Source organism: Oncorhynchus tshawytscha, linkage group LG12, assembly GCF_018296145.1.
Source record: "Oncorhynchus tshawytscha isolate Ot180627B linkage group LG12, Otsh_v2.0, whole genome shotgun sequence".
Taxonomy (NCBI): Eukaryota; Metazoa; Chordata; class Actinopteri; order Salmoniformes; family Salmonidae; genus Oncorhynchus; species Oncorhynchus tshawytscha.
In genome coordinates, this window is record NC_056440.1 from 57833253 (window position 1) to 57977431 (window position 144179).

The window sequence follows — 144179 nt, forward strand, 5'->3', positions numbered from 1 at the left end:
GGCTGTGCAGGCGAACCGGGGACACCATGCGTAAAGCTGGTGCCATGTTCACCGCCCCAAGGAGACGCACTGGAGACCAGATGTGTAGAGCCGGCTTCATAGCACCTGGCTCGATGCCCACTCTAGCCCGGCCGATACAAGGAGCTGGTATGTACCGCACCGGGCTATGCACCCGCACTGGGGACACCGTGCGCTCCACAGCATAACACGGTGCCTGCCCGGTCTCTCTCGCCCTCCGGTAAGCACAGGAAGTTGGTGCAGGTCTTCGCCACACTTCCTGTGTGCCACCCCCAAGAAATTCTTTGGGCTGACTCTCGGGCTTCCATCCGCGCCGCCGTGCTGCCTCCTCATACCAGTGCCTCTCCACCTTCGCTGCCTCCAGCTCTTCCTTGGGGCGGCGATATTCTCCTGGCTGTGCCCAGGGTCCTTTCCCGTCTAAGGTCTCCTCCCAAGTCCATTTTTCCAAATACTTCTGCCTCTCTTGCTGTTGCTGCTGCTGCAGCTGCTGCCTCTATTGCTGTTGCTGCTTTTCACCACGCCGCTTGGTCCTGTTGTGGTGGGTGGTTCTGTAACGGCTTTCTTCCTGGGAAGGAGAGGAGGACCAAAATGCAGTGTGGTTTAAGTTCATGGTTCTTTAATAAGAGAAACTACACATGAACAGAATACAAAACAATAAACGTGGCAAAACCGAAACAGTCCTAACTGGTGCAGAAAACACAAAGACAGGAAACACACAAGAACTATGGTTAGAACGTGACATCCTTCATGAGTGGTATGATGGCTGCATGGTCCCATTGTGTTTATACTTGCGTACTATTGATTGTACAGATGAACGTGTTACCTTCAGGCATTTGAAAATTGCTCCCAAGGATGAACCAGACTTGTGGAGGTCTACAATGTTTTTTCTGAGGTCTTGGTTGATTTCTTTTGATTTTCCCATGATGTCAAGCAAAGATGCATTGAGTTTGAAGGTAGGCCTTGAAATACATCCACAGGTAAACCTCCAATTGACTCAAATTATGTCAATTAGCCTATCAGAAGCTTCTAAAGCCGTGACATAAATTTTCTGGAATTTTCCAAGTTGTTTAAAAGGCACAGTCAACTTAGTGTATGGGAACTTCTGACCAACTGGAATTTTGATACATTGAATTATAAGTGAAATAATCTGTCTGTAAACAATTGTTGGAAAAATTACTTCTGTCATGCACAAAGTAGATGTCCTAAAAATTGCTGAAACTATAGTTTGTTAACAAGACATTTGTGGAATGGTTGAAAAACGAGTTTTAATGACTCCAAACTAAGTGTATGTAAACTTCTGACTTCAACTGTACATAGGTCCAACAGTTGACAGTGTATGTCATAGCAAAAACCAAGCCAGGAGGTCGAAGGAATTGTCCGTAGAGCTTCAAGACAGGAATGTGAGGCACAGATCTGGAAAGTGTACCAAAAAATGTCTGCAGCATTGAAAGTCCCCAAGAACACTACATCATACTTAAATGGAAGAAGTTTGGAACCACAAAGACTCTGCCAAACTGAGCAATTGGGGGAGAAGGGCCTTGGTCAGGGAGGTGACCAAGAATCCAATGGTCACTCTGACAGAGCTCTAGAGTTCCTCTGTGGAGATGGGAGAACCTTCCAGAAGGACAACCATCTCTGCAGCACTTTACCAATCAGGCCTTTATGGTAGAGTGGCTAGATGGAAGCCACTCCTCAGTAAAAGGCACATGACCATTTGGAGTTAGCCAAAAGGCACCTAAAGACTCTCAGACCATGAGAAACAAGATACTCTGGTCTGATGAAACCAGGATTGAACTCTTTGTCTTGAATGCCAAGCATCACTTCTGGAGGGAACCTGGCACCATCCTTATTGTGAAGCATGGTGGTGGCAGCTGTGGTGATGTTGTTCAGTAGCAGGAACTGAGAGACTTGTCAGGACCGAGGCAAAGATGAACGGAACAAAGTACAGAGAGCTCCTTGTTGAAAATCTGCTTCAGAGCGCTCAGGTCCTCAGACTGGAGTGAAGGTTCACCTTCCAACAGGACACCGACCCTAAGAACACAGCCAAGACAATGCGGGAGTGGCTTTCAGGACAAGTCTCTGAATGTCCTTGAGTGGCCCAGCCAGAGCCCGGACTTGAACCCTATCGAACATCTCTGGAGAGACCTGGAAATAGCTGTGCAGCAACGCTCCCCATCCAACCTGACAGAGCTTGAGAGGATCTGCAGGGAAGAATGGGGAAACTCACCGAATATAGGTGTGACAAGCTTGAAGTGTCATACCCAAGAAGACTCGAGGCTGTAGTCGCTGCCAAAGGTGCCTCAACAAAGTACTGAGTAAAGCATCTGAATGCTTATGTAAATGTGATTTTCAGTTTTTCTAACATTTCTAAAATCCTGTTTTTGCTTTGTCATCATGGGTATTGTATTTTAGAATAAGGCTGTAACCTAACAAATTGTGGGAAAGGTCAAGGGGTCTGAATTCATTCTGAAGGCACTGTATGTCTTAAGCTGCCACCATTAAAAGCATAGCTCAGTGGCATGCCTTTTCCACTAATGCATCCCACTGCAGTGGAAGTTAAGAGCATTATGCAGGTGTTACAAATATCACAATGGAGAACTGAGAAGTAGCAATGGGATAGAATATATGAGATTTCCTTCTCTGTTTGAATGATGCACATAAAACAAAATCATTACGCACACAAACCCTAAATATAGAACATCAGTCCTTTCAAACTTAGTCAGTGACTAAAGGGGTTGGTTGGGGAGACAGATGGATATGACTAACACTTCCTGGAGACTGTTTCTCAAGTCTAATCCATGAAATGGCTATCCCTCAAAATGTGGTTACAAATAAAAGCAAAATAAAGTTGGTCATCTGCCAAATAGTGTTCCTCAAATTATTTCAGTACGACCCAGTGAAACAAACTTCCTGTATCTGGCTCATAGCTCCCAGGCAATGATATTCATCGATGAATTATTAAATGATTTTCCTGTTTATGTGCACTGAAATACTGTGAGTTTGGCAATTGTCCACATTTTCGAAATCTGTTGCAGTTCTTTTGAATTATTTTGTAGTTTTATTCCCTTGTAGCTAATAGGAAGGGTTAAACAGTTTGTATATGTATTTTTTTTAATCTATTCCAGCATTCTTGATAAGTGAGGGAAATATTTAATGCATAACAATAAATTGCATATTTATTTACAAGCAAATGTTATCTGGAATTAATTCCTTTTTTTGTTGTTGTTTCTGGTCCACGAAATCCTACGACATCTATATTAACATATGCAGTGCAGAGTGGAGTGTGGTCCCTGTTCATGAGCTATTTAATCTCTTTGGGCTTGACATTTGAAAGCTTCCATCCCCACCTCGTCCCTGTCACATCAAAGAGAAGTGTGCAAATCCAGCATTGTTGTTGCACGGGATCATGTCTCGTGTCTCAAATCACCCTTAAACCATTATCTACTCTTAATGTCATTTCACATTACAGCACAACCACCTCTTATAAATTCCTTATGCAAAAAAAAATTGTGTAGAGGTAAAGTGGGAAGAATTCTCTGAATAGCCTTGCTTAATTTGACATGAACAGAGTTCAGATTATTCTGCAAAACTGATACAGAGTCATTAGATGAGTGTAAATTCATTTTTTATTCATCTAGGTAAGTCAGTTATGAACAAATTCTTATTTACAATGACGGCGTAACCCTTGACGACACTGGGCCAATTGTGCGCGGCCTATGGGACTCCCAATCACGGCTGGATTTGATTCAGCCTGGATTCAAACCAGCGACTGTAGCATCACCGCTTGCACTGAGATGCAGTGCCTTAGACCGCTGCACCACTCGGGAGTCGCGTTCGTTCCAGGGGGCCTGGAACACAGGTGTGTAAAAAGCATTTGCTGGGTAAAAAAACAAACAAGTCTGATGATTAACTCTTTAGCTGGAATTAATACAATGTCGCACGATGCTTTGTCATGGAGGCCATGTATTGTTGCTGGTGAGACGCTCTGACCCCTTGTTGGCAGCAAAGACAGGCTTCAGAGTAAGCCAGCTGTCCACTAAGTTGGGTCCACTAAGTTGGGATTTCAGGGTACTCAACCAACAGACAAGGATCTGTTATGGATAACTAAGAATAACTAAAGGCAGTAAAAGAAAGAAAAAGGAAACTATGGTCATACCCAAGAAAACCCCTTCAAATCCCTGAACAAGAGCCCATTTCAATGCTGTAGAGAATCCATTGTGAAAAGTCTTGAGAAATCGCAGTGTAAATATTTATAGAGACCTTAATGATGCATGGGGCTTGGACACTGTCTCCAGTGAGGTTTGTATTAAACAGAGCTGCAGAGGTCATGATGGGTGTGTCAGATTACTTGGCCACATTGGATATGAAAGAGAAAGAAAAAGGCTGTTGTCGGCCTGGAGTAGGATTTCTTCTTGTAACAATGTGGAGGAGGTATCATGTTGCAATATGTGTGGCACATTATTGTGAGTGTGATGGATGGGGTAGGGTGAGGGGCAATGCCAGGGCCTAATGTGGTCCAGTCCAGGGTCCCCAACTGGGAAGGATATCGTCTCTGCCTCTGTCTAAACACAGGGCCAGTTATTGACAGGTATGGCTCAGGTGATGTTTGGGCTGATTAAGATTGCTTCTAGCAGAGTGAGAAAATGATTCTCCAAGGTTGTAATATATTGAAAAAACAGGGAATGATCGTTTCTTTGTTTTACTTAGCATATCAATGACTGAAAGCTACTTTAGTCACTTCTTACATAATTACTGAAGTAGCACATTTTAAACAGATAGGATTTATATAGCACTTTGCCAAGGGGGAACAGACTTCATCCACTATATAATGTAACAGACTCCTGGGTGATGTAATTGTGACTGTGTCCATTTTGTGGCAGGAAGCCCACCACCACATATCAGGCATCTGTGGAGATATGAATAAATATCGAATTAATGAATGTGACCTTGGGAAATAGTGATAAAACTCTTGGTGGGAGAGGGGTGGAACAGCTTTCCCTATGGTTTTGTTGTGTTTAAGCTGCACGTCTAGGTCTGGATTTCATCAATCTAAATAAGATCTGTCACTGACTAAAACAAATCATGTGTGTAGCTTTGTTTGTTCCTTGTGTGGAGATGCTTCAAAACTTTGTTTACTGAAGTGGGGGATTTGTTTGTCTCTTATCATGGGGTTCAGAGAGAGGTGAGAATGCAAGTGATTCTGGTTTTATAATTGTCTGCATGTGTTAATACACAAGAGTGCAGAATAGATAGACAGCTTACTGACATATCCAACTTTTTTACAGTGTGCATATCATATGAGCCAAGTCATAATAATTAATAAATATCAAATACAGTACTGCATGTATTTCAGTGACCATCCATCCTTTGTCAATAGATGGAGGTTATGTTTGGGCTATCACACCACAGGAGATCAGATTAGCAGACCACACATGTCAAAAGGAGGAGGAGATAGTAGATACAGTATATGGGAGATGGAGTGCAATAGGTTTCCCTCTAAAAGGTCCATCTAAGGGTCCTGACCCCTGCTCCTGATCCAGCAGGCAGATCCCTGCAAGGCTCTATCCTGTGTACTGGATATCACCAACGCAGCAGCCCCCGCTGCCCGACTGGCCCACACCCTCTGTTTGGTCTGTGAGATTCTCATTTCTGCCCAGCAGCTTGTTTCCTTTCCATTAGCTGGCGCGGCACAGGCCCACGTTGATTCAATTACATCCGCTGTACGTGCCAATGGCTCCCCTGCTCCCCAGCATTGCATCGCCAGCCAGACCATCCATCCCCACTGCCTTATCACGCCAACTGTCCACCACTGAGTATCCCCATTCAAATTTAGGATCTGTCACCTATAAGAATAAAGAGAAGCGAGAACAAGAGACAAAGGCATTCTCACAACCAATACTGTCTTTTTATTCAAGTTTAACATTGCTGCTGCCCTAGTCATTCCGATCAAACATGATTCTTCTTTCAACGAGTGTCAATAGTTACACTAAATCAAACTTCAGATTAAATCAAACCTTTTTTGTGTATGTGGATTTCTTTGATTACAAAATGAGTCTACTTTTTACATTAAGGATGCTAGCATTAACTTGAATTAAGGTATTCCTTGGCAGGGTAGCCTAGTGGTTAGCGCGTTGGACTAGTAACCAAAAGGTTGCAAGATCAAATCCCTGAGCTGACAAGGAAAAAATATGTTGTTCTACCCCTGAACAAGGCAGTTAACCCACTGTTCCTAGGCTGTCATTGAAAATAAGAATTTGTTCTTAACTGACTTGCCTAGTTAAATAAAGGTGAAAATGAAACATTAATGTATTCAGAAATGTGGTGTCTTTCTTCCAATGACAATATCTAAGAAGAGCCTGTACTGATACATCTGTCAAACACGGCATATATTTAACAACTCAGACACTAATTAGCCTGAGTTTGATCAAAAAAGGCTGACATCATCAGAAAAAGAACATCATAGACACCGGCATGATAAGCCCTGCTAATAATGTTTGCATTTAATTATTCATATACCCTGTATTTTGTACACTCCTTCAGAGAAATTGTTTCAGAGCCTAACATTTATTGGTGTTCCCGTGGAGAGGCATTGCTCTGTGAATAATTGTTTAATAACTTCAAAATGTACAATGCGGTTATAACCAAGAACAACAGTTTTTTCTCTGGCCATGTGACCTAACCAGGAAAAACTCAAATGGCCTTAGTTACAAAATAATGTGAGAAGAAAGTCATATTGGTTGGCTTTTTAATAAACCTCATTCTGCTCATCTTCTTTGCCTACTCTACTCTCATTTTTCTTTAGCAATTACGTCCTGGTGTGATTAGGTAAATGATGCAGTACAGTTTGTGTTTTTACTTTCTCTAAGCACAGCGGGGTACCCTGACTTGTCTCTCTCTCTCTCTCTCTCTCTCTCTCTCTCTCTCTCTCTCTCTCTCTCTCTCTCTCTCTCTCTCTCTCTCTCTCTCTCTCTCTCTCTCTCTCTCTCTCTCTCAGGAAAAACAGTCCGTGCTCCAATGCCCATCGACTGATATCAGATATCTTGCTCTCCATGATGGGAGCTGCTCTGTTTTAGTTTTAATCTGTTCTCCCACAGCATCAAAGCATTTAAATCATCATCTTTAACATGCTCCGTGCGCTGCCTGTATATGCCTCAGATTTTGCAGCAGAAATCAATCTTTTAGGGTGGAGACTTTTAAATAGGACCAGACAGAACTAAACACCATATTTACATTGTATATTCTTCAGAAGCTATATTCATTGCTGTAATACATAGCTATATTCTTCAGAATTCGGATTGTAGGACATTTTGATTCCTGATCTCTGGGAGTCACAAAGATGGTTAGCCTACATAAGCCAATCACTACTCTTCAAGTGTTTTGTCATGCAGCATATGTGTTAGTGCAAAGTTATTTGCCCCATACCTTATTTGTTGAAATTATAATTGGTTCTATATATAGAGCAATGTCTGATGTGTATTATTTTACTTAGATCACTGGCCCAGTTCCCACCAGACTCAAAAGAGAAACAAAATGGTGGTTCACATCACAGCCAATAAAAGGAGAGTAGGAAGGTGTTGTTCTCACCCAATGACTAATTTGTGCTTTTAGAGAACTGATTCAAACCTGCCACACTTGCTGATTGCTATGCCATCCACCAGTGTCACCTCAGACATGGTATCTGTTTTTCCTTCCCTCTCCCTGCTTTAGCCTGCTAAATGCGGCTGTATGAACAGTGAATCCATTACCCCAGCGACAGCCAAATTCAATTATTAGACGGACTAATAATCTGACGGAATTGATCGTTCACTATATTCCCAGCCAAATGGCCAATGCAGGAAGGATCACGTTTGATATGCCTTGCTGTAGGATAGGAATAGAACTCTGTGGCTGAAAATGAGCTTTCACTGCCCAGAGTGGAGGGCCACTGTTTCATTTGTAATCTGATAATCAAACACATTGTTTGATTGGGCTATGTTTATTACATTGTATGTCCAATGTAGAAAGTAAAACAAATCTGAGTCTTTGCTTTACATGATTGGTCCTCCCTCATGCAGAAAATATATTTGATCCTATGGAAGGTCATTCAATTTGGGCCCAGAGTTTTCCCTGATCTGGTAGGCTAAACTAACCAGGTAAAACTCCTGATCCTAGTTGTAGGGTATGACAAAGTAATAAATCAGCTGTAAAACCGTGTTATGTGGGCTATGATGGGACCAGATTCTTTCTAATCAGGTCATACGTTTTTTTTCTTTCTAAACGGGGTGGCTACAGTTCCAGATTATCTGGAAACCTGATTTTCCGTGGCAAAAAAATACAGAGGTTTCTTGATCAGCGATGAACGCCTTTGTCTGCTGTAGCCTACAATCTTCATGTTGTACACAAAGGACTTTTGATTGACATGTTCTAACTACTGCATTCCATGCCTCGACAGGTCATTAAGCATACGCTTGATTTCATGTTCTTTTTATTCAGGAGGCGAGTTAGGCTACAGGCATCTTTTTACATGTTGTATCCAAAGGACATGATCAACATGTTCGTACAAACTCGCAGATACTGTCGTTTTTTGTCCCAATGCAAAAGTGGGGACTTACACTAAAGTGTACAAAACGTTAGGAATACCTGTACTTCCATGATATTGACTGATTAGGTGAATCCAGGTGAAATGTATGATATTGACTTCACTTGCTAAATCCACTTCATTCATCCATGCTTCACGGTGGGAACCACACATGCAGAGATCATCTGTTCACCTACTCTGCGTCTCACAAAGACACAGCGGTTGGAACCGATAATCTCAAATTTGGACTCATCGGACCAAGGACAGATTTCCTCCAGTCTAATGTCCCTTGCTCGTGTCTCTTGGCCCAAGCAAGTCTCTTCTTATTTTTGGTGTCCTTTAGTAGTGGTTTCTTTGCAGCAATTCGACCACGAAAGCTTGATTCACACAGTCTCCTCTGAACAGTTGATGCTTAGATGTGTCTGTTACTTGAACTCTGTGAAGACTTTATTTGGGCTGCAATTTCTGAGGCTGGTAACTCTAATGAACTTATCCTCTGCAGCAGAGTTTGGGTCTTCTTTTCCTGTGGCGGTCCCCATGAGAGCCAGGTACATCATAGCGCTTGATGGTTTTTGCGACTGCTCTTGACTGACCTTCATGTCTTAAAGTAAAGTAATGAAAGCCTTGGTTTCATGCATGTTAACATTAGAAGCCTCCTCCCTCATTTTGTTTTATTCACTGCTTTAGCACACTCTGCCAACCAGGATGTCTTAGCCGTGTCTGAATCCTGGCCTTGGAAGACCACCTAAATCCCTGAAATTTCCATCCCTAACTGTAACATTTTCCTCCAAGATAGAACTGCCAAAGGGGGAAGAGTTGCAATCTACTGCATAGATAGCCAGCAGATTCTGTCTTACTATCCAGGTCTGTACCCAAACAATTCAAGCTTCTACTTCTAAAAATCCACCTTTCCAGAAACAAGTCTCTCACCATTGCCGCTTGCTATAGACCACCCTCTGCCCCCAGCTGTGCCCCGGACACCATATGTGAACAGATTGCCCCCCATCTATCTTCACAGCTAGTGCTGCTAGGTGACAAAAACTGGGACATGCTTAACACCCCGGCCATCCTACAATCTAAGCTTGATGCCCTCAATCTCACACAAATTATCAATGAATCTACCAGGAACAACCCCAAATCAGTAAACACGGGCAGCCTCATAGATATCATCCTAACCAACTTGCCCTCCAAATACACCTCTGCTGTTTTCAACCAAGATTTCAGCGATCACTGCCTCATTGCCTGTATCCGTAATGGGTTTGCGGTCAAACATCCTTCCCTCATCACTGTCAAACGCTCCCTAAAACACTTCAGTGAGCACTTCTAATCGACCTGGCTGGGGTATCCTGGAATGATATTGACCTCATCCCGTCAGTAGAGGATGCCTGGTTATTCTTTAAAAGTGCCTTCCTCACCATGTTAAATAAGCATGCTCCGTTCAAAAATGTATGAACCAGGAACAGATACACTCCAGACCTGACTGCCCTTGACCAGCACAAAAACATCCTGTGGCGTACTTTATTAGCATCAAATAGCCCTGTGATATGCAACTTTTCAGGGAAGTTAGGCAGTTTTGAAAACTACATAGGCAGTTTGGAAAGCTAAGGCTAGCTTTTTCAAACAGAAATTTGCATCCTGTAGCACAAACTCAAAAAGGTTCTGGGACACTTTAAAGTCTTGGAGAATAAGAGCACCTCCTCCAAGCTGCCCACTGCACTGAGGCTAGGAAACACTGTCACCACCGATAAATCCATAATAATTGAGAATTTCAATAAACATTTTTCTACGGCTGGCCATGCTTTCCTGCAATCCCTATAACTAGCCTCTTCAACCTCTCTTTTGTATCGTCTGAGATTCCCAAAGATTGGAAAGCTGCCATGATCATTCCCCTCTTCAAAGGGGAAGACACTCTTGACCCACACTGGGACAGACCTACATCTATCCTACCCTGCCTTTCTAAGGTCTTCGAAAGCCAAGTTAACAAACAGATTACCGACCATTTCGAATTCCACCGTACCTTCAATGCAATGCAATCTGGTTTCCGAGCTGGTCATGGGTGCACCTCAGCCACGATCAAGGTCCTTAACGATATCATAACCACCACCGATAAGAGACATTACTGTGCAGCCGAATTCATCGACCTGGCCAAGGCTTTCGACTCTGTCAATCACCACATTCTTATTGGCAGACTAAACAGCCTTGGTTTCTCAAATAACTGCCACGCCTGGTTCGCAAACTACTTCTCTGATAGAGTTCAATGTGTCAAATCGGACGGCCTGTTGTCTGGACTTCTGGCAGTCTCTATGGGGGTGCCACAGGGCTCAATTCTCGGGCCGACTCTCTTCTCTGTATACATCAATGATGTTGTTCTTGCTCTTGGTGATTCTCTGATCCACCTCTACGCAGACGACAACATTCTGTATACTTCTGGCCCTTCTTTGAACACTGTGTTAACTAACCTCCAGATGAGCTTCAATGCCATACAACTCTCCTTCCGTTGCCTTCAACTGCTCTTAAATGCAAGTAAAACTAAATGCATGCTCTTCAACCTGCCCGCCCGTCCAGCATCACTACTCTGGACGAATCTGACTTACAAATACCTAGGTGTCTGGTTAGACTGTAAACTCTCCTTCCAGACTCACATTAAGCATCTCCAATCCAAAATTAAATCTAGAATTGTCTTCCTATTTCACAACAAAGCATCCTTCACTCATGCTGCCAAATATACCCTCGTAAAACTGACCATCCTACCGATCTTCGACTTCGACGATGTCATTTACAAAATAGCCTTCAACACTCTTCAACACTGAAGCTGGAGATTCATATCTCCCTCACTAGCTTTAAGCACCAGCAGTCAGAGCAGCTCGCAGATCACTGCACCTGTATGTAGCCCATCTGTAAATAGCCCATCCAACTACCTCATCCCCATACTGTATTTATTTATTTATTGTGCTCCTTTGCACCAAAGTATCTCTACTTGCACATTCATCTTCTGCACATCATTCACTCCAGTGTTTAATTGGTATATTGTAATTACTTCACCACCATGGCCTATTTATTGCCTTACCTCCCTTAGCTTACCTCATTTAAACACACTGTATATAGACTTTTTTCTACTGTATTATTGACTGTATGTTTGTTTATTCCATGTGTAACTCTGTGTTGATGTATGTTTCGAACTGCTTTGCTTTATTCTTGGCCAGGTCGCAGTTGTAAATGAGAACTTGTTCTCAACTAGCCTACCTGGTGAAATAAAGGCGAAATATATATATTTTTTAAATGTAATTTCTCTTTGCTTATTTGGGCTGTTACCATAATATGGACTTGGTCTTTTACCAAATAGGGCTATCTTCTGTATACCACCCTTACCTTGTCACTACACAACTGATTGGCTCAAACGCATTAAGAAGGAAAGATATTTCTGATTTGCATTCCAGCTGACAACTGTAACCTTTATTTAACTAGGCAAGTCAGCTAAGAGCAAATTCTTATTTACCCCGGACAAAACCGGACGACACTGGGCCAATTGTGCACCACCCTATGGGACTCCCAATCACGGCCGGATGTGATACAGCCTGGATGAAGCTGGTTGAGAGAATGCCAAGAATGTGCAAAGCTGTCATCAAGGCAAAGGGTGGCTAATTTCAAGAATCTTAAACATAAAATACATTTGGATTTGTTTAACACTTTTTTGGTTGCTACATGATTGCATATGTGTTATTTCATAGTTTTGATGTCTTCACTATTATTCTACTATGTAGAAAATAGTTTTAAGAAATGAAGAAAAACCTTTGAATGAGTAGGTGTGTCCAATCTTTTGACTGGTACTGTATGCCAAATTAGATCACATTCACATTGTCGCTTAACACAAATAAATAGGCCTATTTTAGGATATGAATAGATAGCTTAACCTATAAATGCATGACGTTACCGCCTCGTTTCCTCTGGCCAGAGGGGATCAGAGTGCATAGGCTTCTTTAGGCTACCTGCAGCTGTGGTTGTAATCAGTAGGCTACACGAGTTGACAAGTCATGACAAAAGTCAGTCTAAAGAACTATACTTTGAGCCTCTTCTCAACGCTATTGTGTCAATATTTTTATTACACCGGATCAAAGGTGTTGAGACAAATGCAAGCTCCCCACACGTTTGCCGAAGGCCCTGCTGTGCTAATCTCAACGTGGATAGATGGAAATCACAACATAATGCTACAAATGAAGAAACATATCATATATGTACGGTGCATTCAGAAAGTATGCAGACCCCTTGACTTTTCCCACATTTTGTTACGTTACATCCTTATTCTAAAATGTATTCAATTGTTTTGTTTCCTCATCAATCTACACACAATACATAATGACAAAGTAAAAACTGTTTTTTAGAAATATCACATTTACATAAGTATTCAGACCCTTTACTCAGTACTTTATTGAAGCACCTTTTATGTAGCGATTACAGTCTTGAGTCTTCTTGGGTATGACGCTACAAGCTTGGCACACCTGTACTTGAGGAGTTTATCCTATTCTTCTCTGCAGATCCTCTCAAGCTCTGTCAGGTTGGATGGGGAGCGTTGCTGCACTGTGGGGACCAACTCCATATTAATGCCCATGATTTTGGAATGAGATGTCCGTCAAGCAAGTGTCCACATACTAATATATATATTAGTACTAATAGTACATACTATATATATATATATATATATATATATATATATATATATATATATATATATATATATATATATATACATATATATACATATATATATTAGTATGTGGACACTTGCTCTGTGCAAGCCAGTCAAGTTCTTTCACAACGATCTCGACAAACCATTATCAAGCTGAAACAGAATAGGGCCTTCCCCAAACTATTGCCTCAAAGTTGGAAGAACAGAATCATCCTAGAATGTCATTGTATGCTATAGCATTAAGATTTCCCTTCAGTTGAACTAAGTGGCCAAACTCTGAAAAACTGCCCCAGACCATTATTCATCATCTAACAAACTTTACAGTTGGCACTATGCATTCTGGCAGGTAACGTTCCTCTGTCAGACTGATTCCTCTGTCAGACTGCCAGATGGTGAAGCGTGATTCATCACTCCAGAGAACGAGTTTCCACTGCCCCAGAGTCCAATGACGGCGAGCTTTACACCATTCCAGCCGACACTTGGCAATGCAACGGATTTGTAAATGTGATCTTAGGCTTGTGTGTGGCTGCTCAGCCATGGAAACCCAAATACGTTGAGTGTTGCAACTGAGGACAGATGATCTTCAGCACTCGGCGGTCCCATTCTGTGAGCTTGTGTGGCAAATCACTTCGTGGCGAGCCATTGTTGCTCCTAGACGTTTCCACTTCACAATAACAGTACTTACAGTTGACCAGGGCAGCTCGAACAGGGCATAGATTTGACGAACTGACTTGTTGGAAAGGTGGCATCCTATGATGGTGCCACGTTGAAAGTCCCTTAGTATTAATATCTTTATTTTTTATTTTTCAGGGGTGCTGCACAACCCTCAGCACCTCTACTTCCCACAGCTATGCCAGTAGATATTTGAAACAGCAACACTATGACAGTCATTCTAACCACTTTCAGTCCTAGGCCTATTGTGGTTGGAGATATGCACAGCTTCATTCAACTTGTTTCGGTGGTAGCCTAGACCTTAGCCAACTTTCAGATTATTCATTATTATACATTTTGCAGTAATTAAAAGTATTGTATTACTCACTTTACCAACGTATCTACCAGTTGTTACAATGTTTCCAGCAGGGGTTTAATATCTCCCTGTTTGTTATTCTGAGAATATAAATGTATGAGCTCTTCATTATTTCTGCATTGAGGTATGCACAATTTGTTCTATGCTGATTCAGCTAGGAATGTCATGCCATGGTTATGAGTGTAATAGGTCTACTGTGATGTCTTTCGTGTCACTATTTCAAAATTGTATTTTTAATTTTTTTTATATTACCTTTACAGTGGGGCAAAAAAAGTATTTAGTCAGCCACCAATTGTGCAAGTTCTCCCACTTAAAAATATGAGAGAGGCCAGTAATTGTCATCATAGGTACACTTCAACTATGACAGACAAAATGAAAAAAAAAAAAAAGAAAATCACATTGTAGGATTTTTTATGAATTTATTTGCAAATTATGGTGGAATTATGGTGGAAAATAAGTACTTGCTTACAGTTTTATTAACTAATAGCAACGTAATGTTACTTGCTACCATAAGCTACAGCTGTAGGTTTTCCTTTCATTTGGTTGTATTTCCCTACAGCCTGATTAAACAGCCTGATTAAACAATGGCTCAACCATTGCAGCATAGGCCGTAGTACAGTGGGCTGTTAAGGTTAGTAGGGGTAATAATGAAGGGAAGCTAACCTGTAATTGGAAGCAAAACTGTTTCGCATTGTAACTATTTCACTTTATTCACCCTGAAAGTTTTTATTTTCGTTTGATGTACATTTATTTTGAAGATGAGTTTTGTCTACATCTCCCTTGAGTGTCCTCGGTTCCCAGGGAGGGCTTTACTTCCATCCGCCTCTTTTGATTGGACGAAGATTTCTAAACCTTGTGTAACCATTCGTGCTGTTCTTTTGCACTGTTTGGGTCTGGAAACGTGCGACAGATGCGAAACTGCTTCCATCTGGTATCGCAAGGAAGTGGAAAAGGGGGGTGATTCTACTTAGGCGCCCTCGGCAAGACATCCTGCTTGCATTGCTACTAAGATCTGCGAGCTTCATTTCGTTTCACTAGAAAGCTGGAGAGGACGTGCGTTCCTAAACGGTTGCACCGGATTGTTCGTTGGGGATGCTACGGGTTTATTCCTTTTCTCTTGATACCATACTCGCCCTAGGCGTCTAGTTCCACTGTCTTCACAAACGGTCCACGGTATTTCTCTTATCCAGTGGAACTCACTGGAGGAGAGGCGCTTGGACCAGGAGTGATAACGCAAGGACGGGTCGAGTTGGATGTTCATAGCCATAAAGAAGTGGTCATAGTCTGGAGCTGCTAATGGGACAAGCAGTGGACTGGCAACATTGAGTCTGGTTTCACTCCAAGCAAGGTAAGGGATTTAGCCCATAGTTTTCGTCCTATCCATGTATTTTAGTACAGTTGTGTTGTGCAATTTCTGGAGTGAATTCAACTGGAAATTGTGATAGTCCTGCGATTGGACCGGAATTGCTTTTCCAAATTATAAAACCTACCCCTCAGATGCGACATTTTTATACATTTAATACGTAATCTGAGTGGACTGTGTCCATTGTATGTCCAGCACTTTAAATGCAGTAAATTAGGGTTATAGGCGAATAATTTTGATTCTCACCCGGACTGTAAACAAAGCCTATATCGAATTATCTCATGTCGTTCACTTTTTCATACATCCTCCGTTTCTAATCGGTAACCTGTCGGTCCAATGACACATGGACTATTCACGGCTAGTTTGACACGGGTAGGCTGTACTTCATATTTGCGCCCCACCAATCCATTTTCAAGTTTTTGTGACGAATAGTGTACACGGTAACTTTCTCTGGAAGTGTAGGGTATACGGGCATATATTTCCTATCAAGAGTTTGTAGTTAAATAGCTAATTGACCTGAATTGGATGGATGGCCAAATATAATTTATGTTCTATTTATTTTAATGCGGGACGATATTACACTTTCTCTCCTGCCTCCATTCATAATACGGTTTTTGTTTTTCGTAATTTATTATATTATATTTTAGAGTCAGTTTAATTTCTTAAATTGTGTATTTATTGCCCTTTGATAGCAGTCGTTTGAATCTTTAGTTTAGCCTACTTCTGAGTAACAGTTTTAGTGATAACAGGTTGGTGTATCATTTACAGCTGAATACAAACTGAATGGTGCAAAAACAATTTTCCCCTTGTTGCGTTTCTAACCAAGGCGATATAGCCTAGTGCACATTTTCTGCTAAACTACTCAGCAATTCATGTGAAATGTGAATTTCAGAATTCACAGGCATTGTAAAATGTTTTCAATATGTTTTATTCATAGGGAGAAGGTAGCCTAAAGAAATCAGCGTTTGTAGTTGGTCCATTGCATCGACTATGTATTCACAGAACCCTCAGTATTCATGTCCACAGCTCAAGATTGCTGCTTTCAAGATGAAAATAATCTCCCCTCCACCCGCTACCCCTCTATATCCCCACCGCACTGTTGCTCAGCGAGATGTATGCTCCGCTTCCCTTCATGTGCTCCTGTAGGAACCATACTAATTTAACGTTCTCTTTATTGAACATGCTTTTACTGATATTATTGATCTGTGCTATGCCCTAACAAGGCATTGAAAAGAAAGAGTGCACATCATAGAGTTTATAATTGAATTAATTGTACTTAATGGTGGTTTTAACCCTCGAATAAATTCCCAATGCTTAATTTGTTGAAACAATAATGAATTAATTTAAAAAGAAAGTGTAATAATGCTTGATGGTGAAATCTTTTGAGCAGCACAACCAGAAGTGAATGAGTCACATCAGAGGAGGCTTAGCTCCAATCTCAACTCTGAGGCATTGGTGTGTGACTTGACTGCTGAAAATAGTTGACATATACATAGATCAAAGAATCGCATGGATTGCTTCATCGCTTATTCTATAGCCTATTTCAAATTCACTAAAACATTTTAAAATCAGTTTTGAAAAAAAAAACAACAACATCTGAATCATAGTTAGCCTACCTGTTAACTGTCCAATTCTCTGAATGATCGGTTTAGTTCCTGACTGACCAGACTTAAATAGTTGAATGACAAAACCGAATGGACCTCGATAACTACAGGTACAGGCAACAGTCTTGAAACCTCCAGAGGAAGAAAATAAATGTTTTCAAGGAATCAATAGAGGGTGCTGTTGTTCTGTGGACAGCTGGCCCGGTTTGCTTACAGTACCTCGGCACTAGTCTCTGAGGGCCACTCAAAAAGATGGAGCGCCACCACCGGTGTTGCCCATGGTCCCAGGGGATGGTGAATTCAATCTAACAGAGGCTCTGGCTAATGCTGTGGCACTTTGTCAGGATTAACATCTTTCAGTGGCTTCTGTTACCTTCGGTGTCACGTTACCACCTTGGAGTTCTGGGGAGGGGAGAAAAATGGGGCACCGGTTTCCTGCTCTGCTCCACGCTGTGCTATTCCTATTCCACATTACTGTGGGTCGATAGAGGAAGAAACTCCATCATTTTCAACAAATAAAGGCATTTGTTATTTTGACTGCCAACTGGAGCTTTTCAATGAGTTCTTTTTCTACTTCGGAAAAAAAAGGAAAGACGCAAACGTTTGCCCTTTTTAAAATGTAGACTCCATGCACAGCCAGCCATCAGCTAAATGGAAATAAACAGCTCTCAGTTTGCCGACCTTGAGCTGAAAGAAATATTTGAATATTGTCATACATTTTGGCAGTGAAGCACAAAGTCTTGTTTGGCCTTGTGTCTTTTAGTATGGATTCTAATCATAAGTTAGTCTACAAATTACTTGACTTGACAATATGACCATTTTTAAACACACAGTACCTGGATAATTATTAGTGGATGTCACCTAGACCTTGGACCTACTGGGGGTGCATGGCAGCCTAATTAAGACGTCAAGTTATCTGAATATCTGACCCCTTTTCTTACCCTTCCCTGTTACTGTCCAATAGTATGCAGATATGGGACGTCTGTGTCCCTCCATCAGAAGCTAGTAGGGGGACAGATTGGATTGCATCACATTCCTCATGCCGTGGGACCTAGATTAGGGTACCCCGCCATTTCACAATCCAAGACAGAAGATATTCGGTGTCTACTGCTTGGGCTTCTTTTCATTCCCTGTGCGTTTATGTCGTTTACATGTCGTTCAGGTCATGTGACAGACATTAAGGTCAGGCGACGTGGCTTTTAGGCAGTCATGATATGCTCACGCCATCTATCGCACAGGCAATGGGACATGAAAGCAAGGTATTACAGCATTGCTGGTTGAACATTATCCTTGGCCTTTTTTTAGATGGACATTTACGGTGACTTTGAGGATGAATTAAGATAGTAATAGTCAAGTAATAGAATAACCACCAGGTCTCATTTAACGAAGCATTCTGGACAAAGAATAATCTTGAATAGTGTTTATATCTATGTCCATAAACTAATTACAGCATCGATAGTGGGTGGACATATTAGAGATTTAATAAACAGTTACAGAATTATGCAGTACTAATATTGCTTGACACTGATGAAAGTAGGACCGTGGCTAAGTTTATTCAAAGCTGTCCTTGTTGTTGCACTCCGCATATTGCTGGGTAAATCGCTATGTGGGCGCACAGAACACTGTCACTTACCCTCAGGAGCATCATTGATAATGATTTCATGTTCAAGCGATATTAACATGACTTATTTCTACTTATGTACATACTTGTTGTGTTGCTGAATAAGACAATCATAACACATGTAGGAATGTCCAAGTAAATGACATAAATTACACCTTTGTACAAGAAAAACAGGAGCACTTGGGCTGGTAGACTTGACCCTGAGTGTGTAAAGATACTTACTGCAAGACCAGAACACCATGTTCCTTCCATGCCACCTTTAGTCTACAACATTGTAACCTGAAAGGACTCTTCGTAAGGCCATATCAAGTATTTAGTTTCTATCTTCACCCTTAAGTGCAAGGCTATGTGTGAGTCAATGTCTATTTCAAGGGTGTCAACATGGAGGCCACCTTCTCCTTGGGGTGCCTTTTCATGACAGTAACTTGTGTAGAAATATGTTTTGCTTTCTAACATTGTATTGTAATGCAATGCTTCTGATTAACATACCGGAGGAGTCCTAATTAAGCAATAGGGCCCGAGGAGGTGTGGTATATGGCAATATATCACGGCTAAGCGCTGTTCTTACCCACGACACAAAGTGGAGTGCCTGGACACAGCCCTTAGCCGTGGTATATTGGCCATATATCACAAGCCCCGAGGAGCCTTATTTCTATTATAAACTGGTTAGCAAATCAAATCACATTTTATTGGTCACATACACATGGTTTGCAAATGTTAATGCGAGTGTTGCGAAATGCTTGTGCTTCTAGTTCCGACTACGCAGTAAAATCTAACAAGTAATCGAACAAATTCACAACAACTACCTTATATACACAAGTACACACACGTAAAGGGATGAATAATAATATGTACATATAAATATATGGATGAGCGATGGCGTGCGGCATAGGCAAGATGCAGTAGATGGTATAGAATACAGTATATACATATGAGATGAGTAATGTAGGATATGTACACATTATCACATAAACAAGTGATACCTCTATGTAAACATTATTAAAGTGACGTCATTTAAAGTGACTACTGATACCTTTATTAAGTCCGTAATTAGATCATTTACTGCTCTAACGTAATTAGAGCAGTACAACTAAACCTTTTGTCATGCCAGCCAATCAGAATTCAGGGCTCAAACCACCCAGTTTATAATACTCTCTGGAGCTTGTGTATAGAAGGGTAGCTTTGAAAGTGCACGGGAATATGTCACGCCTTATTGCTGGTGATCAACTCTGAAGCTGTGCACAAGCTGTGTGTATGATATGAGCATCAGCATCTATGTGAGTGTGGATATGTGGACACATGCTCAAACTGTGTCCATATGCGTGTCAAAAGCACAAGCTTTAACATTACTGAAGGCCAACATGCCAAATGCTGCATGTAAGCTTAACTGATTATGGGGTTGATTTAGGTAGGGCCTCATTTACAGTACCAGTGTTGCAGTCTGAATTATCCACTCATTAAAACAGGCCTCTCAGGAACATTCTAATGCCTTTATCAACCTTGCTGTTTCCGGGAGGGGACATGTTGGCTGAACTGGATTGGATGTCTGGCAGGAGCATGCACAGTCTTTCTCTGATGTACCATTCACACTTGGATCAAATGGCGTATTATCATATTGCTTTTCTTTAAGCTTGATGCTTGTCATATGATGTTCTAACAAATTTCCCCTCATAACTTCTGTGTCTATACATTTTTGGATCACATGCACTTGGGAAAAGGGGGTAAAAGTCACACAAAATGATACAATTCCATAATCGTTTGAGAATTTTCGTTTGAGAGTTTTGTACTGTACATTTGCTCTGAGTATCTTTTGTCAACTGGAAGGCTTTTTGTCACGGGAGGGTTTGGCTGAATTTCACCCTGACCTTCGAAAACCTAATGACAGACTTTCCTATTACATTTACATTCTAGTCATTTAGAAGACTCTTTTATCCAGAGCGACTTACGGTTAGTGCATTCTTCTTAATAGACAATGGTGGAGACAGTATCTATCTTTAACATCCTTGGCAGGCTAATGCTACTAATGTATAACTCTGCAATCAGCTTGTGCTGCACAATATATCTGCATTCTTTCAACATTCTTTGACGCTTCATCTATCTTCCCTCTTTCATGTAAGGACACAATTCATGTGGATTCAAGGCAGGCTCTTTGTTGTGTAAGAATGCGCCTGCTCATGGAGAAACTGTCATGGGATATACAGTGCATTCGGAAAGTATTCAGACCCCTTGACTTTTTCCAAGATTTGTTACGTTACAGCCTTATTCTAAAATGGATTCAATTGTTGTTTCCCTCATGAATCTACACACAATACCCCCATAAGGACGAAGCAAAAACAGGTTTTAAGAAATGTTTGAATTATAATAAAAAAATAAAAAAATGAAATATCACATTTACATAAGTATTCAGACCCTTAACTCAGCACTTTGTTGAAACACCTTTGGCAGTGATTACAGCCTCGAGTCTTAGGTATGACGCTACAAGGTTGGCACACCTGTGTTTGGGGACTTTCTCCCATTCTTCTATGCAGATCCTTTCAAGCTCTGTCAGGTTTGATGGGTAGCGTCGCTGCACAGCAGGCAACATCCACACTGAGGTAAAGGGTAGAGCTGCCGCTTTCAAGGAGCGGGACTCTAACCCGGAAGCTTATAAGAAATCCCACTATGCCCTCCGACGAACCATCAAACAGGCAAAGCATCAATACAGGACTAAGATCGAATCGTACTACACCGGCTCGGTTGCACGTCGGATGTGGCAGGGCTTTCAAACTATTACAGACTACAAAGGGTAGTACAGCCGAGAGCTGCCCAGTGACAAGAGCCTACCAGATGAGCAAAATTACTTCTATGCTCACTTCGAGGCAAGTAACACTGAAACATGCATGACAGCATCAGCTGTTCCGGACGCTCTCCGCAGCCGATGTGAGTAAGACCTATACACAGGTCAACATTCACAAGGCTGCAGGGCCAGATGGATTACCAGGACGTGTACTGTTAGTGTGCGCTGACCAACTGGCAAGTGTCTTCACTGACATTTTCAACTTCTCTCTGTCTCAGTCTGTAATACCAACATGTTTCAAGCATACCACCATAGTCCCTGTGCCCAAGAACACTAAGGTAACCTGCCTAAATGACTACCGACCCGTAGCTCTCACGTCTGTAGCCATGAAGTGCTTTGAAAAGCTGGTCATGGCTCACATTATCCCAGAAAACCTAGACCCACTCCAATTTTCATACCGTCCCAACAGATCCACAGATGATGCAATCTCTATTGCACTCCACTCCTGGACAAAAGGAACACCTACGTATGTGAGAATACTATTCATTGACTACAGCTCAGCGTACCACACCATAGTGCCCTCAAAGCTCATCACTAAGCTAAGGACCCTGGGACTAAACACCTCCCTCTGCAACTGGATGTTGAACTTCCTGACGGGCCACCCCCAGGTGGTAAGAGTAGGTAACAACACATCCGCCATGCTGATCCTCAACATGGGGTCCCTTAAGGGGTGTGTGCTCAGTCCCCTCCTGTCCTCCCTGTTCACTCATGACTGCACGGCCAGGCACGACTCCAACACCATCATTAAGTTTGCAGATGACACAACAGTGGTAGGCCTGATCACCGACCACGATGAGACAGCCTATAGGGAGGAGGTCAGAGACCTGACCATGTGGTGCAAGTACCACAACCTCTCCCTCAATGTGATCAAGATAAAGGAGATGATTTTGGACTCCAGAAAAATAAGGAACGAGCACACCTCCATTCTCATCGACGGGGCTATAGTAGAGCAGGTTGAGAGCTTCAAGTTCCTTGGTGTTCACATCACCATCAAACTAACATGGTCCAAGCACACCAAGACAGTCGTGAAGAGGGCATGAGACTTAAAATATTTGGCATGGGTCCTCAGATCCTCAAAAGGTTCTACAGCTGCACCATCGAGAGCATCCTGACATGTTTGATAATTGCCTGATATGGAAACTGCTTGGCCTCCGACCGCAAGGCGCTACAGAGGATAGTGAGTATGGCCTAGTACATCACCGGGGCCAAGCTTCCATGACCTCTATACCAGGCGTTGTCAGAGGAAGGCCCTAAAAATTGTCAAAAGCCACCCTAGTCATAGACTGTTCTCTCTGCTACCACATGGCAAGTGGTACTGGAGCACCAAGTCTAGGTCCAAGAGGTTTCTAAACAGCTTCTACCCCCAAGCCATAAGACTCCTGAACATCTAATCAAATGGCTACTCCAGACTATTTGCATTGCCCCCCCACTTTACTAATAACTCTGTTATTATCTATGCATAGTCACCTTAATAACTCAACCTACATGTACATATTACCTCAATTACCTCATCTAACCGGTTCCCCTGTACCGGTACCCCCTGTAAATATACCCTCACTATTGTTATTTTACTGCTGCTCTTTAATTATTTGTTACTTTTATTTCTTCATTTTTTCTGGTATTTCTCTTAAAATTGCATTGTTGGTTAAGTGCTTGTAAGTAAGCATTTCACTGTACGTTCCACACATGTTGTATTCGGCGCATGTGACAAACACATTTTGATTTGATTGATGTTCAGGTCTATCCAGAGATGTTCGATTGGGTTCAAGTCTGTGCTCTGGCTGGGCTGCTCAAGGACTTTCAGAGACTTGTCACGAAGCCACTTTTGCATTGTCTTGGCTGTGTGTTTGGCATTCAGGCCAATGAGTTCAATCTTGGTTTCATCAGACCAGAAATCCTTGTTTCTCTAAAAGTCCTTTAAGTGCCATGCAGCAAACTCCAAACGGGCTGTCATGTAGGTTTGCACAATTTGGGGAATATTCAGAGGTGGAAACTTTCTGTGGGAATTAACAGGAATATATGGGAATTAACGGAAATATATGCAAATTAATATTAATACCATTGTAGAAGTTTTTTGCATGGGATATATTTACCATATCATATGGAGACAGAAACCTAAACCTTTTACCTTATCAAAAGTAGACATAAGTGCAAATTATGAAATACTTCCAATAGAAAAATATATATGTATTTTTAGTTGAACTGTAATGAAATTAGTTGACTCTTCACATGGGATGATTTCACTGAACAACAAAAGAAAGGGAATATTGAATGATCCCCAATGATCCTTCTCATTTCCCAAAAATGTTTTCAATATACATCTGTAAAATGATAGTGTAGAAACTAAAGCTTCCTCTCAGGCTTCCATGTTTTCTCCCTGGACCTCCTCAATGTCCACCTCTTGAACATCAGACTCTGAGGCCTCATCACTGTCACTTTCCAACTTTGTTGAGGATGGCTCACTGTCAGGCTCAATTAGCCTAAAATTTGCCATGGATGGCCACCAATTTTTCAACCCTTGTATTGGTCAGCCTGTTGCGTGCTTTTGTGTGCTGTGTGTTCCCAAACAAGGACCAGTTGCACTCTGAGGCGGCTGATGTTGGTGGGATTTGGAGGATGATAGAGGCAACAGGGGAAAGAGCCTCAGATACACAAAGTCCCTTCCACCAGGTGGCTGATGAGATATGTTGGCATGACTGCCATATCCCATCTCCATCTCAAAGCCCTTGCTTGGAAGTATACTTCGCCAGACTGCCAAGAACCTTGCGCTTATCCAGGCCAAGGTGGCGAGACATGGTAGTGATGACAACATAGGCCTTGTTGATCTCTGCACCAGACAGGATGCTCTTGCCAGCATACTTGGGGTCCAACATGCACACTGCGGTGTGTATGGGCTTCAGGCAGAAGTCTTCACACTTTTTGATGTATTTCAGAACTGCTGTTTCCTCTGCTTGGTGCAACAGTGAAGTGGGCAAGGCAGTACAGATCTCTTCTCTTACATCTGCAAGCAGAGTCTGAACATCAGACAGGATGGCATCGTCTCCCTCAATCCGTGCAATGGCTACTGCTATAGGTTTCAGTAGTTTCAGGCTGCTTACCACTCTCTCCCAAAATAAATCATCCAGGAGGATCCTCTTGATGGGGCTGTCCATATTGGCAGACTGTGATATGGCCATTTCTCGGAGAGACTACTTCCCCTCCAGAAGACATGATATGTCAAACATGATGACAACACCACCCCAACGGGTGTGGTGCTCTTATTCTTCTCACTTTGATTGGTGAGGTAGATTGCTGCTATAACTTGATGACCCTTCACATATGTAACCATTTCCTTGGCTCTCTTGTAGAGTGTATCCATTGTTTTCAGTGCCATGATGTCCTTGAGGAGCAGATTCAATGCACGAGCAGCACAGCCAATGGGTGTGATGTGAGGGTAGGACTCCTCCACTTTAGACCAAGCAGCCTTCATATTCAGAGCATTGTCTGTCACCAGTGCAAATACCTTCAGTGGTCCAAGGTCATTGATGACTGCCTTCAGATCATCTGCAATGGAAAGACCGGTGTGTCTGTTGCCCATTGTGTCTGTGCTCTTGTAGAATATTGGTTGAGTGGTGGAGATGTAGTTAAGTGTTCCTTGCCCACAAACATTTGACCACCCATCAGAGATGATTGCAATACAGTCTGCTTTCTCTATGATTTGCTTGACCTTTACTTGAACTCTATTGAACTATGCATCCAGCAAATGAGTAGATAAAGCATGTCTGGTTGGAGGGGTGTATGTTGGGTGAAGAACATTCAGAAATCTCTTCCAATACACATTGCCTGTGCGCATCAGAGGTAAACCAGTTGCATGCACTGCTCAAGCAAGACATTCATCAGCATTTCTCTGACTACATTCCTCCATTGAGTCAAAAAAAACCTTGATTCCAGGAGGAACATGAGCTGTTGCTATCGATTAGGTGTCTGATTCATGATTTTCACCTCTAATAGAAGTAGAGGGACTTTTATCAGATGTTGCTTCTTGTGAGCACTGAGGAACTTTATGCACTTGGCCAGATGATTCTGCATCTTTTTTGCATTCTTCACATATGATTTGGCACAGTATTTGCAAATGTACACAGCTTTTCCTTCTACATTAGGTGTAGTGAAATGTCTCCACAGATCATATAGTGCCTGTAGCATTTTCCAGTAAAGATTAGAAAAAAATTAGTAAAAAAATAAATAAATCCATGTACAGATAAATAGTTAAGCAGTTAGATTAAACAACTCATTTGTAAGATAAATGTTTTAAAATGAAACATTTAACAGGTGAATTAACACTCCTCAGTTAGCAGGCTCAAGCAAGCTAAAACCCACATGGAAGCAAAAACTAAAATGCAGAAATTGTTATCAAGTTAGAAATGATTTAAATGCACTTTGCTGTAGGACTACTATTTACTAGTTAACAAAAAATCATGTATGTCCTATAAAATATATTCACCCCACCCAGTATTGTAATCGAAACTTACCAGAAAGCATGTAGTCCTTGGCTCAGACAGTGTAGTAGTGTGGGCTCAATAGCATCTCATTAGTGTGCAAGATCTTGAGAATCAGCTGGAAGAGTGCACTGCACATGTGATGGAAGAATGCGCTGTGTATGCAGAGGGTTGCAATTCCATTGAATTGGGGATAGTTGAACCAAAAAATGCCGCAAGACCAGAATTGCCTTATGTGTATCCCACAAGAAAAGGTTCACTGTTATAAGCTAACTTTTTTGATGATTGTAAGTAAAATTCCCCAAATTCCCGGGCTTAACTTTGAAAGTCCACTGTCATGTGTGTTTACTGAGGAGTGGCTTCCATCTGACCACTCTACCTTATAGGCCTGATTGGTGTAGTGCTGCAGAGATGGTTGTATTTCTGGAAGGTTCTCCCATCTCTGGAAGATTCTCCCATCTCTGAAACTCTGGAGCTCTATCAGAGTGTCCATCCCCCAATTACTCAGTTTGGGAGGGTGGCCAGCTTGGTGGTTCCAAACTTCTTACATTTAAGAATGATGGAGGCCACTGTGTTCTCTGGGACCTTCAATACTGCAGAAATGTTTTGGTACCCTTCCCCAGATCTGTGCCTCGACACAATCTTAGTCTCGGAGCTCGATGGACAATTCCTTCGACCGCATGACTTGGTTTTTGCTCTTACATGCACTGTCAACTGTGGGACCCTATATAGACAGGTGTGTGCCGTTCCAAATCATGTCCAATCAATTGAATTTACAGTAGGTGGACTCCAATCAAGTTGTAGAAACATCTCAAGGATTATCAATGGAAACAGGATGCACCTGAGCTCAATTTGGAGTCTCATAGCAAAGGGGTTGAATACTTCTGTATATAAGGAATTTCTGTTTTTGTTTTTTTCATGTGCAATAAAATCTAAAAGCCTTTTTCATTATGGGGTATTGTGTGCAGATTGATGAGGATTTTTTTTTATTTAATCAATTTTAGAATAGGCTGTAACGTAAACAAAATGTGGAAAAGGGGAAGGAGTCTGAATACTTTCCGAATGCACTGTATGTACATATCTGTACCACAGCTGAAGTCACTACCACTATTTTTTGTCTTCCAAGAAAAAGACAATAGGCATTGACAATATTCTCTGATATATTATGCTTGCATCCCACCACTAGTCCATGAATAAAAAATGTAAGGTACGAATGTACGCAAGACGTCCTGTATTTTCAGTTCAAACTTGATTCCTAAATCGATTTTCTCATGGCATAATCGAAAGACACTGCTTTAAGAAGAGCCATGGACAAGCTGACCTTTATAAAAAACAGTCCATAAGGGATTTAGCTTCAATATACTGTATGGTAATATGGCTGAGTTCTCTCCCAGGCCTTAGGATACCTTCTTAGCCCTACTTTCCCGAGAGCAGAGGTGACTAGCATTCCATTTCAAAGATTATAAAAGTGTATATGCTGTTTGTTGGGTATAGTCGGTTTGTTTTTCACTGACAACTGACAGTCACTGCATGGTGCTTTTCTGCACTGTTGCTCCAATTAATTAGCAGACGTGTCGTGCATAATTGTGCTAGGACTTTGCACTTGACATCTAATGCCATTGTACTGTAGGTTAAATAAGCAAGGGCGCTGAGGGGGAGCGAGGGAAGGGCCAAATAAAGGAGCTAGCTGAACAATGGTGCTTTTGACATTTTTAATAATATACTATTGCACAGAGGATTCCATTCATTCAGCACAGCTATGCAGTATGTCATTACGGTGTTGGTTTACTATGGAAAGGCTGACAGCTAAACATATACAGAAAACACTGTTGCATTGACCTAAGACCGAAGTATAAATGCCGACCCCTGGTTGAAAATAATCATCTTAAGGATCTCGGAGGTGCACCTTGTAATCAACCTCAACACTTACTTTCCATTTTAGCCTTGTAAGGGGGGTGGAGGAGGAATTGATTAGCAATGGCAGGCTCCATTACACCCACTCTACATCTGCAATAACCCTAATTGTTGGTTGCCCCTACACCAGCCCAGTCAACTACAGAAAGCACCTAAACAGAAAGAGCTCAAAGGGGAAAGTGTTCCTGTTTAAAAGGAACCACTAAGATGGAACACACAGTCACTAACTGTGCAGCCCATCCTCCCCCCGTGCTCTAATGCTAAGATAACATCTTTTTGATTTATAAATCACCCGTAGTCTGCAATCAGAGTGCTAAGAGCACCGGGTTCATTCAGTATTTGCTGGCATATGGTGACACATTTGCATAATCAGCTAATGCTTACTCTAGCTCTCTTCCTTTTATCATTTGCTGTGCCTATTGGCAGTGTGAGATTCAGGGCAATTAAACTTTGCAGAGATGTGCACTCATCGTTATATGGTCTAATTATAAGTCTTGGAGGATTATGAAAGAATGAATGAAACCGAACTGAGAATCACAACCTGCTTGTTGTTCAAATTTTTGTTGATGTGTAGCTATTCGAAAGTTGTGTCTGTAGATATGAAAAGAGACCATGTTAATCATGGATGCATATTCCATCTTTGAATGTGTATCAGTTGCTTCAGCAGCCTGTGAAATTAGCTGAATTTAGCAAAGTAACAGAGAATGGCAGGTGGAAATAACAGTGTTTCACAGTGTCTGGTTCTTTTGCATTCATTTGTATGTAATTTTGAATGAGATGCTGGCTTATATTTGGAAAAGTCCTCCCATACTGTCTGAAAACACTTTGAAAAGGGTCTTATTTTCACCAACTTTCTGGGCGACTCCGTGGGAGGTACTGTAGCTAGGATTAATAATGTGTTTCTCTGGGGAAAGCAGGGTTTTGAGAGTAACATTGGAAATGCAATACAACGTATGAAATTGGATTGGAAGCTTGATAGATTGAGACTGTAAGAGGCAACACATATTTCAATAGGCCTTTTCATTTTCACTGTCCTTATTTTCTTCATTGTGTCTGTTTATTAGGTACACCCATTGTACAGGGTCGGACCCCCCTTTGCCTCCAGAACTGGCATTCCACAAGGTGTCTCAAACGTTCCGCAGGGATGTTGGTCCATGTTGACGTGATGGCATCACGCAGTTGCTGCAGATTTAATGGCGGTACATTCATGCTGCAAACAGCCCGTTCCATCTCGTCCCGAAGATGCTCTATGGGGTTGAGGTCTGTGTCCTGCGCAGGCCACTCAAGTAAACTGAACTCACTGTCATGTTCCAGGCAATGTTTTTCCACTCCTCAATTGCCCAGTGTTGGTGATCGCATGCCCACTGGAGCCTCTTCTTCTTGTTTTAAAGCTGATAGGAGTGGAACGTGGTGTGGTCGTCAGCTGCAGTAGTTCATCTGTGACAAGGACCGACGAGTTGTGCATTTCGAGATGCCCTTCTGCACACCACTGTGCTGTTATTTGTTTGTTTGTAGCCCGCTTGCACGATTCTTGCCATTCTACTACGACCTCTCTCATCAACGAGCTGTTTTCGCCCACTGGACTGCCACTGACTGGACGTTTTTAGATTGCCGCACCATTCTCTGTAAATCCTAGACACTGTCTTGCATGAAAAACCCAGGAGGGCGGTTGTTTCTGAGATACTGGATCCTTGCACGCCTGGCACCGACGATCATACCACTCTCAAAGACATTTAGGTCATTCGTTTTGCCCATTCTAATTTTCAATCGAAGAGTAACTGAATGCCTCTATGCCTGTCTGCCTGCTCTATACTGTATAGCAAGCCACAGCCACGTGACTCACTGTCTGTAGGGGAGATCCATTTTTGTGAATGGGTTGGTGTACCTAATAAACTCTCCGGTGAGTGTATATTGTGGAGGTGCTGCTTGTAATAAAGTGAAGGCCAAAAGCTGTGTCCGGCGTGTTCTCCCCTCAGAGTAGGGACTGTAAATGTCACACTATCTGTAATAAAGGATTGTGAAACTTCTCCCTATTTATCTCAGGCTGCCTGGCCTTTCTTAGTATTGTCCACCTACTACCTCACTACCTCTACCTCTCTGCAAGCTTCAGTCAGAATTCTAGAGATTTCTTTACAACTGTTAGTTTAAAACTTTTCTTCTGAGAATAATACAGTCTTGAGATTATATTGTAGGTAATTGAAAGCAGTTTGGCAATCTTTCAATGGTCTTTGTTTCTTGGGATGAGTTTTACAGCAGGGCAGACATTATTACTTACATGGGTTAAGTCGTTGACATTGTGGGTGGCCCAGGAGTAGGTGTCTTTTAAAGGGATACTTTGGGATTTTGGCTGTCTACTTCCCCAGAGTCAAATAAACTCCAGGATACCATTTTTATTTCTCTGCATCCAGTATGAAGGAAGTTAGAGAGACTGTAGTTTTGCGAGCCAATACTAACTAGGATTAGCACAATGACTGGAAGTCTATGGTATCTACTAGCATGCTTGCAGTTACCATAGACTTCCAGTCATTGCACTAGTTAGCAACTTCCTTCAAACTGCACGCAGAAACATAAAAATGGTTCATCTTACTCTGGGGAAGTACAGAACCAGTCAAAAGTTTGGACACACCTACCCATTCAAGTGTTTTTCTTAATTTGTTACTCTTTTCTACATTGTAGAATAATAGTGAAGAAACCAAAACTAGGAAATAACACATATGGAATCATGTCGTAACCAAAAAGTGTTAAAATATATTTTATATTCTTCAAAGTAGCCACCATTTATCCTGATGACAGCTTTGGACACTATTGGCATTCTCTCATCCAGCTTCACCTGGAATGCTTTTCCAACAGTCTTGAAGGAGTTCCCACACATGCTGAGCACTTGTTGGCTGCTTTTCCTTCACTCTTCATCTCAGGCCTCCCCCTCCTCTCAGAGCTCAGCAGCAGCTCTATCAGCCTCTTCTGTCTGAGCTGAGGCTCCTTCACTTGGTATTATCCCTCATCGGTCTGTTAGCACACCACCAGTCAGCCAGGCTCTCCTCTCAGCACCTTTTACAAATCTTTTTAAAAAAATACTGAATTTAATGTGTCTGTGTGATGTAGGCCTGTCTTCCTTGGGTAATCCAAGATCACTTTGACCAGGCGTCATCTTATCAGTCACAGCTGAAGGACAGTAAGACACAACAGAGCCCTAAGACCTCCATGCTATAACTGGGATATATGTGGTCTTAAAAGCTTTGGAAATGTATACTAATACTTTCAATCCTGCCTTCAGACAATTCCTTGGAGCGTGAATAATCAGGGTCTGCTCCCAGTTGTCTCAGTCCTTTGGTCACCCTCTGCCTCAGAAGGGGTCACAATGTCAGCAGAAGGTTACACAAAGGGATCAGCTCTACAAGTTGAAATAAAAGGCTCTATCCAGAGGCCAATTAGGAATTGTCTGGAGAATGTAATGTAGTGTTACTGATGTAAAAAAAACAACTATGAAGTAAACCTTGGACTGGCTGCATATGTTCCAAGAGTGAGCATGTATTTCAGAGGAAAGGGAATTGGTGAGACAAAGGTTTTTGAATTCATCGGAAAGTTACCACACATGTAAAGGGAAGTGCAGTCAGCACATACTGCAGCAGCTGTTAGGGCATTATACGCCTTAACATACTGGGGTGAACCAAGGAGACCAGATGAACTCATTGTCTGTTGACTCATTGAAAACCTTTTCTTGTGGTCTTTGGCATTCACAGCTTTGTTCCAGCGATCTTCTGAGCTTCAGAATTATCCATGGAACGAAATCTGTCTCATATGAATTATGAAACTAAAATACCCCCCCCCCGCAGATGATCATCAGTAGTTTGTTTACTTCTTGTGGAAGAAGGATGCAGGCTATGTACTGTGGTATAATGTGGTATTCGCTTCCATCCTGTACGCATTAAAATTGTATAGGTATACAAATTATTTTCTCCCGTTTCTCATTTTTTATTTTATTTGTCATTATAATAGGAAATGGAGTATCATTGATTTCATTCGTTTATTTAATTTTGCACATCTAACGTTCTAATTTCCTCCAGGGGAAATTGTATGGGAATGAATAGGGAAGGGGGAGGAGGCTGTATGCATGTGAATCCCATTGCGATGGAACATCTGGTGGCCCACTCAAATGGTTTCTCTGCTTTTGACGTGCAGATTCTAACCACACAAACCAGTCAAACACAGTGACACACAAAGGCTAGAGGAAAAAACCTTGCCACCACATGTTTTCATACTGATGCTGTGGCACTTTTTGATCAACATATTTTTCTGCACTCATGTGGTCTTGAAGACGGTTTTATTTCTTTTTTTAACCATTGAGACCAGCGAATCTGTGAATAATTGATTTAGTTCTGCTTCTAGTAGCTTTCCTAATGGGGAATTATTTGGTCACAAAGGCATACATTTGTAAATGAGGCTGATAAACCTTTGGTGCGAAAAAGGAGTGTTTTGTCTGACACAGGAATTCTCTTGTCCACTGTTTTGGTTGTCAAGTGTTAAAGCGAAGGCAGGATGTGTACCAGGGCCACAATGGCCCTTTCATACAGGCATCTCAGATGCTGGGATATTCAGTCCTGCCTCTTTTCACAGTGCCCTAATCTCTTTATCAGCTCGCAACAATGAAGGTTTGAGGCCCTCCTTCTCTTCTCCTGAGCCAGACCCCTTGATTCAGGACACTGGAAAGGGGACTGGTCAATACTGACTACAATCTTCCCCTGGACAGCAGCACACTCGGCACTGTCTGAAAGAGTTTGAAGTATGTTGTCACTTTCCATTTGACTCTATGGGTAGTATGGCAGACAATGCTAAAATTGAAAGAGGGAAAAAAGAGAGAAAAGAATGAAATAAAAAGTTTTCCTCTTGCATCTATTATGTATTGTTCGCTTGGGTTGTTTCAAACTGTCAGGGTAGCTTTGCATCAGTGAACCCATTCACCACTCTGGAATTGGCACCTATTAGACCCCACCAGCTCCTCTACTGTGTCTGCAGGGAAGCCATTTTGATTTCTGTCCCAGGGCTGTTTGTCAGTCTCCAATGAAATGGCTTTTCCGTGACTGGAGGCCCCTCTGGGTCATTTCTCATTCTGTGTGTTTGAAAGTGCATTAAAGTATTTTAGGCCCCACTGATTGGTGTGAGGCCAAGTTTCAGCTAATTTCCTACCTCTGCCTCATATCTACGGATATCTTTGAAAAAAATATTCTGAGAATAATTGAAAGTCTTGAGATTATATTGTAGGTAATTGAAAGCAGTTTGGCAATCTTTCCATGGCCTTTGATTATTGGGATAAGTTTTACAGCAGGGAAGAATTTATTACTACATGGGTAAGTGGCTGACATTGTGGGTGGCCCAGGGGTAGGTGTCCATTAAAGGGATACTTTGGGATTTTGGCCGTCTGCTTCCCCAGAGTCAGACAAACTCATGGACACCATTTTTATGTCTCTGCATCCAGTATGAAGGAAGTTATAGGTAGTTTTGCATGCCAATGCTAACTAGCATTAGCACAATGCCTGGAAGTCTATGGTATCTACTAGCATGCTTGGAGTTACCATAGACTGCCAGTCATTGCACTAGTTAGTAACTTCCTTCAAATTGCACGCAGAAACATAACACATGGTGTCCATGAGTTCGTCTTACTTATTCAAGGGTTTTTCTTTATTTGTACTATTTTCTACAATGTAGAATAGTAGTGAAGACATCAAAACTATGAAATAACACACATGGAATCATGTAGTAAGCAAAAAAGTGTTAAACAATCAAAATATATATTCGATTTTAGATTCTTCAAAGTAGCCACCCTTTGTCTTGATGACAGCTTTGCATATGCTTTTCCAACAGTCTTGAAGGAGTTCCCACATGCTGAGCACTTGTTAGCTGATTTTCCTTCACTCTGCGGTCCAACTCATCCTAAACCATCTCAATTTGGCTGAGGTCGGTGATTGTTGAGGTCAGGTCATCTGATGCAACACTCCATCACTCTCCTTGCAAGGGTCAAATAGCCCTTGCACAGCCTGGAGGTGTGTTGGGTCATTTTCCTGTTGAAAATAAATTACAGTCCCACCAAGCACAAACATGGGATGGTGTATCGCTGCAGAATTCTGTGGTAGCCATGCTGCTTAATTGTGCCTTGAAATTTTAAATAAATCACAGATAGTGTCACCAGCAAAACACCCCACACCATCACACCTCCTCCTCCATGCTTCACAGTGGGAACCACACATGCGGAGATCATCCGTTCACCTACTCTGCGTTTCACAAAGACACAGCGGTTGGAATCAAAAATCTCAAATTTGGACTCATCAGACCAAAGGACAGATTTCAACCGGTCTAATGTCTATTGCTCATTTTTCTTGGCCCAAGCATGTCTCTTCTTCTTATTGGTGTCCTTTAGTAGTGGTTTCTTTGCAGCAATTAAACCATGAAGGCCTGATTCATGCAGTCTCTTTTGAACAGTTGCTGTTGATATGTGTCTGTTACTTGAACTCTGTAAAGCATTTATTTGGCCTGCAATTTCAGAGGCTGTTAACTCTAATGAACTTATCCTCTGCAGCAGAGGTAACTCTGGTTCTGAGAGCCAGATTTATTATAGCGCTTGATGGTTTTTCGACTGCACTTTCAAAGGTCTTGAAATGTTCCGTGACTGACCTTCATGTCTTAAAGTAATGATGGACTGTCATTTCCCTTTGCTTATTTGAGCTGTTCTTGCCATAATATAGACTTGGTCTTTTACCAAATATGGCCATCTTCTGTATACCACCACTACCTTGTCACAACACAACTGATTGGCTCAAACACATTAAGAAGGAAATAAATTCCACAAATTAAGTTAGTGTGCCAAGCTGTCATCAAGGCAAAAGGTGGCTACTGTGAAGAATCTCAAATATAATATATATATTGATTTGTTTAACACTTTTTTGGTTACTACATGATTCCATATGTGTTATCTCATATTTGATGTCTTCACTGTTATTCTACAATGTAGAAAATAGAAGAAATAAAGAATAACCCTGGAATGAGTAGGTGTGTCCAAACTTTTGACTGGTACTGTAGATAAAGGGCTTCAATGCCAAAATCCTGAAGTATCCCTTTGAGGAAATATATTATTTTCCCATTCTAATTGAGGCAGTTGAGTATGAGCAGCACAACCAGTGGAGGACCAGGTGTGTCATGACCTGCTCAATGGGAACGACTGTGGGCTGAAAGATGTTTGTCACTCCCGCAAGGACATGGGGGCTGTAATCTCCAGCAAGGCTGTCATTAACATGACACTCAGATGGGTGTAGTAAATGAGGGCCTGATCGTAATGGAGGACAGGAGTGGGAGATGGGAAGGCATGTCTCTTACTGTGCCTTCTACCATCATTATCATTATGATGCCATGGCTCTAGACACTATACATTTAGACAGAAACGCAGTATAACCAGGCGTCACCCAAAAACATGACACAATCAATGAGTCTTTTATATATTTCCCTATTTTTCTTCACCTTTTCATTGTGCAGCTCCGTTGCCCTGCGCGCTTGTTTGTTGAGCTGTAGATCCACTCGGGTGTCCCCAAAAGTTTTCAAAAGCACCATTGCTTGTAAGTGCCCAGCCGTACTTTGGTGTCTCGTTGCTGCCTTGGTTAGACAACTCAAGTTTGCAAAGCCAGTGTGGCTCCAAACACCAAATCCAAATCATTCCCAGCAGTACAATTTGCAGTGCTTCTCGGAGCCTGTGAGCCATTGGTAGCGCTCGTAGTTGGAACTTTGAAAGTGGCGAACCAACCCCTTTCCCGCCTGTAGCAGGCTTTGTAGCGTCGGCGTCGGGCGACCTCTCCTTACAATGTCTAACTTTTCTTGAAAAGTTCGTCTTGAGAATGGCGTTAAATTATATCCTCGACCAAATCGATATCTTCTCCTCCTTCCGCCATTGTGGGTTGACAAAACAGCTTAGTAGTACGCAAATTAATTTGTTTATCAAATTCGGTTTCCTAGTTCTGAGGTTCTGCATAGACCTGCCCATAGGACCTGCCTCTCAATATTGGTAATCCAATCAAAAGACGTGCACGCACTACGCCTGCTAGCTGGCTCCTGTTTAACACTGGAGCCAGCCAGCAGGCGTACAATAGCCAACTCTAAAGCTGATTGGTTGACACTAAATTTTCCTTTCCTTTCCATTCACTTCAAGCTACAAGCACCCGCACTGTTGATTCTGAAGGCCTGAGGGCAGATTTTAGACCCCTGGCAACTCATGATGGCTCAATATGATTGGATAAAAGATCTAACATAAAGACCAGCCCTCCAAATCTCAACCTGGGGCTGGAAGCAGTGCAACCAAGGGGAAAGCTATGAAATGAAGAGTATAACTCTTACTCTGGGGAATAATTGAATACATATTTGTGGGAAAATAGATATATTTTTAAATTATATTCTGATGATGTTTAGGCCAGCAGAGAAGGCCTTGCTGGCCCTGATGGCCCACCACTGCCCCCGACACACCCACCAATACACACAAGGGAGCAAACAGGCCCCAGTTTCTATTTTCTATAATGTAAAACGGTAGTATTTTCATGTGCTGCCCAAAATGCTCATTCCTGTTAGTTCTTAGCCCTCCTTTCCCAACAATCAAACCATTCACCTTTTATTTACTTTACACTGGGAGGAAACCTACTTTCCTTTTGAAGACCAGACAGCTGCTTCCATTTGAACTACTCTCCTTAGTTACAGCAGAGCTCTGGTTTATTCAATGGCTTCCTAAGTGATGACTATGCAGTGCACTGTAAACGTAAGACTTCATCTTCGGTAATGTGTAACCTTTATTTAACCAGGCAAGTCAGTTCAGGACAAATTCTTATTTACAATGAGAGAGAGAGCCTACCCCGGCCAAACCCGGACTACGCTGGGCCAATTGTGCGTCGCCCTATGGGACTCCCAATCACGGCCAGATGTGATACAGCCTGAACAGCCTGAATTCGAACTAGGGACTGTAGTGACGCCTCGTGCACTGAAATGCAGTGCCTTAGACCACTGCGCCACTCAGGAGCCCGAAGAGTGGCTCCTTTGAAGAATCTAAAATCTAATATACATTTTGATTTGTTTAATACTTTTTTGATTACTACATGATTCCATATGTGTTATTTTGTAGTTTTGATGTCTTCACTATTATTCTACAACGTAGAAAATAGTAAAGATAAGGAAAAACCCTTGAATGAGTAGGTGTGTCCAAACATTTGACTGGTACTTAGGTTACAGCGCTTAGATTTCATGGATGAATATTGTATGTTGAAGTGGAACCTAATGATCTGTTTCTGTCTTCTGTCCTTTTTAAATAGGATAGATTGGCTGTATGGGCCATGATATAGGTCGAATGTGATACTCTGCCTATAATCAGCCTGAGTAGGCCTATAACTCCATTCCTATTCTTTTCAGAGTTTAGAGACTTTTTTATCAAATTGGAAATGAGTTGCGGCTGTGGCGTACTCCATGCTTTTTGCTAAAACAGTACGTGCTAAAAAGTATGTGACAATGAGTACATAGAATACAATTTAAGTATGTAGCACACTAGTATGGATATTCAGACACAGCCAGTGTCTTCTGTTGTTTCGAGAGAGGTGCAGCAGCCTTGGTCTCAGTACATCCACCTGAATAAAGCATTTCAAAAACAATTTGCCAATGCAGCTTTGAAAGAGGGGGCGCTTGCATGCCTCACAGTTAGATTTGTGTTTGGCGGAAACGCTGACGTTTCTTGTACCCTCGTCCTTGGTGCCTTTATCTGCTCCCATCTCCTGCTCAGGGCTTGGCAGGTTGCCATAGAAATAGCTAAAGGGCACAATTCAATAAAAAGTGTAAAGGCTCACCTGTTAGGCCCATAAATATGCCAGGTGTATAGTAGCTCATACTGATGGCTATATATTTTTAAATCCATGAAAAATGTGGGTGTAAATGATCAGGGGTTATGCTGAGGTGAGCACACAGATTGACTTCCTTTTCCCATTCACAAGCCACTAAACAGTACAGCACTTGGACTACCACTGGCACTTAATATGAGCAATTACATGCCTGACTAGAATTTGAGATCTCAGTTTTGGGGATTTAGTTGAGTCTCTTGGGTGTTTGTATGGGTTGATAAGTGGCCCTGTGATACTGTGTGTGGCTACATTAGGGACTGAAGCTGGAGCCGCACTTGGCAGTAAGAACAGGCAGATGTGGCCATTTATCACCCGCCGTCGCTCTGCAAGCAAAGCAGCACCTGGGGGCCTGTGCAGGAGGGTGAAAGACTGAGGTAAAGGAAGAAAGAGAGACGGGAGGATGAGGGAGAGACAGAGAGATCGAGGGTCAGACAGGAATGTGCATGTCTGCCAAAGCCATTAGAAAGTGAAGCTGCTCGGCCTCCACTGAGATTTCTGAATGGATTTGCACAGATATGACATTGATACTAAACTGACCTAATATTTTTCTCCTGCACCTCCCAATCCTGTCTGGCAGGCTATTCACAGGTGTTTTTCAAAAGAGCCATTGTAAAAATGCATATACTCCATCTTACTCTAACTTAGCTGATACATAAGCATACATGCATCCAGTGAGACTTGCTGGGTTCTGTTGGTATCTGGGTTTTGCGAGCCCCTGCTTTGGTAATGTGTCAAATAAAGTTGACCAGTGCCACACAACACCCATTTTCCCCAATGTTAGTGTTCTGAATGTAGCAACCTTAGCTGGTTAGTCCCCCTGACCCACCTTATTCTGAAATGGCTTTTCAATGACAAAGTGGAGCTGCAAGAGAAAGGAACTTGACAAAACCTATGTCATAAACCATTTATAGTGCAGCTCCATCATAGCGCCCAATGTCAAATCAGCCTGAATAGTTCATTAAGAATAAATGTTTTCAATAATAATCGCACATGGTTTAATGGAAACAATAACAGATAATGACTGGCCAGTGGCAGCTCTCGAAGTCTAGGGATTGACTTGAAAAAAGTAAGATTGAGGAGAAAAAAAATAATGGACGGAAAGTTTAGTCACTGTGGGAGTATAGTTGAGACTGGGACTTTCCAGTATTGCGATGCAGACAGGGCACCACATTGTGTGTGTGTGTGTGTGTGTGTGTGTGTGTGTGTGTGTCTGTCTGTCTGTCTGTCTGTCTGTCTGTCTGTCTGTCTGTCTGTCTGTCTGTCTGTCTGTCTGTCTGTCTGTCTGTCTGTCTGTCTGTCTGTCTGTCTGTGAGCGGCTCTGTGCTGTCTGGGTGCAAACATTTGTGCAAACATCTCTTATAAACATTTGGAATCTGTGTCTGTGCCCATAGAGGTCCTATAATTCCATTCACATTTGTGACTCATCACCAGTATATATACACCTGTTCTGAAAGGCCCCAGAGTCTGCAACACCACTAAGCAAGGAGCACCACGAAGCAAGCTGCACCATGAAGACCAAGGAGCTCTCCAAACAGGTCAGGGACAAAGTTGTGGAGAAGTACAGATCAGGGTTGGGTTATAAAAAGGAAAACGCTATGTCTGGCGCAAAACCAACACCTCTCATCACCCGAGAACACCATCCCCATAGTGAAGCATGGTGGTGGCAGCATCTTGCTGTGGGGATGTTTTTCATCAGCGGGGACTGGGAAACTGGTCAGAATTGAAGGAATGGTCGATGGCGCTAAATACAGGGAAATTCTTGAGGGAATCCTGTTTCAGTCTTCCAGAGATTTGAGACTGGGACGGAGGTTCACCTTCCAGCAGTACAATGACTCTAATGATACTGCTAAAGCAACACTCAATTGGTTTAAGGGGAAACATTTAAATGTCTTGGAATGGCCTAGTCAAAGCCCAGACCTCAGTCCAATTGAGAATCTGTGGTATGACTTAAAGATTGCTGTAGACCAGCGGAAGCCATCCAACTTGAAGGAGCTGGAGCAGTTTTGCCTTGAAGAATGGGCAGAAATCCCAGTGGCTAGATGTGCCAAGCTTATAGAGACATACCCCAAGAGACTTGCAGCTGTAATTGCTGCAAAAGGTGGCTCTACAAAGTATTGACTTTTGGGGGGTGTGGGGGGCGATTATTTTTTTGTTGTTGTCTTATTTCTTGTGTGTTTCACCCCCCAAAAATATGTTGCATCTTCGAGGTAGTGGGCATGTTGTGTAAATCAAATGATGGCCTCTACCCCAACACGGGTAGAATCCGCCACTCCACCAGATACTTGCCGTAAGCTCTGGACCTGTGCATCGGATCATCACTGCTATCGCGTGGCTATTGTGGCTAACGCCCCTGCCCCGAAGCTAGCACCAGTTAGCTGAGAGCCAGGCGCATCTTCCGACTAACAAACGAAATTACTACAACTACAATTACCTCTTTCGCCTTCTGGTCTGGACCCTTTGTCAACACGGCGCCCCGCCGTACCACCACGACTGGTCTGCAGACTTAACCCCATCCTCTGTGCCCTCAACCGGCCTTTGCCGGACATCGGAGCAGACGCTTCTACTTACCCCGGCCTGCTAACTTTAAATGCCGTGTCTCCCGCGTGCTAGCTTAGTAACGACTACCCCACGGCTTCCCTGTTCCATCTATTGCTGTTCACTGGACCTATGATCACTTGGCTACATAGCTGATGCCTACTGTTCATTAATCACGGTACTCCATTTTGTTTATTTTTTGTTTATCTGTCGGCCCCAACTCAGGCCGTGTGTAGTTAACCGACCTTCTCTACCCATTCATCGCCATTTTACCTGTTGTTGTTGTCTTAGCTGATTAACTGTTGTTGTCTTACCCATTGTTGCCTTAGCTAGCTCTCCCAATCAACACCTGTGATTGCTTCATGTCACTCTCATGTCACTCTCACATGTCAATAATGTCAATATGCCTTGCACACTGTTGTTTAGGATAAATATTATTGTCTTAGTTTACTGCAGAGCCCCTAGTCCCATTCAACATACCTCAGATACCTCCTTTGTCCCACCTCCCACACATGTGATGACCTTACCTAGCATAACTAGCCCGTGCAGAGATGCAACCTCTGTTGTCATCACTCAGTGCCTGGGTTTACCTCCACTGTATCCACACCCCACCATATCCCTGTCTGTACATTGTGCCCTGAATCTATTCTACCACGCCCAGAAATCTGCTCCTTTTATTCTCTGTCCCCAAAGCACTAGACGGACAGTTTTGATAGCCTTTAGCCGTACCCTCATGGTGATGTGGAGGTTAACCCAGGCCCTGCATGTCCCCAGGCACTCTCATTTGTTGACTTCAGTAACAGAAAAGGCCTTGGTATCATGCATGTTAACATCAGAAGCCTCCTCCCTAAGTTTGTTTTACTTACTGCTTTAGCACACTCCGCCAACCCTGATGTCCTTGCTGTGTCAGAATCCTGGCTAAGGAAGGCCACAAAATTCTGAGATTACCATTCCCAACTACAACATTTTCCGTCAAGATAGAACTTTCAAAGGGAGAGGAGTTGCAATCTACTGCAGAGATAGCCTGCAAAGTTCTGTAATACTTTACAGGTCTATCTATGCCCAAAGTTCGAGCTTCTAATTTTAAAAATGACTCTCTCCAGAAATAAGTCTCTCACTGTTACCGCCTGTTATAGACCCCACTCAGCTCCCAGCTTTGCCCTGGACACCATATGTGAAATGATTGCACCCCATCTATCTTCAGAGTTTGTTCTGCTAGGTGACCTAAACTGGGATATGCTTAACACCCCAGCAGTCCTACAATCTAAGATATATGCCCTCAATCTCACACAAATTATCAAGGAACCCACCAGGTACAACCCTAAATCTGTAAACATGGGCACCGTCATAAATATTATCCTGACCAACTTCCCCTTCAAATACACCTCTGCTGTTTTCAACCAGGATCTCAGCGATCACTGCCTCATTACCTCCATCCGCTATGGGTCCGTGGTGAAACGACCACCCCTCATCACTGTCAAACGCTCTCTAAAACACTTCTGCGAGCAGGCCTTTCTAATCGACCTGGCCCGGGTATCCTGGAAGGATATTGACCTCATCCCGTCAGTCGAGGATACCTGGTCGTCCTTTAAAAGTAATTTCTTCACCTATCTTAAATAAGCATGCACCTTTCAAAAAATGTAGAACTAAGAACAGATATAGACCTTGGTTCATTCCAGACCTGACTGCCCATGGCCAGCACAAAACATCCTGTGGCGGACTGCACTAGCATCGAATAGTCCCCGCGATATGCAACTTTTCAGGGAAATCAGGAACCAATACACGCAGTCAGTCAGTAAAGTAATGGCTAGCTTTTTCAAACAGAAATTTGTATCCTGTAGCTCTAACTCCAAAACGTTTTGTGACACTGTAAAGTCCATGGAGAATAAGAGCACCTCCCCCCAGCTTCCCACTGCACTGAGGATAGGTAACACTGTCACCACCGATAAATCCACGATAATCGAGAATTTCAAAAAGCATTTCTCTATGGCTGGCCATGCTTTCCTCCTGGCTACCCCAACCCCGGCCAACAGCTCTGCACCCCCCGCAGTTACTTGCCCAAGCCTCCTTAGCTTCTCATTCACCCAAATCCAGATAGCAGATGTTCTGAAAGAGCTGCAAAACCTGGAACCGTACAAATCAGCTGGGCTAGACAATCTGGACCCTCTCTTTCTAAAATTATCCACCGCCATTGTTGCAACCCCTATTACCAGTCTGTTCAACCTCTCTTTCGTATCGCCCTCTTCAAAGGGGTTGACACTCTAGACCCAAACTGTTATAGACCTATTTCCATCCTACCCTGCCTTTCTAAAGTCTTTGAAAGCCAAGTTAAAAAAGCTGAGCTTCAATGCCATACACCACTCCTTCCGTGGCCTCCAACTGCTCTTAAACGCTAGTAAAACCAAATGCATGCTTTTCAACCTTTCGCTGCCGCACCCAACTAGCATCACTACTCTGGACGGTTCTGACTTAGAATATGTGGACATCTACAAATACCTAGGTGTCTGGCTAGACTGTAACCACTCCTTCCAGACTCAGATTAAACATCTCCAATCCGAAGTTAAATCTATATTCGGCTTCCTATTTCGCAACAAAGCCTCCTTCACTCACACTGCCAAACATACCCTCGTAAAACTGACTACCCTACCGATCCTCGACTTCGGCGATGTCATTTACAAAATAGCTTCCAATACTTTACTCAGCAAACTGGATGCAGTCTATCACAGTGCCGTCCGTTTTTTCACCAAAGCCCCTTATACCACCCACCACTGTGACCTGTATGCTCTAGTCGGCTGGCCCTCGCTACATATTCGTCGCCAGAACCACTGGCTCCAGGTAATCTATAAGTCTATGCTAGGTAAAGCTCCACCTTATCTAAGCTCACTGGTCACGATAACAACACCGCCGCACTCCAGCAGGTATATTTTACTGGTTATCCCCTAAGCTAACTCCTATTTTGGCCACCTTTCCTTCCAGTTCTCTGCTGCCAATGACTGGAACGAATTGCAAAAATCACTGAAGCTGGAGACTTATATTTCCCTCACTAGCTGGAAACATCAGCTATCTGAGCAGCTAACTGATCACTGCAGCTGTACATAGCCCATCCAATCTACCTACCTCATCCCCATATTGTTTTTATTTACTTTTCTGCTCTTTTGCACAGCTTGCACATCATCATCTGCTAATCTATCACTCCAGTGTTAATTTGACAAACTTTAATTCCTTCGCTACTATGGCCTATTCATTGCCTTACCTTCTCACGCCATTTGCACACACTGTATATAGACTTTCTTTTTTTCTATTGTTTCTATTTTTCTATTATTCCATGTGTATCTCTGTGTTGTTCTTTGTGTCGCACTGCTTTGCTTTATCTTGGCCAGGTCGCAGTTGTAAATGAGAACTTGTTCTCAACTTGCTGATCTGGTTAAATAAAGGTGGAATAAATAAAAAATACAAACCTCCAAAAAAATCCACTTTAATTCCAGGTTGTAATGCAACAAAATAGGAAAAATGCCAAAGGGGTGAATACTTTCACAAGCCACTGTACAACACGGTTGGACGCGTCTCCTCTCTGATGCCATACATGGTTGCCCTTAGTTTGATGTAATCCAGACTGGTGTTTCCTCCATCTTCTTAACTCGGTCCTTCAGAAAGTGGAGAGTATACACATAACGTTAGCTAGCGAGCCAGCCAGCTAGCTAAAGTTAGCTAGCTAACAGTATACTTTAACTTGACATTTGGTTTATGCCGTTTTACTACGCTTTTTTTTTTAAAGCCGCGTTTACACAATTACCTAGACATAATGATCAGCTCCAATAGACAGACGAATGCTATGTGGAAGACCAATCCAAACTCATCTCGGCATGTCCAGCCCACTCATTATCTCAGCCAATCATGGCTACGATTATTTAGCTAATCCAACTAGGCTTGTGTTTTAACCATTTAACCATGTAATTTAACCATGTAATTTATTCATATTTACAGATGGCATACAAGTTTGATATTAAGGCAAATGAAAGTTCACATTTTCGAGAAGGCATTTCTGCCAAAAAACGCATTTTGATAAAGTAATGTGCCTAGTTTCCTGAATCGGGTCACATTTCTGTTCACACATGCTTTAGCATATAGGGCATTCATTCAGACTTGGGAAATTACGCCTTTCTTACGCAAACCTATCCTCCGCACTTCTCAGTAGTTGGTATTCAGACTTAACTTATGAAGGTGCGTAACGGGCTTTGCAGGCATGGTTCCCTTGCACGCACTGAATAAATGTAAATCAACTGCTTAAAACTCTTCCTCTTGCAGATTTTCTCATGGAGTTTTCAATCAATAGGTTTTTCAGTACATTTATTTCAAGCCATCCCTTTAAATATTGTGTACACTTAAGTTAGAATTTTGTCGACAGACTCACAAGAATATATCGAGAGAACGGTTTAAGAATATTAGGGATCAATGTAAGAAAGCCATCTAAATATTTGTCTCTGTTTCAGCACCTGTTGGTATATTTGAAAATACTCCGATTTTATAGATTATTTAGGGTTAGGAAAGTATTTATGAATCAATAAAAGCAGGTTTGGAGTGCCTTTATGCACGAAAGAAAGAAAAAGGTGGTTTGATTAATTCTGAACATTGCCACATTTAGTTATTTAACCCATTGTGATGTTGGAAGATTAGTGTTCATAGAATTATAATAGGGAGAATAGTGTACAATAGTAGGATATACCATTGTCTATTGCCCGCACTAACTATGGAACTGTGTGATGACACAGCCAAGTATTGCGCCACATGTCGGATTCAAACTGTTACGGCTTGGTCTGCGATCCGATTTAATTAGCATAGTTTTCTTTTTTTACATGATCAAATGCTACTAATGATCCTCCGTAACAACCACATGGCTGTGACATCGTTTACAGAGGAAGCAGATGAAAGTAAACGAAACAACGTAATTAAATGGAATGATAATGTAGGCCATACCAACTGAAGGGAGCTAATAGTCAATTGGCAGTTGAATCTGTTGTTAGGCCTATTCCAGCAAGTTAAAAAACTATGAAATTTAAATTCTGCAGAATGGAATTTCATTAAGTTTATTATGGGAAGTTGATATATTGATATGCTTCAGTTTATCTGTACATATGACTGGTTTCACATTTGTCTGTAGCGTATATTAAAACAAACATACCTGTACAATATATATTTACAAATCCCTCAATTGCTCTTTTTTCCCCCACTTGGAACCAGTAGGTTCGCTCGGCCTTATTCATGGTTTCCTTACACGTAAAGGTGGTGGAATTACTAGGAACTTAAGTCAAAGTCAGAATACAGCGTATCTGTAAACACACCTCTGCCACACCGTAAGTTATTAGATCTCCACACGATCAAAATGAATAGCAGGTGAATAGCACGCTATTCTCATGCTTAAATTCATGGTCAGAATTCGCATTGAGTCAAAAGTGCATAGAAAGGGAATTACGATATGTTCCATTTATGCCCGCTTAACTCGGGTCGGAATCAGGCCCATAATTTACAGGTACAGTAACTGCCATAAGGGAAACGCTGGCATAAAGTGACTTAAAGCGACACCATTCTTCCACAAGAAATTCCATTATTTGGTGTTTTGTTGATGGTGGTGGAAAACGCTGTCTCAGGCGTCACTTCAGAATCTCCCATACGTGTTCATTTGGGTTGAGATCTAGCGGCATATGGCATATGGTTTACATCATTTTCATGCTCATCAAAACCCTGTGGATGGGGCATTATTATCCTATCGGGGCATCGCCATGGTAGCCAAAATCATGGCCTGCCCAGCATTTTTATACATGACCCTAATCGTGATGGGATGTTAATTGATTATTAACTCAGGAACCACACCTGTGTGTATATAATTTGCATCCCTCATTTGCACAAGTGTTGCCATTATTGGAGATCAAACGTAAATGAGGGTATACACAGCTGGCATATATATTGTACTCGTAATAATACAAACGTGTCCCCTCACTGAAGCAATTATGACATTTTCCAGATAGGTAATGAATTGTGTTTACTTCAGAAGTTATCCAATTTAACTTACCCTATTGTGTTGCAAGAAAAAGTTCATACGCAACCATTAAGCATCTGAAGCTGGAGAGCAGGGCACGTTGAATGGAAATGATTGAATGATGCATTATTTAAATAGTGAGGAGTCGAGCTGGCTGGCTCAAACCATTTTCATTATGATATGAATTATTTCACATTGTAGTCTGTGCAATAATCAAGGGCCATGGTGAAAGAGTGAGAGATAGCGAGGGAGAATGTATGCGAGCGAGTTATTGAGACTGAAAAGGAAGAGAGAGGGGACAGAGAGTGAGGGAGGTCGAGTCTGAAAGCGAGGAGCTTATTTCACACTGGATCTAGCTCACCGGAACTAATCAGCCATGATGGAGTTGTAGGCAGAACGCACAGAAATCCTCATAACGTTGAAAATGACAGATTTAGTCATTACTGGCAGAGCGGAGCATACAGTGGGAAACCTGCATCTCCTGGTCCCCTCAGTGAGTGGGCGTGTGTGAGGGGAGGAGAGCAGCCAACATTGATGAATGGGCCCCAACTGGGTCCGATTTTGCAGCGTAGAGGCTGGCACAGAGGGAGAGAGAAAGGGAGAGAGAAAGGGAGAGAGAGGGAGAGACAGAGGTGGGTGAGGGAGGGGTGGTTAGAGGAGAGAGTCCTTTAGCATCCTTGCCACTGCTGCAGCCAAGTTCGTCCGCACCAATGACTCTTAACACCTGTAAATAAGCCCCTGCCAAAGGCTTATTTATGAAATGATTCAAGGTTATCGATTTCTCCCACCCATGTAACAAAGTTTGCGGGGAGTTTTCACTGTGCGGGCAAATTGTGAACGTCCAATCGGAGGGAATGAATCAGTGGCATAGAGAGTGAGCCAAGCTATGTTTAGTATTCACCAAAGTAGGCCTGAGCCTCTTTTAATTTGGCAAGCGACAGCGGGTGTATGTCAACACCTCCCACCTCACCTCTGGCCAGTGTGCTGTGAAGTAATGGCTGTTTAAATGGAGAAGGCGACTCTAATAGAAGAGCATTTATTTTCCGGAGCGTCTCCCACTCTGACTCATGTCACTTGATATTCATTGGAGGCTGTCTCAGCGCAGCTAGCTCAGGGCTTACTCTTATCAAGATAACCATTCAGTGGCCTAGCTCTTTTGACTACTCCAGGAAATAAAAAAGAAATACTATAGGTTACTTACCAATGACAACAAAAAAAGCAAAGAAGAGAAATTGCACTTCCTTATCATTAGAAGAGGAAGATGCCTTATCCTTTAGGACTGATAGTTCCAGCCTGGCATTAGAAACAGGCTCCTTACAAGTGGAGAGAAGGGTGGAAATATTCATTCAAATCATGCAATATTGACTATTGAAATGGTGTAAGGCGAAGTTCAGGAATTTAGAGTATGGCAGATTACCCAAGGGCTTATCTCATTAAATGCAGTTGCTTTATCTTAAATAGGGCGAGTTCTTCAAACGTCCTCCACTACACTAATGATCTATTATGTATTGCATGGCTATTCAATTCTATGCTATTTTTATCAGAAGGAATCTCCTCCCCTGAGAGAGCTGCAGTATCATAAACGAACAAATACCAATGTTTAAATAGCATTTGATCATTTTCACAGCATATACTTTACTCCTATGCAGTTTGAAGATGTATGGAGATAGATTGATGCAATCTAATATCTGGCATTGCAAGTCCTATTAGTCAGCACTGGTGAGAGACTAAGTCATTTGCTTTGAGTTGCGAAGTCAAGTAGTATGGTTTATAAACTGAAAGACGGACTTAAATGATTTGATGTTTATTTTTTCCTCCTGGCTGAAACATAGATTTTGAATCGGACACCCCTGCTGCTGAGGCTAAATGTACGTTAAAAGCATATTGAATTTCCCTCAATTGCTGGTTTTCTATACAGGTAATACGATGCGGTGGCAGCATCTCCTTCAGAATGAATCACCAGTCAAGGAGGCAAAGTGGAGGGATTTAATTTGGGCACAAGTAGGGTGAGCGTCAGCAGAGGAGGTCAGCGACCTCTATCTGGATAAATAAAGGACGGTCGTTTGGTGGCAGAAGCTCATAATCGGGCAAATACATATTCAACAGCTTATCCATAAACATCATCCACAAGAGGTGAGCTCTGCTCTGAATAATAACATACAGGGGAAAAGATTCAGGCTCGGGGAATGAGCGTTTTTTTCCCTTAACTGTCCAGGCCTACTTTATGTCCCCCATCCTCCCTACTCCCACTCCAACCTCTCTCTACTCCAAATGTATTAGCTGTGCAATTCCACTCTGGCTCTCCTGCTGTCGTTACACACACAGACTCGCTCACCTTGGCTAGGTAATCTTCTCTTCAACCATGGAAAAATGGCGAGTATCTTTGATAAGGAATGGGGAAGGTCGAATAAATGGCACTGAAACTCATTACGAGGGTGTGCTCCTATTGTATAATTCATACAAAATGCAAAATGAAAAGCTGCCGGGGTGTTGCTAAAGACTAGGTGATTCATCTCCCTTTCCCTCCATCTCACATATTTCATGTTTTGAAAGGACAGGTAAAAGAAAACATAGCTGCTGAAAAGAGTGACAGCAGAGTTGACTTGAATAATGTAATTTGTCGTTATCGACAGCTCAATGGATGAGTCAAATAGGTGGCTCTGAAAGGAAGAGTGGGTGAATGATGCTTGTCAAAGCTGACGTTCCGATTGGCTTTTCTCTCCAATGACCTTATGTTTGTTCCCTGGCTAGTATGACATGTTTTCTGTTGGGGACTGGTATTAAGCCGATCCGCTCTGAATACTTGGATTTCATCCAAGCTTGTTTTTGAGCCACCATATTCTTCATCCAGCGATGTGTAATAGAAAATGTAAACTGTCGTTTATTTTTTGGGGATTCTGCATTGGACAAACCCTCTGGCCCTCCTCTACTCGATAGTCCTGTCAGATGGCTAGGTGGGTTGTTGTCCTTGGTTCACTAAATCAATGTGGCATGGATAAAGCTGGTCTCTTCTGAGGAGATTTCCTCTGATTCTGTTCAATTACCTTTTGCACTTGCTGTGTATGGTGACACGTGAGGCTTGTGGTTACTTAGTCATTCAGTTTGTTCTCCCACGTTTCATTTGAAGTGTGTGGGGAGGGGAATCAATCCCATACAGAGCTGTCAGTCACATCGCCCGTGCACACATCTCCAGGGGATTGCAGAAGGTTTGCAGAGTGTTTCTTTAAGGTGATTTATTTTTGTGTTACTTTGCATTTATATTGACTTTGGCAATCTGTTATTTTTCTATATATCTATATTTTATGTCCACATGTACATTTTGCTTGCAGAACACATCATGTGGGCTGGTGTTCTTGTAAAGCACGTGTCAAACTCAATTCACACAAGGCTGAGTGACTGCGGGTTGTCGCTTCTCCTTTCGTACTTGAGGAATTAAGGTCACTAATTAGGAGGGAACTCCCCTCACCTGGTTGTCTAGGTCTTAATTGAAAGGAAAAAAACAAAAAGCAGCAGACCCTAGGCCCTCCACGGAATGAGTTGGACAAAGCAATAAGTTGCAAAATATCTGCTTATGTTCAACAAGACATCATTAGTCTTTTCTATGAGCTTCTCTTACAGTGGTTTTACCAAAGGAACTGGTTTGAGTATGATATTGTGAAAAAAAAAATGTGAGAAGTTGGAGGACATTTCAGAATAGCCTATGATTTATATGTGAGTAATCCAGGAATGTGTCCTCAATCAGCCTGACTAACCGATGTCTGTATGTAGCATCGCTACTGTATATAGCCTGTCTTTTAACTGTTGATTTATTTCTTTACCTACCTATTGTTCACCTAATACCTTTTTTTGCACTATTGGTTAGAGCCTGTAAGTAAGCATTTCACTGTAAGGTCTATACCAGTTGTATTCGGCGCACGTGACAAACTTTGATTTGATTTGAGATATGCTCAGTGGTGATATGCGTGTGTGTGACTAGAATGACTAACATCAAATGTAGGGGAAGTGGGAAACGGTTATCTGGGGTAAATACTGGACTTAGTGCCCCAGGAGGAAGTTGTGTCCTTCATGCAGCTCTGCCTGGCATTGTTTGACACAGTCATCTTAATTAGACTTGCAGAACAGATGAACCCAGTCTTGCTGGCATTTTTTCATGTCATTTTGGCCCTGTTCAGCTATGTTGGTCGTGTGTGTGTAATTGACTTCGAAACATTGGCATCGTTGCCACCTGTCAATTCCACACAGCTGTGGCCTGCAAAATCCTCCCGAAAGCTGGTATAATTCTAGCTGCTTATGCTCTGCCTGAACGCTCTCTCATTGATTCTGCTCATGCAGCCATGCATCATTGGTAAGAGCAGAGTAGAGTATAGGTTGGGTCCACAAGCACTGCTCCTGTTCTCACAGTATCAGAGTTTAGGTTGAATACCAAGGCCTGAAAGAATGCAGCTGCTGCATAATGTCTAGGGACATAGCTCTCAATTTAATTGGTGTGCCCTCTCCTATGTTCTACAGTAGCATGAATGACTGAGATGTGAAAGATAACTGACATTTTTTAAACATTTAAAAAAAAAAGTTTCTCAGATGGAGGTGCTTAGCTGATATAATTGTGCTGCATTTCAGTGTGGAAGCGTTTCTGTGGTCTCTAAACACCTCCCTCTGCAACTGGATCCTGGACTTCCTGACAGGCCGCCCCCAGGTGGTGAGGGTAGGTAGCAACACATCTACCACACTGATCCTCAACACTTGAACTCCCCAGGGGTGCGTGCTCAGTCCCCTCCTGTACTCCCTGTTCACCCACGACTGTCCACCCTCAATGTAACCAAGACTAAGGAGATGATTGTGGACTACAGGAAAAGGAGGACCAAGCACGCCCCCATTCCCATCGACGGGGCTGTAGTGGAGCAGGTTGAGAACTTAAAGTTCCTTGGTGTCCACATCAACAACAATCTAGAATGGTCCAAACACACCAAGACAGTAGTTTTTTTTTATTTTTCCTTTATTTAATTAGGCAAGTCAGTTAAGAACAAATTCTTATTTTCAATGACAGCCTAGGAACAGTGGGTTAACTGCCTGTTCAGGGGCAGAACGACAGATTTGTACCTTGTCAGCTTGGGGATTTGAACTTGCAACCTTCTGGTTACTAGCCCAACGCTCTAACCACTAGGCTAGTGAAGAGGGCACGACAAAGCCTATTCCCCCTCAGGAAACTAAAAAGATTTGGCATGGGTCCTGAGAGCCTCATAAGGTTCCACAGCTGCAACATTGAGAGCATCCTGACTGGTTGCATCACTGCCTGGTACGGCAATTGCTCGGCCTCTGACCGCAAGGCACTACAGAGGGTAGTGCGTACGTCCCAGTACATCACTGGGGCTAAGCTGTCTGCCATCTAGGACCTCTACACCAGGCGGTGTCAGAGGAAGGCCCTACAAAATTGTCAAAGATCCCTGCCATGCCAGTCATAGACTGTTCTCTCTACTAGCGCATGGCAAGTGGTACCGGAGTGCCCAGTCTATGACAAAAAGACTTCTCAACAGTTTTTACCCCCAAGCCATAATCAAATGGCTACCCGGACTATTTGCATTGTGTCCACCCCAACCCCTCTTTTACGCTGCCGCTACTCTCTGTTTATCATATATGCATAGTCACTTTAACTATACATTCATGTACATACTACCTCAATTGGGCTGACCAACCAGTGCTCCCGCACATTGGCTAACATGGCTATCTGCACTGTGTCCCACCACCCGCCACCCACCACCCGCCAACCCCTCTCTTACTTTGCTGCTACTCTCTGCTCATCATATATGCATAGTCATTTTAACCATATCTACATGTACATACTACCTCAATCAGCCTGACTATCCGGTGTCTGTATGTAGCCTCGCTACTTTTATAACCTCGCTACTGTATATAGCCTGTCTTTTTTTTACTGTTGTTTTATTTCTTTACTTACCTATTGTTTGCCTAATACCTTTTTTTGCACTATTGGTTAGAGCCTGTAAGTAAGCATTTCACTGTAAGGTCTACACCTGTTGCATTCGGCGTAGGTGAAAAATAAACTTTGATTTGATTTGATGAGCGTGAATGTCCATGGGCATGCTACGGTGCACCTAAGAGATTCCATGGTGTCTGATTGATGTTGTCTGTCAGACTGATGATGTTCCCATCAAGGGGGAAACGAAACCCGTTATGGATTTGATAGGTCTGTGTGTCATTGTGTGGAAATAGTCTGACTTTGCAGCGTTTTAAAAGACAGAGCGAGGAATTATGACTGCTGTAGGGGGAAGTCCGTGTTGTGTAACAGTTCCTTGGGATGAAAAAAAAGAGAGATATACTCAAATCCTTTCCATATGTCCGTGCAGCTTAATGCAATTTATTTCATTGGTACAATAAGAATTCCTCCCTCACTGCTGTCATAAATAGTATATGCCAGTTTTACAGAATTACAGTGGAAAAAAGGCAAGTAATGTGAAGGGGAGATGTTTTAATCTGACTAATAAAATGAAGTGTAAGAATGTATAAACAAGACTTTCTGCTATTCAACCTGATATAATGTAATGTCGACTGTTGGAGCATTCAGTTACTGTACACTCAATCACAGGACAACTTTTATTAAACAGCTTCATTTTGTGTATTTTAGAGAGAAGCCGTTCATGATAACTCATTACGGAGAATGAAAACCTAGAGGGTTTCATCAGTAACAGACCCATTGCTTGCATAGTTTTTTTTAAAGCATACAGCTCTATGCACAATAACTATTTTTTTTATAATTTCCATAGAACATTTTACAAAAATAGATTTACTCGAACAGTGCAGATGTAAGGTTTGGCAACAGACTGGCGGTAAAATCTTCCTCCGTTTTGTACGTGACTATGTTTTCTTAATTAAGTAGCTTCTCCAAATTAAGATTCAAAGATGTCTGCAGAAAGAATGGGGTGTCAGCTATGATAGGATACCTTGAGTTTGAAAAAAAATCTATTTTGGTTATCGAACTACAGTAAGTGAAGTGGATTAACACCCGGTAACAGAATGGCGGTAAGAGAATTTAATCACGGGTCCCTGATCTGTACAATACAGAAATTAACAATTGTGAATGTCATTATCTACGTACATGGTGATGCATCCTGAAAGGTACACAAAGGTAGAACATTTGTACTGTATATCCTCCTTGCATGTTTGGGTATTATTCTTAGCTCCACCCCCAAAACAAGACCACAGAGAGAGACTGTTTTCACACTCTTGCTTTGACCACCACGTGACAGAACGATAAAATGAATCATTTATAAGCTGAACACAACAGTATGCCACTGGAAGGGAGGACAGTAGCAGGTGACCCAACTGTTGTTTGTGACTACTATGAATTCCCGTTGTAGCCAATTCACTTGCAGTCGTTCTGTTACACTTTTTTTTGGTAACAGAATGACATGTTTTAATCACTAAATGAATCATAGAAAGGCGTTTTCAGACGTTTTCAGCTTTCAGAAATTGTGTACAGATCCTTGCGACCTTGGGGCCGTGCATTGTTATGCTGAAACATGAGGGGATGGCGGCAGATGCTTCTAAATCTGCGTTGTTTGCTGTTTGGGGTTTTAGGCTGGGTATCTGTATAGCACTTTGTGACATCGGCTGATGTAAAAAGGGCTTTATAAATAAATGTGATTGATTGATTATAAATACATTTGATTGAATGGCACGACAATGGGCCCCATGACCTCGTTACGGTATCGCTGTGCATTCGAATTGCCGTCGATGAAAATGCAATTGTGTTCGTTGTTCGTAGCTTAAGCCTGCCCATACCATAACTCTACCGCCACCATGGGGCACTCTGTTCACAACGTTGACATCAGCAAACTGCTCGCCCACACAACGAAATACACGTGGTCTGCAGTTGTGAGGATGGTTGGACGTACTGCTAAATTCTCTAAAACGACGTTGGAGGCAGCTTATGGTAGAGAAATGAACATTCAATTGTCTGGCAACAGCTCTGGTGGACATTCCTGCAGTCAGCGTGCCAATTGCACGCTCCCTCAAAACACGAGTCATCTGTGGCATTGTGTTGTGTGACAAAACTGCACATTTTAGACTGGCCTTTTATTGGCCCCAGCACAAGGTGCACCTGTGGAATAGTATACGTTGATACTTCCGGCGCCGACAGAGATGGCCGCCGCGCTTCGCGTTCCTAGGAAACTATGCAGTTTTTTGTTTTTTTTACGTGTTATTTCTTACACTAGTACCCCAGGTCATCTTAGGTTTCATTACATACAGCCGAGAAGAACTACTGAATATAAGATCAGCGTCAACTCACCATCAGTACGACCAAGAATATGTTTTTCGCGATGCGGATCCTGTGTTCTGCCTTACAACCAGTGTAACGGAGTGGATTATATGCAGCGACCCAAAAAACGACTCAGAAAAAGAGGGAAACGAAGCGGTCTTCTGGTCAGACTCCGGAGACGGGCACACCGTGCACCACTCCCTAGCATTCTTCTCGCCAATGTCCAGTCTCTTGACAACAAGGTTGATGAAATCCGAGCAAGGGTAGCATTCCAGAGGGACATCAGAGACTGCAACGTTCTCTGCTTCATGGAAACATGGCTAACCGGAGAGACGCTATCCGAAGCGGTGCAGCCAGCGGGTTTCTCCACGCATCGCGCGGACAGAAACGAACATCTTTCTGGTAAGAAGAGGGGCGGGGCGTATGCCTTATGACTAACGTGACATGGTGTGATGACAGAAACATACAGGAACTCAAATCCTTCTGTTCACCCGATTTAGAATTCCTCACAATCAAATGTAGACCGCATTATCTACCAAGAGAATTCTCTTCGATTATAATCACAGCCGTATATATCCCCCCCCAAGCAGACACATCGATGGCTCTGAACGAACTTTATTTAACTCTCTGCAAACTGGAAACGATTTATCCGGAGGCTGCATTCATTGTAGCTGGGGATTTTAACAAGGCTAATCTGAAAACAAGACTCCCTAAATTTTATCAGCATATCGATTGCGCAACCAGGGGTGGAAAGACCCTGGATCATTGTTACTCTAACTTCCGCGACGCATATAAGGCCCTGCCCCGCCCCCTTTCGGAAAAGCTGACCACGACTCCATTTTGTTGATCCCTGCCTACAGACAGAAACTAAAACAAGAAGCTCCCACGCTGAGGTCTGTCCAACGCTGGTCCGACAAAGCTGACTCCACACTCCAAGACTGCTTCCATCACGTGGACTGGGAGATGTTTCGTATTGCGTCAGACAACAACATTGACGAATACGCTGATTCGGTGTGCGAGTTCATTAGAACGTGCATTGAAGATGTCGTTCCCATAGCAACGATTAAAACATTCCCTAACCAGAAACCTTGGATTGATGGCAGCATTCGTGTGAAACTGAAGGCACGAACCACTGCTTTTAATCAGGGCAAGGTGTCTGGTAACATGACTGAATACAAACAGTGCAGCTATTCCCTCCGCAAGGCTATCAAACAAGCTAAGCGCCAGTACAGAGACAAAGTAGAATCTCAATTCAACGGCTCAGACACAAGAGGCATGTGGCAGGGTCTACAGTCAATCACGGACTACAGGAAGAAACCCAGCCCAGTCACGGACCAGGATGTCTTGCTCCCAGGCAGACTAAATAACTTTTTTCCCCGCTTTGAGGACAATACAGTGCCACTGACACGGCCTGCAACGAAAACATGCAGTCTCTCCTTCACTGCAGCCGAAGTGAGTAAGACATTTAAACGTGTTAACCCTCGCAAGGCTGCAGGCCCAGACGGCATCCCCAGCCGCGCCCTCAGAGCATGCGCAGACCAGCTGGCCGGTGTGTTTACGGACATATTCAATCAATCCCTATACCAGTCTGCTGTTCCCACATGCTTCAAGAGGGCCACCATTGTTCCTGTTCCCAAGAAAGCTAAGGTAACTGAGCTAAACGACTACCGCCCGTAGCACTCACATCCGTCATCATGAAGTGCTTTGAGAGACTAGTCAAGGACCATATCACCTCCACCCTACCTGACACCCTTGACCCACTCCAATTTGCTTACCGCCCAAATAGGTCCACAGACGATGCAATCTCAACCACACTGCACACTGCCCTAACCCATCTGGACAAGAGGAATACCTATGTGAGAATGCTGTTCATCGACTACAGCTCGGCATTCAACACCATAGTACCCTCCAAGCTCGTCATCAAGCTCGAGACCCTGGGTCTCGACCCCGCCCTGTGCAACTGGGTTCTGGACTTCCTGACGGGCCGCCCCAGGTGGTGAGGGTAGGCAACAACATCTCCTCCCCGCTGATCCTCAACACTGGGGCCCCACAAGGGTGCGTTCTGAGCCCTCTCCTGTACTCCCTGTTCACCCACGACTGCGTGGCCATGCACGCCTCCAACTCAATCATCAAGTTTGCGGACGACACAACAGTGGTAGGCTTGATTACCAACAACGACGAGACGGCCTACAGGGAGGAGGTGAGGGCCCTCGGAGTGTGGTGTCAGGAAAATAACCTCACACTCAACGTCAACAAAACTAAGGAGATGATTGTGGACTTCAGGAAACAGCAGAGGGAACACCCCCATCCACATCGATGGAACAGTAGTGGAGAGGGTAGCAAGTTTTAAGTTCCTCGGCATACACATCACAGACAAACTGAATTGGTCCACTCACACAGACAGCATCGTGAGGAAGGCGCAGCAGCGCCTCTTCAACCTCAGGAGGCTGAAGAAATTCGGCTTGTCACCAAAAGCACTCACAAACTTCTACAGATGCACAATCGAGAGCATCCTGGCGGGCTGTATCACCGCCTGGTATGGCAACTGCACCGCCCTCAACCGTAAGGCTCTCCAGAGGGTAGTGAGGTCTGCACAACGCATCACCGGGGGCAAACTACCTGCCCTCCAGGACACCTACACCACCCGATGCTACAGGAAGGCCATAAAGATCATCAAGGACATCAACCACCCGAGCCACTGCCTGTTCACCCCGCTGTCATCCAGAAGGCGAGGTCAGTACAGGTGCATCAAAGCTGGGACCGAGAGACTGAAAAACAGCTTCTATCTCAAGGCCATCAGACTGTTAAACAGCCACCACTAACATTGAGTGGCTACTGCCAACACACTGTCAATGACACTGACTCTACTCCAGCCACTTTAATAATGGGAATTGATGGGAAATGATGTAAATATATCACTAGCCACTTTAAACAATGCTACCTTATATAATGTTACTTACCCTACATTATTCATCTCATATGCATACGTAGATACTGTACTCTATATCATCGACTGCATCCTTATGGAATACATGTATCACTAGCCACTTTAACTATGCCACTTGGTTTACATACTCATCTCATATGTATATACTGTACTCGATATCATCTACTGTATCTTGCCTATGCTGTTCTGTACCATCACTCATTCATATATCCTTATGTACATATTCCTTATCCCCTTACACTGTGTATAAGACAGTAGTTTTTTTGGAATTGTTAGTTAGATTACTTGTTCGTTATTACTGCATTGTCGGAACTAGAAGCACAAGCATTTCGCTACACTCGCATTAACATCTGCTAACCATGTGTATGTGACAAATAAAATTTGATTTGATTTGATTTGATTTGGAATGATCATGCTGTTTAATCAGCTTCTTGATATGCCACACCTGTCAGGTGGATAGATTATCTTGGCAAAGGAGAAATGTTCACTAACAGGGATGTAAACAAATTTGTGCAGAACATTTGAGATAAATAAAATGAAATAACAATTTCTGGGATCTTTTATTTTCGCTCATGAGGACCAACACTTGTTGCGTTTTATATTTTTGTTCAGTGTATATATGCCTTAATAAATAAAAAAATAGACTCTTAGCTTTCATTTGACACCATATTGTATGTGCTCCTGTGAACTTTACATGTTAGTCCTCATGGGGCTTTTTACATGGAAATGCCATGTCTAAAAAGGAGTGAGTGATTTGACCTTATTAAAATATACAGCTTTGTGGATTCTCTGCAGTGCTGTACCATGTTTGAGGGTCCACTTATTAATTTTCCAGATTTGTTATGGACATCATGACCATTTCATGGGGTTGGTTGACTGATGCTATGTGATTCTTCTGTCATATGGAATCCATAAATAGAAAGCATGTCAGCCACAGAATAAACATTGTTTGATTATAACTGACTTGTATTATGTGGAAATATGTGGAAACTGTGCTTTATAACATCCCTTGGTGCTTTGAAATCAAAAAGCGTGTAAATTGTCTGTGACACCCACTACTCAGATAGCCGTATAGAATTATTCAAAGTCACTTTTTCCACACTGAATAGAATCAGAGGAGACATGTTGCCTCCCACCCCCTCTGTGAGCAACACTAATTTAAGAAACACATGTATTATATTTTTTTTAAATATATTTATTTAAAATAATGTATGATTTAGAAATATTTATCTCCGTGAGATGTGGTTATTGTGATTGTGTCCCTGTGTGACCTTATGGCAGAGAGTACCCGAGTCTCTAATCCTAGAAAAGTTTTGCAATGTGACAAAAGGACAGCCAGCATGGCGGCTGTTTTAACTACAAGGCAAGGCAGTAGGGTGTCAACATCTCCGGCAGACGGCCTCCCCCTCTTTGCTCTACACCCTGACCCCTGTCTTAAAGCCAGATCCATCAGAGATATAGGGGCTTTTATTTCAGCCTTAACTCCTTTGAATATGCAGATTATTTCCATTCTTCGCAGACACATTTAACTGAAGGGTGGAGCATCAGCTCTGTGCACATCCCAGACAGGGATAAAAGCACTTAGCGTCAGGGTTTTCAGCTGCAGATTACCGGTTTACCCATAGCCCCGCTACACAATGACTAGATGTATTGTCGCCATGCTAGGAGACTGATTTTCTTTTAGTTTTTAGTTTGTCACTATAAGTAGATAAACAGCCTCCCTCTGTCTGAAGACCTGGTTCTGACTGCCATTGCTAAATCCACCTCCTTGTTTGTGGAGGATTTGCTGGGATCTTTCCTGTGCCACTGCTGTGTTTTATACCCACTAACACTATTGATTGTTACCAGGAGGTTTGAACAAATGTAGGGTGGAAAAGTGACAAATCAATAATGGTACAGTTTAAAGTAGCAGCCAGATATTTATTTCTACAATGCTACAATTCATTCTGAGTTTCCGTATTTCTTGGCACGTAGGGCATTGCAATACTTGCAACAATCCATCATCTACATCCAAACCTGACAGCGAGGTCAAACGGTGAAACTATGCCTCGATACTCTGATCGACTGGGCATCAAGGCCACCTGGAAAAATTGGAATTGTGTCTGGGTGCCCAAATCATACCCAAATGTCCCACAAATGTTTGCCAGGCTCCAGTGACACAGCTCAAAGCAATATTGATGCTGTCCCAGTGCAAAGGGAAAAAAATATGAACCGACTTCCTATGGGATTACCATGGTTTTTAAATCCCAAAGGAATCAAACTCAGAGATACAGAAAACAAATGTAAGCCCTGGAGGATTAACAATCTAAATTCTCTACTTGCAAGAATGAGAAAGAGGATTTCCCTTCTTCCTTTGATACCTGTCATATTAATAATTTATTAATTTCTGCAATTTATGGGATAAAGCATAGCTCTGTGCATCAGAGCCTAGACAGCTCCGGTCAAAGTGAGCCATGGCTACATTTATTTTTTGTCTCCTTTGTGTGGTACCTGAAATGGCGGGTTGTGTGTAGGCCTGTTTTTCCCCCTCCTTCCTTTCCCTGCAGAAAAAAAGAGCACTTTATATAAAGGGAAAAGGATAAAGCCATGGCCAAGATACAGATACAGTAATGCTGCATTGAATGTTGGATTAAACCCAGAGAATACCTAGCCTAGAACTCTGAAGCTCTGGGAGACAGACCTGATGATAACACTATATCGCCTTCCACCTCACAACACTGCCAAAGGTCACTGCTGTCACAGGCTGCAGAGACATGAGATTTTTTTTCCCATGGCCAACTCCTTTCGAGACAGGGGTTAAGGGTGCATACAGATCATCGTCATTGCTGTGTTATCAATGTGTCCATTCATGCTTTGGGTTTTTGTAGCACACTGTACTGTGTAATATACAGTATTCACTTTTCCTCCATGTGTCGTATTCAAAAGCAGAGCATGTTTGTTGATTTAGGCCCAGGACACTATGCTGATCCTGAGATGATGAGAGGCCCTTATCCATTATTGGTCTATGTGTTATAGTTTAAATACCCCTTTTTCATACCACTGCTCTGAACTGACACAATTATCTTTTGAGGACCTTGATGGAGTTGAACATCTCTGTCAATATCTCATTTTAAATGAGCAGATTTCCTGCCGGTGCTCAATCTTCACAGGATCTTTAGAGACAGGTCACAACACACCATCGTTCATTTTCTCTCCAATTAGTCCACACAATCATGTGCTATGAGAGGAGAGGGTGATGGGTAATTTCCTCACTGGTGACTCCCACCGGCTTGAGTTGGATATAATTGACTTTGGAATGTGACTCATTAACATGTGTCTGTGGGATAGATGATCCATGGGGTTTTTATTCACAAATAGACATATCAGTCCCGGACGTAAAGTATATTGCTAATTAATGGTGGCTGGGCTGAACCGCCAAGACACGGTAAGATTGATAACAAGTGGGATCACATTTCCTGTCTTCTATCTTCCTTCCCTTGTTTATTTCCCCTGTTGGCCACTCTGTTGTGTCTAAGAGTTATTATCCTCTTGCGTTGCTCATTTTGAATCACTTTCACTGAATCAGAAGAAAGGACTAAGCCTGTCAACTGTTGTTACCACAGTGATGTTTCTTAAGGCAGATATGGTCAGTTTTAGTCAGCAGTGTACGGTTGTAGTAGGACTTGAACAGCAGTCCCATCTCTGTTTAGACAGGTGTGGTTGTGCATTGGGGGTGAAACATCGATACAGTAACATATCGCAATATTATTTTAATATGATATTATATCAATATTTGACTCCCAAGTATGGATTTGTAAAATAAATGTAAAAAAGGTAGAGTTAGCTAAAGCTAGTCGGCTGTACATGCGCCAAAACTCTGGCTGGTTCTTCATCTTCTTTTTAAGTAGTGAGCCAACATCTTTTCCGAACTTTTATTTACCTGACTGATCAAATCTCGTTTTCTCATGCTCTCGCTTGTCTCTCTGCAGCAGACATCGAATCGCAATACATATCGTATCGGCACCTGATAATATCATATTCTGAGGTCCTTGGCAAGTCCCAGCCCTATTTGTTATGGGTTTTTAATGGTACAACATCTGGTAAATAGCCTATACATTTGACGCCAAAATTCGTGTTGTTTGGGAATACTTGTGAACACCCGTCAAGAGTACATTTTTCTTCAGAATGATGACATGAAGAATCCCATCCATAATGTACTCGTAAATGACCGGTACAGCCAGAAGAGGACTGGCTCCTATCAATGTTTCTTCTTAGGTTTTTGCCTTCTAAGGAGTTTTTCCTAGATGCTTCGACATCTGCATTGCTTGCTCTTTGGGATTCTAGGCTGAGTATCTGTAAAACACTTTCCCACTGGGCACAGACTTCAGTTCAACTAGTCTAGTTTGGATTTACATTTGGTTGAGTTGTCAACTAACGTGAATTCAATGTGAAATCAACATGTCATTGGATTTAGGTAAAACGTTGGTTGAGAAAAAATACGAAATTCCCCCTGTTGATGACTTTTTTTCAAATCCGATCAGTTTTCCACATGAATTCAACATCCTCACAAAGATTTGTTTTGGTTGAAATGACTTGGAAACAACGTTGATTCAACCAGTTTGTGTCCAGTGGGTTGTGACAACTGCTGATGTAAAAAGACAACAAGGTCAGTGTATTTTATGGGTCAACTGAGCTCTGATCTGGACACTAGTGGTATGCATTCAATTTGAAATCTCTTTCTGTGAATTGACATTGTTGTCTTCATCATCGATAAGGGGAACGAACTGTGAAGCACTGAAGTGGTCCCTGACATTATGTGTGCTTTCCCTTTGATTTCTCTTTGCCCATCTTGTTCACTTTGCTCTCTCTGTCTCTCTCTTCCTTTCTCTCTCTCGCTCATCACCTTGACGTCTTCTGTGTTTGTTTAACAACCATGGAGACTGTTTCAGGTCTGCTGCTCTTGCCCATGAAAGAAATCAGTTCAGTGGCTATGAAATTGTGAGTTTAGTAATGTTTTTTTTCTCTTTTCGCTACTGCAAAGGCAGATTACCAGCCGGTGGTAGCTAGATGGTTTGTAAGATTCTCTATGGGTTTTACTGATACAATCTGCTGATACATAACCCACAGTGTAGACTATCTTCTATATCATTATTCAACCTGGCAGATCCATTACCACTGACGAGTTACTTCATTATAGCAATGGCTAAAATGACTTATAATGCCGGCTATGACATTAAAACCATACTTTTGATTTCATGGATGGTCAGTCCTTGCATCCATAGCTCTGTCAATGCATTTGATTGTTTGCATTTTTCGAGCCCCCGTCCCTCAGCTTTTTCCCAAAGAAAAGTGGTAGGGAGATGCTTTGTTGTTGTTTCAAATGCGGATTACCTCTTTAATGCGAGATGAGCTTTTCTATCATTATAGAAAATCAAAATAGGAAAGCTGTCAATCAATTTGTTCAGCAAGGGAATACATTTCACAGAAGATCATCTTAAAAAAAATAAGAAATCAGATTAGTGAAGTTCAAGTATGACAATTTTTTAAAAGTAAAGTCTGTTCATACAGCCTGTCTGGTGAAAAGGTCGTCTCCCTCCAAAAATATTTTGGTATTTTTTCCCTTCTGCGTACCCTCCCCTCCGTGTTTTTTTGGTCTCCAATTTCCTTCTGGGCATTTCAACACAGAATTAACTAACAAACCCACAGACACACTATTGCAGTGCCTCACTTTGCTCCTTCCTCCTCGTGTGTCATCCTCCACCCATAATGGTTGGGATCTGGGTCTGTTTGTCTCCTGTCCCCTATCCCTTTTCCCTTTGCCTCAAATCAATTCCAGACACTGCAGTTTCCTGCTCCCTAGATCAGGCTGGCTGGACTGGGCCATCTGAAACTCCAGCTACTCCTTCATTTCCAGGAATAGGAGAAGGCTGGGGAGTTTGGGGATTTGGAAGCCGACTGTTCCACTGTTCCACAGTTTGAGTGTAGCTGTAAAAATACATTATGCTGTCAATTCCTCTTTTTGTGACTAAAATACTAGCATCTCGTTGCTAGACGAAAGGGAAAAGACTGGATTTAAAAAAAATAAACCTCACATGTTTTAATAGATTAAATAGCTGAAGAGATGCAGTCTTCAATTATTTTTGTTCTTCTTTTTCATTAACATTCTTGGATACACAGCAATGTGGCATAGCAATTAGACTTGCATAACAACCGAAGACATAATTATTATGTTATGGATGTGACACAAGAAGAGAATCCCTGGTTCTTACTAATTGGAGGCACCACTATAGCATACATTGCCTCCTGACGTCTGCTGGTTGTCAGTAGTAGAGATCCTTTGTGAAGGTTTGGAGTACATGCCATTCTGTTTTCACATTCAGTGGAAAGATGTCAGATCGGTGCTTGCAATCACAGTCCATTTTTGCTATTCCCGATTCAAATGACTGTATTCTCGGCTGTTTAGAAATGATATTTTTGAGCCGAACAGTTCTTCAGCATTTTCTTAATGGCACAAACTCTTTGGTTAATGGTATTGTTGTACAATTGCAACATGAATTCAGTTCTGCTAACTGCAGTAAGTGTTAATGAACCAGATGCGTAGCTTCTGTTTGCATCTTACAATTTTTAGTCATTTGCAAAGAGAGTCTTTCTCTGCATTTGTTCATTTTGATTTGAAGATAAATGTAATAAATGACAGAGGTTGGGGATACTGGTATGACTAACTTACCTTTAGAGATTCCTAGATAGGCCTATTGTTAATGCTGTATGTGTTCATATACATAATACAGTGTGTACTCATGTCCTCTGATTGAGGATGCCTAGTGATACAGATTACTAGTCTATGAACAAGCTGATGTGGGTACTTGTAGTTCATAATTCCCCCTTAACTTTTTGTAGTGGGTTAAGAGAGATCAGATACCCCCTACTCCACCAGATGCACACATGAACACACATAGTCAGAAGCTGGTGTGAAGTGGAACAATCATGTGTGTCTCGCTGAACCTTATCCTTCCCTTTGTGGTTTGTCTGTGACTGCCCTTTGTTCAGGCTGTGTATGTACTGCACTGTCTCAGCTGTAGCTTCTCTCAGCTGTAGCTTCTTCTCGTACTCTCCGTCTCGATTTCCTTCCAGTTTGAGTGACAGGTGCATCCCACCTTCACACTGCCCTATCAAAACCCTTCCCACCCACACTCCTGTAGCCAGGTATGCAGAAGAGGCATTGCGGTTGACCTGTGCAGGGCTTCTAACCTTCAGATATGTCAAGGTAATTTAACCTGAGTGCTGAGCCTTGTTTGCCACAGTAAAATGATACTCAGTTATAAACCTTTCAACTCCAAGGGCATGCACTGCCTTCCTGAGCACACCAGAGAGGAAAGAAGCCTAGGGCTGAGCTGAAATATCATCACTTTGAGTGCAGCTCCTCTGTGATACATACCTCCTCCGCCATTTCCATCTCCATCCCACAGCCAGCCGTCTCGGTAACGAGACTCCTACCATCGCTTCAAGCTCAGCTGCATCCTCTGCATCCTCTCCCTCGCTCTTTTTTCGGTTGCTTTCCCTTACCCGCATAGTGCAAATGACTGGCTGCTATCCATGGAATCAGTCGTTTTCCATGGCTCTTTGACATCCCTCTGAGCAACGGCATCGACAGCAACATGAACAACAGCATGCAAAGCCTGTAGCAGCGTTAACAATATCTTCTGTACATGCACTCTTCCTTCACCTGTAGCTGTGGCGGCAAATTGTGGATGATGGCATTAGCATATTATTCATGACTGTCTGCTCAGAGAGAAGGGAAAAAAGCGGGTGCATCACTCTCCTGTTAGAATACTAATGACCTCTTTGGCTCTGAAGTGCAGAAAGCCAGACTGGGGTATTTTGTTTGTGAAACACCTATACCGATTAGTCTGTGTAATTGAATGGCAATTAAGAGTCAGGTTACGCCCTGGGAGCACAATCGTTTGTTTCTTTTCTCTATTTTGTCGCTTTTAAAAGCCACAGGAAGCAGCCCACAGTAACCAGAAACCAAAGACCACTTTTCCTCCTTGCAGTGTGGCTTCAAAGCCTCTTTCCATGCAGTCGTATTGAGTAGAAAATCATTTTTATTCCCAGTTGTTTATCCTCTCTTATGTCTTCTTTTAAAGAGTTAAGTCTGTCAACGCCATGCATGCTATATCTTTGCAGATAATCTAGCAGGTCTTTGTTGTGAGGCATTGATTTACAGAAGCCGTATCGTATACAAAAGGTAAACACAGTATATTCAAAGTCCCTGAACAATGTTAATAAACTTGTCAGCAGGGCCGGCACCAGGTATATGTGACACAAGTGGTCACTTTGGGACCCCGGCCGCTAGGGACTCAGTCGGCGTCTCAACTTACTGTTTAACACAAAAGGTGCAATTTTTTCGAAATGTGATTGTGCTTCAGCAGTTTTTCTCTTGTTATGTCAGTCACTGACAGTCACTAAATTAGCATGTGAGCTAACAATGTTTAGCTTGGTAAATTAGTCTAGCCATCTAACTAAGCTTGTAGTTATCATGTCCGAATAGGGCCCAGGCATGCAGGGCAGGTTCCCAGGGGACCTGACTGCCAGGGGGCCCCCACTGATTTTGTTAGTCACTCTCACTCAGCTGTTATTAACATGGCATACGTTTTGGCAAAAATGTTCTCTACACTGCATAGCAAAATGGGTAGAAATGCAAAGTGTTTGCTCCCCGTCATGACAAAATGTGTAGAATTGCAAAGTGTTTGCTCCCCGTCATAACAACATGTGTAGAATTGCAAAGTGTTTGCTCCCCGTCATAACAAAATGTGTAGAATTGCAAAGTGTTTGCTCCCCGTCATGACAAAATGTGTAGAATTGCAAAGTGTTTGCTCCCCGTCATGACAAAATGTGTAGAATTGCAAAGTGTTTGCTCCCCGTCATGACAAAATGTGTAGAATTGCAAAGTGTTTGCTCCCCGTCATGACAAAATGTGTAGAATTGCAAAGTGTTTGCTCCCCGTCATGACAAAATGTGTAGAATTGCAAAGTGTTTGCTCCCCGTCATGACAAAATGTGTAGAATTGCAAAGTGTTTGCTCCCCCCATAGCAAAATGTGTAGAATTGCAAAGTGTATGCTCCCCCCATAGCAAAATGTGTAGAATTGCAAAGTGTTTGCTCCCCCCATAGCAAAATGGGTAGAATTGCAGAAAGCTTGCTTTAAAACAAACAAAATTCTCTCTCTAAAACGAGTGAGAAAATAGCAGAGAACCTCCTGATCTCAGAGTCCTCTGTGGTAGTAGTGTTGGAGCAATTACCTATCAGAGTGAGAAGCAGCATGGTGGAGCTCTGAGGACTACATAAGACTACAGACCCGATCACTTGACCCTGATCGGCTTCTTTCAACGCTGTGAGAATGAGGTGGCGACGGTGGTGTTATTTCTCTCTTTTAAAAAAAAAATCCAAACAAAGATTTATATGTGTGCAAGGTGTAAAATCCGGAGGGTCATGCTCCAAAATACAGCATTGTTAAAGGAAAACATTTGGCGCCTATGGTGTAATATACAGACTGCAGTGCGCCTGGTTTTTCCATGAAAGTGACGGATTACAGAACATGTGGAGGGCTTAGAAGGGTGGTTTATTTTCATTATGAAATGGTCTGTCGAGCAATCTGCGGTGATCATATGGCCACTTTGCGTTGAGCGAAAACATGGTCTTATCAGTATAACCTGTACAGTACCATGCTTTTATCTTGAAAGGAGGCATAGCCTACTTTTAGAGGTATAATTTATTGGAAATTGAATGAAAATACATTCAGCTATATATTTAATGATCTTTGTTATTGTTGTAATTGTAAATCATTTTATTCCATGTAGATTAGGTCATCATACGGAGAAATCATTCAATATCGCATTCAAGCGGTGCGAAGGTATGTCACACATGCCATTCTTAGAGCAGCAATACCTCCACTCTTTTACATCCCCTCAAGCTGCACAGTCAACCAAGCACTAACGCCTCCTCCACTGCTCCAGTAAGTGCATCAAAGCTGGTCAGGAAATGGGAAGGCCAGGATGCAGGCGGCACGTGGAGAATTCATTCCAAAGATGCTGCGTCCCTCGCAGCAACCCCATTTGTAACGCTAGACTGTCGCCTCTACCTCTCTCTCTCTCTTCTTTCTCTCCTCCCTCTCTCTCTGTATTTCTCTCTTTCCCTCTATCCCTCACTCTTTCTTTTTTATCTTTCGTTCTCTGTCACTCTCTCTCTCTCTCTCTCTCTCTGTCACTCTCTCTCTCTCTCTCTCTCACTCTCTCTGTCACTCTCTCTCACTCTCTCTGTCACTCTCTCTCTCTCTCTCTCTCTCTCTCTCTCTCTCTCTCAAAAAAACACTCCAACTGGACAGTTTTTTCCCCCCCATCTCTTCATTCAGACTCAATCACGGACACTCTTACTGACAGTTGTAGCTGCTTCGTGGGATGTGTTGTTGTCTCTACCTCCTTGCCCTTTGTCCTGTTGTCTGTGCATAATAATGTTTGTAGCATATTTTGTGCTGCTGCCATGTTGTGTTGCTGCGATGTTGTTGTCCTGTTGTGTTGCTACCATGCTGTCTTGTCATGTGTTGCTGCCATGCTGCGTTGTTGTCTTAGGTCTCTCTTTATGTAGTGTTGTGGTGTCTGCCATGGAAATTCCCACCAAATGAGAGAGACTCTGACATTCAATAAACATATTTTCTTTATTAGATAAGAATTGCAGTATGGAGGGGATCACATAAAGTGCAATGTTAAAAGCCCAATGAAGAAGAGTTGGATCTCAGTTTATATAAGGAGATTACAGCCCCCATTTTGGGTGGTGTGACAAACAAACAGAGCAATAGCCGTAAGGTACTGGTTGGTGACCTTAAAGGACTATGGAACTGAGAAACTGAGGTTGGCCTGAGGTGAGTTTTTTATTGTTGTCAAGATATGTTGCGCCATTTCTCAAAGCTCATTGTCTCCACACTGTTTCTAAAAGAAGCCAAAACCATTTGTCCTGCTCGTCTGTTACAGCTTAGTTCAGTCTACTGCTAAAAAGGGAATAACAGCACTTTGTCTGTGAGTCCAGAACCATGGGTCAGACACGCAGACAAAGGGGAAGTATTCTAGCAGAGGGAGCACATCTTATCAGTACATCACGTGACTTTAGTTAAATGCATAGACACACTGGATAAACTTTATTTTATTATTTTGCCACCATACGCCTCTCTTTTGTCGTGATGTGTGTTTTGACCCATATTTTAAATTTTTTATCCCAGGCCTCCGCCCCGCAGGAGTCCTTCTGCCTTTTGGTAGGCTGTCATTGTAAACAATAACGTGTTCTTAACTGACTTGCCCAGTTAAATAAAGGATCAATAAAATAATTAAATAAACATTTCCCGTGCCCAGACAGCATAGGCGACTCATTGTATAACAACACCACCCAATAAATAAGCTGTTTGCACACACTATTCACACAAATCAGTACATGTGCACACAATAGACATACTTTGTGCACACACACACACACACACACACACACACACACACACACACACACACACACACACACACACACACACACACACACACACACACACACACACACACACACACACACACACACCACACACACACCATACGGTCATAAACACTTGTGAAAACAGACGGGTGGAGCCTCCAGGGTGGTGGCAGACAGGGGCATATATCACATCTACTCAGACATGAATCACCCTTATTGCTTTAGACCGACTTCATCTTGTACGTGCGACTGGACCTTACAGAATTAAACTGGCACTAGAGAATACGAGAGAGCCAGAGAGAGAGGGAGGGAGAGAGAGGGAGCTTCTCTTTGCTTTTCTTGTACAATGTTAATGGTCAGTCACGCAAGACAAAGCTGAGCCCCTCTGCACGGGGAGGTTCAGATTTGAGCACAGTTCCATACTCTGTCTGCTGTTTTTTTTTTTTAAACGATCGCTCCAATAACCATTGGGGAGCGATTGCATTCCCTACTTAAAAAATAATCATAATAATTGTACAAGGAAGAACACATCTCCCAGCTATAAAAACCAAATCCCAACCCCCACATGCACCTTCAGTGGCTGAAGAAATGCTTTACTTATTTAGGACATCATTTAGGTTCTCATCATAACCCTAATGAGGCCCTGCATTGAAAGAACCAATAACATTTGATTTGTATTCACTGCTTAATGCTATTTCCTTTGAGGACTATGCTTACTGGTTAGAGTTCAATTATGTAAGAGCCCCACTGAGCTGATAAGTGCTTTTTGGGGTTCCCCTCAATCAAATGATGTGGGATCGTATGCCTTTTAGAGTCTATTGATGTGTCGGTACTCAATATTAAACATCAGCATGGAACTAACTTAATTCTTCAACTTTGACCCTGTTTTCAATTTAAAATACTAATGTCGGCAGAGCAGTAACACATGTGCTGTTACAGCGCCACAATGAGATATTGAAGACACTTACTTGGTGTCAAAAAGACTGCGCTGAAAGAGAGGGAGGATTTATCTGCCCGGTGCCTCTCTCCTGATCTTCACTTTTCATGGCTGTGACAGTGTGAAGTTACTTGGCTGCTTTTAGCGGAGACTTGGAGAAAGACTAGAGGGATTGTTTTAATTGTCCCTCACTGTCAGGTCACTCCATTTCTCCTCAGACATCCCCTCTCCACCACTGTCCATGGCTGGGCTAGAACAGTGGAAATATAGCTGGATTCACACACTACAATTAAGGCCACGTATATTTGTAGCTGGCCATTTCATTTCTTCTGAAGCACAAGCAATTTTTTTTCTCCCCTTTATCCGATAATTATTTTCTCCAAGTCTCAGTAACAATTTTGCACTTACAAGCAGCTGTGGCATTATCTTACCCCTCATTAAGTAACATGAAATGTAACCATTATTTATTTATTCAAGAGGAACATGAAACACTTCCACTTATATTGCGCAGGTTCGCGTTTTTCCTCATGAGTCTTGTTCTGGAGGCAACTCTGCAGAATGGTCACTAGCCTGCACAGCCACGAAGTCATAACATCTGATAAACCCAACCTTAATGTCACGTACGCTCCCTCTCCGGCCTCTAGGTCACCAGGCTGCTGATTATCCCTCACACCTGTCACTATCGTCAAGCGCACCAGCGCCTCGTGACACTCACCTGGACTCCATCACCTCCTTGATTATCTTCCCGATATCTGTCACTCCCCTTGGTTCTTTCCTCAGGTGTTATTGACTCTGTTTCATGTCGGTGTATTGTGTTTCGTGTTTCTTTTATTTATTAAAACACTCAGTCCCTGTACTTGCTTCCCGTCTCTCAGGGCATTCGTTACACTTAACCTTAAATTAAGACCAAAAAGCACTTTTTTTTTTCATAAATGTTTACAACATAGCCAATTTTCACTTTGCAGCTTGTCCATCTTGCGGCAATCGCTCAGTTCTGCCTCTAGGGCAAGACCCATGACAGTAAACCTGCATATATTAGTGTCTACAGCTATGGCCTATCCGCCCCTTTACAATATTTACAAGGTGCTATAGAGTGTTGATATACGCTGAGTAGACAAACATTAAGAACGCTGGGATCCCTTATTGATGTCACTTCTTAAATCCACTTCAATCAGTGTAGATGAAGGGGAGGAGACAGGTTAAACAAGTATTTGTAAGCCTTGAGACAACTGAGACATGGATTGTGTATGTATTATATTCAGAGAGTGAATGGGCAAAACAAAAGGTATGTGCCAGGCACCCCGGTTTGTGTCAAGAACTGGAACACTGCTGGGTTTTTCATGCTCAACTGTTTCCCATTTGTATCAAGAATGGTCCACCACAAAAACGACATCCTGCCTACTTGACACAACTGTGGGTAACATTGTAGTCAACATGACCAGCATCCCTGTGAAATGCTTTTGACACCTTGTAGAGCCGATACCCCGATGAATTGAGGCTGTTCTGAGTGCAAAAGAGGGATGGGGATGGGGGGGTACAACTCAATATTAGGAAGGTGTTTCTGATGTTTGGTCTATTCAGTGTATTTTTCCATATTCACAAATTCTCCGATGTCTCTCACACCATTCCACAGTAGTTCTGCATTGAAACATTTAGCTGTCTAGCCATCCACTGGAATACTTAATACATGACTCACAATCACTGTATTACAGTAATAGATGAGACATTTTGCATCGCTGTTGAGTCACTTGCCATCAATGACTGACTTTGGACCAGACTACTTATTCAGCACATCCACAGTCTTAGCCAAGACGGATGAATGCCTGTGATTCCCGAGGCATTTAAATGGGAAACACTTCCCTTGAGATGATGGGGTATCGGAGACAATAAAACCACTCCTACACACACAGTTGGCTGACATTTTTGGTGGCCAGTCAATAATGAAAAAAAAGCATAGAATGTCTTCTTTTTCTGGAGTAGCTGCCAATTTACAACCCGAGACACTGGAAAGCATGAAGCGTTATCAGGCGTTCATTATGGGGACTGACAGTGGAGAGGTCCAACTGAGTTAGGGTGCCCATTTCCCTACTTCACTGGTGGATGTGCTTTATTTGGACTTTATTTATGAGCTCTGCCACACACGCTGGAGATTTGTTCTGTTTTTTCTCTTCTCTCCCTCTCTCTCTTCCCTGCTGGACCGTGTGTTTCACCGTAAGCAGTGTGTAAAAGCATTATTGTTGTGGTTGGGCTCCCAGCTAGCATCGTTGCTGAGGCTGAAGGTTCTTAGTGGCTCAGTAGATAGGAAAATCTCCCGCAGGTCCATTTGTTCCCCTGTCCATCCATGAGCAGCCAAGCAGGAAGTGATGAGAGCCAATCATGGGACTGACAACAACACAGCATCTGGTTAATTGTCGGATGTGTAACATAACCTATTGGCATGTGATTAGGCCTGCTTTGTTTGCAGTTAGGACTGTGCAAATCGACTATTAGACTATTCTGTTTTTAGCTCCGTTGTCGCTTTATTGACCATCAGTGCATGGTCAGTGAATGAAAATGAAGTGATGCATTTTGTACCAAATTAGAATTTTGAAGGAGACTATTTCCCTTTTGCTCTACTCAACTAATGTAATACTACAAGGGACAAAACATAGGCAATACTTCAATCTGAGAACACCAGTGGCTTGATGTCTAATTAAATAAGAGCAAATGAGTTTACAACCTCTGTCACTTAATTAGAGCAAGATAGAGGCACAAAATGAATTAATATGTCGAGATTTAGAGAGGAGTCAATTAAAACTTTGGTTGGAGTGTGGGCTGACGATAACTACTCTTGTACAGAACTCTGTTTTGTCCCCTGTGACCGACTCTGTGCATTTTCGTTTCATTTCAGGGCCTACGTTGGGAGGAGAAGAAGGAGGAAGAGAGAGAAGAAGAAAGGGGTTGTGATGAGTAACTGCATAAAGCAAAACCAAAGGATCTGGTGAGGCTTAGGGTCCAAGTCCCCAGGCTAGCGAGTGAGTGGAGTGAAGCCACCATCCAGGAAGGACCTCAGAGGAAGGTTTTCCCAGGATTATCTCTGGATTGTGCCTCTCAGGGGACACAGGCACACGTGCAGCAAGGCCCAAAGGAAGGCGGAGCAGCACTGGTCGGCTGGCAGCAGGATGTGGGAGGGACTGGGACTGCAGGTGTTCCTGATGTGCCTGGGCGCCGTGCTGTACAGCGCTGTGGCCGCCTCGGCACCCCTGGAGCACAGCCACCGCCGCCGCCTCTCCCTACACAGGCACCGGGAGAGGACAGGCAAGGAGGGACAGGTCCTACACCGCTCCAAGAGAGGCTGGGTCTGGAACCAGTTCTTTGTCATTGAGGAGTACACAGGGCCAGACCCAGTGTTAGTGGGCAGGGTAAGGTCACCGTTTTAAATTCTTCATCATCACCTTCCTACCTCTCCTCTCTTTTCTCTCCCATTCTTTCCCCCTCTCTATCTGTTGATCTCTGAATTAAAGTCACAGGGGGTTTTCATTACCAGTGGAGACCTTGCAATATCCTCAATTTGTTACACAAAGCAATCAGTGGCCCACTTGATTAAAGATTATAAATTAGATTTCCTTTTTAATATCAAAGCATCCCCCAAAGACATTGACATCTGGGAAACAGGCAATTTTAGGGGTCCACAGAAATGACGATTACAAATGGGGACCTAAATTTGCCTCTAATTCCGGCAGTGACAGAGATGGTACCTTGTTATTATTGGATTGGGATATCAATCATGACATCAATCAACAACAAAAACAACATGCATGCAGGACAGGTTTCTATGAACAATATTTCATAGAATATAATAAAAAGTTGGTAGATATTGCAAAATAAATTGAAATACAATTCATATATGCATTTGTGGGAATATAGTTATGCGTGTTTTGAATTGCAGAAATTAACCAATCAAGTGACTAACTGTCTGATAAACTAATTGTAATGTTGCTGTGTTGCACCTAATGTTTATCATCAGAGTAAATATAGATTGATTCTCTATGTTGAAACATATTGGTTTCAAGACAGTTTTCTCTAAGCTATGCATTTAAATGTAATCACATTTACATGATTGCCTGGGCTGAATGTGCTTCTCATTATCCATGTTCCTCCTAGTGATCACACTACATGTTGGAAGGTAGTATTTTTTAAATGGTTTTTAACATATTTTTTACAAAGTAATTTTGCTGACATTTTTCTTTCCATTTGTTTCCAGCTCCACTCAGACGTTGATGCTGGGGATGGCAATTGCAAGTACATTCTCTCAGGGGAGGGTGCAGGCACCATTTTTGTCATTGATGACAAGACAGGCAACATCCATGCCACCAAGACCCTGGACAGGGAAGAGCAGGCCCAGTACACCCTCACAGCCCAGGCTGTGGACAGGGCCACCAACAAGCCTCTGGAGCCTCCGTCTGAGTTCATAGTCAAGGTCCAGGACATCAATGACAACCCACCTGAGTTCCTACATGGGCCATACTATGCCAGGGTGCCTGAAATGTCCAACGTCGGTGAGTCTGGCTGGGGAATGGACCGTGAAGGATTCTCTACCCTCTGTCTAATTCTCCCTTCCTCAGACTGTTTGCCAGTGAACAGCTTGTTTCCCATGCATTATTCAAAATTACTGTAATCTGACCGGGGGAGGCAAAGTTGGAAGCGTTGCTGTTGTTGTTGCGGCTCTGCAATTTCCCTCTTCCTTGTGAATGTTTTTTTTGCGTGAGTGTGTGTGTGGGGGGGGGATCACACCATGTAATACAACATTCTTAATGCTGGCCTGTCAGAGTAACAATCTATTTCCCTGCAATTCCACCAGCTGACAACCCAAATGGTGCTTCTGGGGCTCAGACTCGGCAGTCTAGACCAACCCAGCTTCAAACATGTTCAGAAACCACTGTGATGGCAAATTAATTTCAAATACTGGCGAAACAGCTAGGCTTTGTGTGAATCCCAAAACCATGAGCACTTAAGGACATTATAACCATGGGAGGGATGCTGACTGCACCACATTTTCGGTTAAGAATAAGCCATTTCTAGAAAGGCAAACACTTCCAGGATCAGGTATATAGCAGGAATTTCATTTTAGAAACATAGTATTGGCTCAAGCTAAATGCCATAATGATTTTCTTATTGCAGGTATTATGTTGGGTAAATGGTGTTGAAAATAATAACACCTGCTGTTCTTGTGTCGTCCAGGTACCTCAGTGATGCAGGTAACAGCCACAGATGCTGATGATCCCACCTATGGGAATAGTGCCAGACTGGTGTACAGCATTCTCCAGGGCCAGCCCTACTTCTCAGTGGAACCACAAACAGGTACCCAACCTCTCTGTCCCACCTTGTTTCATATATATATATATTTATACATATACATATATATATATATATATATATATACATATATATATATATATATATATATATATATATATGTAAGTGGCTTGCGAATGTATTCACCCCCTTGGCATTTTTTCCTATTTTGTTGCCTTACAACCTGGAATTAAAATAGATCTTGCGAGGGGTTTGTATTATTTCATTAACACAACATGTCTACTACTTTGAAGATGCCAAATATTCGTTATTGTGAAACAAACAAGAAATAAGACAAAAACCAGAAAACTTGAGCGTGCATAACTACCCCCCCCCAAGTTAATAGTTTGTAGAGACACCTTTTGCAGCAATTACAGCTGCATGTCTCTTGGGGTATGTCTCTATAAGCTTGGCACATCTAGCCACTGGGATTCTTGCCCATTCCTCAAGGTAAAACTGCTCCAGCTCCTTCAAGTTGGATGTGTTCCGCTGGTGTACAGCAATCTTTAAGTCATACCACAGATTCTCAATTGTATTGAGGTCTGGGCTTTGACTAGGCCATTCCAAGACATTTAAATATTTCCCCTTAAAGCACTTGAGTGTTGCTTTAGTTTAGGGTCATTGTCCTGCTGGAAGGAGAACCTCCGTCCCAGTCTCAAATCTTTGGAAGACTGAAACAGGTTTCCCTCAGCAATTTCTCTGTATTTAGCGCCATCCATCATTCCTTCAGTTCTGACCAGTTCCCTAGTCCCTTCTGATGAAAAACATTCCCACAGCATGATGCTGCCACCACCATGCTTCACTGTGGTGTTGGGTTTGTGTTGGGATGGTGTTCCAGGGGTGATGAGAGGTGTTGAGTTTGCGCCAGACATAGTGTTTTTCTTGATGTCCAAAATGCTACATTTTTGTCTCATCTGACCAGAGTACCTTCTTCCATATGTTTGAGAGTCTCCCACATGCCTTTTGGTGAACACCAAATGTGTTTGCTTATTTTTTCTTTAAGCAATGTCTTTTTTCTGGCACTCTTCCATAAAGCGCAGATTTGTGGCGTGTATGGCTTAAAGTGGTCCTATGGACAGATACTCCAATCTCCGCTGTGGAGCTTTGCAGCTCCTTCAGGATTATCTTTCGTCCCTTTGTTGCCTCTCTGGTTAATACCCTCCTTGCCTGGTCCATGAGTTTTGGTTGGCGGCCCTCTCTTGGCAGGTTTGTTGTGGTGCCATATTCTTTCAAATTTTTTATAATGGATTTAATGGTGCTCCTTGGGATGTTCAATGTTTCTGATATTTCTTTATAACCCAACCCTGATCTGTACTTCTCCACAACTTTATTCCTGACCTGTTTGGAGAGCTCCTTGGTCTTCATGGTGCCACTTGCTTGGTGGTGCCCCTTGCTTAGTTGTGTTGCAGACTCTGGGATATTTCAGAACAGGTGTATATATACTGAGATCATGTGACAGATTGTGCCAGATTATGTGACTTCTGAAGGTAATTGGTTGCACCAGATCTTATTTGGTATATTGTAATTACTTCGCCACCATGGCCTATTTTTTGCCTTACCTCCCTTATCTTTCCTCATTTGTACATACTGTATATAGTCTTTTTCTACTCTATTATTGACTGTGTTTGTTTATTCCATGTGTATCTGTGTGTTGTTGTATGTGTCGAACTGCTTTGCTTTATCTTGGCCAGGTCACAGTTGTAAATGAGATGAGAACTTGTTCTCAACTAGCCTACCTGGTTAAATAAAGGTGAAATAAAAATAAATACAATTTAGGGGCTTCATAGCAAAGGGGGTGAATACATATGCACTCACCACTTTTTCTTTTTTCTTTTGTTGTTGCTGAAAAAAGTTTTTTTTTTTTACTTCACCAATTTGGACTATTTTGTGTATGTCCATTACATGAAATCAATTTAAATGACAGGTTGTAATGCAACAAAATAGGAAAAACGCCAGGGGGATGAATACTTTTGAAGGCACTATATATATATATTGTATGTCTTGTATCAAAACTGTTATGTATTTAAATGTATCTTATGATAATCTGTCAATTCTCACATTTTGTATACGTGCCAAGTGAGTGTTGAGGATTAGTCCTGTCGTGCTTTGGGATTTCTCCAAGGCAAAGTCTGAGTGTACCTGTCCTTTGCCAAACAGAATTAACTCACGGCCAGATTAGGCAAGCAATATCCTGGTTGAACTCTAAGCATCCTGGGAGCCAAAGTACCCCCAGCCAAACAGGGAGATCTCAGAGCGAGAGAGAGATCGGAGAGAGAAAATTCTGCTAATAAACCAAAGCTGGATATTTCACTGGATCATGTCCAATGCTCACATTTATAATTTGTTTTTGGCTTATCTGCATTTCATGCACAGGCTCATCTAAATATCACCAGAGAACAACCATCCCCATCATATTCTCCTGTGATGTGAGAAGTGCCAGTTTCCTCACAGAAAAATAATTAATTAAACAACTGGCTTAAAAAAACAGTTCCTCACTGCTGTTCTGAGCAGTGTTCTGCAGTTTCTATTGAAATAAGCCACTTCTTTTTCCCTTTTACATATCACAGTAATTACCCCAATATTAGAAAAGGAGCCCGATGAATGAGATGGCAATGTGATCTCACGTGTCAGTGATGACCAATCATGCCCTGCTCCTCCCATTAGGCCTTGCATGGTAGTAGGCTGCTGAAAGGTCACAGGCAGGTCCCTCTTGAATTAAAGCCATTTTCCTCCTCTCCTTTCCCCAGGGATAATCCGGACTGCTCTGCCCAACATGGACAGGGAAGCTCGGCAGGAATATGACGTCGTCATCCAAGCAAAGGACATGGGGGGACACATGGGGGGATTGTCAGGGACAACAGAAGTGAAAATCACCTTGACGGACGTCAACGACAACCCACCCAAGTTCCCTCAGAGTAAGTGAAGAGTCATGTCTTTCACTTTTTCTATGTTTTTAAAATTTATTTTCTGTTTTCTAAAGCTAACTTAGTCCCTGAGATGGTCTTTCTTCCCGTCGTCACTGTCCCTCTCTGCTGAGGTAAGAGCAGCATCATCCACGGGGGACAGGTCTGCTTTAAGCCAGTCTAGCGCTCTCTGAGCTCCTCAAGCCTCAACACTTCAAAATATGGATGGCTGATGGCCCCAGAGGCCATGCAACACGCAGTTTGTATAGGGTATAGATGTTAAAGGGGGATATTAAAACTTAATTATTAAACAGTTTCAGTGCGCTCATAGGAGCTGTGATGACAGCAAGTATCTTAAGCGCGATAAAGATTTGTGAAATATTAACAGTGTTAATGTCATTATTTCTGTTCGACGGAGAGGGGGAATGGAGGGGAATTCTTGTAGCTCTAAACCGCGAGCTAAACACAGATTTACGTCTCATATAGTAGAAATGGTCCACATCAATTTCCCCCTACTTCTTGAGAGCAGAGCCTGAAGATTTGTCCCAGAGAGCTCCCAATCTTTCATCCTACTATCAGCACTAAGGCTCGGATGTATCCCTGCTAACAGCGGCTCTTTGATGGAAAATTAGCTACATATTTGGGGTAAACTAGTCCTGAGTGGGGTGAGAAACTTCTAAAACTGAGTCAGTGGGCTGACTCAACCACGTGCAATAATGTCAACTCTTTCCCAGATGATGAAAACGGGAACATTGTTCAATAAGTAATGACATACTTTTTGAGATGACATTCACATCAGTATTGTCACGTTTCAACCTCTGATATTATGTTAATATTTATTTCCAGCTCTCATGGTCAGAGACAGTTTTAGACTGGGTGGATTCAGTAACTTTCTCATGAAAAGATCCCTTATGTTTTTTATGTAGTCTGATTGAAGTAGCAGCCCTTTATATGATTAGGCCTTTTTTTTAAAGGCTCCTTCCCATGTCAGCGTTATTTTTAAATGCAGCTGAAGTGTTTGGCTCTGAACATTTCAATAGGAGGAGCAGACAGGGCGGAGAGGGCATACGGCCCTACTGCTCTGCCTCGGCCAATGGCAGGTGTATGCACCCCTGTAGACACACACACTCACACACATGCAAATACAAACACAAAACACTGTCTGCTCATGGGCTGTGGCCCTCAGGTGCTGGCCAGCTGAATCTCCACAGGTATCTTTTGTGTTCCATTTATATCTCTCTCTCTCTCGCTCTAATCTCTTTAATTAGGTGTAAATGCAGAACAGGTAAAGATACAATGTCTTTCAAAGATGGACCACACCATTAATTCATTTCAACAGTAAAACGCTGTAGAATGAACAGTAAAATACCATAAATGTGTTTTACAGCATTAAAAGCAAATGGAAACACTAGGCTTTAGAACACCAGCTAACAGTAACTGTAAATCGCCATATTGGTATTGTTGCATCATCAGTAGGAGAGTTTAGGAATTTGTGAATTTACTGAGACCATGACCTCAGCGTATATTAATGAGCATAATTTGCTGGTGTCAAACCATATATGAAAACATTATACACATTTTGAAAGCTGAGAAACAGCCCTTTCAACTGATATGACATGTGATAGCACCACATCAATCAACTGGCAATCAGTCAAGAAAAAAACACCTGTGAAAATGTGTATCTTAAATGCTTTTTTTCCCTCAAACAACTGCCATTGAAAACAGAGAAAATCTATTTTGTAAGGATTGATAATCTGAAATCGGAATAATGCCTTTTACAGTGAATGAGTTACAGCCTTTTTAGTGAACAGTGGTATTTTTCTAGAATTCTATGGAATGTTCCATGACCAGACACTTTCTTATCTGGATAGTATTTTAAACACATACAGTGAGCTCCAAAGGTATTGGGACAGTGAAAATGCTTTTGTTGTTTTGACTCTGTACTCCAGCACTTTGTATTTTGACTGGTCCACTGTGACAAAGCTCTTAAAAGAAAAGGCTTATACCAAACAAATGTCAATCATAATAAGTGTTATGAACAAAACATTTCCCCTGTCTCAATACTTTTGGAGCTCACTGTATATGCACCAAAATATATTACAAAGGGCATTTAGTCTTACATTTGATAAGGAAAGACAACAAGTGATATCGTATTAATTTTAAAAAAAACATTATTGAAGGAATACGGTTAGGGGAATACATTGTCTCAATCAAACCTGAAAACAACAAGTGCAAGTTACATCATGCTATCAAAACCATAACAGTAGTTAAGCCTATAGCCGAATACAGGAAGAGTCCGAATTAAAGGCATGCAAGAGAAGGGAATCGACCAGTGACAATCTGAGCTACTGGGAGCCTCTTTTCAATCTGAGCTACTGGGAGACTAGGAGCCTCTTTACTAGTATCTAGCTATGTATAGTCGGTGCATGTATCTAGCTACAGTTGAAGTCGGAAGTTTACATAAACTTAGGTTGGAAACATTAAGACTCATTTTTCAACCACTCCACCAATTTCTTGTTAACAAACTAAAGTTTTGGCAAGTCGGTTATGACATCTACTTTGTGCATTACACAAGTCATTTTACCAACAATCGTTTACAGACAGATCATTTCACTTATTACAATTCCAGTGGGACAGAAGTTTACATACACTAAGTTGATTGTGCCTTCAAACAGCATGGAAAACTCCAGAAAATGATATCATGGCTTTAGAAGCTTCTGATAGGCTAATTGACATCATTTGAGTCAATTGGAGGTGTACAAGACAAGACGACCTCAGAAAAAACTCCGAATTTTTTTGTTGTAGACCTCCACAAGTCTGGTTCATCCTTGGGAGCAATTCCCAAACGTCTGAAGGTACCACGTTCATCTGTACAAACAATAGTACGCAAGTATAAACATCATGGGACCATGCAGCCATCATACTGCTCAGGAAGGAGATGTGTTCTGTTTCCTAGAGATGAACGTACTTTGGTGCGAAAAGTGCAAATCAATTCCAGAACAACAGCAAAGGACCATGTGAAGATGCTGGAGGAAACATGTACAAAAGTGTCTATATCCACAGTAAAACGAGTCCTATATCAACATAACCTGAAAGGCCGCTCAGCAAGGAAGAAGCCACTGCTCCAAAACCACCATAAAAAAGCCAGACTAGTCAGTTTGCAACTGCACATGGGGACAAAGATCATACTTTTTGGAGAAATGTCCTCTGGTCTGATGAAAAAAAAATAGAACTGTTTGGCCATAATGACCATCGTTATGTTTGGAGGAAAAAGGGGGAGGCTTGCAAGCCGAAGAACACCATCCCAACCGTGAAGCACGAGGGTGGCAGCATCATGTTGTGGGGGTGCTTTGCTGCAGGAGGGACTGGTGTACTTCACAAAATAGATGGCATCATGAGGTAGAAAATTATGTGGAGCAACATCTCAAGACATCAGTTAGGAAGTTAAAGTTTGGTTGCAAATGGGTCTTCCAAATGGACTATGACACCAAGCATACTTCCAAAGTTGTGGTAAAATGGCTTATGGACAACAAAGTCAAGGTATTGGAGTGGCCATCACAAAGCCCTGACCTCAATCCTATAAAACAATTGTGGGCAGAACTGAAAAAGCATGTGTGAACAAGGAGGCCTACACACCTGACTCAGTTACACCAGCTCTGTCAGGAGGAATGGGACAAAATTCACCCAACTTATTGTGGGAGGCTTGTGGAAGGCTACCCGAAACGTTTGACCCAAGTTAAACAATTTAAAGGCAATGCTACCAAATACTAATTGAGTGTATGTCAACTTCTGACCCACTGGGAATGTGATGAAAGAAATAAAAGCTGAAATAAATCATTCTCTCTACTATTATTCTGACAGTTCACATTCTTAAAATAAAGTGGTGATCCTAACTGACCTAAGACAGGGAATTTTTACTAGGAATAAATGTCAGAGAACTGAGTTTAAATTTGGCTACGGTGTATGTAAACTTCCGACTTCACCTGTATATACAGCTGCTCCCACAGTGACAAAGATAGGCAGGGGCTTATTTAAAACAAGATTACATGAATGTCGTGAAAAGTTGGGTGAATGGTATTCTGTACCTCGGAGTAAGTCAAACCAGGCATCGGGCGTCGACTACAAGTGTGAATGATATTTTCTTAGTTGTAACCGTTTCTATTGTTTCTCCCCACAGGTGTATACTCCATGTCAGTTTCAGAGGACAAGGTTTCGGGTGAGGAGGTGGGCCGTCTGAAGGCTAAAGATCCAGACCTGGGCGAGAATGGACTTGTGTCATATCGTTTCATCGAGGGCGATGGGATGACTGTGTTTGAGATTACCACCGACACTGACACCCGCGAGGGTGTCATCAAACTGAGAAAGGTGAAAAGGGAGTGAAGGCGATTTACTATTCCACAAACATTGTGGAGGAATGAAGGGAATGTTGTGAGACAGTGTATAGGGTTGTCTGCATTGAATCGCCTTTTTTGCTACTGCCCTTTCACTAACGTGCTGAGGACTAAAATGCTAGCCTCAATACTTGACATTTCTTGACACACCTGTGTGTGTCTGTGCGTGTTTGAATGTGTAAAGCTGGCTATATGCAATTTATGTGTGGTAGAGAGAGAAAGAGGGGGAGAAAGAGAGTGTGAGACTGAAGCACACACCGAGCAGTGGCGAGAGAGAGAGAGAGTGATTTTTCACCGTTCCACTCTGTGATTGCAATGACACCGCTTCAGTTTCTTATTACGAGCATTGACTTTCATGGCTGGTTCTCTGGGAGAGGAATCTCATCTAGGCAGTCCGACTGTGGGTCGGCTGCTAGCGTGGAGCTGCAGCTCTGCTGTGCTTCGGGGCTGGGATTATGCCGACATTTACCGACCTGGAGAGGTCAGCCTTGCACTGCACTGCACCGTGCCTGGGCTGCCTCTAGGTACTCACTGGCACCACTGCGCCTGGAGCTGCCTGCCATGGTTAGGCTTAGCCGGGCCTCCAGAGGGGAGAGGGAGAGAGAGGCGCTGCTTCCCTCCCTAGTCCCTACGCAGCAGCCTAGACGGAGCATTGCCACCTGGTGGTGCTTTATTATTTAAAATCCCTCAACTGTCTTTCACAGCACAAGCTCCCTCACACTCAGATCAGCAGCAATCTCACTCACGGTCCTCTCTACTCCTCTCCAAAAATAACACAACTCCGAGAGGAAGGCCTTTGCATTCTCAAGGGTTTACGCAAGCTGGGTAATTTTGGCAGTTCTGTGGAATGTGAGTACCAGTGTGTGTCGTCTACGTGCTGAAAAATGGCACTGTTCTATTAATCATGGCTGCGGATTATACCAGGTAAGCCAAGACAGCGGCCATTGAAATGTGGGAAACGGGCATGTAAGCAACTTCCTCTATGGCCGCATGAACCCAAGTGGGATCAGACTTTGCTGCTCAGTGCATATCCCCTTCATTTCCATAACAGAGAGGTGCAACAATAATGAGTCTTATGAACGTCGGGAAATAGAAATTGTAGCTGGGGAAAGTGGAAGAATTGAATCAGGGGAAATAATGGTTTGACGCTGAGTAGGGGGGTTGTAATTCTTAACAGTGTTTGGCTATCTCAAATTCCAGGACCCAGGTCCCCAAATGAGACCATTCTGTCTGCTGATTAGGCTGGGTGTGGTGTGTGTGGAGGTGGAGGAGGGGGGGACTATACAGTGTGCCGACAACAATCAGTTTGATGCAGCCCTGCTCTTCTCAATAACATAATGCCTCCACAATACACCTCTTGGGAAATCATCACCTTTTGCTCTTCAAAACATGTTGAAAATTAAAGTTGAAATGACTGACGGAATTGCCAGAGTTTTAATCAAGTATTCTGTTTCAACTGCGGGCTACCAGGCGCAGGCTGAATGCTAAGAGGAAGTCTGGCATTATTGTGAATATTATCTATCGCTGATTAGTTTCAGCAGCAAATTATTAAGTGCCAAAATAAAAGAACAGAGAGAGAGAGATAGCGAGACGGGGGAGGGTTGAGAGGAGGGAGACAGAAAGAAATGGAGATGGGGGAGAAAGAGAGGAGAGAGAGAGAGAGAGAGATAAAGGGCGGGGGGTGGTGAGACAGAGAGCAAGGGGACCACAGCTTCAGGAGACAACGTCAGTGAGGAACATTCACCGACCTGTTAAAGGAAAGAACTGGGTCATGGCTGTTCCTACCACTGACCGCTTCATTAAAGACATGCAAAAAAAATACTGAAGGATGAACAAAAAAACTGAGATAGGAAAACAACTTCACATCAATCACCACACAGGCAGAGAGAGAGAGATAAAGTGTGTGTTTGTTTGTGTGCATCCTGGTATGGCGCCCCCTCAACTCCGGTCGGTACTTTAAAGTCTCACACGGTAATTTATGCGAGTGATGTGAGACAGGGTAATAAGAAAACATGCAGATGTGTGAAAGCAGTAGGACGGTGTAGAGGGATAAGGGTTGTTCACACTAAATGGCCATTAACTATGTTTGTGCATAATTGATTTGGGAGTGTCTTTCCATTTTCTTGCAAGTAAATGAACTGATGGTGATTTGAGGCTATGACTTAGATAAGGCATTAAACTGAAACAAGGGTCATCTTAGGTAGAAGGACTGAGCAAAGAATGTCTTGGTGTTGTCTCATGCTGACGTTGTCCACAACCACTGTCTTATTTTGCAACAGCACCCTCTAGCTAGCATCTCAACTCCATACTGACATTTGATTTGACCCTCTTAGAAAAAAGGCATCCCAAATAGGTTCTTCGGCTGTCCCGGTAGGATAAACATTTTTGGTTCTAGGTAGAACCCTCTTTGGTTCCAGGCAGAACCCTATTGCAGAAGAAAGGGTTCTACATAGAACCTAAAATGGTTCTACCTGTAACCAAAATGGTTCTACTTGCAACCAAAAAGGGTTCTTTGAAGGGTTCTCCTATGGGGACAACCGAAGAACCCTCTAAGGTTCTAGATAGCAGTGTACAGCTACAGTAAATATTTTTTTATGATGCAGTAATTGTATTATAGAAAGAATTACGTTTACGACAACCATCTCATTTTTGTCCCAAGATATTAATGATGATATAGTTTGAATGTATTATTGCTAAATCCACTCTGCTCCCTCTTTCCAGCCTGTGGACTTTGAGACTAAGAGGGCATACACCCTGAGAGTAGAGGCATCCAATACACACGTGGACCCCCGCTTCATCGCCTGGGGACCTTACAAAGACACAGCCACGGTTAAGGTTATGGTGGAGGACGCAGACGAGCCGCCTGCTTTCCTGGCAACTAGCTACAGCTTCGAGGTGGAGGAGAATGCCCACGATGGGACCGTGGTGGGCCGTGTACACGCTAAAGACACAGACGTGGCTAACAACCCTGTCAGGTAGGCTACTTGGAACACTCTCTGTCACTCTCTCTGTTACTCATTTGTGTTTGTTTTTAGCGCCGCTGTCAACCCCACCCAGACCCATTGTGTTATAATACATCCTTGCTGTTTTAAATTGCCAATGTTATGTTGATACGTAGATGATTTCAGTTTCAAAGGCCTCGTCTTGTCAACAATAGTGCAGGGCTCTACTCAATCAGTAAACAAAAGAAATAGCCTATATTATTTCCTGCTCTGCGGGAGCAAATATTTAAATGAACATGCCGTTTCTTTGTTGTAACTATAAACATTGTTCCATTGAATACATTCATCCAAATAATGCAAACGTGCATTCCTACAGCACAAAGATAATTAGGCTTTTGATTTATCTAAGGAACCAGGCCCTAATCGAATACATGTTTACTAATCATTACTGTTCACTGCAGGTACATGATTCCACGCTACACGGACGTGGAGCAGTTCTTCAGTGTCGGCCCGGAGGATGGCATCATCAAGACCACCAGACCGCTGGACCGGGAGACACTACCCTGGCACAACATCTCTGTCAGCGCCACTGAGATTGGTACGCCACCCTCCAATATCCACCTCGGGTTTCAAATTAGAGGGTAGCTGGAAATATCAGAGACGTCATGCCTCCCAATCCAGGAACTGTTGTGTTCCCACCCGGCTCTTATGTGGTCCTAGAGTCGCCACCCCTCAAGATGTTTTTAAGAGAAGATTACCACAAAGTGCCTTTCAAAAACTGAAATGAGTAGCTAGAGACTACTGCAAAACATCCACATACCCCCCCCCCAAATCAGAAATAAACATCTTTAAGTTGCTGTTCTCTGTCTGTGTGATTCTACTCCAGATGATTATGTCTGGTTTTGAAGTATATCTGTCTCAAATATTTCCAACTCTCCTATCAGGGATAATTTGATGCATCAAAAATGTTGTCTGGAACTTTAGAGATCAAGCAGTTCTGTTATATTATGCATGACACTTGTCTGACAGCATCATTTCCAAGCATTCAACAACCTACATCATTTCTTATACAATAAATAGGTTCATACTGTGCTGTCTTCTCATTGTGTTTGCAGTGGGAGATGGTTTTGTTTTCTAGCCAGGCAATTCCCATGTATGTGCACTAAATCACTAACTTGTTTGTTATTCATTTTTGTCATTCTGCACAGGGGGACATCACCAAGATACAAAAGTACGTGTCAACATCAAAGTCAAAGATATGAATGACAACGCCCCTGAGTTTGCCACACAGAACGAAATCCTTGTGTGTGAAAATGCCTCCCCTGGCAAAGTAAGTCCAATCATTCACAATGTATATTGTACTTTTCCCCAAGTCACATTTAGAAAAGACAGATCTTTATGCATACTAGCAACCACCATGCGCAAAAATATATTTATATTATAGGGAATATATTGAATATGTTCAGTGTTTTGGTGAACTCGGTCTGTACTAACTCCTATGTGTGTTGTTCAACTCAGCTCATAGAGACAGTCAGTGCGGTGGACAAGGATGAGATGGCCCACCGACAGTACTTCCACTTCAGCATCGCCCCAGAGGCTGTCAACAACCACAACTTCTCCCTGAAAGACAACAGAGGTGGGTGGGCTCAAACGTTCTATTTCCATCAACGAGAAGAGCGACTTCTGTTTGGTCCAGTACTCCAGTCAGTGAGATAGAACAACTCTGGGTCTTTTTCCTTCTTTACATCAAATCAGGTTTCTCTACATTTGCACTGTTTATGCATCGGAAGTGATTCAGCAGATCTTTGTAGACTGAAGTTGGATTTGAAGCTAGATTCCATAGAGCTCCCCACTTATTAATTACCATGGGTGTCTCTCTGGCGTCCTAGCCTCTACATCGGTGAACTGCTGCGTAGGAGACTGAGCCTGTTGGATCAGTTTGCGGAGCTTGTGATTGCATTAGTTATCCCTACATCACACTCTGTCTGATCAGCCAGGGGTGGAGAAGTGAGAGAGAGCGAGAGAGAGAGAGAGAGAGAGCACCTTTCCTTCTGCCTGCCGTTTTTGGGGGCCTGCCTGGCTGGTGACTCATCCCAGCTGTCCTTAAGCTCAAAGCCCTTTCCAGTCTGCCAGTCACAGTGATGGAGCGGCTGGTTAGGCGATCCTGGTCAGAAAGAGTACCTGTTACATTCCATTTCAACAGATGAGGCACAGTGGTATTTATCCCCAGAGGATGCCATCTCTCATCAGAGGAGAATTACTCATCATGGGAATAGCATTCATCAACCTTGTTGATAAACTCTCGGATTAAAGATAATGAGAAGCAAAAGTTAATCACAGAGTGTTGACTCCATAAAAATGCTTGATTAGACTTGCTTATATCCATAGAGATTGCTCAGGACCATGTGACAAAGCTATTGCAATAACTACGATGGAGACATTCAACAGCTGCTGCGAGTAGTTCAGTCAGCATTGCCATCTTTGAACAAGCAATTACATGACACTTCTCTTAATGACATGCATCCATCAATATTTTCATTCTATAAACTTAAGCTCTTTTTTTCATCGTCAGCCATCTCTTTAATACTCTTCCCGACCGTGCCGTGGTCACAAGCCACTTCTAAGGATATCTGCTTCTGTGATGGAGGAGAATGAATGAGGGGGAATGAATGTGTTAATTGCAGTTTAATGGGATCATTTAAAAAAAATTAAATCCCCAGATAAAGTCATATCAAACTGTTCCAAGTAGTGCTGCAGTGACTATACAGCAGCCAGCATGGCGAGGACTGGCTCTCTACCCGTTTGATCTGCTTTCATTTTTTTTTTTATATATATTTTTGTACCTTTATTTAACTAGGCAAGTCAGTTAATTAAGAGCAAATTGTTATTTACAACGACGGTCTACAACAACATCGTAGCAACGCAACATGGTAGCAGCACAAAACATGGTACAAACATTATTGTGCACAGACAACAGCACAGAGGGCAAGAAAGTAGAGACAACAATGCATCATGCAAAGCCACCACAACTGTCAGTAAGAGTGTCTTTGAATGAAGTTATTGAGATAAAACTGTCCAGTTTGAGCGTTTGTTGCAGCTCGTTCCAGTCGCCAGCTGCAGCGAACTGAAAAGAGGAGCGACCCAGGGATGTGTGTGCTTTGGGAACCTTTAACAGAATGTGAATGTCAGAAAGGGTGTTGTATGTGGAGGATGAGGGCTGCAGTAGATATCTCACATAAGGGGGAGTGAGGCCTAAGAGGGTTTTATAAATAAGTATCAACTAGTGGGTCTTGCGACGGGGATACAGAGATGACCAGTTTATAGAGGAGTATAGAGTGCAGTGATGTGTCCTTACAAGGAGCATTAGTGGCAAATCTGATGGCTAAATGGTAAAGAACATCTAGCCGCTCAATAGCACCCTTACTTGCCGATCTATAAATTATGTCTCTGTAATCTAGCGTAGGTAGGATGGTCATCTGAATCAGGGTTAGTTTGGCACCTGGGGTGAAAGAGGAGCGATTACGATAGAGGAAACTAAGTCTAGCTTTGATATTTGCTGAGAGAAGGACAGTGCACCGTCTAGCCATACTCCCAAGTACTTGTATGAGGTGACTACCTCAAGCTCTAAACCCTCAGAGGTAGTAGTAACACCTGCGGGAAGAAGGGCATTCTTCTTCCCAAACCAGATTACCTTTGTTTTGGAGGTGTCCAGAACAAGGTTAAGGGTAGAGAAAGCTTGTTGGACACTAAGAAAGCTTTGTTTGTAGAGCATTTAACACAAAATCCGGGGGGGGGGAGTCAAAATGAGTGCTTTTCAACAGTATTTTCAAAAAGCCCACAATATGAGCAGTAAAGATTACAGCCACTCTGATTTGTTGGGTTTATCTGGAGCCAAAAGCCTCCTTTCAAATGGACAGCTTTCCAATCTACATTTATCAATGGATTTTCTCTGGATTTTCAGAGTTTGCGGTGTCTGTCTGAGACAGCGGGGGCTATTTAGTTTTTTCTTGCACTCTCAAAACTGCAGATGTATGAACTCTTAATAAGTATCATTTTATGAAGAAAATGTTCCTTGAAAGCGGCTTCTTATGACGTGCTTCTTTCAGCCACGTTACCTTGTTCATATAGGATATTTAAGTTCTCATGGCTTTAGACTGTGTTCTAACTTCAACCCTTAGGAGATACTCTACCAAGGCAATGATAACCTATGAGGTCGACCTATAATGAATAGCGCAGGATTCATAGAGCCCTTTCACCCTTCTGTTCTGTATGCACAATAGCTTTTGTCATGAGAAACCTTTTCTGAAAAAGCTATAGTGGGCTGAGGACACCGCTGTGAGAGAGGGAGGGAAAATGACTAAGCCACAAGCACCTAAATGAACTCACTCCATCTCTGTTCTGAGTGCGACCTTGCACGGAGTCAGGAGAGTGCACTTGGCATCCTTCCACCCTCACCCAGCCCCAAGTAAAACCAATACAGCTACCTCCACTAGAGCTTTGATTGCACTTCTAAAAGCTAATAAATGTTCACAATATTACAATAATGTAATATCTGGAAAATCACAGCTCATTGCTTCTCCTCCCCGCAGCTATACGTCTGCCTTATGAACTCGTTGGCTAAGTAAAACTCTTCGGTTATAACTAGGATCGTGTTAAGCAGTTTGTACAGTCTGTACCTGGAATACAGTGGCTTGCAAAAGTATTCACCCCCTTGGCATTTTTCCTATTTTGTTGCCTTACAACCTGGAATTAAAATTAATATTTTTTGGGGGGGTTTGTATCATTTGATTTACACAACAATTTATTGTGAAACAAACAACAAATTAGAAAACTTGAGCGTGCATAATTATTCACCCCCTCAAAGTCAATACTTTGTAGAGCCACCTTTTGTAACAATTACAGCTGCAAGTCTCTTGGGGTATGTCTCCATAAGATGTCTCCCCCCCCTCAGAGGAGCCATTTTGAAGGACCCTCTTTACTCTGTACTTATTCTACTTCTGCTCCCCTCTTGTTCACCACAGACAGCACAGCCAGCATATATGTGACCCGGAGGGGCTTCAGCCGAATGACCCAGGATGTCTACTTCCTTCCCATTGAGATCAACGACAACGGCAACCCTCCCATGAGCAGCACCAACACGCTGACCATTCGAGTGTGCAGCTGTGACAGTAAGGACACCATCCTGTCCTGCAACGTGGAGCCTTACATCCTGCCTGCAGGCCTCAGCACCGGAGCTCTCATCGCCATACTCGCCTGTATCGTCATTCTCCTGGGTGAGCATCAGCGCCAAAGAAAACATCAACTTGCATTCAATCTGTTGTTGATCTAATATTTAACTCATGTTTGATATTTTATACCATCTTGAGTGGTGCTTATCCTTAATGTTTTCAGAATAGTTTTAGGTATTTATGGGCAGATGCTTGACAGAGTATTAATAGTGTGCGTTTTGATTATGTACACAGGCTCAATTGATTATTTAGCTTGCAGTTAACAGTGTTTAAAAATGTTGACAGATTCATACCACCTGTAATTCAACATACTGTATATTTTTGCACTTCTAATCCAAATTATGTGCAGCTCTGATTTATTTTCCACATCTGTCAAAGCGTGGCTAATTAGGGAATTTGTTATGCTAAAGGTATTTAAGAGCTGTAAGAGCTAGAGATTCTGCATGATTGGCTGATTTGATATGTTTCTCATGGCAGCGATCGTGGTGCTGTTTGTGGCACTGCGTCGTCAGAAGAAGGAGCCACTCATCGTCTTCGAGGAGGAAGACATCCGTGAGAACATCATCACCTATGATGATGAAGGCGGTGGAGAGGAGGACACAGAGGCCTTCGACATTGCTACACTACAGAACCCTGACGGTGCCAACGGCTTCCTACCCCGTAAGGACATCAAGCCTGAGCTCCAGTACCCGATGAGGCCTGGCGGGCACCCCGTGGCCAACACTGTGGACGTGGATGATTTCATCAAGACCCGCATTAACGACGCGGACAGCGACCCCACGGCCCCTCCCTATGACTCCATCCAGATCTATGGCTATGAGGGCCGGGGCTCCATCGCTGGATCCCTCAGCTCCCTGGAATCGGTGACCACAGATTCAGACCTAGACTACGACTACCTCCAAAGCTGGGGCCCGCGCTTCAAGAAGCTGGCCGACCTTTACGGCACCAAAGACTCCGCCGATGACAACTCTTAACGTTCACCCATTTCCCCGACCATCTCCTTGCGCCCTTTCTCCAACCCTCCACTGACTGTGTGGTGCTTGAAGTTTACTATAAGTATACCACAAGCATTTTTATTTATAGTAAACTTTGTTATTTGTACGTGTAAAGTATACTTGCAGTATACTAGATACCTGTTGGGGATGTTTGGTAAGGAAGGACAGATGGTATTGAGGAGTTGGAGACAAGAGCGAGAGAGAAAGAAAGATAAAAAACTGAAAAACTAAACAAAAACAAAAAAATCACCTCTGTGGGATGTACTGGTGTGTATGAAAAATGAAGACATGCTTAATGTTTGTGGTGAGAGATCAAATAACACTTGGTATTTCACTTTTTTAGTCATTTTGTAGGTTACTACAGTTTGGGGTTGGAATGTGGGTCACAGAGAGACATGTAATTGTTGATACTGTGAATGAGCTCACAAAGGAGAAGAGAAAATTGTTGCCTTATATCAATGAAAAACCTATGAGAAAACAGTAACAGCAAACTGAGACTGGTCGCTCCTGTAGCACCTCCCTCTTCCTGAGGAAGATGGATTCAACAAAAACAGAGACAGTGTTTTTTCACAAATCCAGAGAAAAATCCCCCCTTTCAGCCCAATCTCACCAATGATCAATCACAAGGAAAGACCTGTGAGCTCAAAAATCGCCTTAAGTAATGGACTTTCTTGCATCACAGTGCATTTTTTGCAACTTGAAAAGTATATCCTAAAGCAAGCTGAAGTCCATATAACGTATGTACAGTACAATGTGCAAATATGTCTCTTGAGGATCAAACTTGCGCCTATTGGTTCTTGTAAATCTTTTTTATTTTTTAATTATGTTATGATTACTATGATTTTTTTTTTGTTCTCTTCATTTTTTTTATTTTCTTTGTTTGGCGTATGTTTTTCTCCCTCGTTGAGAAAATAGCAATCTGTCCTGTCGTAGTGAATAATGCCTAATTTCTATGTCGAATTTATGGTACCTATTTGTAAAATGTTCTTATTTTAGTACACATGCAGATATCAGTATTTCAACATGTAAGAAAATGTTACAGCATCACCCTTATATTTTATGAACATTGTACTGTTGCTTTATTATGTGCTTCTATCTAAGAAGCGAAAAACTTTGAAATAAATGCTTTTTATAAAATGATTGACGTTAATAAATCTGTAAGAGCAAAAGAGCAATCTGTTCTTTCCCTAGAGGTGATCTATGTTATGATATTGAACAGTGTCTACTCGATGATGCTGGGAGGACTTAGAGCAATAAAGGAGGTCAATATACAGTAGCAAACTGTGACACAGAACAACCAGTGACACCATGAACATGCACACACATTCACACACACTACACACACTGTCCACACACATACTGCACATCATTTACAGAGCTTTTCACTGGTATGGACCCAGCAGTCAGTGTTCACATTGACCATTTCCTGAGATTAACGTATCTCTCCCAGGGTTGCTCCAGAGCGAACGTATTCAACCTCTCCAAGGGATGCTTCCCAGCTAAAGGTCAATGTGCACTTTAACACTAAAAAAAAGCCAGACCTGGATGGACCCCACTTTGAGACATTTTGACAGCAACATTCTAACAGTCTAATAAGTACATTTCATATACAGTGCCTTCAGAAAGTATTCACACCCTTTGACTTTTTCCACATTTTGTTGTGTTACAGTCTAAATTTAAACTTTATGACATTTAGATTACTTGTCACTGGCCTACACACGATACCCCATAATGTCAAAGTGGAATTATGTTTTTTGAAATGTTTACAAATTGATTAAAAATGAAAAAGCTGAAATGTCTTGAGTCAATAAGTATTCATGTCTTGAGTCAATAAGTATTCAACCCCTTTGTTATGGCAAGCCTAAATAAGTTTAGGGTTAAAAAAAAAAAAATATTTTTTATTTCAAACACAGATCCAACCACAAAGACCAAGGAGGTTTTCCAATGCCTCGCAAAGAAGGGTGTCTATTGGTAGAAAAAAGCAGACACGGAATATCCCTTTGAGCATGGTGAAGTTATTCATTACACTTTGGGTGGTATCAATACACCAGGTCACTAAAAGGTTTAATGGTAGCGATAGGTCAAAACTAAGGTTGGATCAACAACGTTGTGGTTACTCCACAATAATAATCTAATTGACAGAGTGAAAAGAAGGAAGCCTATACAGAATACAAATATTCCAAAACAGGCATCCTGTTTACAAGGCACGAAAATAAAACTGCAAAAAATGTGGCAAAGAAATTAACTTAATGTCCTGAATACAACGTGTTATGTTTGGGGCAAATCCAGCACAACACATCACTGAGTACCACTCTTCATATTTTCAAGCATGGGTGTGGCTGCATCATGTTATGGGTATGCTTGTCAACGGCAAGGATGAGTTTTTTATGATAAAATAAATGGAATAGAGCTAGGCAAAGGCAAAATCCTAGAGGAAAACCTGGTTCTGTCTGCTTTCCAACAGAAACTGGGAGACAAATTAACCTTTCAGCAGGACAATAACCTAAAACACAAGGCCAAATATACACTGGAGTTGCTTACCAAGACGACATGTCTCTGAGTGCGATAGTTACAGTTCTGACTTAAATTGTCTTGAAAATCTATGGCGAGACTTGAAAATGGCTGTCTAGCAATGTGCAACAACCAACTTGAAAGAGCTTAAAGAATTTTTAAAATAATAATCTGCAAATATTGTCATGTCCAGGTGTACAAAGCTCTTAGAAACTAATCCAGAAAGACTAATCGCTGTCAAAGGTGTTTCTAACATGTATTAACTCAGGAGGTTAAAAACATATTAAATCAAAATATATTAGTGTTATATTTTTATATTTATTTTACAAATGTTATAATTTTTCATAGATTGTAAACAAAAAAAAGAACAACTAAATAAACGTTTATCCCACTTTGTAACACAACAAAATGTGTAAAAAGTCAAGGGGTGTGAATACTTTCTGAAAGCACTGTGTAACACAAATAATCATTTGTTTGTGTTTATGAAGGTCTGGGGTAACATTAGGATACACTTTTTTTCAAAGAACACTAGCAATTTCATTACCATGTGTGGAGCATATGGAACAGCGGTTATTCTTGTAAATTATATTTTGCTTTGATTAATTCTGTTTGAGGACGGTTCGGTTTCGGTTAGATTATATTTAAAAAATTCTGGTTTGTGATTTTGGTTCAGATAATTATTTTTAAACATTAAATGCATTATGAAATAATGACATTAAAATGTTTTTAGAGCTTTTTTTTGGAAATTCCAAAGCCAAAAATAGTGAACATTAGTGAACAAATATTCCATAGTCTCCTTAGGTATACATCCACATTAGGTATACATCAATAAAAATACACATTTTCAGTGTTTATGTTACTTATTTTTTATATGATTACTTATTATTTTTCATTCCTTTAGTCATCCTATTTAGCTAGACTAGTCTGCTTAAGCATGCTGTAGAGTTGTCAGACAAAATCATTTGACTAGTTATGGTCATTGTAGTTAATTACTTTGTTCCATCGCTGAACTACAGTACCAGTAAAAGTTTGGAGACACCAAATCATTCAAGGGTTTTTCATTATTTTGACTATTTTCTACATTGTAGAATAATAGTGAAGACATCAAAACTAGGAAAAAACACATAATGGAATCATATAGTAACCAAACAAAGTGTTAAACAAATCAAAATATATTTGAGATTCTTCAAATTAGCCACCCTTTGCCTCTATGACAGCTTTGCACACTCTTGATATTCTCTCAACCAGCTTCATGAGGTAGTCACCTAGAATGCTTTTCAAATAACAGGTGTGCCTTGTCAAAAGTGAATTTATGGAATTATTTCCTTGTCAATGCATTTGAGCCAATCAGTTGTGTTGTGACAAGATAGGGGTGGTATACAGAAGATAACCCTATTTGGTAAAAGACCAAGTCCATATTATGGCAAGAACAGCTCAAATAAGGAAAGAGAAATGACAGTCCATCATTACTTTAAGACATGAAGGTTAGTCAATCCTGTCAAGAACTTTGAAAACATTTCAAGAGCGGTCACAAAAACCATCAAGCGCTATGATGAAACTGGCTCTCATGAGGACCGCAACAGGAAAGGAAGACTCAGAGTTACCTCTGCTGCAGAGGATAAGTTAGATTTACCAGCCCAAATAAATGCTTCAAAGAGTTCAAGTAACAGACACATCTCAACATCAACTGTTCAGAGGAGACTGCGTGAATCAGGCCTTCATGGTCGAATTGCTGCAACTAAACCGAGCAATGGAAATTATACCGGTGGAAAAGTTTCCTTTGGTCTGATGAATCCAAATGTGAGATATTTGGTTCCAACCGCCGTGTCGTTGTGAGACGCAGAGTAGGTGAACGGATGATCTCTGCATATGTGGTTCCCACCGTGAAGCATGGAGGAGGAGGTATGATGGTGGGGGTGCATTGCTGGTGATACGGTCTGTGATTTATTTAGAATTCAAGGAACACTTAGCCAGCAGGGTTATCACAGCATTCTGCAGCAATACTCCATCCCATGTGGGTTGTTCTTAGTGGGACTATCATTTGTTTTTCAATGGGACGATGACCCAAAACACACCTCCAGGCTGTGTAAGGGCTATTTGACCAAGAAGGAGAGTGATGGAGTGCTGCATCAGATGACCTGGCCTCCACAATCACCTGACCTCAACCCAATTGAGATGGTTTTGATTTGTTTAACACTTTTTGGTTTACTACCTGATTCCATGTGTTATTTCATAGTGTTGATGTCTTCACTATTAGTCTACAATGTATAAAATAGTAAAAATAAAGAAAAACCCTTGAATGAGTAGGTGTGTCCAAACGTTTGACTGGTACTGTATGTGTCTTGAATAGATTTATTTAGGAAAGGTCAAGGACGGAGGGGGCATGACTTTAAAAATGGCAGAGGTACTTCCATTTTAAATTCATATGCAGTCAAAATGACTGCCTCTGCATATGTAGTGTTAAAGAACAATGGCAAAGAGAGGGAATAAAATGTTACTTCCCTCCACCTGAATGAGGCTTACAACCAATTTCCCCTGGGAGGTAACTGGAGAAAAACAGAAACTCAACCTCCTCTAAAACCCCCGACCCCTCCCCTACGTGAGTCTCATTCTCCTACTCCTCCCCTACCTGAGTCTGGCAGGAGCCTGGGAATCAGCCTCTGATGGAGGGGCAACACACTGTGAAACACTCAATTACTCTAACAGGTACCTTGCTAAAGTGAGTGAGAAAAGTGCTGTGTGAGCCTTTTGACCTTCGAATTACTGTAGTTTTAAACTCTAAGGTGTGTACTTCAATATCATGATTGTTTTGGATAAATATATATATTTCCCCAGTGTTATCATTGCCATTTGGCTTTGCATTATAATCTTAAAGCTACAATCAAATCAAATGTATTTATATAGCCCTTCGTACATCAGCTGATATCTCAAAGTGCTGTACAGAAACCCAGCCTAAAACCCCAAACAGCAAGCAATGCAGGCGTAGAAGCACGGTGGCTAGGAAAAACTCCCTAGAAAGGCCAAAACCTAGGAAGAAACCTAGAGAGGAACCAGGAACGGCCAGGTGGTGTCACGGTCGTCCTCTTCATCTGAAGAGGAGAGGCGAGAAGGATCAGAGGACCAAAATGCGGCGTGATATGTGTTCATCATGAATTTTAATAAAGAAAACACTGAAACACTATACAAAAACAGTAAACAAAATAACAACCGTGAAGCTAATGCGAGCTGCGCTGAAACAAGCCATCAACATAGACAATCACCCACAAACAAACAGTGCAACTAGGCCGAAACATAGAAATCCCAAATCATAGAAAATCAAACAAAGACTGCCCACCCAACTCACGCCCTGACCATACTAAATAAATACAAAACAAAGGAAATCAAAGGTCAGAACGTGACAGGTGGACTGGGGACAGCAAGGAGTCATCATGCCAGGTAGTCCTGAGGCATGGTCCTCCGAAAGAGAGAAAGAGAGAATTAGAGAGGGCATACTTAGATTCACACAGGACACCGGATAGGACAGGAGAAGTACTCCAGATATAACAAACTGACCCTAGCCTGACAATATGTAACCTGAGTTATATATCTGTCATTCTCTTTGACGAAAGGTTTAAGAAGCTGTAGATTTGTTCTATGTGCGCTATTTCTATGCTTTCGTTTTTGTGCGTTTTACTTTTGCTTTCGTACACCAGCTTAAAATACAATATTTTTGGTTATGGAAAATATATTTCACAGCGGTTTAAATGGTACAATGATTCTCTACACAATGACTGCTTGTTTTGTCACATAAACTGCATTCAGGCAAACCATTGGCAGACAGATATCTGCATATTGCAACTTTAAGTGTGCAAGATTACCTTTGACCAATTTCCTTTTTAGAGCAAAAACAAGGCCAGCATATCAAGCTGTATCAAGAATGAAGACAGCAGCAGAACAAATTTAATCAGGGTGTTATTGCTTTTTTCATGTTTGCTTTAAGCCTTAACCACAGTCATCTTGTCAGAGTGGATGATAACATGAGAGTAATCTCAAATGTACAAGCGGCATGAGACAGCATCCCTGGTTAATTGATCGGCAATATCTTCAATGATATTACAATTTGTGTACTTCTGGCCCCCTTGTCAATCACTTTCTTGTGTTTATTATCCTTATAATGTGTTAGCCTTTCATGAAAGAGACTGATTAACCCTTGTTTTTTAAAATGCAGATGACAGTGTGTCCTCAGTGTTTCAGGACGTCAACTGTGTTTAAATCCGAAGAGTAACATCCGATATCTTTTACAGCTGTAATCGCAGCAAAAGGTGGCGCTACAAAGTATTAACTTAAGGGGGCTGAATAATTTTGCACGCCCAATTTTTCAGTTTTTGATTTGTTAAAAAAGTTTGAAATATCCAATAAATGTCATTCCACTTCATGATTGTGTCCCACTTGTTGTTGATTCTTCACAAAAAATACAGTTTTATATCTTTATGTTTGAAGCCTGAAATGTGGCAAAAGGTCGCAAAGTTCAAGGGGGCCGAATACTTTCGCAAGGCACTGTACTAGGGGGGAAAAAGACAAAGATTAAATTATGGGGAAGTTGGTGTGGAACAAACAAATATCCTTGTGACTGGGTCCAATTCTGACAAATTGTATTTTTGGCATGAAAGAGGCTCTGATAAATGCAAATGTATGTGTGATGATTGTAATTAACTACAGTGCCTTCAGAAAATATTCAGACCCCTTGACTTTTTCCACATTTTGTTGTTACGTTACAGCCTACCCCATAATGTTTATGTTTGAAGCCTGAAATGTGGCAAAAGGTCGCAAAGTTCAAGGGGGCCGAATACTTTCGCAAGGCACTGTATCACCATGGGGCCCATAAGCTTAATTTGATGTATGAGAGAGAGGTGTATGGATCAGGTGTCAGAGTGTATGGATGTGAGGAGGGCAGAGTAGGCAGCTGGTCTTACTCACCGTTACCTGTGGCAGGTCTGTGGGTGGCCCTGCCAACAGTCTGCCACCTCTCCCATCTCTCTAGGCTGAGGAGAGCCCCTAGCCGAACTCTCTTTCCATTAGCCAAGCCACTGAGGTGATTATCCTGCAACCTCAAGGCCCCGGAGGGCCTCTCTAATTCCTCTCTCAGGGATTGGGCGGCAGGCTTTGACCTCCCTCACTCCTCCACAAGCCAGAGAGGGAGGAGATGATGCACTCCAGCAGGCTGCAGGGTTGTCTCTTATCTCTGGAATCCATAAAAAAGTGTCAGATTCTTCCTCAGGAACCATGAATCAATAGTTCCTTTCTGACACTGGTGCTGCAGACATTAAGTGTTGGTCCCAAACACCACCTGAGGCTGGAGGAATGGGAGAGAAAGGGAGTTTGGAAATTAGCCATCTCTGACACATTCAATTATCTTGTTTTGTGGCTACACTTGTTGTTTGTGGGGTGTGCGTGCGTGCCTCTGCGTGTGTAAATTCTCAATTGAAAGCAGTGGAGGTGAATGTGAAAACACCCCTCTTTGTCAGTACAGTATGTCATTGTATCTTTGAAACATCCAAATGTGTGTCAAGAACCACGGAGTTTGGGGAATTAGAGACAACTTCTAACTCTGTACTGCAGGGGTCAGGGGACAGCCCTCTGTGCAGTCCCATAATTGACCTTTTATATCCAGTCATATGTGGGAGATTGTAGACAAGAGGGCGAGGGACTCCTTGTTTTGCAGACTACAAATGCAACCTGTTTGTCTCATCTTTATAGTTGTCCCTGGCCGCAGATCAGAGTAATAAATTATGCACAACCAACATGACAGCAACATGAAATCTGACCAAGGCAAATGACTCAGTCTGTGTGTAATTGCTCACAGATAATTATGCATTGTACCGTAGCTGAGTAACCTCAGACTTGGAACATAACACTGACTGTCAGCTGATAGTTTTTTTTGTCTCTCTTTATAAATTTCTTCTCTGTGTTGATTTGGTGTTCCATGCCATTACATGGTGCCACAATCACATGTTTTTTTGTGTCTGAAACCCCTCGGTACATTCAGCGGAATACTTTTCAACATAATACCTCGCAGTTAGAGGGGAGGGGGACATGGCTGCCGACTAGTGCAGCAAACGACTTTAACTTTAAGCAACCACAACAGACTAGAGAATGGAAGCTGGCAAATATTTGATAAAAGTGTATAAATATGACATGAGATTCTCAATTGGTTTTGCTCAACTCCTCTTGTCCTCTTCTCCTTTTGAAAAAGGTTGAAGGTAATCGACGAGAGGAGGCGAAGGAGAGGAAATGTGGAAACCAACGCTCTTGTATGAAATGATTCTCTCCTTCTCCACATCAGGCACATTTACAAAATATATCTGTCAAGTGATTAAAAGAAATGTAGCTGGTTGTGCCAGATTTTAAATATAAATTGGAAGTAGAGTATCGTTTTTAAATGTGTGCATGGTTTTCTCTCTCTCCTACATATGGTAACCATTTATCTATTTCTGGGTCTTGTAGGAGACCACAATGGAGGAGTCGAGGAGAGGAAGGTTGTGGCTAGTTAGAGTCGGGTCGGGGACAACTGTAGCATTTTAGCTATCTCTAACCCTTTTCCTAATTCTCCTAACCTGATACGTTAATTCTCCTAACCTAATACCCAAATTCTCCTAACCCAATACCCAAATTCTCCTAACCTTCTGCTTCAGTTCTCCTAACATGCTACGCAATGCCACTTCTACCTTTAACTGTACACTATATAACTAAAACTTTTAACCAATTGAGGATTTCCCAAAGATATTAAAGCCCACATTCAGTCTTTTTAATTGTATTTTTTCAATCATCAATGTATGCATAATAAATCACTGTGTGTGTTTATTTCATGAAAGTAACTAAAACTATTTATGATCATTTATTTCCTCCAGCCTCCCTTTGCCATTGAAATGCTCAGACTGATGGTGTGGGCATGTTGATACAAATGTTAATATATTTACGTGCACAGCCCAGATTGGCAGACAGGATCCTCTAGAGTCGAGACTCCAGAGAGCCTACCCCGCTTATCCTTTAAAGTAGGAGGATACATATGCAAAAAAAAAGATGACTGTTCATTGCTCAGAATACTCAGATCAGATTGTGATGTCATGCTGTGGGCCCAAAAATTCCAGCCCACTTGAAAAGGCAGAAATTCCAGGCATTTTCTTTTTTTTTCTAAAGAAAAGCTCTTACACTTATATGGCATTATCATAATTTTCACAATGTCAGAGTGTCATTTTGACCTCAAAGTGTGGAAATGTCATAAATAAACAGGAAATCACGTTTTTGACTGCCCTGACCCTTTAAAAAGGCCAGCCCTTCAACCCTCTCTGTTGAATAAAATTACATTCAAACTTACACTACCGGTTGTCTGTGCGGTTGGTCCTTCAGTGGCTCGAAATGTGAGACAAAATATCTTCAGGGAAATATTATTTATCTGACTTTTTAGAGCGCCGATGCCGTTTAAATTTCTATCACCAGGTACATGCGCAAAACCATGTGAACACCTGCAATGCTTTGGTTAGTATGCATGCATCGCGTGCATGCACTTCCGTCTTGGGCACGTGCCTTAGGTCATGAGCAAACACATCTTGATTGCCACACAAAGAGACCTGTGTTTTGAAGTCAGTTTAATAATAATAATTTTGACCCACTGACAGACCACGGACAGACAATTGGCAAAGTAGGTTCAAATATTTTATTGAACATTCGTTTCAGACAAGGGACGATTAGGATAAGGTGTGTAGCTATGCTTTGCACACCAACAGCATTATTGTATTTTGGTACACCAGAATTACATTAGTTTCCAATGTACGGTTGGATTTATCGAACGTATGCGTTAATTTAAACTGTATACATAGACGGCTTGACAGAAATGTTAGCAGAAGGGAAATGTTGAACTTTTGTTGCCTACATATCCTGATGATGTTGCGTACTATTTTGCGCAGTGACGCTGTCGTCAAAGCTTTAATACAATTTATGCACCACACCGAATGCACTGCAACGCAATGCTGCAAAGGCAAACGCAGCGTTTCATTGGAGAGGAATGTAATTCTGGTGTACCAAAATGCAATGACTGTCGGTGTGATCGAAGCATTAGGCCTACTGTGCTGCTGTTAGCTTCCAACTATGCTAGTCCTCTTTTGCATGTGACATGTCATACTGTATGAATGCGGTTGTCACATTGAGGATAACAGTTTTTGACAAATGTAGCATTTAGCTAAGCCTAACCCTATCCCTTTTCTTAACCTTAACAACATTCTCCTAACCTGCTACTTTAATTATCCTAATCTGCTGCGTTAATAACCCCTTACCTGCGGCGTTAGTTCTCCCGACCTGCTACATAAAGTCACTTCTGTCCGTAGCTGGGTTATGCTACTGTATAGCTAAAATGTTCCAGTTGTCTACAAACAATCAGTATCACTGTAGGAAGATGAATTGCTTATTTAAATATTCTTAGCAGCAATTGCATCCTCTAACCAAAATAGTTAAGTAATGTCCCTTCTTATGCCACTTGTTAAACAATTGTCAAACAAATTAACTCAATGAATACCTTTTTGCAAGTGATGATCTAATTACCACAATTTCAGCTTCTAAACATGCAGATTGACTTTAAAGTATGCCATCACTTTTCTGGTCTACAACAGCTGACGTGAATGTGTTGGTCTTCACCTCAAAATGTCGAACTTTGTTGTGTACTGTAAAAGTTACTGCAGGAAATGTGGGAGGAAAAATAAATCAAAGCTGGACATGCCTGGTGATTTATGGGACGTCAGAGGAAACTAGCAATAGCTTAGCTTCCATAATTCACGCCAGGATCCTAACAAAGTTTCAGGGTCATATTACTTTTCTGATCCATGCCCTTCCCCCAAATAGGAAATGGGAATAAATCCATATTTTTTTCTTCAGCAGTTTGTCTCCTTTCCCAGTTTCATACCAAACACCTGGGACTCTTGAAAGAGCAGATAGTGTTCATGTCGGCATTGCTGCCTTAATCCTACTGACTTTTTATAAAATACAAACTATTCAAAGTACATTTCAGTCATTTACCAGCCACTCTTATCCAGAGCGACTTGCAGGACCAATTAGGTTTACGTGCCTTGTCCAAAGGCACATTGATACATTTTTCACCTAGTCAGCTGAGGGATTTGAACAAGCGACCTTCGCAGTTATTGGCCCAACGCTCTTAACCGCTACCAGCTGGCCTAATCAAATTAAATATTCAGAATAAATGTGTTAACTGTTGTGCTATTTTCAGTTACCTACCTAGCTTAGGTTTTAAGGTAAACATGGGATCAAACTATGCACTGCATGAAGTTATTGATTATCTCCACTTGTTTCCATCAGAGTTATTGATTACTGCCCCGTGGGCCTTTAGAATACATGGATATTGGTATTACTAAAAAAGAACACTTGGGGCATCAGAAAGTTGGAAAAGTAGCTCTTGATATTGTTATTTTTCAAGTTTGTCTTGCAATGTGTTGGAGAGTTTGTCTGACATATTTTAAGTACTTTCTGCTCAGCTCCATGTGTAAGCATGCACATTTGGATCTAGCAGGTACGGCCATTATATGTGGCAGCAAGTGACAAGGGAGCATGTAAGTAGGCCAACCTAATACCTAGTATCTAAGATTAGTAAAAAATAAAAAAGCTTCAGACAATTATTTTAGTACCTACACAGGAGAGCCTGTAAGAAAACAATTAGGATTCTTTTGCCACTTTGATTAACATTTTACTTATTTTTTTTTGTCTCTCAGGCTTAACTCACTAGAGGTATAGCTAATTAAAACATATATATTTTCAACTCTTAATAAGTAGGTTCACTGTGCATGCTGATGTAGTGGGGCTTGTTCCATATGTCTGATTTCACTAGATTTGGGTGTATTAGCTAATAAGGCATTGTTGTAAGTTTATGATACAGGTGTACACAACAGGATGTTTTGGCGTTAACTCTAGTTTCATTACACTCTGTATCTCATTAAAAAATAAATATAACTTTGATTAATTCCTCATGGTAGACCCAACATACTGTACCTTTTTGCTTAACAGTGCCTTACAGTAGACTCTACCTGTCTATAGAAAAGTAATGCCATTACGGCAATACAAAAAAAACATACTCTAACGTAATAGAGAATTACGTTTGTAAATCTGCTCTGAAATGTGAGATAATTTAAATTGTACCTTGGCATTGGTGAGTATTTGTTTCTGATTAGCTTGAAGGGAATTCTAGAGTGTGCATTATTTCCCAAAAACGAGCTGCTTTTGAAAGCAAAAGTCAAATTGAAAACATTATTGGCATTGTTAAATTAGATTTTCATAATGGCATGCAAGGACTGATGGTTTGATTAGCTAAACTATCAAGTCTGTTTGTTTGGTTACCATAGCACCTACTGTAGCTATCTAGTAAACTTGCTAGCTGGCTACTTCAGTGGATGTTCAATAACAGTGTGTTCAATTACAGCCATGGTATAAAAGGTATAATCAACTCGGGGCCATATGCGTTCTCTGGAAAACAATGCAACGCGTTGTGGAACACACCTTCACATTGTTCATTATTTCCCATAGAACGCATAGCCCCTCATTGATTATCTCTTATTATACAACAGGCGGGTCTAATCCTAAATGCTGATTGGTTAAAACCACATTCCAGCCGGCGTCTATTCCACAAGTTACCACCAGCTAAATCTATGTTGTTAAAATGACTATTTACTCTGTTTCATCTCACTGCGCAATCCACTGTCTCATCAGCCCAACCAGCTAATTTATAAACTTGATCTGATCTGCACTAATCACTGATCTGCACTATAAAAGCATCTAGACATGATCTCACATTTCTTTTAGACTAGCATTTCGTTTTTCAACAGCGAAGATTTGTATAAACCTTACTGAACGTTTCTCAGCCAGTCGAAATCATGAATCAGCGGGCATCATTTTTATGGATCATTTTTATGGATAAATACAAAAAAAAATGTCCATTGAAAAAAGGTTAAACTAAATGAAGGGCAGTTAGTTTGCAGTCTTTCCAGCTTCTGTTTGAAGTGATTTTGTTACTGTACTGTAGCTGTGTTGTTGGCTAGTTCCTGTGAACAACAGTATCCTGACGAGTGAGCACATTTTCTATGAGGTGAAATTGTGCCTCATTAGCTCATTGGTATGGATGTATCCAAATAAATGTCACTATAAAACAGTTTATACAAATGCAAATGTAGATACTTTGCTGTTATTCTAGCTGCAATGTTTGACGTAACTGTAAATTAGCCGTAGTTGGCCAGCTAGCCATCAAGGAAAAATAACGTTTCCAGCCAATGTGGCAATGGAACATTTCAACAACAAAAAAAGGCAGGGTCGTGTCCATAGATACAGAGCAAAAAGACTGAACGACTGGGTCGCGTCTCTGGCAACTGAACCGATAGAAAGAACGACCAACCAGTTTGCACAGCATCCCTAGATTTGTGTCGGGACTATATCTTTTGGAAGGATGAAATAGTATGAAAAATGTATCAAAATAACGTTTTTAACGAAAATATGGACATTTTTATTTGAATATGCTGGTAACCCGTTGTAAAGAAGTGATTATGCCTGAGAAGCCGGTGTTGTTAGACTGTGCCAATATATCCTCCAAACACCGGCTTCTCGAGCGTTATCACTTCAATATTATATGGCTGAATGTATGATCATCTTGATTTAACCAGTATGCTAAAGGATATGATTTGTCGCTATGGTGCACTGCACAACATTTATCAAATAATGGTAGTTTATTGAATAAGGCCATTAATTCATATATTTATTAAAGACTCATGTAAAATACAATTGCATATTTATGTGAACATTTTCAAAAATGCCAGGCTACCTGAATCTCTTGATTAAAAATGTGCAGGATTATCTTAGTATTCATAGTATTCATTAACCTCTGTAATGTATATATATTTAACCGTAAGATAACTTATTTTAAACCACTAGATATCATCATTTGCATATTACTGCTGTGGACTTGACTCTCTAAAGTGGAGGCTAACACTCCCAATTGTAACCTAATTTCTATATGGCCGTTTAAAAATTACCACTCATAATTAGGTTAATTAAAACAAGTTCTATTATTTCCTTTAACTTTAAGACAGATACAGCATATTCCTTTTTCAATTATATCAAAGGTTTGTGGTTCAACGACAGGCAGGTAATATGATACATTATCTGTACCTGTCTGTGTGTGAAACTAAAATAACCTAACCGTAGCTTTAGCTGTGAGTGTCGGACACCAGCATCTCTATCCTGTCCTGTTACAGCGTTGTCACATTTTCATGAACAATGCAGTCCTTGTTCGAATATGTCAAAATTGTATCGTTACCCCTCTCATGCACACACTCTATCGTTGGTGCATGATCATCCAGGTAGGCAACAAAGTAAACGTTTGGACAAAGCCATCATGGTGGTCATCTTTGACTCTTACACTTTTCTAGAAAACAATCGACTAGAACCGTCTGTGAGAGGCCACTCCAGCCTACAGGTTACCATGAGGATGTGTTGACAATGAAGAGAGGGGAAATCAGACCCCACTGTCAGAGCTACTGTTTACTCAAGTGCTCAAGCACACGACGCAGTCAGGAAGTACTCTTATCCACAACGACATCTAATCACACCCTGAGGTAGTGGTGGTGGTGGTGGTGCAGAGAGAGTACAGGCAGCTCAGTAGACCGGATCAGATCGCTCACTGTCATCCAATCAAAATGGTCTGAAATCCTCTCCTAATCCATTAAGGAAGTAGTGGTGCATACTCCTTTTTAGTTAAAGAGTAACACTAATCACGTCAAGTAAGACGTAGTCATGTTTGTCAAAGGGACTCTCTCCGGTCCTTATAGAGTATTGTCAACTCAAAGGGTTGCTTGGGATTGTTGTGAAGCGGTGCTCAAAAGCAGAGTGGGTAGATGCAGATGGAAAAAAAATGTGTGCAGATCATGAAAAAATGGTGAACTATAGTTCACTTAAACCGATCTCTCCAGTAAGTTTCAGGCACTTTGTTGCCTTTTCTATATCTTAACCAGCCCCTTAGCTTTCTGTATGTAGCCTATGCACTCTACAGAATGTGGCTTAACAACAGAGTACCAGTAAAGTGGTTGAAGAGGAGGTATGGGTGAGAAGGGTCAGTGTTTGGGGTCCCAGGCTGCACCGTTCAGTCCCAGAGCAGAAAACCGAAGCCTTTTCTAATTCTACTACAGTGCATGAGTAGGTCTTCTATCAATAAGGAACTAGAACCATATTTGGAAAATTCCCTTCCATTTGTAAAATCATGAGAAGTCAGTTGAAGGTTTGAAACAAATAAATTCATATCATCATTCTTCTGAGGGTAAATATGGTTGGTATGTGTAGGAGTATACAATAGTGATGAATTAAAATCCCTTTATGAGATGTTTTCTGTAACCAGGATGAGGCGGAATGATTTACAGAGTGTATTGTATAATGTAGATGAATTACTTTACTTCATGAAATTGTAGTGTGTATAACCTGATGGGGATATGGAGCGACACATCTAGCATAGACGATCCAGGTGGGAATTGTGATCCAGAATAGGAGCCCGTGCCCTGGTCAAAGTTATCCCACGGGTGATACAGTAACTCATTGTGGGACATCGGGGTGAAGTAAGCCACCATCTGTATGGATTGCCATTGGCACCAGGTTCTCACAGCTCTGGCTAGGGTGAAACTCATCAGAGGCCTGGCACCCAATTTGGGTACAGATAAAGGCTCCTCTACAGATGTGTTCCCAATCAATAACTGGATTATTACAAAATCCACCTAACTGTGACCTGAATATAAATGACTCATATCAGACCTGTTCCTTAGACACTATTCTAGACTATCGAAAGGAACAGATGCAAACCCTACCCTTGTGTCAAATTGGGGGGGGGGGGTTGCCAAGCTGCTATATTTAATCACAACTGTGACACGACTACTTCAACCATTGTTCTTATAAATATAACTAAACACCTCAACAACACTGGATATATATTAATATGTACTGTATCATGTCATCACTTATTTATCTATACTGACAAAACACTAGACACACATCTGCAAATCACGATTGGTCATGTTCACAACTGTACTGCGTGCACCTTGATGACTGATGTTGCTACGCAACACCAGCTAGGCCATGTTGATCATGGAAATCTACAGGCATGAAAAGACATGTTAGTGATCTTAATCATTTAGTTCCTCAGCTGAATATCCTTTGTATAAACAGCCCCTTGTTAGCAGATGTGGATTTGGCTCCATTTCTGGTTAATCAGATGTCTTATCTAAAGCTGAGATAAGAGACTAGACCTTATCAGTTGGTATTTGCCAGTGGCCGTCTTGGTAATACACAGCTGTGTATCTAGAGGCCTAGAGGAGGCAATATATATTAACTCTAGGATTTGGAGATCCAGTAACACAGTATACCAGGTTTCCTCTTCATCATTTATTTTGTTCACATCTATTTAATCATGCTAAGCCCACCCTTGTGGATAACAACAAAGATGTCAGATATAGTTAGAAAGAGGGACTTATGTGGGGAAGGACGTCAGAGTGGGGCCACACAACAGTGATTCATTGTGAAGAGTCAAAGATCCCTTTCACTGAAAGAAAGTCCTCGACCTTCACTACAGGCAGTTAGTGGTAATCACCAGGGTTTTTCACCCTCCTCATGGTGAGTTACATCTGCATTCAGGTTCCACCCCTCTACCTTAATGTAATGTCTCAGACAAATGGACTGAAGTCATTTATTATATGGTCATGCTCCACAAGTTTAATTAGAACGTTTACAATCAACTCGGTCTCGTCGTAGAATTATGACGCATTGTTCAAACTAATGAGATAGTCTGCCATCTACTCAAACATGATATGCAAATATTGTTTTTTGGTGCAGTCGAATAGAAGCCCTTTACCATGTCAAGTGTGTGTAGTTTTCAGAATTATTGCCGATATTCAGTCGTGTGATGTTGTTGTCTTGCTTTGAAGAAACAAAAATGATCAAGGTGGATTCATGTGGAACCTCGTAGCCATTTGCCATCCTCTGGAACATCTGTGATGACTGGGTCATCACCTCCACAATTAAACAATACATACGATGGATATGATTGTGTTCTATACCTTATCTTGATGTACAAGAAACTGTATGCTTCTCAAAACAATTACTTGTTTTGTTAGATGAACTCATCTGTGACTGACGCGGTATCAGTTTGAGAGGCGAAAGCAGAACGGAAGCATCTGTGCTATTTACATTTAATTCAGTTGCACTCCCAAAATGATAAATATATTGTATGGACCATATACAGTACAACAAAAATTGCTATCAAGTTTTTAACCTCTTAAATTTAGAATTTATAACAGTGAGAGGCGTTCAGATGTATTCTAACATAAACATGGCTGGTTCAACTACTTTGTCAGATAAAAGCACTTGAGGGGTTGAACACTTCAAAATCCTCCTTTGAATACCAGTGAATAAAGGATTCATAGACAGAGTGCATTCACAAAGTCCTTACTGTACCATGGAATGCAAGGACACAGTGTTCCCTAGGTGAATGGGTTGTGCTTGAACAATTCACTTTGTTGTTTTTCTCCACCCACGACAAGCATTTGCAACTAAACACATTCATCTTCAATTGAAAAAGGACCATAGTTTGCATTCAACACAACTTCTCCTTCCTCAACAAATCTCTTTCTCCTTCCTCTAGCTTGCTGTTCATAGTTTACTCTCTGCCCATTTTGCACTAATATTTGTGTCTTGCCAATTATCGGTGCCCAAATAGATTTCTGAGCACCCTATTTCATACATGGGTTAAAAATAATGATTCATGTCCAGGGTAGATAATCAATCTCTTCCAAATTTCATCAGTTTCTATGTAGTAAAAAATACATTTTAAAGGTTAAGGCTGCACTTATTCGGTATAATTCATTACACGGCTGACTCGAGGAACAACAAAACAGAGCATGGAGGCAATTTTGTCACAAATTAAACAGTTTACGAATTGTGGATTAATGTCCATAACATGATGCTACGCTATTCAAATTCACTCTAACCAGCATTCTTTGTCAATTATAGTTTTCTCGCCATGCATTTACATTGATTACAGTTCCAATTAGAATGTGAAATGCTACAGATTTTGGAGAAAAATACATTTGGAAGATGCGACAGTATCCAACTCAAATATGATAACCTCAGGAATAACCTTTTGTCCTCAACAAGCCCCAACAAAACAGTCCCTTGGAGACTTGTGATACATTTTCTATCAATATCCCAATGTACTAGTGTAGCCATCGTGGTAATCCACTATATGCAAAGCCCTAGTGATTATTCCTCCACAGTCCTTCCATTATTATTCGTGTCTAGTCTGCACTGAAATTAAGCTGGTGTCTCTACAATGAGCTTAGGTGGAATTACATTTGCAAACAAAAACGAGATACTGTATTAGAAATGTATTTGAAAAATCTGTGCTTCGATGTTCTCACAAAATAATGCATTGGGGTCCTAATCACACTTTGGTGACGTGTGGGTCACATTCCACATTCATAGCTGAGGTCTACGACCTCTTGGAGAGCTACTGGGTGTTCACACTTTTGGTGCAACCCTACTCCAACTGGCCTCATGGTACTAATCAGCTGAATCAGGACAACAACCCCGATTTACAGTATCAGACAAACACATTTTATTTCTGTCCTTTTAATACTCTTTCCCCATTGCAGAATTTAATTGAAACTATGGAGATGATCTTTGACTTTGTGACTAGCAAAGGAACAATGGAGTGTGCTGGTGATTTAAAAAAATGTATTCTTTATTTAACTAGGCAAGTCAGTTATAAACAAATTCTTATTTACAATGACGGCCAAACCCGGACGATGGTGGGCCAATTGTGCACCGCCCTATGGGACTCTCAATCACGGCCAGTTGTGATACAGCCTGGATTTGAACCAGGGTGTCTGTACTCAAGCACTGAGATGCAGTGTCTTAGACCGCTGCAGCACTCGGGAGCCCCAAGTGACTAGCACCAGCAATTCATTTATAACCATTAGTTGAACTAAATCCAGACATCATAAATAGCATGCAGAATTAAAATACAGCATGATTGATTTCAGGCTACCTCATCTGACCCAGGTGCTAATGGCTTAAACAAAGCTGTGGGACATGATGAAATTAGTCTCCTTTGTAAAAAGGAATTTTCAACACTGAGCATTTCCATACTTTCCATTGTCTGACAGTCTTTCCTCACCCCCTACATGTCAAATAAAAAGCTGTTATCCCTTTCCCCAGGGGGGCAAGGTTCAGCGATCTTACAGTGTGAGACAGCAATGGAGATTTTACACATTTCTGTTGAAATTGAAAAGAAGCCGTGCTATTGCTGTGCTATTGCTGTGCTATAGTGTTTCCAATCTGGGTGTATAATCTAGCCGCTTCTGGTGATCAAACTACCTCAGTGGAACTTTGAAGGGACTTGGGTTGTAGGCATTGACCGATCCAACATCTTTTGAGGCAAAAAGAAAAGTTTTAGCTTCACAATGCCAGGTTCAAACAAAGTGCCCACCAGCCCATTGAGCTAATCTGTGTTCATTGATGTGATAGGGGGAGTATTGTGACACACCCTTCTTATTTCACCACCACCCATCTTCTGAATATGAACAGCGTTTCCCATTTCAAGGGTCTACGACCTCATTTCTTCACTAATGCTGCTATATGTCCTTTGCTCTCAGGGTTAAAATGATTTGTACACAGAGGCATTAGCTAGCAAGGTTCTTTCATCCCCCATTGTATTGGAACTCAGCCATCTTTTCCTAATTAGTTGGGTCTTTGTACATCCCTTTGAAATGCTAGTCAGATGGCAAATCCTTACATAATAAGAAAGTGGAGACAAAAAAGCATAGATTTAGGATCAAGAACAGGTTTATGATGGTATTCACACCCAAATAATCAGAAATGTTTCGGAGAGATCTGTGATGGAGTAAATGCTTGGGCAGCTGGGGGACTCCATTCTGCCATTGAACACCATTTGTATCTGTGAGAAGTTAACTCGAAAGGAACTATCGCTGGTGGTAAAGCATCATGGTTTCATTTCCCTCATCTAAATGCGGAGATCTCTGCAAAATGTAGGTCGCAAATTTTTTACATTTATTTCACCTTTATTTAACCAGGTAGGCTAGTTGAGAACAAGTTCTCATTTGCAACTGCGACCTGGCCAACATAAAGTGTAGCAATTCGACACATACAACAACACATGGAATAAACAAAACATACAGTCAATAATACAGTAGAACAAAATAAAACAAAACGTCTATATACAGTGAGTGCAAATGACGTAAGTTAAGGAAATAAATAGGCGATGGTGGCGAAGTAATTACAATATAGCAATTAAACACTGGAATGGTAGATCGGCAGAAGATGAATGTGCAGGTAGAGATACTGGGGTGCAAAGGAGCAAAATAAATAAATAAATACCAGTATGGGGATGAGGTAGGTAGATAGATGGGCTGTTTACTGATTGGCTAAGTACAGGTGCAGTGATCTGTAAAATGCTCTGACAGCTGGTGCTTAAAGCTAGTGAGGGAGATGTGAGTCTCCAAATGTGCAACTATGCTATTTTAGTCCTGCACGTTACTGATTCATAAAACCATCTATAAACCAATGATTAGGCTAAACAGTTTATAAACTATTCAACAATCTTTGTACCCTTTACAAAACCTTTTAAGGGGTTATACCATACAAAGATGTACATTAAAGTAGAGTTCCATTTTGAGCCTTTTGCTGATGAGCCTTTATTGACCTATTTTCAGGTCATATTGTGTGGATTCTTTTGATAAACGAAGGATCGAACATATACATCTTGTTTTTAAAGGGGCAAATGTTTTATGGTGAAAGCTTTAAAATATCCCCAAATCATAGTCTCTGTTGTAGCATTAAGACAGAGTTCATGACTTTGTGAAAAGAATGGTCAGATTTAATTATGGACACTTGCAGACTGAAGAAGGGGAGCTCAATCACAGTGAAAATGTGTTGAGAGCCAGACGGAAGAGTAAAGAATGTTTCTGGATGACATCCACCAAGAGTATAAGTGGATGATGGCCCACCTCGTCAATTGAGTTCTGATCCTTTAGACAGCGAAGACAGAAAAACTGAAATGTAAGAACATGTTTTATTGTTCAGCTTTGGCTTTAGGTGCGTAGGACATAGAGCTAGATATTGTCGTTGAACATCCCCTTCAAAAACCAAACATTTAAAAAGACTTTTCCAATACAAGCTCGTGTTTATTTTTCTGTTAACCTTCTGGTGTATTTGGAAGAGAGGTGGTCACTGGAGAGCTGAGAATAGCTGATCTGAAGAGCACTTATTCATATCTGCTACATTTTGCATTCAGTTCAAGAGTGGTTTAGAAGCAATTTTTCATGGCAGTCAAATTTGAATAATAACTGTCCCTGGTGAAAACATATAATTACCACAACCTTGTGGACCAACAAAAGGGTAAACTACTTATCCTCAACCTTTCAATGGAACATTGTATGACTTCAAAACTTCCTCAGTTCAGTGCAATTGAATGATTTAATGAGAGTGAGATATTAGACTTGCTCAAGCTATTGGTTATTTACTTCGGACATCAAGCTCTGAAGAGAGGGAACGAGAACTTGAAAAACCCAGCATGAAATAAAACGTTTTACCACAGCTCATGCTAATATTGAAGCTATTTTATGGAATCTTCTTGACTGTATAATGACTTGGGTGTTCATAAATGGAATAGCTCATCTTTTTCAGATTACAACTTGTTCTTCATCTTCATTGTCAGTGTGAATAGGTTTGTTTCACTGTTTAGCAGATCCTAGAATGTCATGTGATGTGTGCTGCTCAGCAGCAAGTATTTACAGTAAGGTTTCTGTTTGAGATGTGTGTGATTTTTAAAAACAGCACTGTGGAGGATAATGGAGATGTCTGATTCATTTACCTTCAAAGCCCCCACATAAAAAAATGTATGTGTGTTTGTTGCAAATATGCGCCTTTGATTTTAGTAATTAATTACTGCATCCAAGACAGCAAAGGGAGAAAAAAACACTATTGATCTTCAAGTGAGGAAAAAGCAGCCTTTATGATTCATAAATGTCTACAATGGTTCTGTTCTATAATCATACTGTAGCTGTGACACATGAAGGAACATACAATTCTGAACTGAAAATATTTTTTTCCATGTTATCTGCTGAGCATCAAAAAGGCTAAACAAGTTAGAACAAGTTAGACAAATATATATACCAGCCCCCACTCTCTCAGTAGCCAATCAGTGACCACTAGGAAATGTCTTCCTCTCCAGGGAAAAGGAAAGGAAAGGGGGGATACCTAGTCAGTTGTACAACTGAATGCATTCAAATGAAATGTGTCTTCCGTATTTAACCAAACTCCTCTGAATCAGAGGGGGCTGCCTTAATCGACATCCACGTCATCGGCGCACGGGTAGGGAGGAATACCGGTTGATCAAAATGGTAACATGCAGGTTATTACATACTAACTGACCATTGTGAAGTCCCCACGGATCAGATCCCACCTGAATAAGGCATATCCCTTGTTAGGTTCTAAATGAACCTATTAAAACTTGTGGATGATTAGTAAAGCTTAAACCCATTGGGTCATACAGCTGCAAAAGACAAAGACATATTTACACCAGTAGTAGTGTTTGTGTGTATGTATATATATATATATATATCCCAATTTGGGTGGAGTCTCCTCCTTCTCTCTAAACATTACATCTTTATTACTAGGCAGGTAGTTAAGTGATACGGGCAACAAACTGTTCCTTCTCCTTAAGGTGACCTGACCTCCACCCCCTTCCTCACTACTCCACAGCTCCCCACCATTATCAGAGACTGTGCCTCGCCTCTACTCTGCACCTCCCAAAAGCCCCCTGGCTCCTACCCAACCTTCCTTGACCCCACAATATACATTCTTCCTACAGATACCCATGAACCTCTTCTAAACCAGACTATGGCACTCCTCATGTCTCTAGTATAACTGATGAGGAACAATATTTCAAGGATATAAATCCGAACCCATCCCCCTGATGTGTGGCCTGTGCCAGAAGAACCATTCTAGATCCCTTTTGCTGAACTGTAACATTCCCTTACTCTTGAGTTCCAGTGTGTTTTGGCCAGTATGTACAGTTAACTGACAAAACATAGGGTCACCACAACAACAATGTGCCTCGCATAGATTCGACAAGTGTCTGGAACTCTATTGGAGGGATGCGACGCCATTCTTCCATGAGACATTCCATCATTTGGTGTTTTGTTGATGGTGGTGTAAAATGCTGTCTCAGGCGGCGGTCCAGAATCTCACATAAGTGTTCAATTGGGATTAGAACTAGTGACTGAGACGCACACGCGCGCATGTGCACACACACACACCCTTACGCTTTAAACTCACAATGCTTCTTTGCGTCCCCTCTTTCAAAGTCACTGAGATCTCTTCTAGCCATGGTAGCCAAATAATGGGAAACTGGTCATTTCTGTACATGACCCCAAGCATAATGAGATGTTAATTGCTTAATTAACTTAGGAACCACATCTGTGTGGACAACTCAAGTGTTTCCTTTATTTTTGGCAGGTACCTGTTGATAGGGTGCCTAAGAAGCAGTTGTGTCAACTAAGATGTCATGGAGTTCGTGTCACGAATCCTGTTTCCTGAGTCTGTTTTTTGCCTGTGTTCTGTCCTGGAGTGTTTTTTCCGGCGTCCTTGAACGCACCCTGTCTGGTTGCCGGGCAATGTAGCCAGTTGGGAGTTCTGATTACCCGCACCTGTATCCCATCAGCTATCTGCACACCTGGTCCTGATCATCATCTCTCCTCTTCATAAGCCCGGACCTGACATCCATTCCCTGCCGGATCGTTAGCCATGAACAGTATGTTGTGCCAGAGTATCAGCCTCAAGTTGGATAGAATTTGTTTTGTTGTTTTTTACGTATTGCTTGCTGTAAACTTACCTCCGTTTGTTTTGTCTTCAGTTACTCACCCGGATCATTTACCCCATTCCCGCCTGGTCGTTGGAGGATTCCGCTACCCCATTGGATCCACCTATTTACTCCCATCAACTCACCACCGCTGCCCGCTACGCCACCTGGATATATCTACCCATTCACATTCACTTGTAAATAAATACTCACCTTCTTCCTACTCTCCTTGTCCTGGTCTGTTTCTGGGTTCGATTTTGAAAGAACGTGACAGTTTGGTTAAATCTGTCCCTACCGCAGTAGCCTATATTTTGCAGTATATGTTGCAACCCTCGGTTTCCTCTGGCCTCAACTCCTTTGAATCACACTGAGCAGGTGCACTATGTAGAACGTATGTGTGGCAGTCTGAGTACAGGAAGACATACATTCAGAGACATACATGGATGAATAAATTACTTTCCACATCTATTGCGATCTTTCTCCATCCCAGCCCTCTCCTTCCTCAGCGAAGCGCTAATAGCAGATGACTCACGACCCCATTGTGCATTATTTTACTGAGCTGCCTTTTTCTTTTAGAGCGAACGTCCCTTTAAGAACCATTGAATGGAAACTTTAGAAAATGGACAGCCTTTCATGCCGATTACACCAAAATACCACTGCCATTCATATGAGATTTCTGTTTCAGACATACAGTACATAAAATGGTAGAAAAGATAGACTTGCAGAAGGAACAATGATTGAAACTCTTAGAGCATTCAACATCCAACTATGTCTACAGTTCCAAAGTTATTGCTTGGAGGGAGAGAGCTTTAATGCTAGCTGAAACTCACACACCAACGCACGTGTAACACATTTCATAGCTCAGGAGATTTGGCTCATACTCAAATATTGCATGTAACTTTTCCTATAGCTACTTTTCCTCTTTGGAGTGAAACTGTATGAGTTTAGTAGTTACAATGCTAATTATACCAGCAACATCAACCAATAGTATATGGAACAACTTTGATATGCAACTAAAAAGTTGACCCAGTAACATACAGATAGATGTAGGATCTTAATTTAACCCCTTTTTTGTTACGGAGAATTTTCCTGCCCAGCAGAAAATGCAAACTTGTAGTGTATTCGAAGTTTAAAAAGGCTTCTAAAGTTTGTCATTTCCATTTAAAATATCAGACTTGATTTGCCCTAATGAAAAATGTATCAACCCTTACAAAATAATTCACATTTCCTGTTGCTGCTGAATTATTTTCCTGCTGTAGCAGACTGGCTTAAATTAAGATCCTACATCTGTAGGCTCCATGGCACTTTGAGATATCTTAATGTAACACCATTGATGACTGATAGACTTTCTTTCTCACATCAGAAAATAAATGAAGGTGGAAATATTTCACTCTTGTATTACATCTTCGCAATTCAAATAAGCATGAGAAAGATTATGGATTTTTAGATTGCTCATTGACCCCATTACCTTTGCACACCTTTAATGCAATTTTGGCAGAACAAAGTAATGGATCTTGGGATCGATGAATCTTTTTGAAGTGTGAACGGGCCATACTAGAGAAATGTATCCACATAACATATAATAAGGCAAAGCAAAAAGGCTCATGTTTCAAACACACTTGATGTTGATAGTACACTTACTTTTATTTGCTATATTATTATACCCACGTTATATTATAAACATGGATACATTTCCTACAATTTCTGCATGTTGGATGTTTGGCTCTGTAAAAATGGCATACAACCTGGTAGATGTGCTCCTTCATCTTCGGAGACCTCATAGCCCATTTGAGTAAAGGCTGGGTCCTGACAACCCAGTCCTATCCTGGGGCCTCATTTATAAAACAGACTTACGATCAATTTTGATCTTAAGTATGACTTACGCAGAAAACCCACATATAAGTAGTTATTTATTAAACCTTACTTTGAAATGGAAATGTTCTTATCTCTACGCAAAGTGTAGACTTGACGTAGGTGATTTTCCTGCTGCCTATGTATGGCTATTCTTTTTTTAAGGTCAGACCATTTCTTTTTCACATCAGCCAGAGTTCTGTATTGCTGCCCCACCTCGTTCACTGCAGCGGCGACACTCCCAAGCTACTCGTTTGGTTTTGTTTGTCAACCCACTATTTAGTCCACTGTATAATACGTGTTGCCTGTCTTCAATCTCCTCTCCCATCGCCTTGATCTCGTATTCCAAAAAGTTAGCTTTTCTCTTTTGGTCCATGGCTATTCCTGACTAAATCCGCATTTGTGCGAGCATTCTATAAGGGGGAAATCGCTGATTGTAAGGCACGTTCAGGTGCCGTCAATTTTAAGTTCATTTGGGATTTATAGATTTGTAAGTTACAAATGGGCTTCTTCGAACCTGGTTAAGCAAGTGTAGACCTTACCGTGAAATGCTTACTTACAAGCCCTTAACCAATAGTGCAGTTCAAAAAGCGTTAAGAAAATATTTACCAAATAAAATAAGAACTTTTTTTTTTTAAACACAATAACAAGGCTATATACAAGGGGTACCAGTACCGAGTCAGTGTGCGGGGGTACAGGTTAGTTGAGGTAATTTGTACATGTAGGTCAATGTAATAGTCCGGTGGCCATTTGATTAATTGTTCAGCAGTCTTATGGCTTGGGGGTAGAAGCTGTTAAGGAGCCTTTTGGTCCCAGACTTGGTGCTTTGCCCCAGTGATGAACTTGGCCATATGCACTACCCTCTGTAGCGCCTTACGGTCAGATGCAGAGCAGTTGCCATACCAGGCGGTGATGCTACCGGTCAGGATGCTCTCAATGGTACAGCTGTATAACTTTTTGAGGATCTGGGGACCCATGTCAAATCTTTTCAGTCTCCTGGGGGGTTTGTCTTGCCCTCTTCACGACTGTCTTGGTGTGTTTACAGCATGATAGTTTGTTGGTGATGTGGGCACCAAGGAACTTGAATCCCTCGACCCGCTCCACTACAGCCCCGTTGATGTTAAAGGGGGCCTGTTCGACTCGCCTTTTGCTGTAGTCCACAATCAGCTCATATGTCTTGCTCACATAGAGGTTGTTGTCCTGGCACCACACTGACAGTTCTCAGACCTCTTCCCTATAGGCTGTCTCTTCGTTGTTGGTGATCAGGCCTACCACTGTTGTGTCATCCAGCAAACGTAATGATAGTGTTGGAGTCGTGTTTGACCACACAGTCTTGGGTGAACTGGTACTACAGGAGGGTACTAAGTACACACCCCTGAGGGGCCCCTGTGTTGAGGATCAGCGTGGCAGACATGTTGTTGCCTACCCTTACCACCTGGGGGCGGCCCATCAGGAAGTCCAGGATCCAGTTGCAATGTGAGGTGTTAAGTCCCAGGGTCCTTAGCTTAGTGATGAGCTTCATGGGCACTATGGTGTTGAAAGCTGAGCTGTCATCAATGAACAGCATTCTCACATAGGTGTTCCTTTTGTCCAGGTGGGAAAGGGCTGTGTGGAGTGCGATTGAGATTGCGTCATCAGTGGATCTGTTGGGGCGGTATGTGAATTGGAGTGGGCCTAGGGTATCCGGGAGGCCTCTCTTTGGTGTCAGATGAACAAGAATAGACTGATGAGTTTCGGAAGAAAGTTATTTGTTTCTGGCCACTTTGAGCCTGTTATTGAACTTACAAATGCTGATGCTCCAGATACTCAACTAGTCTAAAGGCCAGATTTATTGTTTCTTTAATCAACACAACAGTTTTCAGCTGTGCTAACATAATTGCAAAATTATTTTCTAATGATCAATTAGCCTTTTAAAATGATGAACTTGGATTAGCTAACAAAATGTGCCATTGGAACTCAGGAGTGATGGTTTGTCACACCCTGGCCTTAGTATTTTGTGTTTTCTTTATTATTTTGGTCAGGCCAGGGTGTGACATGGGTATTTATGTGGTGTGTTTTGTCTAGGGGTTTTTTGTAGGTTATGGGATTGTGGTTAGTGAAGTAGTCTAGGAAAGTCTATGGTTGCCTGGAGTGGTTCTCAATCATAGGCAGGTGTTTATCGTTGTCTCTGATTGGGAACCATATTTAGGCAGCCATATTCTTTGAGTATTTCGTGGGTGATTGTTCATGTCTCTGTGTTTGTTGCACCAGATAGGGTTGTTTCGGTTTTTCACGTTTCTTGTTTTGTAAATTGTTCGTATTTTTCATCTTTCATTAAAGATGTATAAAGATAACCACGCTGTATTTTGGTCCTCCTCTCTTTCACCAGAAGAAAACCATAACATGGTTGCTGATAATAGGCCTATGTAGATAATCCATTAAAAATCAGCCGTTTCCAGCTACAATAGTCATTTACAACATTAACAATGTCTACACAGTATTTATGATGAATTTGATGTTATTTTAATGGACCAAAACTGTGCTTTTCTAAGTGACCCCAAACTTTTGAATAGTAGTGTACTGTATGTATATATATATATGTGATTGCAAAAGTAATGTGAAATGTACTCATGACTTACGACATAAGCTTTGTGTTTGCTTGCTAGCCAGCTAATATAACTGCAGGCTAACTAGGAGGAGCATTGCATCATTGGAGATGACATGCGGCCTCGGAATTGTAGTTTACAATAGACCAGGGCTCTCCAACCCTGTTCTTGAAAGCTACCCTCCGGTAGGTTTTCACTCCAACCCTAGTTGTAACTAACCTCATTCAGCTAATCAACTAGCTAATTATTAAAATCATGCGCACTTAATTAGGGTTGGAGTGAAAACCTACAGGACGGTAGCTCTCCGGGGACAGGGTTGAGCAGAGCCCTGCTGTAGACAAGGACTTGTGCAGTATGACTAACAAAAAAGATAACACATTAAAATGTGTATCAAATATACTAACAATATAATAACTGTTTTAAAGTGATGAAATTGTCCTTTAAGAATGACTCCTCAGCTCCAGGACCTTTCGCTGGGATGGGTGCCTGCTTTATTAAACAGGCATTTTAAACAAGCACAAACTCTGGAGCTGTCTGGCTCTGATTACTCCCCAAACTGGCCAGGGACCTCATTAGTGGAGCCCTCCCTATAATTGATAAGTTTACACAGGAAAGCCGGAGAGCCCCAAGAACTCTGAACTTCATTAGCTTTAGCTCTGAAGGGGATCTCCCCTCTACTCTCCATTTCGTTTTTGCTCCCAACAGAAGCACTGGCATTATACTCGACCCTCTATGAATACAACAAACCGATTATTTTAAAGATGCTAATCATCATTTTACGCTCGTATGTGTATAGAGGTTGTGAAATTGGGTTTAACTAGGAGTTGAGACGGCCCAGTAATAGGCTGTATAGGATCCATTTTAGAGAGGCAGAGACAGAGATGCAATGGTACAGTTGCACCTTTCATTGGTATTCATTGTGGTAGTGTGTCCACACAACATTCGTCACCTGCCTTCTGGTTTGTCAGGGACACCCCAGTAATTCCTGTGGTGTAATTACTTGGACCCCAACTCTATAATGGATTTTTTATAAGAAAATGTGACATTTAGAACTAGAGTGCCAAGTGAATGGCAGCTAAATTGGCAAGATCTTAGTGGAGAAAATAACTTGATCAAAAGTCAAAGTGTCGGAGGTTGTGAAAATGATCAGCCTTAAAGGAACATTTTATATGAATAAACACAGTATCAATAAGTATGAATCCTTTTTGTAACACAAACTGGCAATTAGCTTTTCAAAAAGCAAATATCTGAGCCTGGGGAATAGCAGGGTAACACTCCAGACAGAAAAGCACTAGTGTTATTACTCAACGTTTTAAATCCTCTCACTGTATCGCTCAGAAATGTGTTAAGGCAGGAAGTCAAAAACTCAAGTAAACATTATCGCATAATCTCTGACCATAAGAGGCTTTTCAAAAACACATGCTCATTTCAGGATAATCCTACTGCTGGTAGTTATTTTCCTGAAAAACAAAATGCCACTCAGGAGTTCTTTATCCTCCAACCCATTGACTGTGGATAGTGAGTAGTGGATAGTGAGTACTGTATCTGATTGTAAAAGCATCAATCCTCCTTACCAGCACTCCGTACTCTTATCCCCTTCTTACAAAGCAATAAACCACATTTATTGATGAGCATGTGGAACTCATCATCTGACAAATATAAATATCTTCTCTCTCCTGGCAGGTTTTTCTAAGGATATTTCCAGTAAGGCATAAAATGATCTATTGACAGGGGGATGGCAGGGGTAAGGAAAACACTTAGGTAACGTACTTAAGTTGTGTCCAGTTTTGTTTGACCAATTGTTTAGGTTAACATCCAGTGTCTCTCAAGAAGGTGTCAATTATTTTGACTATGTTTCCCGTAATCATGATGAAAGGAACCCATATGAAGCTACAGATGAGCAGAGTGAAGAGAATGAGAAAGTCAGCCTAAATCACCATCAAACATCAAGAACCCTCTCTTCCTCAACACCCAGAATGATAAATCGTCCACTTGAGACTAACAGAGGTTATGTCAAGGGTAGAAGACTTATATGTCACACAATATTGGGTCAAATGGGGGTGAAGATAGACACAATAGGCTCAATTTTAAATGGGATATGTACAGCCTGTGCTGTCATACACTTGGGCCTGTGACCAGTTTCAGACACCACTTTTGGCAAGATTGCTTGAGTTCAAAGGTTGCTTTCTAAGGGATCAGTCCACTAGGTTGGCCAGTCTGGACCATAACCTCTCCTGTCATGTGTAATTAAGTTAAAGCAATGTGATGAGTCTCCTTGGGGGCCATGGGTATGACCCCATTATGGAGAAGTGAGAGCATGACCCTGAGTCTGCATGGTCTGGTGAGGGATTTCACCACCTGTCCCTGTCACGGTATAGATGGATTACTGATACTTGAGGTAGGGCATTCAACATTTATATTCAAAACACAATTATGGCTGATCTTGAGTTTTTGAGTTATGTTGATTAGGGATTAGATCAAAAAGCCATTTGAGACATTACTTAGAGACGAATGTACTGTAAGCAGTGTACCCACGAACAAAGCCACAACCAAACAACAGAGGGAATACAAGAAGGGATGAATTGTGTCTATCCCTGGCTTAAAACTCATAGCCATATCATGTATTAACGATTTGCGTCAGTGTACATGGCTGCCCAGTACACTGAGGCAAATTCATGTAGGCGAGATTCGTTCCAGAATATTGCACACTGCTAGTTGAGGCTGCTAAATTGATACTGCGTTCAGCCATATGGTGCAGAGAGAAACTCAGCTGCTGTCCCTATTACCAGAGAGGGTATAACAGCTACAGATATCACACCTTCCCTGGCAAAGAAAAAACTGATTGGAATGCACTCAATGCACCCACAAGGATGAGGTCCTTTATTCAAACATCTGCCATGAGCTGGAAAGAGATGAGTTTTTCTGGGAATTTATATTTGTCTATCATTTTCATGTGGCAATCAGAATACCATGTAATGGTGCATTTGAACCTAATCTGTGGGAAATTCCTGGTTTAACTTCAATTCTAACACAATGATGCAATGTTTGAATCAAATGTGAACGTGTCTCCTTGAAATTCTCCGAAAGAATGTGACACGCCCCCCCCCCTGCCATCTCTGAGTAATAGGCAGAGATAATAAGGTCTCAATTATTCATATTCTCTTTATGTTCTTTAAAGAATTGTCAGAGAAGTGTTATGTCTTCATCTAATTAGTTGGTGAATCAGAGTGGGAGTAGGAAAATCAAATGAGATGAGGAGAGCGAGATGAGACAAAAATAGGTTATGCCTTGGAGCATCGTAACTACTCATCTAACGGATTATTTTGCTGTTTTTCAGCCAATAGAAGTTGACATGCGTACTTTTAGGAGTAGGCATATATGACACACTTGACTTATGTCAAGTCTTCCTGTGAATTGGATTAATAATCTGTGAACATTTTTATCCAAATATTGATTTGCTGTCACTTCTCTTTCACAACCTTTCAGATACTGTCTTTGTCCTCTGAGGAACAAGGCTGTCGAGGTGGGCCTGAAACAGTGCTAACAGATGGGAGTACTGTATTCGGATCACAAATGGAGGTGGGTGAACACATTTTCACCATGCTAGGGGCCTATAAGACATGTTACCATGTGAGCCCTCTAGACATCAGCTTGGTTTTTGCATATTCCATTCACTCATAAATAATAAAGTCCTGCTGTCAACCGAAGTCTGTGAGAAAACACATGGCATGGCATCTCATACACACATAGACGTAATATCCATGTCTGTTGAAAATGTAGGGCACTGACAAGTGTATGAGTCTAGGTCATTTTATGGAGTTGGAAATGGAAATTCATTATGATAGAAGAGAATAAGTCTGGTGGACATATGGGTTGGTTGTCACAGTGCATATAACTTGGGAAACCTTTGTTTCGTATACTCTTTATTAGAGATCATCCATGTTGTCCTGTCAATGTCAAACTTTGAGACATGGAGCATTTTTCATAGCTGTTTAATAATGATCAAATGTGATACTAAGTCGTTGAACGAGATACTAAATTGTTTTGAACGAGATACTTAGATATAATAAGTCGTTCAAATAAGATCATTCTAAACAGTCTGTTTGTTTTTTTTTTGCCTTGGGCTTCAGGGCTTCCGTAGATCTTAGACCATTCCTCCATGTAGATTATTGCTCGATCCTTGATACCCTTCATCTGCGCTCACGGACTGCCCTCTTCAATTCAAACCACAGGTTTTCAATGGGGTGCAAGTCCAGACACTGAGATGGCCATTGCAAATTGTTGATTTTGTGGTCAATTAACCATTTCTTTCTGCATTTTGATGTGTGCTTGGGGTTATTGTCTTGCCGGAAGATCCACTTGTGGCCAAGTTTCAGCCTCCTAGCAAAACAGCCCATAACATCAAAGACATATTTCACAGTAGGTTTGGTTTAGTTAATTATATCCCCATTAGCTTTTTTCACAAAACAGTAGTTACAGTCCCTTGCAAAAGTATTCATCCCCCTTGGTGTTTTTACTATTTTGTTGCATTACAACCTGTAATTTAAATATATTTTTATTTGGATTTCATGTAATGGACCTACACAAAATAGTCCAAATTGGTGAAGTGAAATGAAAAAAATTACTTGTTTCAAAAAATTCAAAAATTGTAAAATGGAAAAGTGGTGCGTGCATATGTAAAAATAAGTTAACATTTACAAACAAATATACTTTTTAAAAAGGCTTTAGATTTATGGCAGCATAATACAACATATTATTAAAGAATAATATGTGATTATTGCTACAATATCTTTATAATCACTATTATCCTTTGCTATGAAGCCCCTAAATAAGATCTGGGGCAATCAATTACGTTCAGAAGTCTCATAATTAGTTAAACAAAGTCCACCTGTGTGCAATCTAAGAGTCACATGGTCTCAATATATATATACATCTGTTCTGAAAGAGTCCCAGAGTCTGCAACACCACTAAGCAAGGGTCACCACCAAGCAAGCGGCACCATGAAGACCAAGGAGCTCTCCAAACTAGTCAGGGACAAAGTTGTGGAGAAGTACAGTTCAGGGTTCGGTTCTAAAACAATATCCGATACTTTGAACATCCCACGGAGCACCATTAAATCCATTATTAAAAATGGAAAGAATATGGCACCACAACAAACCTGCCAAGAGAGAGCGGCCCACCAAAACTCACGGACCAGGCAAGGAGGGCATTAATCAGAGAGGCAACAAATAGACCAAAGATTATCCTGAAGGAGCTGCAAAGCTCCACAGCAGAGATTGGAGTATCTGTCCATAGGACCAGTTTCAGCTGTACACTCCACAGAGCTGGGCTTTACAGAAAAGTGGACAGAAAAAATCCATTGCTTAAAGAAATAAATAAGCAAACAGTTTTTGTGTTAGCCAAAAGGCATGTTGGAGACTCCCAAAACATATTAAAGAAGGTACTCTGGTCAGATGAGACTAAAATGTACCTTTTTGGCCATCAAAGAAAACGCTATGTCTGGCGCAAACCCAACACAAATCCAACACCTCTCATCACCCTGAGAACACCATCCCAGGGATGTTTTCTCATCAGCAGGTACTGGGAAACTGGTCAGAATTGAAGGAATGATGGATGGTGCTAAATACAGGGAAATTCTTGAGGGAAACCTGTTTCAGTCTTCCAGAGATTTGAGGCTGGGACGGAGGTTCACCTTCCAGCAATGGAAGGACCCAAAGCATACTGCTAAAGCAACACTCGAGTGGTGTAAGTGGAAACATTTATATGTCTTGGAATGGCCTAGTCAAAGCCCAGACCTCAATCTAATTGAGAATCTGTGGTGTGACTTATTGATTGCTGTACACCAGCGTAACCCATCCAACTTCAAGGAGCTGGAGCAGTTTTGCCTTGAAAAATGTGCAAAAATCCCAGTGGCTAGATGTATCAAGCTTATAGAGACATACCCCATTAGACTTGCAGCTGTAATTGCTGCAAAAGGTGGCTCTACAAAGTATTGACTTTGGGGGGAGGGGTGAATAGTTATGCAAGCTCATGTTTTCAGTTTCAAATCAAATCAAATTTTATTTGTCACATACACATGGTTAGCAGATGTTAATGCGAGTGTAGCGAAATGCTTGTGCTTCTAGTTCCGACAATGCAGTAATAATCCAACAAGTAATCTAACTAACAATTACAAAAACAAAAAAAACTACTGTCTTATACACAGTGTAAGGGGATAAAGAATATGTACATAAAGATATATGAATGAGTGATGGTACAGAGCAGCTTAGGCAAGATACAGTAGATGGTATCGAGTACAGTATATACATATGAGATGAGTGTGTAAACAAAGTGGCATAGTTAAAGTGGCTAGTGATACATGTATTACATAAGGATGCAGTAGATGATATAGAGTACAGTATATACATATACATATGAGATGAATAATGTAGGGTATGTAAACATTATATTAGGTAGCATTGTTTAAAGTGGCTAGTGATATATTTTACATCATTTCCCATCAATTCCCATTATTAAAGTGGCTGTTAGTGGTGGCTGTTTAACAGTCTGATGGCCTTGAGATAGAAGCTGTTTTTCAGTCTCTCGGTCCCAGCTTTGATGCACCTGTACTGACCTCGCCTTCTGGATGATAGCGGGGTGAACAGGCAGTGGCTCGGGTGGTTGTTGTCCTTGATGATCTTTATGGCCTTCCTGTAACATCGGGTGGTGTAGGTGTCCTGGAGGGCAGGTAGTTTGCCCCCGGTGATGCGTTGTGCAGACCTCACTACCCTCTGGAGAGCCTTACGGTTGAGGGCGGAGCAGTTGCCGTACCAGGCGGTGATACAGCCCGCCAGGATGCTCTCGATTGTACATCTGTAGAAGTTTGTGAGTGCTTTTGGTGACAAGCCGAATTTCTTCAGCCTCCTGAGGTTGAAGAGGCGCTGCTGCGCCTTCTTCACGATGCTGTCTGTGTGAGTGGACCAATTCAGTTTGTCTGTGATGTGTATGCCGAGGAACTTAAAACTTACTACCCTCTCCACTACTGTTCCATCGATGTGGATAGGGGTGTTCCCTCTGCTGTTTCCTGAAGTCCACAATCATCTCCTTAGTTTTGTTGACGTTGAGTGTGAGGTTATTTTCCTGACACCACACTCCGAGGGCCCTCACCTCCTCCCTGTAGGCCGTCTCGTCGTTGTTGGTAATCAAGCCTACCACTGCTGTGTCGTCCGCAAACTTGATGATTGAGTTGGAGGCGTGCGTGGCCACGCAGTCGTGGGTGAACAGGGAGTACAGGAGAGGGCTCAGAACGCACCCTTGTGGGGCCCCAGTGTTGAGGATCAGCGGGGTGGAGATGTTGTTGCCTACCCTCACCACCTGGGGGCGGCCCGTCAGGAAGTCCAGTACCCAGTTGCACAGGGCGGGGTCGAGACCCAGGGTCTCGAGCTTGATGACGAGCTTGGAGGGTACTATGGTGTTGAATGCCGACCTGTAGTCGATGAACAGCATTCTCACATAGGTATTCCTCTTGTCCAGATGGGTTCGGGCAGTGTGCAGTGTGGTTGAGATTGCATCGTCTGTGGACCTATTTGGGCGGTAAGCAAATGCTCTGAGGGCGCGGCTGGGGATGCCGTCTGGGCCTGCAGCCTTGCGAGGGTTAATACGTTTAAATGTTTTACTCACCTCGGCTGCAGTGAAGGAGAGTCTGCATGTTTTCGTTGCAGGCCGTGTCAGTGGCACTGTATTGTCCTCAAAGCGGGCAAAAAAGTTATTTAGTCTGCCTGGGAGCAAGACATCCTGGTCTGTGACTGGGCTGGTTTTCTTCTTGTAGTCCGTGATTGACTGTAGACCCTGCCACATACCTCTTGCGTCTGAGCCGTTGAATTGAGATTCTACTTTGTCTCTATACTGACGCTTAGCTTGTTTGATAGCCTTGCGGAGGGAATAGCTGCACTGTTTGTATTCGGTCATGTTACCAGTCACCTTGCCCTGATTAAAAGCAGTGGTTCGCGCTTTCAGTTTCATGCGAATGCTGCCATCAATCCACAGTTTCTGGTTAGGGAATGTTTTAATCGTTGCTATGGGAACGACATCTTCAACGCACGTTCTAATGAACTCGCACACCGAATCAGCGTATTCGTCAATGTTGTTATCTGACGCAATACGAAACATATCCCAGTCCATGTGATGGAAGCAGTCTTGGAGTGTGGAATCAGCTTGGTCGGACCAGCGTTGGACAGACCTCAGCGTGGGAGCTTCTTGTTTTAGTTTCTGTCTGTAGGCAGGGATCAGCAAAATGGAGTCGTGGTCAGCTTTTCCGAAAGGAGGGCGGGCCAGGGCCTTATATGCGTCGCGGAAGTTAGAGTAACAATGATCCAAGGTTTTTTCAGCCCTAGTTGCGCAATCGATAGGCTGATACAATTTAGGGAGTCTTGTTTTCAGATTAGCCTTGTTAAAATCCCCAGCTACAATGAATGCAGCCTCAGGATGTATAGATTCCAGTTTGCAAAGAGTCAAATAAAGTTCATTCAGAGCCATCGATGTGTCTGCTTGGGGGGGAATATATACGGCTGTGATTATAATCGAAGAGAATTCTCTTGGTAGATAATGCGGTCGACATTTGATTGTGAGGAATTCTAAATCAGGTGAACAGAAGGATTTGACTTCCTGTATATTTCTGTGATCACACCACGTCTCGTTAGCCATAAGGCATACACCCCCGCCCCTCTTCTTACCAGAAAGATGTTTGTTTCTGTCGGCGCGATGCATGGAGAAACCCGCTGGCTGCACCGCCTCTGATAGCGTCTCTCCAGTGAGCCATGTTTCCGTGAAGCAAAGAACGTTACAGTCTCTGATGTCCCTCTGGAATGCTACCCTTGCTCGGATTTCATCAACCTTGTCAAGAGACTGGACATTGGCGAGAAGAATGCTAGGGAGTGGTGCACGGTGTGCCCGTCTCCGGAGTCTGACCAGAAGACCGCCTCGTTTCCCTCTTTTACGGAGTCGTTTTTTTGGGTCGCCGGCTGGGATCCATTCCGTTGTCCTGGTTGAAAGGCAGAACACAGGATCCGCTTCGTGAAAATCATATTCTTGGTCGTACTGATGGTGAGTTGACGCTGATCTTATATTCAGTAGTTCTTCTCGACTGTATGTAATGAAACCTAAGATGACCTGGGGTACTAATGTAAGAAATAACACGTAAAAAAAACAAAAAACTGCCTAGTTTCCTAGGAACGCGAAGCGAGGCGGCCATCTCTGTCAGCGCCGGAAGTCTAGTTTTGTGATATTTCAGTGTTATTTCTTGTTTGTCTCACAATAAAAAATATTTGGCATCTTCAATGTGGGTAGGCATGTTGTGTAAATCAAATGATACAAACTCCCCAAAAATCAATTTTAATTCCAGGTTGTAATGCAACAAATTAGGAAAAATGTCAAGGGGTTGAATACCTTCGCAAGGCACTGTATTCTTTATGGGGGCCACACAAAAACTTAAAACATGACAAGTTACAAAACACGTATACACTGACAGACAAGAAAGTTACACAAATGTAAAACACAATGATATTTAAACAATACAACTAAATAATAATGTGTGTGTACGGTATATTGTGTGATAGTGTGTCTGTGTGTGCATGTGTTTGTGTGTCATTTCACAGTCCCTGAGATGTAGTTTTGTCAATTGGTTTAAGTAATTTTGCTGTTTGCTTGAGTAATTGGAGATCGAAGGGAGTTCCATGTGATCATGGCTCTGTATAATACTGTGCTTTTCTGTGCGTTGGTTTTGGACTTGGGGACTGTGAAGAGACCCCTGGTGGCATGTCTTCTGGGGTATGTATGGGTGTCTAAGCTGTATATTATTTGATTATGCAGACAATCTGGAGTTTTATCACAGTAATATTTCTCATAGAAAACACTATAGAAGAGAAGCAGTTAATCTCTCGTCAACCTTCAACTAGGAAAGACTGGCATGCATGTTGTTGATGTTAATAATGTATGTGCAGTTAAGGGCAAGTCGTGCTGCTCTGTTTTGAGCCAGTTGCAGATTTGCTAGGTTTTCTTTGCCGCACCATATTACCGGACAGTAATCAAGATGGGATAAGATCAGAGCCTGAACAACTAGTACAGTTAATTTCTGTGTAACAAAAATGCAGAACACCTTTTTATAACCGCCATACCCCGACTCATCTTCACAACAACTTTGTCAAAATGACTTGGCCATGGTAATTGACCATCTAATGTAATACCTAGAAGTTTAGCTTCCTCTACTGGCTCAATGGTCACACCCTTTTATGTACAACTCCAGTTGAGGTTTAGGTCCAAGAGAATGTTTTGAATCAATTACAATGCTTTTAGTTCTAGATGTATTTAAGACATGTTTAATATTCATCACCCATTCTGATAGACTGTAACCCCGTATTTAGAATTTCAGTGACCTCACTAGCGTTGGGTGCTGATATGTAGTGTGGAATCATCTGTTTAGTTACAAAATCTCTCAATTTACAGTATGACAACAAATCAGCTGAGAAACCTGATTTGTTTGCCACCTCTCCTGCATCATTTCTTTGAGCAAACACTTTTTCAGTTCATCAGTCCATGGGGCTCTAACAGTTCTCACTGTTAATTTCTTGACAGGTCCATGCTTGTCAACAATTGGCATGAATCATTTTACTAATACTTCCATTGCTGCGGTTTTGATTCACTTCCTCATACACACCAGACCAACATAAATTATAAGGGCACAAGGCGAGACCCAGATGCAGACACAGGAGGCAGATGGTTAGAGTCTTTTGTTGTTTATTTAATCCAAAAGGAGTAGGCAAGAGAATGGTTGTGGAAAGGCAAAAGGTCAAAACCAGATTCTGAGTCCAAGAAGTAAAGAGTGGCAGACAGGCTTGAGTTTTAGGGCAGGCAGAAGGGTCAGCCAGGCGGGTACGGAGTCCAGAAAAAACAGGCAAGGGTCAAAACCTGGAAGACTAGAAAAAGACAATAGAAAACAGGAGCACGGGAAAAACACGCTACTTGACTTGAAAACATACAAGACAAACTGGCACAGAGAGACAGGGATAAATACACTGGGGAAAATAAGCGACACCTGGAGGAGGTGGAGGCAATCTCAAGAACAGGTGAAACAGATCAGGGCATGACAAATGTTTTACATCTTCAACAAATTACTTTAGGCCCGACCTTTGGTTTTTCTTGTTATTGCCACTTCATCCAATGGGAACTGATATTACTTTGGAGCAAAGCTCTGCAGCATTAATGAAGATATGATCAATAAAAGTGGATGTCACAAATCCATCACTATTGGTACGCACTCTAGTTGGTTGTGTGATAACCTGGGTCATATTACAGGCATTAGTCACAGTTAGAAGCTTCCTCTTGAGAGGACAGCTAGTTGCTAACAAGTCAATGTTCAAGTCAAGCACAAAAATAAACCTCTCTGTTACTGTACTTCAGTATTTTGGACATAGATTACTACTTCCCCAGAGTCAGATGAACTCATGGACACCATTTTTATGTCTCTATGTCCAGTATGAAGGAAGTTAGTTCTGTGAGCCTATGCTAACTAGTGTTAGCACAATGCCTGGAAGTCTATGCTATCTACTAGCATGCTGTTTGTTACCATAGACGTCATTGCGCTAAAGCTAGTTAGCAATTGTGCTGACACCTTCAAACTGCACGCAGGGACATTACAATGGTATCCACAAGTTAATTTAACTCTGGTGAAATAGATAAAGGGCTTCATTGCCAAAATCCTGAAACATTTCTTCAATATCACACACTTTCAAACATTTCACACATATTATCCAAATATTGACTCTTAGCACTTGGTGGCCTATAGCAACATCCCAAAAGAACAGGCTTTAGATGAGGCAGATGAACTTCCAACCACAGCACACATTTGACATGAGATCCTCTTTAAGCTTACATGAATATTGGGCTGCAGGTGGTTAGTGGTTAGAGTGTTTTGGTTACTGGATCGAATCCCCGAGCTGACAAGGTAAAAAAATATGTCGATCTGCCTCTGAACAAGTTAACCCACTGTTCCCCGGTAGGCCGTCATTATAAATAAGAACTTCTTCTTAACTGACTTGCCTTATTAAAAAAGAAATTGTAAATAATATATATATATATATGGCTCTTAACATATACAGCACAACCTCCTCCATAGACATTTCTGTCTTTTCTGTAGATGTTATATCCTTGTATTGCCACTGCTGCGTCATCAAAGGAATTATCTAAGTGAGTAATGGGGGTTCTTTTCTGCTTATGCATCCTTATTGTGACGCCAAATCCACCACTGGTGTGCGTAGCCATGAGCTCTAGTTTCATGTCATCTGACCATGTCACCGGTTCCAATCCAAGGGCCAATGCCATTCAGCAAAGTCCGGACGTTTACATTTGCTGGATGACATGAAAATAGAGCTCTTTGGCCATGCACACCAGTAGGGGGGGTTTGGCGTTTGAATAAGAATGCATAAGCAGAAAAAAAACATATCTACTGTAATATTTGGTGGTGGATCTTTGACGTCATGGGGCTACTTTGCTACCACTGGTCCTGGGGCCCTTGTTAGGGCTAGGGTCCCTTTGTCAGAATGTTCCACCTGACTGACATGCCCAAAGTCAACTGCCTGTTACTCAGGCCCAGAAGCCAGTATATGCATATAATTGGTGGCATTGGGTAGAAAACACTTTGAAGTTTCTAAAACTGTTGAAATAATGAATTGGTAAGGAACAGAATTGATATGGCAGGCAAAAATCCGAAGAACATCCAACCAGAATTAGAATTTTTTTGAGCTCCCAGGCTCTATTATGTAAACCTATTGTTTCTATGCATGTCTGTCACCCAGATTGCAATTCAAATGGCTTCCACTAGATGGCAATAGCCTTTATTCAAGTTTCAGGTTTCTTTTTTGAAAAACGAACAAGTATTTGGAGCTTTTGTTAGGTTACCACCTGAAGCAAATCAGTCTTTCGGCGCACACTTACAAATTTCCCTTTCCTATTGAACATACTACTTTCCATGTGAAATATTATAGTTCATTTACATTTTAGAGTACGTGAGGATTAAATAGAAACATCGTTTGACTTGTTTGGATGAAGTTTAGCGGTAGCTTTTTGGACTCCTTTGTCTGCATGTTGAACGAGTGGATTACTGAAATCAATGGCACCAACTAAACAGACTTTTTGGGATATAGAAGGGTTTATCGAGCTAAGACAAAGGATATCAAGGATCTGGAAAAATTCTGCATGGAGGAATGGTCTAAGAACCCTCCCAATGTGTTCTCCAATCTCATAAAACATTTTTTTTAAAGGCTCAGTGCCATTATCGCAACGAAAGGTATTGCAAACAGAGGTGCCAATAATTTTGACCCCTATCTTTTTGAGAGAAAAAAAAATATTACTTGTTAAACAAAATCTCTTTCTCTGAGAAAAGTGTTTTTTTTTTTGAGCATACAATATAGCTTAGTATTTTGCATTTATATTTTTGAACCTGACTGTATGTTGCTAGAACTGTCCCACTGGGTGAAAACTGGTTGAATCAACATTGTTTCCATGTCATTTCAACCCCCCAAAATGTATTTGATGATGTTGAATCAATGTGGAAAACGTAAGGGATTTACGTATTTTTTCACCCAACTTTTAACCTAAATCCAATGACGTTAACTTTCTGGTTGACTTCACGTTGTCCGGTTAATTGACACCTCAAAAAAAATTTACATCAAAACTTTTGAATGACGTCTGTGCCCAGTTGGGTGCTACCGCTCCTCATGTTGCAGTCCTCAGTGTCTCCTTTCTCTGGAAGTTTGACAATCAGGCCATGCAACCAATCTGTGAGCGTCTTCTCTGCTCTTCAGATCCCTTTTGAAGAGTGAGAGATGATCATGAAGGCAGTGTTTGCCGTGAGCAGTTCTTCAGCAATGTTGTCGGGTTTGATATTTTCATTTTTTTGTACTTTTATGGCTTTCTTGATTTCTGAAGAGCTTGGCAAGAGCCTAGGTGAGTTTCTTGGGGCTTCTTTGTAAAATGTACTGTATTTCTAAAATGTCCAAACCTGTCGTAGAACTTAGTCTTTGAGAGGTTCTCCACTGTCTTGTTCTTGGCAGATTTTGATGGTTGTAAGGGCTTTCAACAAGTACACGTGTCTTTCTGTAGCCTGGGTGGAATTATTACCCCAAGAGGTTCTGTGTGGAAGACAGGGAGTGTTTTTACTTCAGCCAAGCAACAAGACACATTTCTCTAATAATCTAATCATAATCTTCATTAATCTCTTCTCATTCTTAAATACTTAAAATTCACAACCCATTGGCCAATATGCTGTGAAATGGTCTCAGAATGTATCCCATTTTGTAGTTTTAAGATGGTTGTTTGGGTGCCCACAGTGCCGAAGATTGCCTATCCATCAATGTTGGGAACAAATATTTGTATTGTCTCAAGCTGTCTGAAATCCACACTCATTGGAATTAACCACAGTGTCAGCACTGGTATCTCCATCATTGTTCATTAGGGCCACATTGTGAAGAGAAAGAGAATATATCGCTGTCCCTTTGTCAGGCCTTCCCCACGATTGCCAGGCCTCTCATTCCAGCGGGGTGCAGAACCTTTCCTCCTTGATTAATGAAGTGGCAGCTCAAGGTTGTTTAATTGATAGCTTGTCCACTATTTCCTTCTCCTTTTCAAAAGTTCAATTATACTGACACAAAGCAATCCATCATTTAAATGAAGTTGACTGCAGAGGTAAATTAAATGTGCCAATTTAAATTAAGACTTTGCAATCTTTGGAAATAGGATCAGGCTGTTGCAAGGCACAAGAACATGGCTGATTTGAAAACTCTTTTTCCTATATTATACGACTGAAATTGTATAACATTAACGGTGACCATGGTATGAACCCACCCGTCCTTACAATTTGGTGTTAACAGTCCGAGTGAACTTGTAGTGTGGTGTTCTTTGATTGAGTCGGTGCCAATGTGTCAACGATGCCCCCATTTCTAACACAAGCAACAGATATCTGGGATTGATTTATACTTAAAATGCTCTTGCTGTCACTTTGATTCCACTAATTGGTATTCATAGCTATATGAAAGGAGGAGGAGAGGTAGTGCTGGCAGGCAGGTAATGGAGTGAACTTTCTCATTTTTCTTATGTCTCTACAACATGTTGTAATTACCTGACAATCACAAGGGAAATAGCTCAAGCTACCTCAACCACCCAGCAGAGTACATTTTGTCACAGCCTCAAATAAGGGACTGTCAGCTTCTGACTTACTGAGCGTTAACTTGATACTGTACATTTCTGGAATAATTGGATATACAGTCAGGTCCATAGTTCTTGGCACCCTTAATCAAGATGAGCAAAGAAAGACTGTGTAAAATAAATAATACAAATACTGTGCTATATTGTGTGCTACTTTTTACTAATATTATTGCTCAGAGAAAGAGATTTTGTTTAACAAGCAATACAAACAAATCTGGGAAAAAAGACAGGTCAAAATGATTGCCAACCCTGTTTTCAGTAGTCTAGCTCCTGCCCCTTGCGAGGATAACAACACCGGTCAGATGACATGAAAATAGAGCTCTTTGGCCACACACACCAGTGGTGAGTTTGGTGTTCAAAAAACAGAAGCATATGCAGAAAAGTACATCAAAGTATCTACAGTAAAATATGGTGGTGGGTCTTTGACGTTATAGTGCTACTTTGCTTCCACTGGTCCTGTGGCCCTTGTTAAGGTCAATGGCATTGTGAACTTTACCAAATGGCAAGACATTTTAGCCAAAAACCTGGTTGCCTCTGATCTTCCAGGAATTACAATAACCACAAGCAACAATACAATAACCCCCACCACACATCCAAAATCCACAACAAATGGTTAATTGACCACAAATTCAATATTTTGCAATGGCTATCTGTCTCCAGGCTTGAACCCCATTGAAAACCAGTCGTTTGAATTGAAGAGAGAAATTCAGAAATACAGACAAAGGATATTATGGATCTTGAAATATTGTGTATGGAGGAATGGTCGAAGATCTCTCCCAATGGGTTCTCCAATCTCAATAAACATTTTAGAAAAAGGCTGTGTTATCCTCGCAAGGGTAGCAGTACTGAAAACAAGGGTGCCAATAATTATGGACCTGACTGTGTAATATTTGTGCATGCAATAGTTTAGCAGAGTATAAATGACCATGCTGATGGTTTTGATACAAAGCAATAAACTATAACTATGTTTATCCACCCATAGTGGTAGCCTAGCGATTAAGCGTTGGGCCAATGACCAAAAGGTTGCTGGTTTGCATCCCTGAGACGGCAAATTGGAAAAAATCTGTAGTTCTGCACTTGAGCAAGGCAGAGATCAACAACGACTAATCCTTGGGTGCCATGGACATCCATTAAGGCAGTCACCCGAGCCCCTCTGATTCAGAGGTGTTGGGTTAACTGTGGAAGACACATTTCGGTTGAATGTGTTCTGTTGTGCAACTGACTAGGTATCCCATTTCCCTGCTAATGAAGTTTTAGTTCTAACTATTTAGTATACCTCAGAACTGAAACATGTCATTACATGCCAAACATGTTTTTTATCCATAATATGTAACAAATCAATTTGCAAGTGTGATGTTTGCTGTGCCTGCAGGGAAGTTTTGTCTTCCTCAAATTACACCTCTTGAGCATTCTATGCATATTGAATTAGTTCCTATTAAACAAAGTAAAGTATTGTTGACAACGGTATATTGTATCCTGTCTTTCATGTGCAAAGCATTGCAAAGCCATTTTCATTAAAATAAATAAATAAAACAAGAGATACCCAGACAGACAAGGCACATGTGTATATTACACTACCTAATATAAACTTGTAACATGTTCAACCATTCAGGTTCTATCCCAGGTATAGATATATATAATTGACTTGGACCTTATTAGGGTTTGCAGATAATGAGACAATCAAATAAGGGTTACAGTTCACAATCCCCACAATACATAAATGGCTACTTATCCATATAATTGTACATAATGATACAATTCTGTCTGTGGGACAGTGGTTCGCGAAACCTCCTCAGCTCAGACAGCAGAACAGGGCCATCTGTTAAGTGTAATCAAGGATGCATGAGCATAGGCTAACCGTTGCATAGCATGTATAACATATACAATTAAGATTTGCAATGAAAGATCTGTTCATGAAAAAATACATTAAATATGAAAAGGATCAGTTGATGCTAAATGGAAAAGCCGAAAAGCGATTAATCCAGACTTCCCATCCCTTTCTCAGACAGACGTCTAGCAGGATACTTCAAATTAGTATTTGTATGAACATGCAAGGAACAATCTCACCCATTTTGCACCATCAGCACTTTGTATCATGACATGCCTGCTAAATTGCTCAAAAGCTGTATGTTTTCATAAGATTACTGACCATGATTAGACATGATGATTGGAGAGAATTTATTTGCCAAGTGTATTTGCATGAAAACAGTCAAATGGCAAAATATACTGTATGTTTAAATACAACTGTTTTCTGCATATAGCAAATTGTCATGGGAGTTTAAGCCAATCTGCATAATTAATTAAACATCAAAGGGAGTGTGAAACAGGTAGCTGATGTTACAACAGCCCTAGATAACATGAACGATGTTGAGACACCATTACCCAGCTAATGAGCCCAGATACAGGCAGGTTTACGGGGAGAGGAGAACGACAGCACAGCTGAGATATACCCATTTCAGAGTAATCCTGTGTGGCTACGACTGGCAGCTGCCCTGGTGCTCGACATGTGGGTAGATGCAGAGAGGCAAGAGCAAGTGATTATGCAAATGAGCAGCCCCTCTTGCTGAAAGATTAAACAGGCCACTGATTGCTTTTAGAGAATCTTCACCGACGCAGAGACAGCTGCTTTTTGCTCCTGTCTGGCTGTAACCCTCCAACACCTCTCCTTTTTATTCCAGCGCCAACAGCGTGCACAACTTATTTTCATCCACTCCTTCTGCATCTTAATATAGCAGCCACAGCGAACAGATTCTTCATCAGACATGCTTCGAATATGAGGGGTCGCTGTTCTTGATCAAACAGGTTGATGTGCTTTTTGGCAGTATGTCAAGCTCACCAAAAAAAGACAGCATGAAGGAGCTCTGTAAAAGCTGTTGCATTGCTATTGCCCTCAGTAGATATCTTTTTCAAGTGGGGAAAAGAGCCAAAACGCATCTTGATAGCATTTTATTTTTCTCTCTACTAAGAAGCAATCAATCATTTTTATTTATTGTGTAAGGGACAGCAGTTTCCAGCAGATGTCTTAAGAGCATGTCGATATTCCTTTCTGGCTAAATTTCATGCTTGAGTTAATGCTTGATATTCTGCTTGTGCATGTTCTAGTTTACTAAACACATTTCTTTGTGGCAATTTATTTCTCAGGATAATCTAGAATGGGATTATATGCTTTTCTGTTCATTCTAGACTAGAAACGGAATTCCACTTTGGACCTGCCTGGGTTGATTGACTACAGTGGTTAAGTGGAGAAACCAAGTAAAGCTGTGTAACCTTCCTACTCAGTATCATCACACTACCTTCATAAGATATTTTATGAAATCCAATGCTGGGTTGAAGAGGCAATCTATTTGACGTTCCCCATATACATAAATCGTGTCGTTGGATCTAACTCATGTTTAATACATCAGGATAGACAAGACAAAATGCTAATAGGTATGGTGCTGTCAGCTGATAATGAAATACAAACACTATGAATGGCTCTGTGTACATAGTAGACATATTATCCAGTGGGCTGGTGCCAAGTTCAGGAGCAAGCTAATGGCAGCTGTCAGTCATGTGTCACACGTTAATGGCAATTTGTAAACTTATTATGTTGGATATTTCAGTAACTACAACATATTATACGTATTCGTATCTATCAATGTTGTATTCATTGAAATTTCATTCAAGCAACAGTTTTTGTTACATTATTTGGTGGCATACCAGGCCTACTTGAAATGGGGAAAACCATATAAAGTAATTGAGTTTGTAAGAATTTGAAATGAAGATGTTCTTTGTCATGAATTCATGAAGCCTTTCTGTACTTCCTCTCTTAATACTGTATGCTAATTGGATACAGTGGCATGTAATTCTCGGAAATAGTTGGGGGTTGTCTGGTATTCTTTCCCCTCCCTTCGTTATCTGTAAAAACAGTCAGAAAACGAATCTTCCATATGAAATGTCACATTAATGGCATGAACAGACTGAAGAGGATGAATATTGGCTTTTGTGCATTTCACCCAAGGACAGCCATGAACACAACACCATGCACAAATGTTTTCTCATGGGATCGTGCAGAATTTCAGTGCTTACTGGAGAGTCACTTTATGATTACACTTAATCAGAGCCTCAACATTGTTGAAATCCCAATTGCCCCAGACAAAATGAATTGTAATTATCAAGCCCCTGAACCTCTGTAATGAAATATAAATGGTGGAATCTATTGTGGAAGAGGTGAGCTGATTTTAATACATGTTAATTCCGTAATGAATAAACATACAGTTGAAGTTGGAAGTTTACATACACCTTAGACAAATACAGTTTTTCACAATTCCTGAAATTTAATCAGAGTAAAAATTCCCTGCCTTAGGTCAGTTAGGATCACCATTTTATTTTAAGAATGTGAAATGTCAGAATAATAGTAGAGAGAATGATTTATTTCAGCTTTTATTTCTTTCATCACGTTTAGTGGGTCAGAAGTTTACATACACTCAATTAGTATTTGGTAGCATTGCCTTGAAATTGTTTAACTTGGGTCAAACGTTTCGGGTAGCCTTTCACAAGCTTCCCACAATAAGTTGGGTGAATTTTGTCCCATTCCTCCTGACAGAGCTGGTGTAACTGAGTCAGGTGTGTAGGCCTCCTTCCTCACACGTGCTTTTTCAGTTCTGCCCACACATTTTCTATAGGATTGAGGTCAGGGCTTTGTGATGGCCTCTCCAAAACCTTGACTTTGTTGTCCTTAAGCCATTTTGCCACAACTGTGGAAGTATGCTTGGGGTCATTGTCCATTTGGAAGACCCATTGGCGACAAAGCTTTAACTTCCTGACTGATGTCTTGAGATGTTGCTTCAATATATCCACATAATTCTCTACCTCATGACGCCATCTATTTTGTGAAGTGCACCAGTCGCTGCTTCATGGTTGGGATGGTGTTCTTCGGCTTGCAAGCCTCCCCCTTTTTCCTACAAACATAATGATGGTCATTATGGCCAAACAGTTCTATTGTTGTTTCATCAGACTAGAGGAAATTTCTCCAAAAAGTATGATCTTTGTCCCCATGTGCAGTTGCAAACCATAGTCTAGCTTTTTAATGGCGGTTTTGGAGCAGTGGCTTCTTCCTTGCTGAGCGGCCTTTCAGGTTATGTCGATATAGGACTTGTTTTACTGTGGATATAGATACTTTTGTACCTGTTTCCTCCAGCATCTTCACAAGGTCCTTTGCTGTTGTTCTGGGATTGACTTGCACTTTTCGCACCAAAGTATGTTCATCTCCTTTCTGAGCAGTTTGACAGCCTCGTGGTCCCATGATGTTTATACTTGCGTACTATTGTTTGTACAGATTAACGTGGTACCTTCAGGTGTTTGGAAATTGCTCCCAAGGATGAACCAGACTTGTGGAGGTGTATAATTTTTTTCTGAGATCTTGGCTGTTTTCTTTTGATTTTCCCATGATGTAAAGCAAAGAGGCACTGAGTTTGAAGGTATGCCTTGAAACACATACACAGGTACACCTCCAATTGACTCAAATGATGTCAATTAGCCTATCAGAAGCTTCTCACGTCATGACATCATTTTCTGGAATTTTCCATGCTGTTAAAAGGCACAGGCAACTTAGTGTATGTAAACTTCTGACTCACTGGAATTGGGATGCAGTGAATTATAAGTGAAATAATCTGTTTGTAAACAATTGTTGGAAAAAATTACTTGTGGCATGTACAGAGTAGATGTCTTAAGTGACTTGCCAAAACTATAGTTTGTTAACAAGAAATTTGTGGAGTGGTTGAAAAACAAGTTTTAATGATTCCAACCTAAGTGTATGTAAACTTCTTGCAGTAGCAAAGTTAGTACTTCACTTATATCACAGTGTATTAGGTATTCATTAAGAATTGTGGAATAGAACCATTGGCTATGAAATTAACACTATTGGCCTCTATGTTGTTTTGTGGAAGGTATGATCAGGAATAGGCTAAATATCTAGAATCGGCCTGCCAAACTGAAAAATCATCTGGTTATAGGGAACATTACATCAAAAGTCGTTTATTTGAAAGTGGTATCATTGAAACATCTTTGAATTAGTTTCTTTTTTCTTAGTAATGTGCATGCAAAACTAAATTAACAGTTTGTCTTACACATCCCATCATGTCAAAGTCCTCCAACTATTCTTAGCCAACATAGCTATAGCAGCCCTCTCATAGGCCTGCACACCAGGATAATGCTAGCCATGCTCCATTTATGTGCTATAATAAACTGGTAGGTTGATTACACATAAGCATTCAGTAAATTCAAGCATTCATCCAAATGGACTGTCAAATCTACTGTAAACACAGTGTTACATTTTATTATACTGTTGGCATGACAATGAATTACAGTTAGCTAGGGAGATGTCAGTCTGGGTTTCCTCTGCAGTATTGATTTAAATGTGAGAACATATGGCTCGAAGATGATAATGCTATAATTAGGGGTTTTCAATTAACTCTGCAACTATTGAGTTTTTTCACAACTCTCACCAGTTTGACGCCAAAACATTGACAACAAATACAGTACATATTGACATAGTAAATTAAATAAAAGTGTGTGAAAAAAAATATAAAGGATATTTCATGCTCAAACCCTCATATTAAACACCAATGGTATTCACTAAGCTGATGGTTTATATTATATTTAGGGTAATGTTATACAGCTTTGTCATTTAATGTTTTTTTATTTTTTATTATTTACTATATTCGACATGTGATAGGGCCACACAGAGGGCCAGAGATAATTACAGACACCTGTGATAATCTAAAGTAGCCAAATGGGCCACTAAATGACTTGTGATACATTCCATAAAATCCTTGAAAGATACCACAATTCTGGTAGTTTACTGGTAAACTTAGAAAGTGTCCGGTAATATACCTTCCCTTTACAACTATGCTAGCAGCCATATTTTCTGCTAAGAGGCAGGCAAACTGTTCAGAGCTACCTGTGATATGTTTTATGGACATGATTCAAAAACTCAATGAGAGACAACTGTCCATAGTTGGATTGACATTCTGCTGGTTGGCGGTGATTCAAAACCAGGTGCTTTTTGGGGTTCTGTATTTATTTTTTTTATTTTTTTTACCCGTAGAAAGTTTACACCCCCTTTTGGATTTCTACACATTTTATTATTACAAATTGGGATTCGAATGTATTTAATTGTCACTTTTTGTCAACGATCTACACAAAATACTCTGTCATGTCAAAGTAGAGGAAGAATAATATATATTTTTCAAACATCTGCTTCGGGAAACCTAAGCCTCTGCTAAAGCCTCTGCTTAGCTTCATCCCATTTCTTTTCATCCGTTAAAACTCCCCAGTCTTTGCTGATGTCAAGCGTACCCATACCATGGTGCAGCCACCACCATGCTTGAAAATAAGGAGGCAGTTACTCAGTGAGGCTTTTGCATTTAGGCCAAAAAGTGTATTCCTTTGCTGCGTTTTTTCCCCTCAGTATTACTTTAGTGCCTTGCACACATGCATGTTTTGGAATATTTTAATTCTGTATATTTGTATTCTTCTTATCACTCTGTCGTTCAGGTAATTATTGTGGAGTCACTACAATGTTGTTGATCCGTCCTCACTTTTCTCCCATCACAGCCATTGAACTCTGTAACTGTTTTAAAATCACCAGTGGCCACATGGTCCCATTTCTAAGCAGTTTCCTTCCTGTCCTGCAGCTCCGTTCAGAAGGACGACTGCATCTTTGATGTTTCTGGTTGGTTTAATACATCATCCACAGCATAATTACTAACTTGACCATGCTTAAAGTATATTCAATGTCTGATTTGTTATTGTTACCCATCTACCAATCACCTCCCTTCTTTATGAGGCTTTCGAAAAGCTCCCTGGTCATTGTAGGTGAATCTGTGCATGAAATTCAATACTTGTATGAGGGACCTTAAAGATGTTGTATGTATGGGGGACAGAGGAAGTGGTGGTCATTCAAAATTCACATCAACCCTTATTATTTAACACAGTCCATATAATGTATGTGATTTGCTAAGCCGAATTTCACTTCTGAACTAATTTAGGCTTGCTATAACAA

The 144179-nt window shown here is 41.6% G+C and overlaps 1 protein-coding gene across 1 annotated transcript; it reads left to right on the top strand.

The window, feature by feature from the left end:
- Positions 1-15182: 15182 nt before the first annotated feature.
- On the top strand, positions 15183-93154 carry LOC112232225 (cadherin-11). Its single transcript, XM_024399040.2, has 12 exons — positions 15183-15634; positions 73112-73622; positions 74465-74759; positions 75442-75561; positions 78303-78470; positions 82636-82823; positions 85571-85824; positions 86253-86389; positions 87000-87121; positions 87310-87427; positions 90813-91064; positions 91497-93154. Exons 2-12 carry the CDS (start codon positions 73383-73385, stop codon positions 91991-91993), a joined length of 2391 nt encoding a protein of 796 aa, XP_024254808.1. The 5' UTR covers positions 15183-15634; positions 73112-73382; the 3' UTR covers positions 91994-93154.
- The last annotated feature ends 51025 nt before the right edge of the window (positions 93155-144179 follow it).

Coding starts and splice junctions, on each gene's coding strand:
- LOC112232225 (XM_024399040.2), top strand. CDS start 73,383: ATGTGGGAGGGACTGGGACTGCAGGTGTTCCTGATGTGCCTGGGCGCC. Junction 87,122..87,309: donor AAAATGCCTCCCCTGGCAAA/GTAAGTCCAATC, acceptor TGTTCAACTCAG/CTCATAGAGACAGTCAGTGC. Junction 87,428..90,812: donor CTCCCTGAAAGACAACAGAG/GTGGGTGGGCTC, acceptor TGTTCACCACAG/ACAGCACAGCCAGCATATAT.